We start from the raw sequence: 125223 nt of genomic DNA, 5'->3' as shown, positions 1-125223 counted from the left end.
ATGTTACCGAGGGCTGCGCAAAACAAATTTAAGTATTCGTTTAAGGACGAAAACACTGATGTAAGCAAGTTATTCCGTTGTGTCCTTTCTTTTGGGAATGGTTTTCTTTTTGCTACGATAGTAAAATCTGTCATGGTTCCTGACATTTTCTATGTTCTTGGTTCAGAAATGGACAAAAAAACAAACAAAAAAAAACATTTTCTTAACTGGAAATCAAAGCTGGAGTTCCCAAGAAGACATTAGAAACTGAGAAGCCATCTGAGGCAGATGGTCACAAGGGAAATAGAACAGAAAATGTATATCTTCACGTCTATATACATATGAAATACATCATCTGAGAGCAAATTAGCTGTCACTGCCACTGGATTAGAATTTATCAAAATAGACCCAAGTGTTTGCTAAGCAAAGTTGAGGGAACGGCGGTAGAGAAAAAAAGATCGTCGGGTGAGAAAGTAGAAGACTGCATGTGGTATAACCTCAGTGTGTCTACCTACTTTCCCCCCTTCCTCTTGACGTGGGAGGTTAATTGGCATGACACACGGCTGTCCAAGCATGGTGCGAACGGGGTTTAATTGCCTTTATTCTTTCGCCAAGCTGGCAAAATACCTCGAACGCGGAATCTGTCCGGTGGTTCTGTGCACTGTGTAAAACTGCGTAGGTGGCGAACGTTACGTGAAAGCCGGCTCTTGTCAGTGCAGAGAAAGGGTTTTGTCCACCTAGCTGCATTCCGGCAGAAATTGTCATCTCTGAACAAGTTGCCCGTCTGTGCGGAGTGAGCCTGAGTCATTGTCTGAGATTTGAGGGCTTCTCTGTTGGCCCATAAGGTTTCTTTCTGTGATGCCCCTCCCCCTCTGCTGCCCAACAAGTGTCGATTAAGATTAAAATTGATGACTGCCAGTAAAATTGCTCATTATTGCACAATTTTTTTTTTTTTGTATGCGTGTGTGTTTTATTGTTTCCTAGCCAAATGAAGCGGAGTCACAATGGACCTCTTCGCTGCTGTTGATTAACGCTTTCCGTGACTTGACTGTCAATTTGGATGGATGGTTGACTGATGTGCAAATACTGATTTAGAAGACAATGTAGCTTCAAACCTTTCACAAAATGTATCCCTGCTCTCTCTGCTGTTTTCCATGAGATTTGTGATGCTGTTTCTTCACTAGTAATCTTCAACAAACTTCTGAGGCCTTTATAGGGCATGCATTATCTAATTAGCAATTAGCTGACGTTTGAATTCGGTAATAAATTGTAATAAACTTTTATTGGCAGAAATGTTAAAAAAAAAAAAAAAATTTAGTCCCTTCACTCTTGCTTCAAATGTATGCACTACTTTATGTTGTTCCATCCAAAATCTCCTAAAAATATGTTTGTTTGTGGTTTTAGTGCAATCAAGGGTTGCGCTCAAACTCACTTTGATAACTTTTGTTCAAAAATCTGATCACGGAAAATGTTAAGCTCCTTTTTAAAAAAAAAAAAACAAAGACATAACTGTCGTTCTCGACTTCATTAAACCTTCCAGAAAACTTTGAGCCTATCAGGTGCTGCCTTTTCAGTCTTAATTAGCTCATTATCGATCACACGTTAAATGACCATGTAATGCTGTAAATAGCTGTGCTGTGATGTCTTTCTCATGAGACCTCTAACCGTATGATCTCACGGTTGTTCGATGGCAGTTAATCCTGCTTGAGTCTGCCTCACTTGCTTTATTTCCAGCTGGGAGTCAACAAAAAAACGTTTAAGGCTCCCTGCTGTTGTGTCAATACAGCCTACAAAATACACAAAGCCTTGGTGGAGCGGGGGAATACAAACAACAGTGTTGCACTGTCTTTTCTTTTACATTCGGCCGCAGGCCCGACAGGTGACCCATTGGTTCATGTGTAATTATTCTAATTTATGTATTTTAAATATAACCTGCCAGCACGGTTTTGGACACTCTTGGTGAAAAGCTGGTGAGGAGGTGTAAAAAGTCTCAATCTAAATACTGCAACCGTTCAATTTCACAACAAAAACAAGAACATTACTTTAATTCACGTAATGTACAATTAGATTAGATCCGATTGGCTTAGATTCAATTTGATTCAACCTTCCAGCCATTGCAACCGGAAGGTTACAAGTGCAAGGCAATAACGCGATTGCCTTGCACTTCTTACCGGTGGTGTTTAAGCAGTAATTAAACATATTGATAAAAGAGGTAAATAACATGAATAGTTTGTAGAAAAGTGTATCTTTCTACACATTCATCTTTTTATTTCAACAAAAGCTGAAATAAGAGCCTTTGTTGCCATTTGCTTTGTGTTTTATATTTTCAAAATCTGCTTAAATCATATTTTAATTCATGCTTTAAATTTTCAAAATTGATTACAGATGCTGTGAATTGAAAGTCTTTGACTCTATGTTTGCTGAAGTTTAGTTTTTTTTTTTTTAAATTATTTTCTGCTGCATTATCAGAAAAGATTGGTTGCAGTGCAAGCTTTATCTTTCTAACATGCACGGGAAAACTGCAACAAGATGCTGCCGAAAAGAAAGACGGCTTATAAACATGGGAGTGTTTTATGGAAGCAGCACGCTAGCATCTGCAGCGCTCTGCTAGATTTTCTTGCTGATTTTAAACATTCACCATAAGAGTCACAAAGAAAAATAAATGGACTCTGAACAAATACTGCACTAACAGATTGAAACATGCAGAAGGGTCGCCATCTTTCCGCAGAATGAACCTTCACTTCGTGTTGAGACTTCAGGAGCTTCTAATAAGTTTCCTTCCAGGATTCCCTTGAAGTTTTCATCATCTATTATCTCAACAACTCTGACCATCCACCCACAGCATGATGCTCCCTGCCACCATGCTTCAGAGCGGTATCAGGTATTGGTATAAATGAATGAACACAAACCATAACTTTCTCATTTGTAAAAATGTTTTAAAAACTAGATATCTCAAGTGTTTGTCACATTAGATCCTGATGAAAACTAAATAAAATTCAAGGCCGGCATTTGAAAAAAAAAGTTAGGTGGTAAAACACGGTGACCCAGGTTGAAAAGCCGCCGCCATTATTTGGACTGTGACACTACCTTGTATTGTATTTATGAGTAATCATCGTCTGATTAACACTTGCATCATCTTGTCTCTCTGCCTCATCACACTTTTTGCAAATCCTCTCACTTGCATGTGGAGGCAAAATGTTCCGAGCGTTTTTGCAGAGAATTTCTAGACACACACACGTGCGCACACACACACACACACACACACACACACACACACATGCTGATGCTTGTCTCATTAAAACCTTTCCTGAAGATGTTCCACTTTGTACAGCCCTTCACTCATCATCACCTCCAATCCGCTCAGCCCCTGCCTCCCCTTTGCGATGCGCTGTTTTATTTTCATCAAGGCTGCTCTCGCCGTCGCCCTCACTCTCTATCTCTCATCTGCAGTGCTCTTTTGTCGCTGGTCTGTCATGTATTTATTTGCCTTTTTAAAACCCCTAATGCGCTCTTATTGTTCCTCCCAGCGACCTGCCGCGTCAGGAACCGGAGCCTCCCGCGAGAGTTTTGTTCTCGGTGCTCAAGACTTGAATCACTCGGCCGAGATAATGATGAGGGGCTCAGACATGCTGCCGATTCGCTCTCGATCACTAATCACACGGTTTAGGTCGTCTAAAGAGCAGCAGTTTTGAACTTGTGTAGCTTAGTTGCACTTCATCCTTGTTGCGTTGTTTTTTTCTAAATCACTTTTTTAACAATTAAGTAAGTCTAGAATATTTGTCAAAAAAAAAAACATCTCTCAATGCTCCCAAAACTTGTATTGTGTATTTAAAATTTAATTTAGAACTGAAGCAAGGAGGCGATAGAAGACTTTAGGTCTCTGGATGATGTAGGGAGATTGTGCAAAGAGAAATGGTCAAAGAGCTTTTGTTTCTTTCTGCTCCTGCTTTGTGAAATGTTACAGGAGAATCGTATGTCATAATCCACAGGAGCTGTAAAGATGTTCACAACTTAGAAAATGTTCTAAAAGTTGTAAAGAATACTTTTAATTCCCACTTGGAATTAATAAAGTATTGTTGAATTGAATTTAAAAAAAACAGGGGGTAGTAATAATTGTGAAATGGGGGGTTTTGTTAAGAACAGTCAGTTTTGAATAATTACTTCATCTATTTTCATTGTATTCAGTTTTCTTGACATAAGTTATTTGATTTGCTCACCACTTCATTATTTTTCATTGCATAAACCTTTTATCTCCATTACCTCTTGTCTCCCCCCCAAACTTAAGTTGCAAATTAGACATCAACTGATTTAAGATTGTGTGTTGTGAACAAATAAATCAATGAGATCAGATTGAATAAATCATGCTCACATTTGTATATATCAATTTACAGCAATTGACCAGTCATAACTGTTCAGTGCGATATATACAGAGGCCTTAATGTGAAAATCCTGGGTTCGCTTCTGGGTTTGATAAATATAAACATTATTTAACATTACAAAATACATTTTTTTAGTATAAGTAAATGTGTACCAAACAAAAGCAAGAAGAGATTTTCTTTATAACCTGCAATATATGCTCATTTCTCCAACAATACTTGCTTCCATTGTGAGGCATCTAAATTCTTACAAACATTACAAAAACCCTAACGCGTGTGGGCCAAATGTAAATGCCATCTCCAGTCCATCCACAAGAGGGTGCTATTCACTCCTCTTCAACATATGGGAGGAAGGTGGGGGGGGGGAAATCATTTCTCTGCCTTCCTCATGAAAGAAATGCCCACAGAAACTATGAATAGAACCAACAAAAAAAAAAATGGTTTTGAGACATTTTGGATATACTATCCAAAGTGCTGATTCACACAGAAGGGGTGTCTGAAAATTGCACAAGTCTTTAAGTGTCCGGTGCACTTCACTTAATGTCAAAGCAGTACTGGGTTTTGCAATACGATTGAGTTTTGCAGAACTTTGCACCCCACGCCGAGCGCCCAGACCGCCTGCACACCTCTCGGAAGCTGCGCACAACACCGCAGCAAAGAGAAGTCCTCACGCTTCAAAGGAAGTTGCTGGTGCAAAAAATGCACACTTTATACAAAACGTCTTACGGCTGAATATTGTTTAGGACATATTTGTGCTTTCCAGGATTAATTGACATTTGATCGGATATCAAAATTGTGTTATGAGTCAGTGTCTCATGAGTCCTCCTGTGTCTTCTATTGACTGCCAGATCAGTTGTTCACACGGTTTTTCCCCTCTGCACACGCACTGCTCCAAAATATGGAGAAAAAAATAAGAAAAGATCCCCGTGATGCAATTTTAGAGAAGTTCCAAATTTTTTCTTAATATATTGTAAATAAAATCAGATGACTAAAGAAATAAGGAAGTTCCCTCATGAGGGAAGTTTTCCTGCTGTGTCATTCTGATCAAGCTGCACTCAGACAAACATAAAGCACCATCAGAAAGTTAAATAAGGACACCAAGGAAGCCCTGAGATGACATGAGCAGCATGTTTGAGACAGGCAGTTGCATCACATTTTGTGTGCAAAAAATAAATAAAAATCTGTCACAAGTAGGTTATAATTTGTAATTTTAGACTTTTATGAATGCAGATGTCCTGTGGATGTAAATAATGAAAAAGATTTACTCTTCAATAAGATTACATTAAATATATTCATTGACTCTTAATTTCATTTCACCATGTGCACAACTTGACATTAACTAAGAATACACATGTTTTCTCACTTCACTTATGCATATTCTGTAAATTATGTATTTAATCTCTATTTATTGTTATGCTGCAAAAAGAGTAACGGTTTCCTTTCAAAATGATTTTAATGTTTAGGATGTGCTTTCTGGAGCTTTGGAGCTGCAAGCATAGATTGCATGGGATGGGCAGGGGTCGGCTGTCAGGATATACCAAGAAGTTTTAAAAAGTTACAAACTTTCCAACTAATCATTATTGCTGTTATTTTGCTGACATAACAACTCGAAAACTTTGGAAATATTTCCAATTGTGATAAATACGCATGGAAGCTGAAAGAGTGCCACCTTTCATAAAACATGGTGATGCATTGTCAAATTTTAGCTGGCAAGCTAAATTGTGTCAAGGAACCAAATGCAGGCTGGCTATCAGACTGTTACTTAAATTTGATCCCACTGTTAATCTGCCTGCATCCTGGAGGCTCTTGGGTCCATCGCAACAACATCATTGGACAACAGCTGTAAAGGCATCACCAGAGCAATGAGCCACAATAATAACAAACTAATATCAGCTTGTTATACTTGTGTTACTCTATGAATAGCAGAAATGCAATATATCCCACACAAAAGGTTCTTAGAACTGCAACTAATACTGTCAGGGGTTTTTTATGTTTTGGCTTAAAAATACCTAACTATCAAAATGACAAAATGTTATATTGTTTAAATCAAAAAAGCTCAATTAGATAACATGTTTCAAAGTTTTCTTCAAACCTGCAAAACTGTGCTTTTAAATTTCATCAGAAGATTTTCATTTTCTCACTTTACCTGGAGTTTGTAGTCTGTGGAAAGCAGATGCCCTTCGATGCGTTACCTTCTCTTCTGTTTCCGAGTCTGGCTTCAAATGACCCAAATTTAAGTGCCTCCTATTGTCTGAATCATTCTTAGAAGCATGAGCAAGTGAAAGGGGCCCAGATTTAAACCAGAACTATGTTTCCTCTTTTTCTTCAGTGCCAGGGTGCAGGGTGCAAAGGAAAGCTTATATGTCAGTACCCCTCATTCCCGAAGCAGAAATGAGCACAGATTCTGGCAAATCATTCATCGTGTAGCGCAATAACCACTGATGACTTTTTAGTCATAATTGAACAAGTAGCTGTGAGAGAAAAATAATGTCTTTCCAATCTTTCTGTTTGTTCTGACTTTGCATTGTTAGTTTTACTTTGTTTTTGTTTCTGGAAATTCTCAACATAACTAAGGTACTTGCCTACTAAATCACAACAGACTCAGCAACTGATAATACCGCTTACAACTGCACTTTGCTATTTTTTGTCATTTATATTCCTTATGATTTTCTACATATAATCAGGTATCAAAAAAGTTTACATGACTGTCAATATAATAGCAAAGTTTGCTGCGATCCTCCTATTTCTATGGAAAATGTTCCTCATTTTTCTTTGAAAATTAGCTGAAACTCAATAGGTTGGATGGAGCTGGCCACAGATGCTTCCATCACAGTTTTCTTTTTTTTTGTTTTACATAATGTAACATAACTTTTACTTCTCAATGGGATATGATCAGTTGCGTGAAAACCCATTAATACCAATTCAGGCTTGTGTTTGCGACATTACAAAATGTGACAAAATTCACAGAGGCACTTCAGCACTGAAAACAAAGACTTGACTTTGAAGAGCAGACAGGCTATTGCTATCTCCACGTCCTTGAGACAGTTTGTCCATAACCAAGCAGCGCTGTTCGATGTGTGAGAAAAGCAAGACACACGAGCGTTTTTGGTCTTGGCTTTATGGAACGCTGAAATTTTCAACGCGTAGGGGAAAAGGGCTCCGACGTGGCGCTTTCGCGGTCAAGCCTGTCTGCATAATGACGATGGTGAAGAAGCCATCAGCGAGAAAAAAAGGGCCTCCAAATTCTCCTTCAGATGCATGTTGATTGTGTTTATTCGCAGCAGTTACGTTGATGAGGGAGCAATATGGAGGAGGCTGGATGGACACTTGGTGCGCGTTACCGTTAAAATAGCAGACGTCTCTTGACGGAGAACAAACAGCGAGGGGAGAGCCAAATCAAGGCATCCGCTGAGGCTCTCGAGAATGCAAATTCAAAAGCACTTCATTACATGCTTTTTCCCTGCAATCTTGCGTCTAAGAGACTGAACTAAGTGGTTAATCAAGCCCAAAAAAAACTATCGCACTGCATCTGAAGGGAGGAGGATCTTGGGTTGACGTGCAAGACCAAGCCTACGTGTGCATCGGGAGAAATTCATTCACATAACTGCAAAAATCTGTGCATTGCTAATGAGATGGATCTATGAAGTTAAAAAATAATGACATTAATCCCAGTTAGCAGAAGAGTAAAGAAGTTTCACTGCAGTGGGAGCCGACGGAGTCAACGAAAGGTTCCATGAGGCTACCTTTGGCAACATGCACACTATGATTCCATTAACATTGCCCTAACTGATTTAGTGGCAATATAAGTGTAAAACCATTTTTTATTCTGAACCTCGTCTCTACCTAAAGCAGAAGCTAAAGCACAAGCCTGAACAAACAAACAGCATTCAAAAGTAAAACAGAATCACCACTTGATTCAGTTCTACATCCATAAATGACACAAAGTTCAAAAATGTCAATCTTGCCTGATTTATAAACTGTTACTCTATTTTATTATGTCACATCCTGCAGGCAGTGAAAGGTACAGCCTTAAAATACCTTGATTTTTGCCTCTAATTTGAGCCATTTAGGCTCATTATCGCAATGAAAAAACAAAAACATACATAACTGTTATAATATCTCAGTAGAGCCTCATCCAGTTCAAGTTAGAGGACATAAAGAAAGTTTAAAGCTAAGATGCGGCTTTGGAAATTGCCTACCAACCTAACTGAGATATCAACTTCATGAGGCTCCCGATTTGAAACAAAGTCAGCTCAGATCAGTTTCAAGAATCAGCCCTCCCTCAATGAACATGTAATGCATTTGTCAGATCACCGGGATTTACTTCTGACATATGGATTCCTCTGTCCGGTCCCGTTAGTCTCCATGTTCATCATACAATCGTGTGTGTGTGTGTGTGTGTGTGTGTGTGTGTGTGTGTGTGTGTGTGTGTGTATAAGTGAGTGACCCCAGCTGACACTCGGCATTAGACTTGATCGAAAACTCCTAAAAGGAGAGAGAAGCCGAGCACAGTGAGGCAAACATCGGGGATTGTTTGATCATGGTTTGACACAGGATTTGATTTCTTTCGGACAGGTTTTGTTTTACTGGTGGAGTGTGAGGTCAGACGGAGACCTAGTGAAAGCCTGGACTCTGTCCGACGAAGAACAGACACAACAGCTCTTTGTCATCAAAACAAAGGTCCCTTTAAATAGTCCGTCTGAGCTTCTGTCATGTCTTCAATTGTCTTGTTTTGCTTCCCTTTTTTTCTTTTATTCCTATTAATCCCCTTGGTACAGTGAATCAGTATTTGTCTGCAGACTTAAAATCAGAGCCCCCTTCCCTTTCAGGCAGAAGTTGTATGTGTCTGTGTCTTCGTCTGGTTTACTTGTGGGTCTTTGATCCTGACAGTACGCGACGGTGTTTGATTTCTTGGGTACTTTGACAGTTTGGAGGATGTCGAAAGGCCTTCCAGTGTCTGAAGTCAGATCAGAGGAGGGAGAAAGAGACAGGGCCTGAAAAGCAGGTGTCCAGCTGGGAGAAGATCAGAAGAGACCCAAACTTTAGTGAGAGCCATTGTGAGATACACGGCGGCTGTTAGCTCACATAACTTTTCTCTTAGTGTGTGTGTGTGTGTTTTCTCTCTCTCTTTTCATACGGCTGTCTTCTCCTTCTCTTATCTTTGCCTCAGAATGTTGAATGGCTCAGTTAAAGGTCTCTGAGGTTTTATCAGATTTTTGCCAAAATAAGCAATGTGTGCGCACTCCATCAGCAGTCTCTTGAGGTTTAAATCTCTGTGTGTGCACAAGGGTGCTCCTCTTCAAACGTCAACCTGGGATAAAGTCACACTTTAAGTGTAATTCAAATAAGCATACTCCTTTTATCTTTGTGCAAGTAATTGATCGTACCCAGAGTTTGTTCAAAGAGGAATCCATAGACTCCATTTCAAGTCAAAATTAAAGCAATTCTTGAGGTTTTTTTTCTTTTCTTTTTCTTTCTTTCTTTTTTTTTTTTTTTTTTTTGGTTATGGAGGAACCTTAAATGGAATGATCAATATTTTTTACTTACCAAATTTATGCACCATGTTGGCCAGTGTATAAACTGATATGATCAAATTACTTTGGGTGATTTGCACTAAAGGGATTTTGAAGGTGTGACTGTGCCCTCTAGTGGTTCAGCAGCAAAACTAACCAAGTTGCAGGAAGCTTTGTTTGGGCCCCCGGGATGATTCTCAGGAATTTTGAGTAAATTAAATGATGCATAAAAAACAAGACATTTGAGGCAGTGTGCACAGTTTGGATGACAGTTTAATTTATAGTTAATTTGATGTGCAAGATTCATTTCTTTGAACTACTTTTTAGGATATCTCCTGACATTGTTCAGGTATATGTAGTCTTTCTGATCTATTAGAAATGCGTTGCATATTTCTGCACATTATTTTTTGCGTTTTCTCTGATACTTTTTGTAACAATGGTCGGTTTTCTATAAGGCTATTACTGATTTATTTCCAGTTTGAGATTTTGTTTTTCACAAAACGGAATGTTTGCCCCTCTCTCTGGACTCCCAGTCAGAAGAGGTTTTATATCTGAAACATTCATATGTCATTGTTGATCTGAACAATAAAAAATGGTTGTTTTTGTTGGCCTCCATCTTATGTTCACAATTACTTCTCTGCTTGTATCTAGAGGAAAAAATGCAAACTATATATGTTCAGCTTCATGCAAAACGTGTAGCTGACTCCACTGAATGGGTGGAGCCATGTCAAAATTCATGTTTGTGTACATTACAATAAAAGTTTCTTCAGCTAAATTGTAAACACATTTTCCCACCGGAGCTGTTATTCTCTCTGCAGCTCTGCCAAAGTTGGCAAACGTTAACTTGGTTTGTGTTCTCGATGAATTGTCTTGCTTACCGGATTGTTAAAGTTATGTCTCATTCAATTTGGAGAAGTATATTTCACTTATAGGTAATGGATTGAATACCATCAGATTTCATAATTATATACTTTTTTTTATCAACTAACCCTGCTCCAAACCTCTCAGCCTTATCTCTGACTTGTGTGGTTGTTGGTTGTTCACTAATGTTCTCAAACAAAACCTCAGAAGGCCTTCAGAGAGCAAATACACTGAATTTTTTTTTTCTTTTGCACGGACAAATTGGATGTTATGTGGAAGTAAACTGTTGCACTCGATTTATTTCTGTTTCCCCTTATATCTGCGATTTTTATTTTTTTATTTTAGATGTGTCACATAAAATCCAAATGAACTCTCTAAATCAAAGAGGTTCAGAGGGCTCCGAGTATTAATAGAAAGCGATGCGTGTGTTCCCTAATAATAAACGGAGTGACAGAGGCGCGTGGTGCGCTGGGGGCTCGGCTCCAGGAAAGTCTGCTAACAGGCTTAGCTAATCGATCCCCGACGCTCTCACTGAGTGCTCGACTCCGACCTGCCGCGTCACATTCAGGCTCTGCCCGTCCTCCAGCAATGGCCACTACGGTTAAACTCAACACAGGTGCCCAAATGCCCATCCTCGGACTGGGCACGTGGAAGGTGAGTTTTGTCCGTGGAAGTAAAGTGCTGCGTATTTGCTTTCGCTAACGGTTCAGGTGAGCTAGCCGAGCGTTTTCCAAACCCGGGAAAGAAGAGCGACGCACACAGTCCAAAGAGCCGAAAAGGAAAGTTTGGTTTCACTTCCTGGCTTGAGCCTTTTTTTGTGTGTGTGTACTTCTCAGGTGTTTAAAAGTGTTTTTCTTGCGTGCTGTGAAGTTGTTTTTTTTGACGGAGCGCGTCTTGATGGTGTAGCACTGACCGTGGCTAATAGGCGGTGAGCACAGCCTGAAGTTAACACGACATGCAGTGAGAATCAGCAAAATCTCAGTTATTTTACTTCAGGCTAAATGACAGGAAGTCCCCAAGACGTTACGTCTGCATTGAAAACCTCTCAGCCTCCCACTTGTAAAAAAAACTAAAGAATTATTTTCCTTAGATAAGCTAGTCCCACTTTAGTTTATTGTTTTTTGTTTTTTTTTTTTTGTCACACTGCCTAGTGGTGGTGCAGATCAACTCCTGTTACAATCTGGAAAACTTCCTGCGCGAACACACCTAACCTGTCCAAATAGTTTTTGTTTTGCAGAAATAAGTGGCCGGTGTTTTGAGCAAATTTCACAACCTGAAATAGTGCAGTGTGAGAAATTCGAGTAGGAATGGGAAATGATCCTTCCTGACTTTTAAAAGCCAAAACTGTTGGCCAGTTCAGCCAACAGTTTAGCCCTCTCCAAAGGGTTATGTAAAAGGCAATGATTCCTTTTAATTGTGCTGTTTTATTATGTGAATTCACTTTTGAAATCCATAAACTCCTTTGCCAGTCTCTCCAACCACCTATCTACTGTTTCTGTTCATCTGTTGGGACAATTTAAGCTGGGTCTATTTTTGTATTTTTTCTTCTAGTCTCCCCCCGGCAAAGTGGCAGAGGCAGTGAAAGCAGCCATTGCAGCTGGTTACAGGCACATCGACGGCGCGATGGTCTACCAGAACGAGACGGAGGTGGGCGAAGGGGTCAACGCCATGATCAAAGAGGGCGTGGTCAAGAGAGAAGATCTTTTCGTAGTCAGCAAGGTAAGGTCTCGTCGCATGCCTGCTATAAAAATACTTTGACACGCTGTTGATGTTGCTGTTCTTTAAAATGCTCGTTTCGGAAACATGTTTGCTTCATAGCTGTGGTGCACTTTCCACGAGAAGCCCCTGGTGAAGCAAGCGTGCGAGAAGACGCTCGCTGACCTTAAACTGGACTACCTTGACCTTTACCTTGTGCACTGGCCCATGGGGTGCCAGGTGAGACGACACCTTCCACACGTGACAATTTTCACAGTCGTTTTAATGAGCCATTTAAATGGTGTCAGAAAAAAAAATTTTTTACTATTAAATCTAGTTTCTTATTAACGTTGTGCTAAAAATGGTTGAATAAATGTTTTTTCTTTCTTTTTTTTCTTTTTTGTCCAGTCCGGTGGTGATCTTTTCCCTTTGGACGGTAATGGGGAGCTGATCGGCGATAATACTCACTTCCTGGAGACATGGGAGGTAAGCTGGTAAAACATAACTTCTCTCAACTGCAGTTTGCTGAAAATTCAAGTATCACATTCAAATATTGAAGCAATGCAGACGTCCTTGGTGAAGATATAAAAAAAGATTTGATTTATAAAAAAAAAAAAAAAGAGCAACTGTGCAGGCAGAAACGTTGCAGTGCATGTTTACTTATAATACCAGTAGACTGCTTGTGTCATTAAATGCATCGTTTGGCCTTTGTTTTTCATTCTCAGGGTATGGAACAGCTGGTCGACGCTGGCTTGGTCAAAGCTATTGGCATCTCCAACTTTAACAAGGACCAGATTGAAGCCATCCTCAAAAAGCCCGGCCTGAAGTACAAGCCTGCCAACAACCAGGTAAGCTTGAGTTTACCTTAGTCGCCACCTTAACGACTAGCAAAACGCTGGTCGTTAAAGGTTGCTGCTTACGTCATCCATTGAAACCGAAGAGTATTGCTGTTAATAACATGTCCAGTTTGTCTCTTTGAAAGGGCATAAGTAATGGTATTATCTGTCTCTTCCAATCTGCTCTGGCCATTCCCAATGAGCCATAGCAGCTTTCCCACAGGCCACTCTGATTATCTGGGGTGACCTTATATTTTTGTGCTTCTAGAGCGCCACTGCTCTCAATCACTGCTCTGCTGCTGCTTTCTAATGAAATTAAAGGCCCATTCTTTTTTCTTACGCACCAGACAAAGACATTTTCTGTCTTTTATATCAGCGAATCTATCTTTTTAAAATAGATTCATTATTTGGGATGTGAGTAAGGAGGATGATGCAAAAAACATGTTGAAGGCAGCAAAGACTAGAGCAGAGGTTTCCCTTCCTGCAAAAGCTCCAGTAGAACTATTTAGATCAAGACTTGAAAACTGATGTTCACTGATTCTATGCATTCGATTTGGCAGAGTCAGAAAATTGGCAAAACTTGTAGAGACGGCCATTTTCTTCCTCTTCATGCCGATTGTTTACCACTGCGTAGCTTATTTTATGTAACCAGTTTCTATGTGAGAGGTTCCTGTTTCACAAAGTCTTTAATGATTCCTGTTTGACAAAAACATGTTTAACTAAATACCTTCACATGTAGCCTGCTACAAAATGCTTCAGCTAAGAAAAGGGCCTTTCAGTACTGAGGTAGAGTAAACTGCAAGCCACACATTTCAGATTTTCTTTTAAAGAAGAAAGTATTCTTTTTTTTATTCCTCTTGACAATTTTGCTCTACTTTCTGCCTGCCTATGAAATCCCAATATTTGTGTGCAATGTGCCTTAGCTCTTGCTGACTTGTGCCATTGCCTAATAGCGTTTCCTTCCCAGGTCGAGTGCCACCCATACCTGACCCAGGATAAGCTGATCGAATACTGCCACTCTCAAGGCATCACAGTGACTGCTTACAGCCCTCTTGGGTCCCCTGACAGACCCTGGTATGTTGTCCAAGTCAAAATGTTGTGTAAATGTCTGTAATGTGGAAGAAACACACGTATTGTGCAGAACTAGCTGCACTCCCAATGGTAAAAAGAAATGTGTCGAGTTATCAAAAAGTCTCATCAAAACTGACTGGACTCAAGCTTAAAGAACACTTTTGTAGCAGTGGGCTTATTCGGATCAAGACAATAATTTCAGCGCTATTCATGTCTTAGATGAGCATTTAAATACAGCACTCTGCGCATTTTCAGCATGAGAAGAACGAAGCTGCAGTCAGGAGCCACAAACAGACCCCAGAAATGTCACCGTTTGTATCCGCTGGGGCGGCTAAAGCTCCCCAGAAAACGATCTGCATTGCTATTTTTGTTTTCCTCCCTGCTGTTCAGTCTGTCACGTCCCTTTGGTTAGTTTCAGCATGTGACTGTTGTTCCTCCTTGCCTATGTGTGGTGTATTTTGTAATTTGTGAACTAAACATCAGCTACATCAGTAAATGTTGTGCGCTGAATTGATTCATGTTGCTGGTTATTGTGTGCTCTCACTGCAGTGAATGAACAATGTTTGACCCCTGAAAGTGATTTCAATTTCAGGGCTAAGCCAGAAGACCCCTCACTTATGGACGATCCCAACATCAAGGCCATCGCTGACAAGCACAAAAAGACTTCTGCTCAGGTACAGAAAAACTTTCATGCCACAAACCTTAATTCGTGTTCCCCTTTTGTTTTTCTTGGCACACAATCAGCAGTATTTACAGAGACGATAAGAGACATGTATGTTTGACGCTGTTGCTATTTGTCTCCAACTTTAATGCATGTTTAATATCCTGCCCACTTCCATATTTTTCCAGGTCCTGATCCGCTTCCACATCCAAAGAAACGTGATTGTGATCCCAAAGTCCATCACTCCACAACGCATTCAGGAGAATTTCCAGGTATTTCGGTGATTAGCTTATATTTTGCTTTTCAGAGAAAAAACTTTTTTTTTCTTTCTTTTTCTTTTTTTTTTTTTTTTTTTTTTTTTTTTTGCTTTTCTTGCTCTAAATCTGACCCAAGAGCTACTTAACTGTTCCAGGTGTTTGACTTTGAACTGACCGAGGAAGAAATGAAGACCATACTGGGATTCAATCGGAACTGGAGATGCTGCAGCATGCATTGGTAAAAATAAAAATTGCTATTGTGCTTTTATTTGATGGTTCTTTTTTTTGCATGGTTACAAGATTATTTCATGTCTGAGTTAATATTAGCTATTTTAATATATCAGTGTTTATTTCTCATTATCTCTCTGCTGTCTAATAATCTAATTAGTTTCATAATCCATGTGAAGACCAAATTTTATGTTTAAAGGTAGTTCAACAGCTGCACCTACAATGAGGTAGAAGATATTTGCTATATTTTCTATGATAAAAAATATGACTTAATTTCTTTTGAGTCAGCACTTGTGGAGGAGATGGCGTTAACAGTGATCTTAGTCATAATAATATGCAAAAGCTTACTATTTTGTTTAGCTGCTCTAACGCTAACTGACTGGTTCATTTTGTCTACATTATGAAATCCAGCAGTACAACAAACAGATGAAAAGTCCACAAAAGGAGAGGTTTTCTATTGCACCTTAATGTTTTTCCTTCTTTCTGTAGGGGCCTGAAACACAAGGATTACCCGTTCAACACCGAGTTCTGAAGGGAAGTCAACAGATTTTCCACAGGTGCTCCACACTTGCTTCCTCGCACTCTGGACGTGCTCATGTCCTAGAAGAGTTTTTTTGTTTGTTTTACTTTTTTTGAGAGCAGAAGCATAATATTAGCATAGTCCTATTTTTTTCTCTTTCCATTTGTCTGTCTCATTGCGAATCGAGTTCTGCTTTAAGCTGCATTTAAGTTACTGACGTCCCTCAATTGTTACCATCCCTGAAGAATATCAAATTATTTTTTAGTTTTAAATCTTAAGTTTGGCGTTCCTTTCTAAATTCAGGGGCATGTTGACTTTGGTAAACCTTTGCATTTTTAAGATAAAAATATTTTTATGACACCACCTGTTACATTTAAGTACGCTCCTTCAATTTGCGGCTAAGATTTACATATTATTGGTCAATTTCCAAGCATATACCACTGAAAACCTGAACATGTTGCAATCCAGAAAGCTTGTCTTTGGCTGACTCATATGTAGCACTTTGCAGTCATGCGTATCAACTCACGAAACAACCGCCAGCTTTGACTTCTCATGTTATCTGTGTGTATAAAGCTGTGCAATAAAGTTCTGTCATGAATTATGTCACAAGTTTATCCTGTTTCCTATCTTTAATGGTGAAAGAAATAAACTGAGTGGTTAATGTTTGATTCTGGGGAACTAGTTCTCCAGAATCAAACATTCTTTGAAGTGCGAGACATTGAGCTCAGAAAAGGAGCCTCAGACATTAAAAATGGCATTTTGAACAGCAAGTCTTTAATTCAACAAATTCAGTAGATGTTACACAATACCAGTGCATCAAATACAGTTGTCCATAAGAACATTATGGCAAACTAACTGTTGACTAGATGTTCATTACTGTGGCAGATCAACATAAACTGTTTAATGATTTTTCATTTGATTGGAGATAATATTGTCACGATACTCTTGCTTCTTCTAGATTTAGTCATATTACAAATCAGCCTTTATTTAAACCATTTTCTTCCCTTTTAATGTCTAACTAAAGATTCATAAACAATTTTTTGGTGACATTTCCTGCAGGTTCCATAGACAATAATTAGGCAGTAATTTAATTACACAATATGTTCATCTTTTTTTTTTTTTCCCCACAAAGAAGAATCAAGCAGAAACAGTGCTGCATCGGCTAGTACTCTGTATTGAAGGGGTAGTCTTTATGCTTTATGGCCCTGTTGGGAAGAGGGGGGGAGACAATGGAACATTGTTAAACTTCACGATTCGAAGCAGGAGTCGACAGTTTAATGCCTATGTGTCGTTTCTTATTCAAAATTATTCACACTTCCTGAATTTTCCACATTTTGTCACATTACAGATGTCTGTGTTTTAAGTTATTTGGGAGATCAGCAAATGGCCTTTTCGCACCATCAACTGGCATGAAAGAATTAAAGCAAAACTCCAGGTATGTTTTTTTGATGAGGGAATAACATGACATAAAGCTAATGTAACGCCCATCCTCTCCTTAGCTCTTTGAAGGTTATTGCAACATGACAAAAGGTGGAAAAATAGCACACGAACTACATGGTGTGTCATTTCTACTCACCACTTTGCTGGGAATCCTCTGTAGTTCCTGTTCAAGCCCAGGATCGTTTTCATGTCGTCTTGGCTCAACTCAAAGTCAAACAACTAAAAGAGAGACGAGATCGATTTGAAAGAGTAGAACCTAACAGCTGAGGATCCTTTTCCTAAATCCTTTTGACATGGATGCTGATGAAGGTCGTTTTACCTGGAAGTTCTCCTTGATCCGACTTGGTGTTGCTGACTTGGCGATGACGGCCACATTCCTCTGTGTGTGGAAACGCATGAGAACCTAGGAAGGGAATATGAGGAGCATATTTTCAAAAACAGAAACCGTTGCACGATGTGATATTTGGTGGTTCACCCCGAAACACCATACAAATGACCTTCTTATGATGTTCTTATGATAAACATCTGTGCCTTTGGGCACTGATGTTATCAATCGCCCTACATTTTCAAACTTTTAAGACATTTCAGGGTCTCACAGCTGATCAAAACATCACCAGAGCACAATATTTTTATTTTTACTAATTTCTCACGTTCACTTGCGCTGCTGTTATCAGTGATCTTGTAGAGCAACGTTATAAGATCACTTTCATGGAGAAGCATAATGACCTTACAGAAAAATGAAGGTCATAAAGACCTCTGTAGTCTGTAGTATTTACCACATTAATTTTTTTGTCGCACATAAGAAAGAGTAGCTTTAATCTTAAGGAGTCATCAGCTCCTGTCTTACCTGTGCTGGAGATTTGTTGTGCTTCTTAGCAATGGCCAAGATGGTAGCATCCTCTAGAAGACGGGGGTCATCAGAGGAAGCCCTTTCAAAGGACGTGAATTGTTTGCAGTTAGTGATAATTTAGTTTTCTGGAGTGATGACACTGATGTGAGTTCTGCAAATGGCAGGTCAGCTCACCAGGGTCTGTCTGGAGATCCCAGGGGGCTGAAAGCTGTAACTGTGATGCCCTTTGAGTGGCAATAGTTGATCATTTTCTCTTGGGTTAGATATGGGTGGCACTCAATCTAAAGAAGCACTCAAATGTTATCAATCTATTTTTTTTTCCAATATATTTCATATGATTTAGAAAACCCAGTTGTATGAATTACCTGATTGTTGGCTGGTTTGTATTTGAGGCCGGGCTTGTTGAGAATGGCTTCAATCTGGTCTTTGTTGAAGTTTGAAACACCTATGGCTTTGACCAAACCATCATCCACCAGCTTCTCCATTGCCTTTTAAATAAATGATACGCAAGAATTATAAAAAAATTTTTAAAAAAACACTAAACCATTTGAAGAGCTGGTCTGTTTGTTCAGTGGCTGTTTAACTTACCCCCCATGTGTCCAGGAAGTAGCTGTCATCACAAATGATTTCGTTGTTCTCGTCTGATGGAAAAATCTTTTCCCCTGGCTGTGAGGAGAAAATGCAGTTCTTATGCATCAGGGTGAAGGTAATGACTATAGGGCTTCTGAAGTGCTCAAAGAAATTTGGATTTTAGCTTCTAAAATTAATGTTAAGTAGCAAACATGCACTTTTCTGTAAGGTCACCAATGCTAAGTGATGTTAGGGTAATTGTGGGCTGACCTGTACTCCTACTGGGAAGTGTAAAAGGTAAAGGTCCACATAGTCCAGTCTCAGGTCTTTGAGAGTTTTCTCACATGCTCCCCTTACCAGCGACGGAACATGGAAGGTGCACCATAGCTGAGAAACACACACACATAAAAAGAAGTGTTAATATAGGAGGAGAAACAAGCATGAGCCACAATAATTTTTTTGTCAAAGTGAATTCTGGATGTCTGTAGCCCTTTGAAGGAAGCCAAAACTTCTGAGTCAGTCAGTAGCTTTGGATCATTGGTAAGCTTCACTGCCATACTGTGGCTGCTGCCATGTGACTTTGTCTGGTAAAATCAGCAGATGTAGTACTTATTAGTACTGAATACACTTGATGTGTTAGAAAACTACTAGAATTAGTGACTCAATGGTTGGTTGATTATCTCAGTAAAAAAAAAAAAAAATAGAAAATGGATGAAAATATTCACATAGCCACAATATTTTTGCTAATGTGGGAACGATGGCCTAAAGCTCTGAATTATTGCAGAGTTTTTAAAGTTGAGCTGGAAACACAGTGGGACACTTTGTAGCTGAACAGGAGATGCTACAAGAAATGCTCTGTAGCTGTTTAGAAACATCTTTTACTTTGGCTAAACAAACTGCTCAGTGATATTTATAGCCACACAGGCCACATATTTAGTGTGAAATTTAGATTTCCATGGTTTGAGAAATTGGAGACAATTTGGAGCATGGAAAACCTTGTTTTCCACACAATTTGTCCCTTATTTCTCCAGCAAGTCATTCTTTGGAGTACCTTACTGACGATGAATAAATCCTCCCTTTTTGTCACTCCTTGTTCGATCATGGCGCGCACTCCTTCCCCAACTTCTCTTTCGTTCTCGTACACGAAGGCAGCATCTATGTGCCTGTAGCCGCTGCTTATAGCCACCTTCACAGCCTCGGTGACCTTCCCCGGTTCGGCCTGCGAAGGTTTAGGCAAATGCACAAACATGCAAACGCTCAGGCATCAAACATTTGTGGCAATATCTTGATGTCCCTTTTTTTTGTTAACATAGTAAATGATGTCTCAATTTGCAGCCATCCATTTATTTCAACCCATAAATTGCCTAAAAAGTGACTGAAATCAAGCAAGTGTGGGTGAGCCTTGTTGTTTTTGAAGTAGTTTTAATCATGGCCACATGTCTTTCTTTAATCTAAACTCCAAAAACTTTAAAGCTCCTACTTTTAGCATGTAGCATGTTGTCTTCTGTTGTATCTTCAGTTGCATACAGATAAAACGACCTTTAGTCAACCATCAAAAGGTGGAGCTTAGCCTGCAGTAAAATGTTAATATTTACCATTGTGTGCAGATAACGCAAGGCACAGTGTGACTGCAGTGGTTTCTCTGCTTATTTCTACTCTAACAACTCTGGGTGTTCAGTACATCAGCATGAAAATGTACAATATGGTTTTAAGTTTCTAAAAGCTTACAGAAAGCATTTGGTGAGAGGCAGGACCAACACAGATGAGCTTGCAGTGATTTTTTTACAGAAATGTACAAAAGCTTAGCCTTACCCTCCAGGTTCCCAGACCAACTAAGGGCATCTTGGCTCCATTGTAGAGTGTAACTGCAGGGACCATCTTGATGATCTTTGTACGTCCAATCTAACTCGGTAGCTCTGAAAGCAGCCGGTTAAGCAAAAGATGCAAGCTGAAGATGCAGGCAGGCTTTTATTTGACCGTGAAATGGGAGGGGTTTATGAAAAAGGGGTGTGACTGTTTAAATGAGATTTTTTTTTTTTTTACATGCAGTGAAATTAGGCCAAATTGTAGGGCAACGCTCTATTCATTTCATTCATAGCAACCACATAAATTAAATCAGTGTTACATATTTTGAACTCTTCTCCGAAATGTTAGAGGACAGCAACATTTTCAAGAGGTATAATCTTAAAATGTCCTGTTCCGACAGAAAATTAAAGCTACAGACATTTGATTTGTCTTGCTGCCCTACAAAGCTATGAAAGAAAGAGACGTACAAAGTTCTAATTAATCTCTGATTTGTATCCTGTCGATAGAACAGGTGAGAAACAGCCGAAAACCTACATCAGAGTAACTCGTACTAAAGGATGACTCAGCACAAGGTGATTCTAGTCATTTATGAAAACCTCGTTTTTTACTTTTGATAATGGAGGGGGGGTTCAGGACGTCTTCATTGTGTCGCAATCAGAGATGAAGCAGTAAATTGTGGTACGGAGTGACGTTTGTAGGTAATTATTGATGAAGCTGTAATGAAACAGCAGTGGTTATTGCTTGTAAACAGCATGTTTGCTTAGGTTGAGTCGGAAAATGAACTGTTCGGGCGCTGTATCAGTTCACTTGTTTTTTTTGTGCCCCCGTTCAGCTTTCATTAGTTTTTCAGTGACACTTCATGAGAGAGACATTAGGGGCATGCTTTCATCAAATCTCATTTTGACAGGTGCCACGACCCTTTGACCTCTATTTACCCCTCCCCCCCCACACACACACACACACACCCACACACCCCCACACACACGCACACACGCACGCACGCACACACACACACACACACACACACACACACCTTCCCCCCCTCCCTTCCAGATGTCAGGATGTACCCCTCCTTAAATGAACATTTCTTAGACATCTATTATTCTTTGTTTTCTTGAAAGCTCCTATTGACTTCTTTTTAAGAGTAATACCAATACAACAACAGTTATTTAATCAAGAAAAATGTATATAATTATATACTATGCCTACTGAAGTTTAAATAGATTTGGAATGGAGATGTTACTTCTGATTCTGTGCCTGGCCTACGACTGGGTCTGAGCTGGGGGCTTGATCAAATATAGGTACGGCCTGTGAAATCCTTCGGGGGTCGTTCTCAGTGACATATGGTCTGTGTGTTAGGTTTTTTCTGTTTTCTCTCTGCTGAATTCAGAAAATGCCGTATCTGACTTTCTTTTTAAGAGTAATACAGCACCAACAACAGTTATTTAACCAAGTAAAATGTATATAATTATGTAGTAAAGCCTAGTGAAGTTGAAATAGATGCCGGAGATGTTGCTTCTGATTCTGTGCCTGTGTTCAGCCAGGCCTACAACTGGGGTCTGAGCTGCGACACGCAGGGCCTGCGAGAGAAGAATGTACTAGTTGCATACTTGCAAACTTTGCAGGATGCAGACAGAATGATAAATTAGCCACCTCGGGGATGGGATTCAGAGCGATACAGAATGACAAATTAGCCACCTCGGGGGAATTCAGAGCAAGGCCCTCATGAACCCTGGTGGTTCATGAGGGCAGACCAGACCACATCTGGTTTTTTTTTTTTCTCAGTTTTATCGCTCTTTGTCTAAAGAGTAATTACCTTCAGTTATCTGTGAGCGACACACGCTTCAGAGAGAATCAGAACTGCAGCATCAGTGAGAAGTCCGGCCGCAGCGGGTCAATGCAGAGGGGAGTGCTAATTGCCTTGTTGTGTGTCTGGGCAGTCGTGAGGGAAAAAAAAAAAAAAAAGCCCCTGCCCCCTGCAAATACATACGTCTAAAGAAAACCTGCTATTTAACTACATTATTTATGGTAGCATGACTAGTTAGTACTGACTACAAGTTTGTGATTTCTTTCATGCTTTCTCCAAAATAGTAAATGCCGGTTTAAACATTTGAAACTCATAGATTTTTCTGTAACACTCACTAGTGTGATACATTTCAGTAAATGTTTCTCATTTGTACATGTACTTCTTAAGAATATGTGACTGTTTGTAAGCAGGCCAACGGGAGGTTATTCAAATTAAACTTTTAACTTTCCTTGGTTAAAGAATTTCCAGAATTTTCCAAAATTTATCCTCGCATCATTGTAAATGCTACTTTGGTTCAATTTTTTCCTGCTGCTGAATCAACACTGATCTTCCCAGAGCTTCATGCTTTCTCCAAATAGTAAACGCCGGTATAAACACATTTGAAACTCATACATTTTTCTCTGTAACACTCGCTAGTGTGAAACATGTCAGTAAAAGTTTCTCATTTGTAAATTTATTTCTTAAGAATATGTGACACTTATTAAACAGACCTTACTGAGACTACTCATATTTAAGTTTTAGCTTTCCCCAGAGTTGAAAGTTTTTTTTCTCTCTTTCTTTCTTTATTTTTTCTTAACACTGCGCAACTACGCTCCGACATGGTAAATTATTTTGTTACCTTTATCATTATCCACTACTTTTGTCTCTAACTTATATGCTGTATGTTTCTCGGCCCAAATGATGCTTTTTTCCTCCATCCATCATTTTATACACTTGAGTGTGTTCAATAACGAAATATAGTTGTTGAATTTTCCGTTACTGAAGCTTATAAATGATCAATGTAAACTTTCAGTCTGTATTCAGATGGTGAATACAATTCCTATTATTTAGAGTTGATGCGTGCACTTGGATTTTCTATCAATTTATTGAATGATGGTCTGCGTAAATATTTATCAAACTGAATGGCCATTCAGGTTTCATATAATTTTTTTATTTTGGTTTCTGTTGCACAACTTCAAATATATGCTGGCTATCAACCAACCATTCAATCAGTGATTTTTTTTTCTTTTTTTTTTAAAACAACCCCTCTCACATCTTCTGACAACTAGCCCAACTTATAATAACATTAACTAAGTTTGCTAATGGTGCACTTTACCTAAAAACAAATATAAAAAAAAAAAACATACTCACTACACAGCCCTTCTCCCAGAGTTGGTCACAACATGGTGATTGTTTTTTTTTTTTTACCGTTAAAATTATCTACAGCTTTTGTTCCTTGCTTCTCATGATGCTATCTGTTCACTAATGTTCACTAATGTTCACCTCTTGTAAATGATAAGCTTATTAACGATCAATATCAGCATGTGTTAAAGAAGATCATATCAGCCAGATGAAGTAAAAATATCATGATACTCAAAGCATCAAAAATATATCGATCTGAAAGGTAATTTTTCCTTTTCAGGGAGCTTAGACTGAATGAAAGGAATTATTGAAATATACGACAAAATATTTAATTTGCAGAATTCCGATAATAGAACTTCATCTATGAATTGAAAGATTACATTGTATTTATTAAGTGAAGATCACTTAATAATCAACTGTTAATTAGTCATCATACTATGTAAATGACTAACAAAATTTGAACAAACAAGAAACTTGACTACCTCAAGGATTTCTCACATTGGAGAATCAACTGTCTGATTTTCTTTAGCCCACTAAATTTAACCTTACCAAAGCTCTACAGGAAAGCAAACGGGTACTTAGTTTGAAGCCTGAATCAGATGCCTTCAGCCTTCTGCTGAACCTGGACTTTGGCCGCTCTCGGTGTAAAATAAAACATCAGACTTTTTAAAAAATTGTCCGAGTGAACATCACTTAATTATCATCAACTAGTTGTTTATACTCATCTTAAACCATTGGCAGGAATCTTTGGATAAAACACAAACAATAAAAAAAAAAAAAAAAGCTTTATCAGTTAATCTATTTAAATTGAGTCCACGCAACAACAAAGTCGGTGAGGTTATTCATTTTGTGGTGTTCCTACTCTATGAAAGAAACAAAGAAGAAAGGTAGCAATCGTACATGTTGGTTCCACAGGCTTTCCCTGAAAATATGGATAAAATCGGTCATGATAGGATAACAGTAATTTGAAGAGGAAGAAGCATATAAACAAGTCAAGTCAATGACAAGTCAATGCCATGTTGCTGATGCCATATGATCTATAAGGACATACATAAAAAATACAAAAACAGGATATGATTCAGCACCTACTGTTGAAATCAGACATTTATACAAACAGCCTTCATTGATGCAGTGGGCCAGGGATTCATCCCGCGGGCAGGAAAACAAATCTCCGATGACATACTTCAATGTCCATTTGGTTGATTGATCGAGAGATTCTCAGTTTTCCACATTTTGATACTTTCTTCAAACGTGACTTGGAGAAAACTATAACAATAAAGTACCATGATGGTAAAACTGCTTACTACAACCTTGGAGTAAGTGCAAGGTTGTGTCATAACGTACCTCAAAGCACCAACCACTTCAAATGAATCTTTTTTTTTTCCAAATTTGTTAGGGTGTTATTTTTTTTAGCTTAAAATCCTTCTGTTTTAGACTTTTTAGACTTTGTATACTGTAAATTATGTTGTACAAGATAGTGTGACTCATATCTTTTGCTTCGTAAATAAAAATTAAGATCGTAATTTTTGACAACAGCTTCTTAATATTGCAAGGGATGACCTTTGCCAGCTCAGACACCAGGCAATGGTATATGGGAAAATGCACAGTAAATTTTGTAAAGTGTAAATTTTGATGTTACAGAGAAAAACACCAATCTCTGCTTTCATCAACACATAAAACATTGCTCATCATTTCTCTTCAGTTGTACAAATTGTAACCTTTCTTAATTTAATTCAGTTGATTTTAAAATGCAAATTTTACGATAGGTAATCTAAAGACAGTTTACAAAAAAACCCAAAAGTAATTTTCCATTCTACTTATCAAACAGCGCAGCAATTTAAATGTATTATTTAAGTCAGTAAAAAACAAACAAACAAGCATAAAAGTTAAGTAATCGGAGTTTTAAAAAAAAATTGCAGATTGCATCATGTCATTGACTTGTCATTGACTTGACTTGTTTATATGCTTCTTCCTCTTCAAATTACTGTTATCCTATCATGACCGATTTTATCCATATTTTCAGGGAAAGCCTGTGGAACCAACATGTACGATTGCTACCTTTCTTCTTTGTTTCTTTCATAGAGAACACCACAAAATGAATAACCTCACCGACTTGTTGTTGCGTGGACTCAATTTAAATAGATTAACTGATAAAGCTTTTTTTTTTTTATTGTTTGTGTGTTTTATCCAAAGATTCCTGCCAATGGTTTAAGATGAGTATAAACAACTAGTTGATGATAATTAAGTGATGTTCACTCGGACAATTTTTTAAAAAGTCTGATGTTTTATTTTACACCGAGAGCGGCCAAAGTCCAGGTTCAGCAGAAGGCTGAAGGATCTGATTCAGGCTTCAAACTAAGTACCCGTTTGCTTTCCTGTAGAGCTTTGGTAAGGTTAAATTAGTGGGCTAAAGAAAATCAGACAGTTGATTCTCCAATGTGAGAAATCCCTTGAGGTAGTCAAGTTTCTTGTTTGTTCAAATTTTGTTAGTCATTTACATAGTATGATGACTAATTAACAGTTGATTTATTAAGTGATCTTCACTTAATAAATACAATGTAATCTTTCAATTCATAGTTGAAGTTCTATTATCGGAATTCTGCAAATTAAATATTTTGTCGTATATTTCAATAATTCCTTTCATTCAGTCTAAGCTCCCTGAAAAGGAAAAATTACCTTTCAGATCGATATATTTTTGATTGCTTTGAGTATCATGATATTTTTACTTCATCTGGCTGATATGATCTTCTTTAACGCATGCTGATGGTTCATATTGATCGTTAATAAGCTTATCATTTACAAGAGGTGAACATTATTGAACATTAGTGAACAGATAGCATCATGAGAAGCAAGGAACAAAAGCTGTAGATAATTTTAACGGTAAAAAAAAAAACAATCACCATGTTGTGACCAACTCTGGGAGAAGCTGTGTAGTGAGTATGTTTTTTTTTTTATATTTGTTTTTAGGTAAAGTGCACCATTAGCAAACTTAGTTAATGTTATTATAAGTTGGGCTAGTTGTCAGAAGATGTGAGAGGGGTTATTTTTTTAAAAAAAGAAAAAAAAATCACTGATTGAATGGTTGGTTGATAGCCAGCATATATTTGAAGTTGTGCAACAGAAACCAAAATAAAAAAATTATATGAAACCTGAATGGCCATTCAGTTTGATAAATATTTACGCAGACCATCATTCAATAAATTGATAGAAATCCAAGTGCACGCATCAACTCTAAATAATAGGAATTGTATTCACTATCTGAATACAGACAGAAAGTTTACATTGATCATTTATAAGCTTCAGTAACGGAAAATTCAACAACTATATTTCGTTATTGAACACACTCAAGTGTATAAAATGATGGATGGAGGAAAAAAGCATCATTTGGGCCGAGAAACATACAGCATATAAGTTAGAGACAAAAGTAGTGGATAATGATAAAGGTAACAAAATAATTTACCATGTCGGAGCGTAGTTGCGCAGTGTTAAGAAAAAATAAAGAAAGAAAGAGAGAAAAAAAAACTTTCAACTCTGGGGAAAGCTAAAACTTAAATATGAGTAGCCTCAGTAAGGTCTGTTTAATAAGTGTCACATATTCTTAAGAAATAAATTTACAAATGAGAAACTTTTACTGACATGTTTCACACTAGCGAGTGTTACAGAGAAAAATGTATGAGTTTCAAATGTGTTTATACCGGCGTTTACTATTTTGGAGAAAGCATGAAGCTCTGGGAAGATCAGTGTTGATTCAGCAGCAGAAAAAAAATTGAACCAAAGTAGCATTTACAATGATGCGAGGATAAATTTTGGAAAATTCTGGACAAATTCTTTAACCAAGAAAGTTAAAAGTTTAATTTGAATAACCTCCTGTTGGCCTGCTTACAAACAGTCACATATTCTTAAGAAGTACATGTACAAATGAGAAACATTTACTGAAATGTATCACACTAGTGAGTGTTACAGAAAAATCTATGAGTTTCAAATGTGTTTAAACCGCATTTACTATTTTGGAGAAAGCATGAAAGAAATCACAAACTTGTAGTCAGTACTAACTAGTCATGCTACCATAAATAATGTAGTTAAATAGCAGGTTTTCTTTAGACGTATGTATTTGCAGGGGGCAGGGGCTTTTTTTTTTTTTCCCTCACGACTGCCCCAGACACACAACAAGGCAATTAGCACTCCCCCCTCTGCATTGACCCGCTGCGGCCGGACTTCTCACTGATGCTGCAGTTCTGATTCTCTCTGAAGCGTGTGTCGCTCACAGATAACTGAAGGTAATTACTCTTTAGACAAAGAGCGATAAACTGAGAAAAAAAAAACCAGATGTGGTCTGGTCTGCCCTCATGAACCACCAGGGTTCATGAGGGCCTTGCTCTGAATTCCCCCGAGGTGGCTAATTTGTCATTCTGTATCGCTCTGAATCCCCATCCCCGAGGTGGCTAATTTATCATTCTGTCTGCATCCTGCAAAGTTTGCAAGTATGCAACTAGTACATTCCTTCTCTCGCAGGCCCTGCGTGTCGCAGCTCAGACCCCCAGTTGTAGGCCTGGCTGAACACAGGCACAGAATCAGAAGCAACATCTCCGGCATCTATTTCAACTTCACTAGGCTTTACTACATAATTATATACATTTTACTTGGTTTAATAACTGTTGTTGGTGCTGTATTACTCTTAAAAGAAAGTCAGATATACGGCATTTTCTGAATTCAGCAGAGAAAACAGAAAAACCTAACACACAGACCATATGTCACTGAGAACGACCCCCCGAAGGGATTTCACAGGCCGTACCTATATTTGATCAAGCCCCCAGCTCAGACCCCAGTCGTAGGCCAGGCACAGAATCAGAAGTAACATCTCCATTCCAAATCTATTTAAACTTCAGTAGGCATAGTATATAATTATATACATTTTTCTTGATTAAATAACTGTTGTTGTATTGGTATTACTCTTAAAAAGAAGTCAATAGGAGCTTTCAAGAAAACAAAGAATAATAGATGTCTAAGAAATGTTCATTTAAGGAGGGGTACATCCTGACATCTGGAAGGGAGGGAGGGGGAAGGTGTGTGTGTGTGTGTGCGTGTGTGTGTGTGTGTGTGTGTGTGTGTGTGTGTGTGTGCGTGCGTGTGTGTGTGTGCGTGTGTGTGTGTGTGGGGGGGGTAAATAGAGGTCAAAGGGGCGTGGCACCTGTCAAAATGAGATTTGATGAAAGCATGCCCCTAATGTCTCTCTTTCATGGGTCCAATTCTGTCCAAATGAAATTTACATTGGTCCAATTCATTAAAAAAACAAAAATCCATTATATAGTAAATTTAGATCTGGATGTGTACTTGTCGAATTAAAACAAAAGTAAAATCCATTAAAATTGAGATGATTTATGCCAGTTGATCAAAAAAAAAAACCTGAGGAAGCTCAGCTAATTAATCGAGTTGAGAGAGAGAGCAAATATTGTGTATAATTCATTTTTGCAAGGAGATGGCATACCTATAGTGGACACTAGAAGGTGTAACTGATAGTGTATTGTGTAACAGTATCCCTAGAAAAATACAGGGTCATTTTTTCCTAGATTTGTCCAGAATGTGGGTCATATAGATGTCTCAGGTGGGGACAAGCAGCCTTGACTATGATGTCAGCACTCATCCACTCTTGTGGCGATTGTTTATGTGCCAGCTCCTTATTGAAAGATTACCTCACCCACTACTGTTATCATTAGTACAGGTGTGATATTGTAACCGAGGAATGATTTGCTAAAATCCTTGTCATTCCATGACTTGGCAAAAAAAAAAAAAAAAAAATGCAAGGTTGCGCAATGGCTCAGCAAATATACAACAAGCATAGTAGGGCCGTGGTGGCTTTTGATGTGCCGCACCTGACAACAAATGTTGGTCACCTGATTCGGAGGGCATAATCAAAAATAAATACAAGAGAAGGGTGACTTAGCAGAGTACGAGGAGACTGGGAATCTAGTGGCCTAACGAGGCCAGCCATCAGTCTCTTCATCCCTCAATCATCTCCTGAGATAAAAAAATAATACAAATGACAATTTAAAGAACAAATCACACAAACAGATTAATCAATATTGAGAAGAGGAACCATTTTTTTTCCCGCATTAAAAACGTTTGTTAGGATTGTGTTGGAAAAACATGGATATCTTTTATAAATACAGCGTTTTGTGGTCAATAATATTTCACCCTTTTATTGATGTGGGCTGCCAGTTTGGATAAGTTTCCTTATCAAGCTACAAAAATGATAGAGAACGTGCTTACAAAACGCCTCAGACCTGCAGCCCACAGGCGGTTCAGTTATGCTTATAGTTTGCGTAGCTTGAAGTTCAGAATGTGATAAAGGACAAAACATAGATAGTGTGGTGTTTAAGTTTTGTAGAAACATTATCAAATTTGTATTTTATCTTTTGTCTATATATCACCTAAATTTTCAGTGCTACTAAATTTGATTTAATTTTTTTTCTCTCGTTCTACATTCTTTTCAAACTGTGTGTGGTACTTCTTTTCCACGCGCCAGTTTGCAGATCTGTAATGACTCAGCAATTATCTTGTAAAAGTGTAAAACTCTCAGAGCAGCAGCCGTATCTATTTTACAATAGCTGAGTATGGTTTAGGTGTGGCAGAGCCGAGATGACCAAGCAGTTTTAACGGGCCTTTCATATACTTGTATATTTTTCAACATATACATACAGATATGCAACCGAATTTTTAGGTTGGACCTCATGACCAATCAGCTGCACTGGTTTCAGGCGAAATGTTCTTCCTCCTGGTCATGTGCAGTTCCTTCAGCTAATTTTATCCTTTCTGGTTCGTGGGAGTCGGAGCAGAGAATTTGTGAGCACAGTGATGGGCTTAAGTTGTGCTTCATTCAAGTTTATGTGGATTGTGATGACGACAGAAGTTTTGGGCTTAAGTGAAATATTAGAGATGTAAACAAAGTTACCTTTACTTAAAAGATTCGTGCTAAGAGCTTATTTGCTCCCGTTTTGTCCTTGTCACTTTGGTTGAATCTGGCCAAATGAACCAAACATCAAAAAAGAAAATGTAGGTAAAATAATTTGTTTTTGACATCTCAAAAAGTATTTGCTTTTTCTAGGCCTCTGTTAGAAGATTATTCCAGATGTAGATTTTTTTTTTTAGCTTTAAGAAAGTGGGCCCTCTGGTGGAACTGTCTGGAACAACAGTTGGATTATAAACCTTTGTGCTCTTTGGAGAGAAGAAAAGTTGCTCATTGCATAAAAATATACCATAAAAACTACATCTAGGTCTGTTAAAAGTAGCATATTTCTGTTGTAACTTAGTGCTTTCATATATAACCTACACAGTGAGTTCCTAATTTAGTCACAGAGGGAAGAAAAGACAAATTCTTTGATCTTTTATGTTTTAATTTCTTTCCAAACATTTCGCAGTCAACACACACACACACACACACACACACATACAAAGTGCAAATGTAAGACAATGACATTTGCAGGGCACTGTCTTTGAAACATAGGCAACATGAAGCGCAAAGGTGCCAAGTATTGCACATTCTTATCAGTTTGGGAAACTTAACCTGTCAGACCATCCAGCTTGACTGAGAAACGAGCGGGCGAAGCAATAAATTGCCCGTGCCGCCGTTTCCCAGGATTTATCGTGGGACTGATGTTAATTCCTGACCCTGACTGAGTGATAGGAGATGCATCTCTGCAGGAAGAAACTTCAAATGAGGTAACTGTTGATGACGGCCAGCCTGCTTGCATTCCAGCTACATTTCCTGGAAGAGGAATTTGTTGTCGTTTCAAAGTTTGAAAGCAAAGTGGCCCGATTAGCTGCTGAACCAATGATTGTTTTCGAGAACTCGTATTGCCTTCCTGCCCTCGACGAAAAACAAGCTTTTATGGTTTAAATGTAGGCCGTACCTGAGTGTCGGAACCGTACAGTCATAATAAACCGAAACAAACACGATAAACAAGGAAAGGGTTTTGAATGGTCCTAAGACTTATTCCCATGCTATAATCAAAAATGTGGATTTGTTATTGCTTCAGAACAGCCACTAATTTGACCAGCTTGGATATTTGCTGGGAAAAAAAAACAAACAAAAAAACACGAGTTACAAAAGCCACACCAAGAGATAAATTAGCATTCAATTCGATTTCAACACCGCAACTAAAAGTTGTGCAGCTTCCCAACATGTTTACTTTTTTTTTTTCTTCATCCTTCGTCTCGTCTCAGGAGCAGTCAGTGAAGGTGGTCACCATGTTCCCCCTGCGCTGAGTCACCGTCCTGCAGTGCTGCTTGGCCGAGCCTTGAAATCTGCTCTCAGTCCTGGAAGTGTGGCTGTTGAAGGAGAACATCTTCTCCAAGTCCTCGAACATGTCGTCGAACATTCCTCCGCCGAAGCTTCTCCGCTGCCGGTTCATCGCCTCCTTGTGAGCCTGGAAGTGGCTGTCAAAGTGTCTCTTTTGGTGCGACTGATGATGCGAGTGGAAGTGCTGCTGGTGCTGTTGACCGAACGGGTCAAAGTCTTTGAAGATGTCGTCGAATTTGAAGTTGAAGGACTGGTAGTGCTGTCTGAAGTTGTAGTCGTCGCCGCCGCCTCCTCTACTTCCTCGGTAGGCTTCTCCTGATGAGGCAGAGGGGCCAAACTGGTCATACTCTCGCCGCCTCTTATCATCCGATAACGTTTCATAAGCTAAAAGAAGCAAACGGACGTAAAGTAAGCATCGGTATTTTACTATCAACACACAGTAGAGCGTTCAACAAGAGCTTCATGTAATTAAGCTCTGATGCACATCATGTGCGGGAGGATAAGGCTGCTTTGTCAGATGAGGTCAAGATTGAAATGTGATGTCACCACTGCCTGGTGAAACACGGCGGTTGCAGCATCATGCTGTGGGGATGTCTTTCTTTAGCAAGGGCAGAGGAGCCAGTCAGTTGATGGGAGGATAAACTATGAAGTATGAACACTTTTAATACTTTTGTTGAACTCTAAAGTTCAAGAAAAGCCATGGGGGGGAAAAAAAAAAACTTGGAATACATTAGCTTAAAATGTAGATGACTTGTGTGAAGAAAAGTAATTAATTAATAAGAAGAAAATACCTTTTCTGAAAAGATTTCATCCTGTCTCAAACTGATAATGTACAAATTAAAGACTTAAATAAAAGCTCACTCTTCTTGACTGGGATTTTTAACTACTGTGTCTGAACTAATGTTTCTGCACATTTCCTGTTTCAAAATATCAAAAGTTTCCAGATAAAGACTATTTGGTCACCATTTAAGTCGACTTTCACGACAGCATTTTAAAGTACCTTTAAAAACTGTAAACAAAACGTCAGAGGGAAGAAAAAAAAACTTGAATCGCCGTTACCTTCTGCTACTTCTCTGAACTTCGCCTCTGCGTCTGCGCCCTTGTTCCTGTCGGGGTGATACTTCAGAGCCAGCTTGTGGAAAGCCTTCTTGATCTGGCGCTCCGTGGCGTCTCTGGGCACCCCCAGGATCTCATAGTAGTCCCTCTTGGCCAGGATGAACTCCGAGATGAGGAGAACGTGAACTGCGAGCAGCAGCACCGACTGCGCCGTGGCCATACCGACGGTTTTCACAGCCGTTAGCTGTCAAAGCAGAACGAGTACCCGGATATATAACGTTTAAAATTGACGTCGAAGTTCAACATTGGATAACAGAAAGTTAAAGCAGGTAAACGTTGGTTAAAGTTGTTGTTTTTTTGTTTTTGTTTTTTTTTTTTCATTTTCGCTAGCTATTTTAACAGAGCCAATAAGCTGATGATGGGGACTCTGGAACAGACTCGAAACTTTCGATCAATTTTTAACAGCAACAAACCTTATTGAAAACATATTTCTTGGTTTTTCAATCACTAATAAGCCCCCTTGTACACTAGGAGTTGGGTTTTTTTCTGAAATCCGAGCAATTACCTGCAGAAGAATTGATGAACAGCCTCGGGAATTCTTCTTGTCACCCGCCAACAGCTCCAGCTGATGCGAAACGAAACCCAGCAGTTGTTGACGACAAACATTCCTGAGCCTCAACAACACGACTCGCATTCCTATTGGTCCGTTACTGAACCCACTGACTCTGAAGGCTGTGATTGGTGGGAATTTTGCGCACGTGGAGGCTTGAGGACGGAGAGCAGTGGACTTTACTGAAACGACTCTGAAAAGAGTAGCGGTAAAAGATAATTACCGGTATTTTGCTTCCGTTTTCGGGTTGCATTGCTAATTTTAGATTAGAGAAAGTCGAACATCTTATTTGACAGAGTATATATTCTAATTTTGTTTAGCTTACATTTGTAGTATTCTTAAGCCTTTTGCTCTAAATATGTTGTTGAATAAAACTGACGCTTATAATCCTTTTCTTGTTAATGTGCTGCATCCTTTCTCCCTTCCGTGCAGCTTTAGACAACTAATATATTTTCTTTCTTTAAGCCATTTTTTATTTTGTTACATTTGCTTGGGTTTTTCAATCCCTATTTTTACATGTAAATGTTTTAATGCGCATCTGTCGAGTAACTATGCGGTGGGTGCGCACGATTTGTCAACCGGCGAGGCGGGAACGAGGCTTGCCGGATGATTGTAGTTTGCTAACCATTTCAAATTCCGCTTCAACTTGAAGATGTCGGTGTCATTTTTAGCACATTTTTATCTGTTACCTTTTTAATTCGTGACAACAAATAGACATGTATCCTCTGCGCGTTTCCCCTCCGTTTAAGATACCCTTTCAATTCCACTCCAATCATCACCCCGGCTGATTGTGAAGGATTCAACCCAGCGTGTTGGCTAAATAAAATAATAAACGTCACCTCCGCCATTCGGAATGCATACCGGAAGTGGACTTTTTCGAGATTTTTCGCGTTAAAAATATCCTTAGACGCGTCGTGTCGAGGTGTTTCCATGCGGCTTCGCAGAGGAGATGCCCCGATACTGCGCAGAAAAGCTTTGCCGAAACCGTGGAGGGACTTCATCAAAACAAGACAAGAAAATCAGCTTTTACCCGTAAGTTTTCTCTTTGTAGTTCCCCCCCCCGCCCCCCCGGCTATTTTAATTAGGCTTTTATCATCACCGTTGTAAATTGCTTATAGTGACATGTTTGTGCTAGATTGAAATAAACTACTAGTATTAACCGAGTTGCTTGCTAATACTCATCTTTAAAGCTACATGCCAGAATACAATAGATCATATAGGTATAACTTGCAATCAGCTTCTGGATTTGCTTTGTTATTTTCAGGTAAAGTATCACTTAGTTAAAATGAACTTATTTTGAAAGGGGGGAGGGAAGGTGTATAGTGTGTTTGACTGTCTGAGAGGCTCATTTCAGTTTCATAATTCAGAGTAATCTTTCATTCTCCTTTTGTTCTCCTTCTGCATAGTTTTCCCTTGCAGGACAAGACCAGGCTCCAAACATGGGTGGACAACATGAGGCGGGGGGAGTGGACCCCAAGTCGACATCAGTATCTCTGCAGCGAGCACTTCACAGAGGACTGCTTTGATATTCGCTGGGGCATCCGATATCTGAAGAATACAGCTATTCCCACCCTTTTTCCCTCTATTGAGAATGTATGTAGTAAACTCCATGAAGAAAACAAATGTTTAAAGAAAATTTGTTTGAGTTTTCAGATGTTTAACACTGCATATGATCCATGTGTTGCATTGCTGTGAATTAACTGCAATGCAATTCCTTTTTTTTTTTTTCATCCAAGGAATGTGAGAACAAGGTTACCCTTCAGAGAAGTCCTGAAGCCACATCCCCGTCACAGGCTGAGGACTTTGAGTGTGATACCAGTCGAATGCGCCCACCTGTTAAAGAACAGTCGGCGATACTGCTCAAAGTCCCTCTCTTCCAAGAATCAGGGGTCACTTCTCAGTCAAGTCTACCTGAGATGCACACTACTGTCTGCGAGGTAACGGGTGACAGTGGAGTTTCAGCAATGCCCTGCCTCACACCACCGATGTGCTCCAAAGAGCAAACCGACTCGATTGTGACCGTGTTGTGCTGCGAGACACTTGGCCTTCCCTCCAGCGGTGAGGAACATGCACTTTGCGCTTCTTTTGCAGCAGACCAGAGCCAGACTTTTCGCTTTGTGCCCGTGGAATTGATTAGAGACGAATCTCTGGGGAGTTTTGCAGAGGAGACCGAGCCCAGCGACAGAGAGCACGCTTTGGTCCACGAGCACTCGTACTGCCGACCGGACACCGACAAAGACGAGTTGTGGAGTAAGATCCTGAGTCTGCACGCAAAGATCTTGGAACTGGACCGTAGAGAGGAGAACACTGTGGCTAAAATCCACACTTTAGAGAATGAGATTTCACTCCTGAAGAGGAATGGGGCAGTTTTTAAAGAAAAGCAGAAAATTTTAGAAGATTATGTGTCATCTGTTTTACTCTGATCTTTAGACATTTGACTTGTGTTATTATTGCCTTTGCTGTTGCTAATTTTGGTCAATTATTTGTCTTGGGTGAAACAGCTTCTGTAACATGCTACTTTAGGTGCTGGTCTGATTATGTCCACGTGGTGGCACTGTATTCACTTTCATTGCTTAACAGCTGTACAGGCCTATTGGACAAATTAGAATATTTTTGAAAAGTCCATTTATTTCAAGAACATTATCGCTTAGTAAAACATTATATAATAATAATAATAATAATAATAATTACACACAGATGGATGTTTTAAAGTCTTAATTAATTATGCTGAAATTTGTAATTAAAATATATCAGACCAATTTAAAAGAAACATTTTTAATATAAAAATGTAGTCATAATGAAAAATATGCTTCATACCTGCTTAAATGTTGTCAATTTTCAAAAGGTACTTTTATCCTGACAAATGATCCTTATCAGGACACATATTGTAATTTATTGATGCATCTATATTTTTTAAATGTGAACTGCACATTTCACTTTTTTCTCTGAAGGGTCCTAAATTTCATTTTACAACCCGACACCAATCTACAAGACGATTTAAATCCATTTTAGCTATTCAGCTAAAATTGATGACTGCACTCATCAATTCGTCAGGCTGTCCATGTGGTGTTAGGAAAACTATTCATTTCGCCACTTTTCTTGTCTGTATGACCGTCAGTCATAATAAAATAGAGTATGGAGAAATGTAAAAAATGTTTTCCACACTTTTATTTCTTTCTAGTCACCATGGTGACCACCATTTCACCTCTTTCTTTGTCTACCGCGTCGAGTCTCAAAGCACTGTAGGAATAATTGTCTTGAAAATCATGACCTCATTCACTTCCTCTGAAGGTTTTGATGGGCCGCTGGGATCTGAATATGAAATATTTGTAGACTGTACAGGTGTTAATTCCTTAATTGCTTACTTCCGTTAAGTGTACGTTTAAGTTAAGTTGTCTTTTTATTTTGAACTTGTTAATCGAGAAATTTGGAAGCCAAGAAAGCTGCGGAGATTTGATATGAAAAATCTCACTTTTTCTGGCCCACGTTTTGGGGATGTAATTTTTAATTGAACAGCCGATGTGTCATGAATCCCTTGACCACAGGATGGTCAAGGGATGCTGCAATTTTTTTAATAATACAACAGCTGTGACATGTTGGTACAAAAACTAGTTAAAAGAATGAATCATTTTGATTAATTTTTCTCCCTACTGCATGTTTTTCTCAAAGTTTAAGACCCAGGTGTCTATAAATCCGGTATAAATACTCTTGTCACATTGCGTCTGCTCAATCAGCAGTCACCAGCCGTGTTAGGCGCCCCCAAGCTTCTGCCTAACACTTTGGAAATTTGAATAATTGATGCCCACAAAGCATGACAAGGCCATAGGAAGATAGCGAGGCTTTTCCAGGAAGCAGCTTCCGCCTGTTTGCAATTCGATTAGGTAGAAGAAAGAAAAAAACAGCTAACAGAATTGGCTGAGGTCAAGCTGAGGTCTTGGAAAACTTGGAGAAACTTTTGACGGAAGAAATTGCAAGTAGGTTTACAGCTAATCAAAAGCCTGGATTGGATATATTGACAGCCATGTCTCCTGTAATGACATCTTTTAGGATGCATCATAAAAGGATTTTTTTTTTCTGCATCCTTCACTTAAAATTCACCAACAAACATTTTCAAGCGGGCTTCAGAATGAGGCCAGTGTGCATCAACGCTAAAGCTGAAAGAAGCAAAGGGTGAACACTGCGCGACAAAGGACGTCTCATCAGCTGTCACTTCTATGGTTTCATATTCTGGCCTTTTTGAAAGAAATTGCTGTCTTCCTTTAAACACGGGCATCTCAGTAAGCCCCTTCTTCCGCCTCCCATTAAGCCTGTAGTGATGGTTTTATACAATGCAATTACATGAGCACAAACCTGCAGCAGGATTCATCTCCCACTTCTCCACCCTCGGGCTTTGAGTTAGTCACAGTTGTATTTTGGCTGCATCAGATAGCTAATCTTATTTGAAGCAGATATAAAACAAAATGCCACAGGCTCTCAGGTTGCACCGAGAACAAAACTCTGACTCACAATTATATCTGATTTGACTTCAGATAAATGCAGAGCTTTGCCTCGGTTAGACAGACAGAAAACCTTTCAGACAAAACATTTTTAAAGTAGGTGGAAGTCAGAATGTATGTCAGGAATTTCCAGAAACAAGTCAATTTATTTTCACTTATGTCTGAAAACTGAATTTTAACATGCCAGTTTCTACTCCTGGCCTCCACACGTCCTGTTCACCCATACCTGAACACCGACAAGAATAAAGAGAGAAAGCCTCAGAAAGTGCTAAATGTTTAAGTCTCTGATTGCTCGTTTCTGTTGTATCGTCGTCCAGCAGGAGACAATCCTCCATCCAGCCACTGCAGCGCCTTCTGAAAAGATAAAGCATGTTTGAATATATTGGCGTTCCGTTCGTCTGTCGGTTTCCCCGCAGTCTGCTAATTATACACTTCTCTCTGTTTTGCACAAAGGAGCGAGAGGATGCTTTTCGCCAACAGAGAGCACAAGCAGATGTGCCTTTCTTCCTCACAGTCTTCCCCATGCAGTTCAGCAAATGAACCTCTTCACCTCAGTCGTCACAGGTGGGAATCTGTAGAAATCCTGGTAATTATTTCTCGTCTTCTTATGCTGTTCAATTGAGAGTTTTTTTTTGTTTTGTTTCTCAGCTGTAGTAAAGATATATCCAAGGGTTTGTGCAGCTGTTGAGACTGGCGAGCAGCATGATAATTGAAAATATGGGACCTGCAAGATAAAAAAGAGGAAACGTGATGAAAGACTGATGTCACACTCACAACCTGGGCGTCTTTATGCACTTGCTGCAGGCCGTCCTCCTGTTTGATGTAACGACAATCATGCTGTAGCTACTTAAAAGATTATTCAAGTCAGCTAATAATAAAAGTAATGTACAGATTCATTGCACAGTGATTTCTTCCTGCAGTCTCTTAGATGACTTGAATATTACATAAGATCAGTGTTTCGAGACTCTAATGTCTTGTTTCTGGAGAAGTCTGCTGAGTTAACAGTTATCCAGCTGACACCGCTCATCACAGAGAGAAAGCCTCAGAAAGTGCTAAAGAAGCCCCTTTGCACAGTACTGCAACTAAGCACACTCATGTAAAATTGAGTGGAAGAAAAACATGTGGTAGAAAAACGTGCACTAGCAATATCAATTTTGAAAGTGCAGCTTGGAGAGGACGAATCCAGGTCACCAATACCACTCTCCTTGATTTTAGTCACTTATGAACCAGGAAATTTGAGCATTCAATGCTTCCATTGTGCTCAAAATGACGTTTATCATTCAATATACAACGAATCTGCAAATATATTATTTCATTTAAATTACTGAAACTAATTCATTAACTCTCGGATGAATATTGTTGATGGCTCAAGATGACTTCTAGAAACGTCTTTCAACGGAACTGAGATAAATTTCGTTTTCAAAAGTCCTAGAAATGTTAATCAAGCTGCAGGAGAACAGTGCGCTCAAAGAATGGCTGCAGCCCAGGGGCCCACATCCTACATCCGGCCCCGCTGAAGCCCCGAAACCAACCTTGCGTCGGCGCGCTGCTCGGGCTCCACGCCGACCACAGCTGCACGACAAAAAAGGGGCTCCAGCACACCGTGTACGCCATTATAATCACGAAAGTCATTTTCACCGTCTTGAGCATTGCGTTGGAGACGCCCCTCGTGCCCGCGCGCCCCGACTGCAGAGCCTTCCTCTTCATGTTGAAGTAGATAGTTGTGCAGATCCTCATCTGGCAAAACAGCAGGATGACCGCGGGCAGCGCGAACACCGCCAGAGTGATCCAGCTGATGTAGATCCTGCTCCCCCAGGGCTCGGCGAACGTCGCCCAGCAGTCGTGCAGGTTCGCCTCCACCTCCTGGAGGGAGAAGATGAAGAGCTGCGGGGAGCTGAAGACGAGGGAGATGAGCCACGCCGCGCCGATGGAGATGTACCTCCTGAAGGAGCCCTCCAGGAAGGAGACCATGGGCTTACAAACGGCGTGGTAGCGGTCAATAGCCATGGCCACAATCATGTAGGCGGAGGCGAACATCCCGACCACCTGCAAGTACTTCACGAGGCGACAGAGGAAGTCCGTCCCGCGGAACCCGTGCGTAATTTCCATGGAGAGCTGCGGCAGGACTTGGAAGAAAGCCACCACCAGATCCGCCAGACACAGGTGCAAGAGGAAGAGCTGCGTCCGCGAGTTCCTCTTCCTCCTCTTCCACAGGGTGACCAAGAAGAAAAGGTTGCCACATGTGGCAAACACAAGAATTAACGCCAGGAATCCGGCTCTGAGGAGCGCAAAACGGACGGCTTCGTCTTCATCTGCTGCCATCGCGGGACTGCTGCTGCTGCTGCTGAGATCCATTTAGATCAAGAGGGGGAAAAATTGATATAGCCTATTGTCGTTCCCAAGTGGCTCGAAATCAGTAAGCTCTTTTTTTAGAATAAAAATTGGGACTTTGCCTTTCTGGCGCAGCACAAACGAAACGCGTCGCAGGTGACTGTGAGAGGAGAGGAGAGGAGAGAGGAGGGGTCTGAAGTATGACTAATGTCACTGTTACCACTAATACAACACACAAACTGACATAAATGTTTAAAATCATCACGATTTACTTGAGTGACAAACATTGAACCTTCAACAAAATAATGTCCATATTTATAGAATGCATTTCATTGGGATTGTGTGATAAACACAAAGTAGTACATAATTAAGGAAGGAAAAACTTTTGTCACGTCAAGATACTGAATTTATGTAGCTTGGATGGAAAGCAGTAAATGTGAAGTCTTGCCTGACATCATTCTCTGTTAGATTTTATTACTTTGACTGGGCCATTCTCACACTTGAACACCCTGTGATCTACACGGCTCTTTGTGCAGCCCGGCTGTGAGGTGAACCTTTGCCCGGGTTTAAAGTGCTTCTGCCAGGTTTCATTCTCCTGTATTTACCTGGATCCATCTTCACCAAGAACTGAACAAGATCCTCCCCACAGAGGGATGGACTTGAGGTAATCTGCAAACTGATCCTCTTAGCTCTTTACTTGTTAAGTGCAATTGGTTTGTATGAACAGAGGATAAAAGTGGCCAAATACCATAGTGTTTTGTTTGCATTGTAACATTTTTGAATACTTTTCCTCCTCCTTTACAATGACACACAACATGGTGTTTGTTTCATTCAGAATCCCACCTCTCCTTCGCTCTTCTCTATTCCAGATCACTCCTGATCATTAGCATGTCAGCAAAGTGGATTTAAAATCGGCCGGGTCCATAAAAAGCCTTTTGCATTGAGCCTTCAAGGAGAATGCAACTTGCTGTTTATTTAGCAGCATATAATGAAACCTTTTCACTCTCCTCCTCCCAGTAAGTGGCAGCTCGGCCATTTTATTTGCATCCAAAGAGGCGACTGGGTGAGAGTCTATCGAATCACAGTAATGACGGGTGGATTTGTTGGCTTTAATTGCGCTTGAAGTTATCATAAGAGTTCTGATGTTGACTTTCAGAACCTTTTGATTGAAATTCAGAGAAAACGTCAGTCACTCTTCTACTACAAGGCGCATTTGCCTAAATGTCAGACTTTAAAAAAAAGAAATAAAAGCTGAAGAAAATATGACTAATTGTGACCCTTGAGCCACAGAGAGTTTGCGTTTCCATTAAGCAAATGTTTGATTCGAGATTTCCATTAAAGAGTCAGCTGGGATCTAGTCTTAATCTGTTTTGATTAGACGGCTAAAAGAGTTACTTGAACATTTCAACCGAGTGGGCTTTTGTCGTTTCGTGCCAGCTTTACTGAGAAGCCTGATAGAACAGGATTATGAAACTCAATTCAGTCCCTCCCCGCTATGGAGCAGTGACTCTCCACTCATGACAAATGACTCTTAATCTGTACTCTATTTCGTGGCAGGTTGGTGTTGTGAATGAAGAATTTGCATTTTTCTCTCTATCTTTCTCTTTCTCTCTCTCCTCTCTTGGTTACTTTTGGTAAGATTTTACTTTCTAAGAACTTATCAAACTTTGCTTTTTCTCTGAAAATCAATAAGACAAACAGCTTTTTCACGAGCTATTCACACACCGCTTTTACAGAACGGGAATGTCTTTTCGGAGAATCAATCTCTGCAATTTTCTAAAACATATTTTTATTTTTTTAAATAGAAGTAAATTGATAAGCAGAAATGTTTTAGAAATTTGCTTCTTGAACAGCGTGTGTTTAGTCTTTACATCAATCTTTCCCTGGCAATTTTATCTGTGCAAATCTCTCAAATTAGGAGGAAAATGCATGAAACACAAGGTCATGCAAAGTGAGTAACACCTCAGAAATCTTATAGCAATTTCCTGTTTCATGCCAAGTAAAATAAATCATTATATGTAATTTTGAGCTTTAGAACAAGCATTTTTCCTACTGTACAAAAATCAGCTGCTTATTTTCTGGGCTATTCTATTTTATTTATATATTTTTGCCTTGTATCGACTCTAACCCTCAGAGGTCACAACTTCTTATTGTTTTTAGTGTAAAATATAGATTCCATTGGAAAATATGGTTCATATTATCCAATATACAATATATTGACAAATGGATGGACAAGGACCAGGAAAAAAAATTCAGCGGAAAGAATTGTGATAACATTAAGCTCTAATCGTGAGAATATGAATTATTCCTATTTTACTAAGCTTAAACATTGTGTACATGCTTGGCTTATCCTCATTTTTAACACTTGATTCCTTATCATTAAAGAAACAAATAAAAATTTCAGCTTTTTTTTTTTGTTTCTGCAATATGTAAATAACACTTTTTCCTAGCACTACAAAACATCATAATTTTAGATTTTTATTTTTTATTTTTTTGGTTACTGCATAATAATGTATTATTATTAAAACATTTTAAAGCGTTTTCAATTCCATTCCATTCCCTTTTTACCAATTTGTAAAATCTAAAATACATACAAAATTAGCTATAAATGGCACGATCAAAGTGATATGTCTTCTTTGGTCCATGTGTTAAAGTTCATTTTAAAGTGAACCTTCACCATCAGTGCTCAGGGATTTATTTTTGATATTCCCACCAAAGAGTATAGACTCTGGCTGTCTCTTATCACTGTAATATGAGCAGACCCGTCTTATGAACTGTGAAATTTATGTGTGGGCCTCTGAAGTGGAGATTTCTTTTTCCACACATGAAATAAACAGGCTCTTTAGGTGCTCAGAAAAATCTTGCAGGTAATAATCGCAAAGTAGCGAATGCCTGTTTCTTGTTATATTAAATCTATTAAAATTTGTAAGTGAAACTGATTTATTTATGTAGAATTATTATTACATTAAATATGCAATGAAAACTTTTTAAAATTAAATTTTCTTGATGATTAGTTCTGGGGGGGTTTTTTCCATGTGAATGAAAAAACTATACATCTTTATGTACAATATTTCAGTCTACATCTATTGGCATATTCAGTAGAAAACATACCTTCAATAGAACCAGTTCCAATACATTTTCTCCTCTTTGAAGATTTGCTCAAATACCATTTATTCATAACAAGCTAATCCATGCTGACCTGATTTCTTATGGTATACTAAATCACAAAACTGCACTTCCACTTTGGACAGTAATGCGTGTTTGATGCAATGCAATGCAATGTTACGGGACAAAGGATGGTAATAGTTAGATCTTTTCTTTACATTAAATTGACTTTGTAAACTGCAAATATCCAAACTTTATAAGAAGTATCTCTTTGACATTCACTGAAATGAATTGAACTATTTCAGAGTTCAATTCATTCACCCAACAGGCAACAAATGCATAAACAAAACACAGGAGAAAATGAATAAATTTTTACTGATTGCGTTTAATTAATATATTGGATACGTAAAATGGTTTCGTTAGAAATGTTTAAATCCATCACTTTTTCTAATATTTGCTGTCACTTTTATTTGAAGTATTCCAATTTTAGGGTTAAAAGCTAAATTAAGCAGTAAGATTCTCATATTTTTGGTGTCCATTTATTTTTTAATTTTTAAAGCGATTATATTTTCTGGTTTTCTTTCAATTTTTCTATGCACTAGGAAGTGGAGAGGACATTGCACATTATATCCACAAATATCAACAAAAGAAGGTATCCTGTAATACATTTGCTGTAGTAATTCTAACATTTTCCACACAATTTCTAAAATTTCTGGCTTCAGTATTTTGTGCCATACCTTTAAATGAATTGTGATTGCTTTGGCCATTTTTGTTTGTTTGTTTAATTTCCCTCCAGGGCTGTAGGTGGCAGTAATATCTATTGTATCTGGCTCCCTTAAAGAAGAGCACCAATCCATTTCCTGTTTATCATTCACAACTAGCTTAGGTGGAGGCAGAAAGTACTGGCTCTACACTCAATGAAACATTTCAGAAAACCGTCTTTAGGTTTCACGAGGTAAGAAGAAAGTTTATATACACATTTTTAACCAGTACGGTCTCACTCGCCGACACAGACTTTTACGACTATGTTGCTGTTCAGTGTGCTTTATTTAGTACGCCAACACGTCGTGCCTCTGAACGAGCTCTCAATGGCCAGTGCGTTGTAACCGTTTTATCTAACATAGGCGTGTTTTTAACAGGCGTGCCGTCGTTTCAGCTGAGATAAAGTCCAGTTATATAACTGAATGTTATATATGATTTATGACTCCATCATTCTCTGGAATAAGTCCTTGGTTTCGGTGATGTCGGTCAGCCACTTCTCGCTGAACTTGCTCCTCCCCGGAGTGTGTATGAGCCGCCGGGACTCGAGTATGAAGCGGACTTCCACCGGAGCTTCGGGCTCCGCTTTCGACACTTCCATCGCGAAGTAGATGTTGACTCTGTCCCCTATTGGTTTTCTGGCGGTAGGGGCCATGAAAAGGCCCCTGTAGATGTGGATCTTGAAGTCCTCCTCCGGTTCCGTGCCAAGGTAGTCCACGTTGTAGACCCAAACGGGCTTGATATCCCAGGTTTTAATATATGCCGCAATCTTATAGCGCCCCCCTTCGACGGTGAAGTCTTTGCATAAGCCCCACACAGTGCTGTCCATCATGCTGGGCGGGGGGTTTTCAAGTTCCTCCTTTAACTGCCGCTCAAACCGCAGTGATTTTATCAGTAAGGAGAGCTCAGCCGGCTCGTTTGTTCCAGGGAGATTTTGCTCCATTTTGTCGTTGCAGTGTTGTTGTATTCGCGGTTTCTATGGTTACTGAAGAAGGACCTGCTGCTGTGACGTTAATACTTGGTGTAGAACACGTCTCCCTCTGCTGGCTTCTTTATGTAACAACAATACAAATATATAAACTATTTAGATGTCAACTTAGTACTTTCTCTCTTTCTTTTTCTCCTTTTTTTATACAATTAATTTCTACCAATTTGTGAACTCTAAAATACATACAAAATTAGCTATAAATGCATTAGAGCCCAAAAAAATTTTTTTTTAGAATTGCATGATTAATAAAAGTTTTATTTTTTGAATTACATCAAGAGGCACCAATACTGTAGCTTATTGGTGTAACAACAATATTAAAATGTTGTTTTTTCTTTCAGGAAATGAAGGCTTCTTGAAACTTTCAGTGCAAATCATTTTTTCTATTTTAAAAATGGAGCTAAAGCAACCATAGATCATGGAAGACAAACCCGCCAGGATGCCACATCATGCCAAACAAATACTTTAGCCTCTCCTCTTCTCCCCAGTCTGTTCTTTGCTGATGTTCCCAGCGGGTCGTCAGACGCATGTCACGGCTCAGGTCCACAATCGACAGCGTCACCAAGGCAGTGGGAGGCACGGACTTCATCTCCAGGTTCTCCCGCTTCAAACCTGTTGGTGCCGCAGCCAACGGTGCCCTCGCTGAGAAAACCCCCCTGAAAGCTGAGACCTTCAGTGCTAATGGCACCTCTTCTGGAGGAATGAAGGAAAAGGAAGGTGGGACAAATGGAGCAATGGCAGAGGGAGATGAGCAGAGGGAGCAAGTTGCAGAGAAGCCTTTCGTTGCCCAAAAAAAGTCATTGTCCACCTCAGCTTCAGCAGCAAACGCAGCCGCTCTGAGCTCCACCTCGGCTGTGGCAAAGCAAACAAGGCAGCTGTTTCAACCAGCAGCTCTGTCCGCAAACATGGACGAGACGTACAAGACTCTGTCCAACCACATCAACAGTTACTTTGGTCCAAACGCACCCGGAGAAGATGGAGAGAACAGGCAGCATTTTTTTGAGCCTGTTCCGCATGTCAGCACCCCGAGAACAACGGAAGCCATTCCTGTTTTGTCTCCAGTCTCCGAGACCAAGAATACTGAAGCGCCCACTACCTCTCCACCCTCAGAAAAACCCAGTCCGGCCGAAGAGACCACCTCCGCTTCTTCCCAAGCTGATGAGAGCACAACTGTGTCTGCCTTCCCCAAAAAAGGTTTCACCCACTACCTGTCGTACCCTCGGCCCAGCGTCCAGGCCTTTGTTGGTAGCTACATTGCGCCCTTTGTTCCCAAGTTTCGAGGCGATCCAAAAAAAGCCACGATCAACAAGGAGAAGTCTACCGCAGACGGTGTAGCTGAACGCACAGTAGACAAAGCAGTGGAGAAGACCGAGGGTGAAGAGGAAAAAGCTGAAAAGGCAAAGCAGCAGCAGTTGCTAAGTCAAAGAGAAAAGGTAGAGTTATTGCAAAAAAAAAAAAAAGTTTTGTCATGTTTCAAACAAAATTGCAACTTCTGTTCAAGTCTTTTGGGTTATGTCTACCAGGTTGCACACATAATTTTGCCCTGTTTTTGTTAAGTAGCTGGCTATATTTTTATTTTCTTTCCACTTCTGGTTCTCAGTCTCGGATCTTTTGAAGCCTCTAATACGTTTTCCCAGCATTCAATCTGCAGCTTTTTCTTGTTAAACAAAAACATACACAGCACGATGCTACCATCCCCATTCACAGTGGTGTTCATTTAATTTTTTTCTGATTTGTCTGTCAGATAATAGCCAGAGTGAGCGTGGACAACAGGACCAGAGCCCTGGTCAAGGGTCTGCAGAGGGTCACCGACATGGAGCTCCTCACCACTCGAGTGGAGGAGCTCAGCTTTCACCTCCTGGAGTTTCCCGAGACCCGGGGCGTGGCAGTCAAGGTCGGCTTGGACACACAGCTTTCTAACGATTCCTGCAGTTTGCTTCACTGCCACATGATTGTTAGGTTTACATTTCTATTTCTGTGTCTTAGGAGAACCTGTTGCCATGCTTGCTGCGACTGCGCCAGACCAGGGACCTTTCCCTTCAGGGCTCTGTTAGGGAAGCTCTGGCGCTGGTTGGCTACACAGACCCAGTCAAAGGCAGAGGAATTAGGGTGCTGACCATAGATGGAGGAGGCACAAGGTACAATTCTTTATTTTTTGAAATAGAAAAGCATAGAGGCTTTATGCAACAGATGCCTATAGCGTTGATCTGAAGATACATGCTGCAATCTCTTGAATCTTTTGTGAAAACAGTTTCTCTGTTACTGTATTGAACATCAAATGCCAATGAAACACATTTCAAAGTTTTTTATATTATAGGATATGTACTATAAAAAGTCTTTCGGTGTCAGAAAACTGAAAATGGCTCATCATTTGATGTTTTAACCAAAACCTGTAGCCTAATTAACACATACACCAAACAAACCTAATGTCATTTTCATTTCAGTCGACAGACGTAAATTGTAGCCTATTGTAGTAGACAGAGTACAATCCTATTTGGACATTAGTATGTATGTAAACAGAAGCATTAACTTTTAATTTTAGCTGTGCAATAAAAAAATTTTGAACATATTTTCTTTGTTACAGCTGGAAAATTTTTTAAAGAGGCAATTAGCAGCTGCTCTCTGTATGTTGGTTTAATAATAACAAAGCTGACGTTTGTTTATGCTTTTAAATGATAAAGTTTGTATTTGGGTCTATAGAGGACTGCTGGCCCTCCAGACTCTTCATAAGCTGCAAGACCTGACTGGAAAACGTATCCATCAGCTGTTTGACTACATCTGCGGAGTCAGCACTGGTATGCTTTGCTAGCTTTTTGGAGCCACTATTTGATGGAATTAACACTTATTAATTGCTTCAAATTTTTTTTGCTACAGGCGCCATACTGGCTTTCATGCTGGGGATTTTCCAGATCCCCTTAGAAGAGTGCGAGGATATGTACAGAAAGCTGGGCTCAGACATATTCAAACAGAACGTCATCGTTGGAACTGTGAAGATGGGCTGGAGCCATGCGTTCTACGACAGCGAGATGTGGGAAAGCATCCTCAAGTTAGTCCCTTTCTGTCCAACTATTCTTTACAGTTTGTGTATCATTCTTACACAAACGTACACAAATAGCTTATATGCTGTCTTTGTTTTGTGACCCCTTATTTTTTCCTGTAGGGAACGTATGGGTGAGGTGCGCATGATTGAGAGTGCCAGGGACCCACACTGCCCCAAAGTAAGTTTTTATTTATTTATTTTAAGTAAATAGAGATTTTATTATTATTATATTTCTTAAAACCGGTAGTAATACATTTATGTATTTTTTTCGGGAATGTTTAACCTTTTTTCTGTAAGATGGGATTGGTTTCTTTTTAGATTTTCAAAATCCTCCTAAACTTTGTGTTTGTCCACTAGGTGGCAGCAGTGAGCACCATTGTCAACAGAGGTTTGCCTCTGAAGGCCTTCGTATTCAGGAACTACAGACTCATGCCCGGAGTGAGGTCCCACTACCTTGGAGACTGCAAACACAAGATGTGGCAGGCCATCCGGGCCTCGTCTGCCGCCCCCGGATACTTCCAGGAATTTGTTCTGGGAAAAGACCTCCATCAGGTACCGGACTGATAAATGGGTTGGCAAGGGTCCAGTCCAGTCAAATTCACTTTAGCTTTGGCTGGGAAGTTTAAGAGGAAGTAGAATTGTATAGAACTCAATTGAAAAATGATTCACAGAAAAGTATCTCAGTAATGGCTTTTAATTGTAACAGTGCAGACTTGCAATTGGCTGCAAAGGGATGCAGTCTAGTGCTGCTACAATTTTCTTTGATTACTTCCACTTCACTCAGTGTCACTTTGATTAATGATCGTCTTAGTTAAGGGACAGTAGCACCATGTGCTGCATTGGCTTTGATGTGGGCCAACGAGTTCAATTTTACTCTTCCAGATTTTCACAGAATATTTTTTATTTTATTGCGATTAAATCAGTGCAGGTTCTGGATTACAGGTGTCTGAGCAGGAATGCTTTCAGTTTTTCATTTCCAAATTAAAAACTCTGTTGAATTTTCTGCCTGATGAATCCTTTTTATAAGGCTCAATTTTTTATTTTTTCTCCTACCTCTAGTCTTTTTAGTCAGAGTATGTTTGTACCTTCAGGGAGCTGCCCAAACAGACTGGTATTATTCTATAAAGTTCGATTATTAGGCCAGATATCTTTAGCCTCTCCTATCAGAGAGCAATTAGGCTGGAGGCTTAGCTTCTTTTTGATAACCTACTTAAGCTAAATTAGCTTGGTCCCCATTGCTCTGCTCTTTCCTTCAGCAGATGCTGGTATGGTGGGCCTCTGATTGTGTTTCAGTCAATAAAAGATCCTAATCTCTCAGTTTGCCTTCATCTTTTCCAAGAAGCAAGAAGTACAACATATGGCCTTGTGGTTTCCCATACGTCAAAGGAAACCACGTGCATAAGGATTCTGCACGTATTGAATCCTTATGTTCGCCCTGTTTGCATGGGCGTGTCCTCGTCTCCAGCAAACTCAGCAAGCAAGAAAAGATGGAGATAGATTTGTCAGCCACATTCACTGTGGAGCAGTGCAAGTTGAGCTTACATTACCACCCACGGGTCTGACTCCTACTCTGGGTTTCAGTACCTAGTGAAGGTATTTCGCAGGAAAATCATGCCAAAGTACCCACACTGGAGAGGCGCACACATTCACTGATACAGTTTCTGACACAGAAATTGATATAAATCTGCTAAAATTGCTAGGATTTGCTGTTGATGTTTAGACTTTTAGTTCTAGCTGGGATTAAAGTTTTTTTTAAGACCATACACCATCACAAAAGCATCAACACAGAACATTTTGGGCTAAAGCAGACTGAAACAAAGACCTCCAGTTCTCTGACAGACTTCCACATCACCTTCAGAGTCATTGAAGTAATCTTTCCTCCTGCAGTGCAGAGGAAGATAAGCAACCACAGTCGTGGTCGCTATCTGACTCTGGATCAGAAGTACGCCAGGGCTCGGGAAAGGTCTCGGCTCAGATAAAGTCAAAGTGCTAAATCTTTCCTGCCATTTATTTAAACAGCTTGTCCTTATTTTTGTTTCGCTCCACAGTTTCTTCCACAACATGCAATCACTTTATATTACTGTGAGACAATTTAATTCATGAATTGAGCTGAATTCAGAGTAACACAGCTGTGTGACTCAGTATATAGGTCATGTCTTACTTATTTTAGTTTCAGGGAGCTTGTTTACTTCTGGGTAAACTGATTTTTTTCTTTTTTGCCAGAGTCGCACATTTCTAACCCAAAGCTGTGTGGCTCAGTGACAGCCTGTCTACTTCACCTCATTTATCCCAAGAAATCTGTCACCAGGACTATATTTAAACTACGCATCCAAACACCCCCCCATTCTTTACCTTAATCTCTCCCACTGTCACTTCAGGACGGAGGACTCCTCTTCAACAACCCCACTGCTCTGGCCATTCACGAGTGCAAGTGCCTGTGGCCGAACGCACCCCTGGAATGCGTGTTGTCTCTGGGGACGGGACGGTACGAGACCGTGGGCACGAACAGCACGAACTACACGAGCTTGAAGACCAAGCTGACTCACGTCATCAGCAGCGCCACAGATACGGAAGGTACGATGTGTACGGCAGGGAAAAAGGATTAAAGCTGATGTCTTTTCTTCTATCAACAAATGAAGGCACCAAATATAAAAATTCCAAAGGGGGAAAATAAAACATAGTTTGTGTGATTGAGTTGATGACATCACAAGAGGCAGAAGAACTGAACTGATAAACAGATGTTAGTTAAAAACCTCTGGCGATCGCATTGCCGTTGAAGTTGGGCTCGTGTCGAATACCGCTATCTGCGACACTCGACTCATCTCTTTACTTTCTGTAAATAGTCCCACATTGACTTTAAAATTCTTGAATCCAAAATTAATCCTTAAAATGTCTTAAATTAATTTCTGAAAAATGCTAATTTTTTTCATATTTGTTAATCAGAGGTCTTAAATTTTGTCATGGCAGAACTATTTAACCTTGTATGTTCTATGACTTTGTCAACTTAAAGTTTGAGTCTCCATATATATTCATTGTGTTTTGTGACCTGAGGAAGTTGAGGCTACGACTAGCTAGCTGGGAATATCCCCTTCATAGCTCGTCGTTAGATTTTTTTTACATCCAGTGAGTGCAAATTTATCGCCAATTTATCATCGTTTGTACCTTTTTGTTGCGATACAGGTCTTAAATGATGTCTGTAGGTGCCAGACTGCATCTAAAGTGAGTTTTACTGATTTCACAGCTCAGCGTGGGTTCTGGCTTTGACGTGAACTTTGAATTTCAGAGGTGCACACCATGCTGGACGCCCTGCTGCCACCGGATACCTACTTCCGCTTCAATCCCCTCATGAGCGAGGACGTGCCGCTGAACGAGAACCGGCAGGAAAAGCTCAACTTCCTCAAAGGCGAAGGGGATCGCTACCTCGAGCGCAACGAGGCCAAGCTGAAGAAGGCGGCCAGCGTGTTAGGCCAGGAGAAGGGCGCCATCCAGAAGCTGGCCGAGTGGGCCAAGCTGAAGGCCGACATGTACGAGGGAATCCGCTTCCTGTCCAAACTGTAAGTTTTTAAGGATAAAGAGGAGCAGGGGGAAAAAAATGCATTTCTAGCACATTCTTATTTGGAATTTGATTCATTCCTAAACGTTTACATGGGCTAATGATGATATTAACCTAGCGCTAACAACTGTTTATTTATTACAATATTGAGATGAAAGAAGTGGAGTTAAATAATGTGTTATATTTTTTTTTGTTTAAAGGGATATGTGTTATAGACAATATTATGACTGATGTATGGCTGATTTAAAAAAGTATTCATTTCTAAAAAAAAAAAAGGAAAAGAAAATCATGGACAAGAATGAATTGACTTGAGTTTGAACATTGAGAATGTAAATAATTTACATGTGTGAGACGCATGTTCATGGCCTGATACGTGGATGTGTGACGTGTTAATTTGAACATGTGAAACAAATGCCTGAAAACAGAGCTGCACCGATCAGTCAGGACGTTTTTTTCTCGCATGCAATAAATGGATGAAAAAGACAAAGCCCCGCTACTTTCCTTCTAAAGATGCGTTGACCTACAGCTTGTGCTTAATTAATATTAAAAAATTCAAGGAATTTGGGAAATGTTCCATTTTCTATACAATTCAAAACTTCTACCTCGGTCACAGGATCTGCAGAACGTTTATCTTTCATGTTGGGGAAAAAAGTCTGACCTCAAAGAAAACTGAAAATTGGTATCAGCAAAGAACTGCCTGATAGGTGCATCTCTACCTGTAAGTGATGTTTGCTTGCGTCATTGGTAACTTGAATAGATTAGGGTGTAAAGGATATGTGATTGCACAATGGGAACTGAAATAGGACTGCCTATTCTTAACACTGTACAAAAGTAAAACAAGAGAACTTGTGCACTTTGTAGGATAACCTTTCTTTTATCCTAGGGAGAAAATGTATTACTATTTGAAACAATCATGAATGTCTTTAAGTTCCTCTTTGTAGATTTTAGGAAGAAAATTAAACAAATGCATTCACTGGCCTAATTTTTAAAATTTTTTCAAAGCATGCTTATTCTGCTTGAAGCATTGACTTTGGGGCCTTTTATAATTGTGAGCATGTTTATCACGAGAATCCATTCACTGTAATTTCTTCTTTCTCTGTCCTTTAATGGAATTTTAAAAAGATCCAAAATGTCATGAAACAATAAAAGTTGTGATTAAAACGCTCTTGATTTCTCGTCTCATCTGAGTTGACGGCTCTCTCTGTGACAGTATCGCTTGTTATGTTTGACACACTTTCACACCGCACAATAAAATCGTCAGTCAATGCTGATTGTCTTCCCGTGGTTAACTGCTGTTTCTTTCAGCTGAAAATTCACCGCTTCACTTTTTGATCTCTAATTATTTGGTGAAATTCTTTGACGTCATTTCATGTCTTGCCCTCGTTGCGGATTCATGCCACCATGAATCTGAACCACAACAACAGCCAATATTTAAAAGTGAAGGATCTTCTCTTATTCTTTCTTTTGTTTTTTCTTTTTTACATTTGTTTGAAAAAAAAAAACCTCTAAATGTTAAAGTAACTATATCAGCCCTTTATGTAGCTTTCTGTTGCAGCTAGCACTTCAAGTCCTCAGTATTGCTTTAATATAAGAATTAAAAAAATTTAAAAGTTAAAGCAAGTCACGTTGGTATTTTTGCTTTTCTTTGGAAACTTGTAAACACAAATTTCAATGCAGTAACCCAAAAATACACCCTATTGTCATACTGCTCTAAGAGGAAATGAAGGCTCACCCACCTCAGCATTCTAAGTGCTCGCAGTAGACTGCAAAGTCACTATGCCATTATACGTTTGACACCCTTCATTAAAATGTGCATGCATTTTATGAAGTTAATATGTCTCATAAACAACACACAAACCTGATTTGAACCACAGGCCGCACTGCGTGGCAGGAATCTCCAAGGTGAATGTCACATTGTTTCATATCTCGGCTCAAATAAATTTGAAGTAAAATACATAATGTGGGTTTATGTAAATACAAGTGGAAATATCCATTTTTTTTGTAGCATCTTGAGTAATTGTTTTATTAAATTTTAAGTGGTATTTATTTTTAGGAATAAATACCTGATGGTGCTTAAAGTTGTGAAATCTTTAAGTCTGTCAGCAACTTTTCTCAGAGTTCTTAAAACCAAAATGCCAAAACTCTGGTACATGAAACAAGAATATATTTTCATGGCTCATATCACCGCATCATTAGTTGCTTGTTGTGGCAGGACCTGTCTGTCTCTTTCCCACCACCTCCTCCTCAAGCCGGGTTGGATTGTGTGGTCCGGTGGTGTTCCCTAGCAACTGTTGTAGCTCCGTCTTATTTACAATATTGTGGATGTACCCACGCGTGCCTATAATTGTCCCGGATCTGGCAGAAACAGAGCATGAAGCCGGTCTGCTGTGTGTATGTTTTATTGCTACAAGTGTATTTCCGTCATGCACCAAAGGATGTGATAGGCTTACAATCTCCTCTTCTAGTACAAGTTGTGTGATCTTGTGTGATTATGCAAGATTGAAATGCATGATGGGATCACTGTCTTCCACTGTTTAATCTAGCAGCACGTGTTCTTTTTCACATTTTGTCACAACAAATATCCCTTCTTTCTTGCAAACATAATTTAAGTCCTTGACATTAATTAATTTCATGGAAGCCCCTTCTGAACACATCTCCACATTCTGGGTTGCAGCTGATTGGGTCCAGCAAATAAACCTACAAAACATTCTTTGTAGTTTCCGGTCTCTCAACCGACTCCTTTCAGCATAAGGTGTGTGATAAAGGCCCAGATGCATCGACAACAGGAAGACTGAAGACTGCTTCACGTCGGCGTTTATCAAATCAAGTCAAGATGGCTGCCGTGTAAACACCAGTAGGGGAGCTTAAGTCTGGTGAGTGTCAAAGCAACATGGGTTCATCCTGATTTATCGTTTGTCTTTGTTTAAACAGGCCAGCTCCTAATAGAAACTCTGGAGTGGATCCAATGCGTGTTAAACGGCTTTGAGAGTCAACGTTTTGTCTTTCAAGTGATTTACTTTCTGAGCTTCGTGCAACGTCTGCTAAGGGCATGGGTAAGTTGAGAGCAATCCCTCGGAGAGTACTGTTGCACTGGGTTGGTATGTCTGCAGGGAGAAACACGGCGGCTGCCTTCACGTCTCCTCTCTGGGCAGAAACATTTACACAGTGGTGTGGCCCCTCCGCGTGTCCACCCAGTCGGTTAGTCTGGGGACGCACCTGGACACACAAACGCATCCTATTTGTCTGTCATCAAAGGTGCCTGTGCCCACTGGCGTAAAGTCTGGATGTTTATGGAGTCCTGTCCCCCAACAGTGACATTATGTGTTGAAAGATAAACTAAGGTAACACACAAAAATAACTGGTTTGAGTAGAAAGTCTCAAATCAGAGTTATTTATGTTGTCCTCCATGCAGTTGACACTTTGTGTAGCCTGTGACTTGACTCCATCTCTTATAAGCTCACGTTGCTCAAAAAAATGAAGTCTGAGATCCGTTAGCCTGCGTAAGCGTCACCTTTGGCACATTTTCACACATCATGCTCTTATGGTTAATTCTCCAATTTGTCCCTATAAAATAACTTATTGCTTGAGAGAGACGCTCGGCCAATGTCTGATTACAATCAAGAGAGGTAAGTGTTGTTGAAATGTGCTGTTGTAGAGCAGTTCAGACATTCACACACCACTGTTGATGATAATAAAGTTTTTCAAGAATTAAAACTGACAAAGAGTGAATGAAGTTGTCCCCAGCTTCCCCCAACCTGTGACATTTCGCTCAGGTCCTTCCTTGCACAATCTTGGATTAACTCCACTCTTCTGGAAGTTTCTTGTTCCCAACATTTATCTCCAATTTTGCACTTCGCATTTACGCCGCTCATTAGGAGGGGGGCGCTGTAGGTGTGGTTTGTTTATTCCCTGAAGACAATTCAACTTGAAGATCCTGTCCCTGGGACGTTATTCTCAAATAGAGGATTCTGTTTGGAACAAACGTTTTCCTATAGTCATCTTTAGCTGCGTAAAGTGAGATTTAAACTTTCAATAATAATAATAATTTGAAAAAAAGGCGCTTTATTTTACAATCAAAGAGAATATGTGAAAAATAATAAAATATAAATAAATACAGGGAAATAATTTTTTTCACCAAATTTCATCCTGGTGTTAATAATAACAAAACAGAAATCTTAAAAAAATTAAAAGAATACCGCACAGGAGAGCGGTGGTGTTTTTCGCGAAAGAGTGCGCCCTCCCAAACATAGATCGTCTCCTCAGCTGCTGCTCATGACAACGGCGGCGGGGGAAGCTGGTGAAAATACACAGCTTGCTGTTGCAGCCGCTGTGTTGAGGGGGGACGGACGCACCAGCAGGGCCACGCTCCCTCCAAAGAGACACACACACACACCTCATCGTCTCCAGCAGCATCAAGACACACTCGCCGAAAGAAAAGGGAAACTGCAACCCGGATTGCAGAAAAAGGTAAGTGAGGACATGCGATTATCATTTTTCCCCCCCTCCTCAAAAAAAGATGGCTTCATTTCCCATTGTTTTGATGATTGTTATTATAAAAAAAATATATATATGTATATATATATATTGCGGATAGTCGTTCAAGTCATTCTTTGGATGCGGCATCCTCACCATCGGTAATTAAGACCGAGAAGGACGTCAGGTGCGAGTGATTTGAGTACTGGATGTCGCGCGTGCGTGTGTTTTGTGTGTTATTTTTTTTTGTAACGTCGGTTCCGCAAAGCATCAAAGGCTGAGAGACCGCTGCGGTCGCTGCGCCGCGCGCACTGCATCTTGAGGAGCTGCCATCAAAGGCGAGCGGAGGGAGGGAGGGAGAGAGGGAAGGCAGGCAGGCAGGCGGCGTGTTGTGGGTTCGCTACACCCCCCACTCCATCCCCAACCCGTCGGTGGTGCGGCAGGATTTGTGTCGCCTACTGCCGGCCGGTGCGGGAAGGCCCCGCAGGAACTGAGCGGATGGTCGGACGAAGCCAGCTGGAAGCCCCGCTCCTCCTCCTCCTGCGAGTTTCTGCATTTGGACTTAAAGAAAGACGACAAAGGCCTTCTTTTAATTCACCACGCTTTCAGAATCGCATCTAATTCCTGATCTGGTCTATATATATATATATATATATATATATATATATATATATATATAAAATTGAAACGAGATTTTTTTTAAACGATTGTGAATTTTGCCAGATGCGTGACATGGCAAATCAGAGAAGTGATGCTCACAGATTGCATATTGGAACATTTTCCTCTCTCACTCTGGCTGTATGTGTTGCACAATAAACAGTCGCTCAGTGACAGAGTGGATTTATATGAACTAGCTCTCTGCTCATTTCTTTATGTCAGATGGTGATGATGGTTTGACAGGCTTAGCTCTCAGTGTTGAGATATTTTAGGCATATATTGTTCACTTATTGGGGTTCAAATGTAGGACCTGGATAGGGAAGGAAGGATGGCTAAATGATTGGAAAACATATGATGGACAGAATATCTAGCTGTCTAAGCCATCAGTCTACTGTAGAGAAGTTCATTTACTGTCTAACCTTGACAGAAATAAATATTAATCGAAAGAAAGCTGTTATTCTATACTAATCTGGAAAATCTGGTTTGCCAAAACTCACCTTCTATGTGACTATACTGCAGTGTTGTTGATTTAGCTTGATGAGAAATCATTTACAGAACAAATCAGCTCATACCTTGACATTGTATATGTGGTGTGTGCGTGTGCATGCCAGCCATTGCTTCCACCTCTGTCGAGTTCTTCTCTCAGTAGGAAATCAGACGATGTGGGTTCAGTCTCCTCTGACAGATACCCCTCCACCCACTACCCCATCCCAACCACCAGGCTTGTCACAGCAGTCGGCTCGGAGCCATTACTCAAGGCAGATATGGTGTCATCATCCCTGCTCTCCTCTGTTTTCGTCCACGGCTCATTAAGCGGGAAGCCGAGTGGATAAGGGTTTATGGTTGGCTTGGGCACGTTCCTCGTTCTGTTTGCTGTACCTGTGTGCGATGGCACAATCCAAAGATGAAGGCCATGTGTCCTTTCAGTCTCGTCAATGTAAACAAACCAATCTTTGGGTAAGATTTTCCATAGCAAGGAACCTAACGTGAAGCCATAACAATCATGCAACAACCATATTAACAATACTGTTGATGAGTTATTCACATTATTCTGAGCATTATTTCTAAATGCCTACTTTAGATCACAAATATCAATGCTCTGTTCAGAGTTTATGATTGGCCCAACTAAGTGTTAGCTCCGACAGGGTAAACAAACATCTTAAAGGAGGCCCGCTGTCATTTTTAAAATGTTTTTCACAAACAATTTCATAAACAATTTGTTTAAATATCAGTACAAGATATTGTGCTGTGTCCTTTTCCACTAATATTTATTTAAATGTGTTTAATCAAAAGAAAAATGTGGAAGTGACTGTTATTTAATTAATTTTAATGCTCCAGTTTCAATGCAAGCAAGATTCAAATTGATTTATGTTCTCATAGCCTGTTTTGCCGGAGGCAGTAGCCAAACAAGGAAACAGTGCCTCATATCAATTCATCCCCAGAGGTTATTTAGTTGATTTTCTTCTTAAGTAGCCATAAGGAAAGTGTTGCAGGTGCTGATGGACATAAACTCTTAAATCTTAAGACATGAAAATGAACAAGAAAACAACATGAAAAACAAAATACAACAACAAATAAATATACCAATCACTGTAATATTTTTGAAAGTTTTTGGACATATTTTTATCCAAGCTGCTGCCCAATAAACATAATTAGCATCATACATCCCCCCTGAACACTTTGGGTTAATAGCCCCCTGTAGCGATAATGATGAGTTCCTGGAAGTGGGAGGAGCATAACCAGCCTCAGTGCCTTACGACTCGCAGCTGAACATGTTCGGATGGCTGTTTTCATTTACATCGTCGCGACGCATGAAATTGGCGAGACTGACTGAAGACTGATGAATAGGAAAATGGGCATGAAAGCCAAGACTGATGGTTGATTCGAAAGAAAGCAGCTGCTGTTGTTGGTGCTGTTTTCTCTACAGGACAGATGGTTTTCATTGATGCTCTTTAGTCTTTTTTAAAAGGATATTATTACTATTGAAAGATATACTGTTTTGCACGATTGTGTCATGTTACCTGTTCTGCATCCGGAGGCTATGCACCGTTTGTCCAGTGTATACAATTTAAAGCCATGTCGCTGTGCTAGGGCAAACCTGATGTGGGCTACAGATGATTAGAACAAACTAAACATCCTGAACCGCCGTAAGACATATAGCCACATTTAATTTACTGAGTTTTGCACATGTAGTTAAAGCAATGATGCGGTAAATGTGCCTTAAAGGCAAAAATTGTCTCGCCATCAGAAAGGAAAGCCAGCAGAAAGTTTGAGTCTGCCAATAAGGAGCTGGTGTTGATTGATCAGGTGGGCAGCAGATGGGAAAGTGGAAAGGTTGCCGGACTGGTTATGGTTGTGCCAGTGCAGAACGTGTGTCCAGTTTACATCGGCTGATTTGATTACATGTTTTGAAAGGCATACAGGTGGCGGTGCATTTTAGGTGGCTTGGCTGCAGTTATCTGTGGGACACAACTGGTTATTGCTGAAGTTGGAACCTTTGGGATCAAACATTTACCACATGTTAGGCTTTCAAATCAACAGTTTTCAAGAAAGTAAGACATTGGGATAGTTATACAAGAGATGGAAAAGGCAGACTTCCAAAACTGAAGACTGCCTTCAGTTTTGGCAGTTTGAATGGACGTATGCTCATAAAATGATCAAAAAAACTAATTTTTATTGAATTTATGGTAGTTGAGTTGATGCAATGTGATGCATATTCATTCTATTCACTCTAAACTTTTAAAAAGTTTTAAGTTTGGCTTGCATTGAATACTGATTAGGTTTTTATCTTGTTTTTTCACTTGCCAAAAAAAACAAAAAAGCAAAAACAAACAGGACTTTGAAAAATGAAAAACTTAGTGAAAACAAGGCCAGCTTGCTTGATTAGTCATAGACAAACAGACAAAACCTTTACCCTGAGCCATGCTTCAACCTTTGAGAGGCAAGCTGCAAGCTATCAGGTAAAAAGTCATCAAGTTGTCTCGCTGGAGAGTCGTAGAGCAAATGTAAATGTCTGTTAAAATCCACCCAAAAATGTCTGCTCGGCCGAATTCTTCACAAAGGACTTTTGCTGGGGCGACCGGCGAAAATCCTTCGGGACAACAGTGGAGCTCTCCCAACTGACCCAGAGCTCGACTGAACACATCAATTCTTGGCTATCGCCTGCAGACTGAGATTATCTTGTTCCATCTCCACCAGCCTCATGAACTAGTCTTCAGAGCAGCAAAGCGAAAGAGGTTTTTAAGACAATTGTTAAAATTTCAGCGGCGGGCCAATAATATTCTCCCAGCACCGCGATCTTTGTCGCAGCTTTAAAATCATTAGTACAGATTTGGGTCACGGGAATCCTTAAGGAGTTCCTCTCATCACTCTAAAAAGCCCAGCTGGTTTCAGGCTGTCGTGCGTAGTAACGTGTTGGAGCCATTCTGCCTCAGCCTTTATTGGGGAAAAATGGTTTTCCTGTAAAATGTTAAATCTATTAGCCCTTGTAGAGGTTTTCTTTTTATAGAACGCTGGTGTGAAGATACAATTTTAATGCCTTTACATGAATTGTACTGTATTTCACAATATTTGATTTCTAATTTCTCTGAAACGCAGATAATAAATAACACTGATATTCCAGACTGGTCACAGTTAAAGTTCATGAAACTGTTTTCACATCTTGTCATTACAGTAATAAACCTCATTGGAGTTTTGTACTTTATGTGGTAGAAAGTGCCATAAAGAGCCATAAAGTGGCTCGCAATTGTGCATTTGTGCATTAATATGCACTTAATATGCACTTAATAGCCCATTAAGTAGTAGTATCAGTAGTGGTCTCATTAATAGTATTCTAATGAGACTGAATGCTTTTTTTCTGACGAATGTATTAAAAAAATCTAAATATTTAATTTTATGCAACGTTTCAAATACCTATGTCGTACCATTATAAAATGTGGAAATCGCTGCACGGTGTATAAAATGAACTCCTAGTCTTGTTTGTTAGAGGAACACACTATGGTGAGTCTCTGCTTGTCATCAAGAAGTGGTAAACGCATTATCTCCAATTGATGGCGGGCCTCACACATTCTCAGCCCTGCTTGCCTGCTTCACCCCAGGGGAGGCTGCTCTGAGGCCACGCTGTCTTCACCGATGGTCCCTTTCTTGACCTGAAAGAATGTCTTTGTGGGAGAAGATAAGCACACAGTCGCGATGGACGAAGAACAGGAGCAGATGTCGCCGTGCAGAGGTCGTTCGTCTGCTAAAGACGAGTCTCGTCTGCGTTTTAAAGCGATTAAGGAAAGTCAGGAAAGGGGCATCTGCACTCATAAAAATCTTCCCACATTATCAGGAAAAGTCCTTAACTTTTCATTTAGCTGGAGTTGAAACAGCTGCCGGATAACCGGGACTGCAGAAATCCATCGATTCGTCTCCACAGCAACACGCTTAATCAAACAGCTAATGAGGGCCGAAAGTTTGAGGATCGTTTCTATCGCTCTGTTTTACTGCAGGGTACAAATCTCTACTATAAGATATCTATCCTTACTCAGCATGATTTGACGCAGCTGGATTGCTGCCATGGTATACTCCAGTGGCATTTCCCCTCAGTGATAGTCACGCCATGCCAGTCTAGCTGCTGCATCTTCTCTGTCACTTTTACCCTTGGAACTGATGAGGTGGTTGTTTTGCGACGTTACTCACCTTGGTTTTTGGCTACATGACACAATGCTTCCCGGTTTGCTGTCTTAGCATCTGAGCTCACTGCAGTTCAACTAAAGACGTGAGTCAGCTGAAGTTGGTTGGGTGCTTCTTTGTGGGTTTGCCCTTCAAAGATGACTTGATTTCCAGGCTTGGTGATTTCTAGTTAATGCACTCTTATCAAGAACTGTTTTTCCCTTTTTATGTGACTCTGAGTGGGTGGATGTGATCAAATGGAGGAGCAGTCTGTGATTGGGCCATTTTCTACTTCATTAGCTGCTGTTCTGCTAGAGCTCCAAGGCATCTTTGTTGTTTCTTTCTTTTGTCCTGCAGGAAGCAGACAATCCGTCTCTCTGATTTGATTCCACAAAGTTCAGCTCTGAAACACTTAAATCAGGCCATCGATATCATTTCAATCTGAGTAAATGCAGATACAGTTTTTAAATGTTTTTTTTTATTATTCACAAAGGGGTAAAATGTGCCTAAAACCAATATTGAATATTCCCACCAAACCACTGATTGAGCCGCCTCTGGCATCAACACCGTCATTTTCTTGCTTTGCTTGTTGTAAAAGTTCAATGTTCTAATTTGACTGAGAACTTATTTCTAAGATGTTTTGAAAAATGCCGATTTTCAGGTTTGTGACCATAAGATTGAAGAGACTTTTGTTTGTTACTGGTGTATTGTTTTAAACTTTTAAATTGTTGCTCTAACTTTAGGTATGGATGATTTATCATGAGTATTTGCCTCTTTAGCAACACTGGGGCCGACTTACGACCATCGACAGACATGTGCCGAAAGCAGGGGCCACGTCACACAATGTTTTGCCCGATTTTACCCGTAAGTCCCCATCAGGGAAAGTCTGTGTCAGTCTTCATTAATCATGGTCAGTCTGTAGGGTGAGCGGGTCACAGCCAAACATCTTTGAATTTTTTCAAGGCAGATGTGGAAAATGTCAAAAGTGACAAGGAGAAGTTGGGATATAGCAACAGTTGATAGGCAAATTTATTTTTAGACTTTTTTTTGTGGTTGTACAACATTATTTAAAGAGTGACTGATTCTCTTATCCCATTATATTTAAACCCAGACAAATAGGAAGACATGGATTAGGAACTATTGATTTTAAAGCATTAATTTTTGCCAAATTATTATTTTTAGCTTCCTATTTTTTTCCCCGTACTGATTAAATGTCTGTGAATTAAAAGTCGTATTTTTTCCCAGATTTTTGTCAGTGTGAGATTCCTCTACTACAATGAACATAAAGTTAATTTAAGGCTTCATACAAACATAATAAAAACATTGCTTTTTTCTTCCTCCAGCTGACATCCACCATAAGTCTATTAGATCCTTGTAAATTACAATTTCATAAATTACAATTACTCAGACGCCAGGGAGGCTTCATTATGACTGTGTGCAAAACCTTCTTTTCTTTGCTCTCCTCCACCATTTTCCCACTATATGCACACTACTGGAATTGACTCTCATCCCACTCCATTTCTCCTCCACTCGCCGGTCTCATCCATGACTCACAAAGCCCATTTAACCTTCACCCAGCTAAATGCAAGCCAACACTTTGTTTCTACCCTACGGCTAAAAGCACCCCGGTACCTATTTTTCGTCCTTTCCGATACTTTTTACGTACCGTGTCTCGTTGTGCAGCTGTCTTTATTATGCCACTTTTGTACACTTGATATTTGAACAGGCAGTCGTATTGTCATTGGGTATAAAAATATGCGGTATACATAACGCATAGTTCTAGCTGCCCTTGCAGGACCTGTTTTTGTCTAAGAAATAACCGAGCACAAAGAAGAAACGAGAGTAAAATTCAGGAAACTCCTGTGCTTTGTTACATATCCGCTCCAGCCGTTCAGCCGTTTCAGCTATAGGATATATGTTACCTGTGAGATATTTGCTCTACAAAAGCCCCATTAAAACAAAGGAGAGCAGCTAACTTTCCAAAATGGGTATCAAATGCTTTTTTTTTTTCCTCTCTCGATGTCTTCCTCTGTATACACACAAGCTATCAAGTGACCAAGGGTGTGTCCTTGAAGCATTGGTTCAGATTAACTGCCTTGTCTTTGGTTGAAAATGACGCTGCACTAATTCACTGTCCTTGGATATTTTCTGCTCTTCCTCCTCAGAGATGAGCTGTTTGAAAACCTGACAGATGTGTCCCATTGATGAGGCCGTGAAAGAAAAATATAGCAAATCACCAGGAAAAAATAATTCTTTGGAGTTTAAATCAATTCATGAAACACTTAGCAGACTGGCTAACCTGCAGTCTTTATCTCTTGGTGTTAGCTCTACCTTGTGGCACTTTGGTGTTTTGATTTTTCACTTTCTGATTGGCTTTTCCACCAGTCAAGATGGTTAAGCTGAAGATCCTCCTCTTCCCAGTCATCAACTGATTTCACTGTAGGTTTCTTTTAAGAAAGAAGAAACACACAAGTGAAATCAATTTACACTGAATGCTTGCATCATTGCACTTTTTTTTTATTAGACTTTATTTTGTAGCTCGAACTTGATGTTTTATTAGCACTTTAGTGTTAGGCTATTAGGGAAACACAAAATGCTAGCCACAAATAGTGGTGAAACTAGTGATAAGTTATTTCTACTTATGGTAGTTGTAGCTTCTTAATGACTTTACCACTTATCACCTCTGTTAGTCCTAAAGCCTTTATGTTGCATTTAAACAATAATTATCTTTAGGTTTGTTACAGGCATAGGCCGCCTGGACCATGGTACTTAAATAATTTGTTTACACTCATTGCTGTTATTTGCAATTTGTATGTATTAGATTGATGCAACTAAATAATATACTCTGCAGCTTGATAGCTTTCCATACCTTAAACCAGTCTTTACTGCTCATCCAGTGATTTTCAGGGTCGCCTCGCTTTATTCAACAGCCGTCGGACGTGATTCTTCTTTAAAATATGAATATTTCTGGCCGTGTTTCATAACGGTGCCTTTTACGATGTTGCTCAGAGGCTTTGCTTCTCTTTTTGATGAATCATTGCCAAACAGCTAAGGAGTCTCCTTACAGATAAATTATTGATTGCCCTTGTTTTCTTTTTATAAGAATTTGACGTCTTCCATTTACGAGGTCGCATTTCTATAAAACTGCTGATTCAGGTTGCAATCAGGAGTTTCGATCCATTTTGTATTTGTTAATAACCAGTATGTCATAATTTGAAGCTTTCTCACACTCTGTGTTTGACGAGAAGGTATTTGGGACAACGACCGATAAGTAGTCGATCAGGTATCAGACATCCAATGAAGTGGCAGGACTTTAGGTTTTATCAACACTAAGATAATTGATTTTAGGATTAGAATCAGGAACCCTTGGGGGCATCAGTGTAGCCGAATTGCTGGTTTTACAGTTAAATGATCCCCTGCGAGCTCTGTCACACAGGCGGTCTCTGTGGGTTTGCTCGGCTCATCCCCGTCAGCCCAAACTGCTTGCACTCAGGCCTTTTGTTTCCAACAGCCGCAAGCAGAAGAATTCGGTCGAGACCAGAACCGAATGAATTTCATGCTTTTGACCTCTTTTCGCACGTCAGTTGAGCCAGAATGTCTGAGGATTTTTCTTCAAAATAATTTTTCAGAGATTTAAGGCTCAGAAATAATATTTTATAAGTATTCCTCTTGATTAAGCACTTAAAAAGAAACTGTGGATATATTTACACAGTGTGTCTCCAACATAAAGTGGCTTTTGCTTTGGTTTGAGCGACCCTCTTTAGCGCAGGCAGCATCCGTCTGTGTCTGAAGTACCAAATCGCTGACTGGGGCCTTTGTGTCGAGGCGGCTGCAGCCTCTCCAGTAGAGAGTCCATGCTGTCTGGCTTCCCCCCAAGCTCAGCACCATATTCCAGCCCTGAATATCTCTAGGTCTGTGCATGCATGTGTGATGACAGAGGAAGTGATTCTTAGGTTCGCCGCTTCGGTTGGTCAAGCTGAGCTCTGAATCATTTCCTAAACTATTAATGATTGAATTTCTCTTTCCCGTTTGCATCTGTTGCCAAAGATAAGCTGCAATTATATGAGTTGTGACTGAAACCTGAGGGCTTGCTCTTTTTTTTCCTTTTTTTTTCTTGTCTTACTGTAGGATACAGTAGAAGGAGAACCTGACTGGCGGGTTTACATTCACTGGAAAAATATTTGCAGACGTATCTGTGACATAGAATAACTTTTATCGGTTCCATACAGCATAATTTCAGAGAAAAACCGGCGGAAAGGTCCATGAAGCCAACCGTATGTCAGATCATAAGCTTTGTCAGACACAGTTGAGCGTGTGCCAGGGCAGCAGATGTCCTGTGCAGCGCTGGCTGATTTTCTGTGCCGGCACCAAAACGCAACACTGTTAAAACAAAGACAATTGAGAAAATTCTTCAAAAATATCAAATCTACAACAGCAAATGTTCTTACTTCTTAGCTTAAATAATTTTACCTTTTTTAAAAATAATTTTTATTGTGCTTTCTTGTGTGGCAGAATTTTGAATTTCGCAAACAAAAGATTTTGAAAGTTCTGTGAGGAAACTTTTTGCCCTGTAAATGGCCGATGCTAAACAAAATTGTTTCTGGACACTCTGGGTTGCATTTTATCAACTTGAAAAGCTTTGTCTTCACCTAGTAAAAAGCTCTGGGAAAAAATTTGTCAGCCATTTAAAAAAAAATAAAACAAAAAAAGAAAAAAGCCCAAAGTTGATTGTCAGGCTTTCTGCTAAGGTCTTCAGTCACTGAAATCCCACATTTGCGAGAAACAAACCTGAACAACAGTGAGAAACGACACAGATTTGAGATACGTGTAGAATAATTTATTGCTTTATTAACACTGTTGAAGCTACATAGTGAACAAGCAATGAGTAGATTGTCTCTTCTGTTTATCTTATTTAACTGCAACACGTTGACGCTGCGCTTCATCCAGTTGTGAGTTTTCGGAATGTTTTACCGACATGTCAAAACCACAGCGGCGGAAACATCTACGTTGTCAGTGGAAACAGGAATTTGGTCTTGCTATGCTGCAGACCTGCGACTCTTCAGAACGACGTGGCGGACTGGTTGCTTTAGTTTTGTGCCCTTCATTTGACTGCAGGTCAGTGTAGTTGGAGAATTTGCTTCATGGAAATCAGGGCAAAGGAAAAAAGCAAATTAAGGGGGTTTATTTGTCTGCACTGCACTGAGTTCTCAGTACAATGACCCTCCACCCTAGAAGAAAGGGTAGAATGATCCCTGAACCACGACGCCAAACAAAAGGGTTGCATCGTTCCCTTTTATTTTGCTGCTCAGGTGGAGTCGTGACTCGCGGCGCTCTGGAGCATCATTATGTTTGCTTTTGTCCTCGTAATGAATGTTGTCATTTTGACAAGGCTCGGGGCGACAGTGAGCGGCAGCTGGGATTTATTTGACCACAAGCCCCGTAAACAAACACAACACTTTAAATAAATTTGAAAGCACGAACACGGGGGAATGATTCAGCTTGAGCACAAACCCAATATGGAGAATAATGCCGCTGATTAAACTGAGTTCTGCTTTGTCTGTTGGTAGCACCGAGTCCCTTTACAGTCCAGTGTGCCACAAAACAGAGGACAGCAGAAGGTCATTTGTTGCCTTTGTGTCTGGCGTGCGCCTTTAAAAAAAGAAAAATTACACCAAATCTGTACAAACACAAACAGTCGTCATAATCATCCGATTGTCTCCGTAATTATGGCATGCCCCTAATTCTCTTGTATTGTCCGGCAATAGAGGAAATAGAAATAGACACAGAAAATAACTGGGGCCAGTAAAAAATGTAGATTGTCACAGCAAAAAAAAAAAAAAAAATTAAAAATCTATTAAATATTTATCTACAATATCTACTTCGAAAGGCAACATGATATTCTAAAAATAGAAACCTTCAGACAGTCTTCTATCTGATCTGACACCAGGAAGAGAGCTGATAGCTGGGACTTTGTGATAAAACTTCAATCAGGGCTTCGAGCTTCAACCGTTTAAAAGAAATTATCCTTTTCATGCGAGTCTCGCTTCCTTGCAGCTACACCGCCAGACAGAATGTGGGTGTCAGTCTGCCAGCCAGATACTTTTTGTGTCGGCTCCTCATCACAGCTCCTGTGAGAACGAGATTATTATTATTTTTTTTACACCAGTCTCAAATTAATGGGATCACACCAGTGGAGAAATCCCTCTCCACTAGCGTTACTAATATTAGCAGGCCTCAATCTCCTTCCCTTCTTCTGCCTTTTGTCTTTGTGAGCTGGAAGACATGCGGTCAATATTAGACATCTTCCGCACATCCTACAGGTCCATTCAGACCAACGTTTGCTTTCCTTTGTTCACTGAGCTTTTGTTCCTCATTTCCTCATTTCCACTGTTCTGCTTCTCTTTTAGCTCCACTCCCATTCCTCAACATCTGTGTCTGTCTTTGCTTTCCCTTGCATGCCTTTAAGGTTGTTGTCTTAGATGGGATGGTTTTAGTCTCGCCATGGTGATGCGTTGTGACCGTTTCGTTCCCTTTTCCTTCTTTCTTCAATAGTAAGAAGTGAATAGTTTTTTTGTGCAGCAGTGAGTTACTAATAGGAATTGGCTGAAGGCAGAAATATTCAACACAATCTTACTGATTTTATTTAATAATAATAAATATTCCCACTGCTGAAAAAATATTAAATCATATTGAATAATATATTAATTTCCTCTGATTTTGTTCAATGTTTTATTTTAAAATCATTAAATGTCAAATTTAGCAGCTTTACTACTGCTAATAGTTTTACTCTTTCTAGTTTCATCCTTTCTGCATTTAAAAATTATTCATTAGTGGTAATTTTTAGCTCATTCCTGATGAGACACAAAACTAGACAATGTGTGTTTCAGACATTTTCTTTATTAAATTTAGGTTGCCTACAATAATAAATGTGTCACAATCTTCTAAAGCTTTGCAGTAATCTTTTTCAATCAGCGTCTTTTTTTTTCCTCCCAAGAAACAATTGTGTCATTATCTCTTAAGTTTCCCTCCAGATATCAACTCTTGGTTCCCCCATTACCCTTAACTGTTGCCTCTTGATTGCATTATGCATTAAGGAAACGGCTGACTTGTAATGACTTTACTGTCCTATTAAATCTAGTCAATTAAGTTTATTTATGTAGCCTTCATTTTCCAAACAAATGACATCTGCAGGCACTTTGAAAGAAAAAAAAAATCTAAGCCATTTCTTTTTTTATTTTCTTTTTTTCCAATTCCATTCATAATGCCAACTGGTTAAAAAGAAGAAGAAGAAGAAAAAACAGCTGCTTAAAAGTTATTTATATTGACAGCAACATGTCCTCCTTCTAAACAAGCAAGTTGCAACAGCGGGTAGATAACTGCATTGAGTCAAAGATTCTGCAGGATTCCCTCATACTGAGGAAGAATGTGGAAATTAGCAACTCCCTTTTAACAGGAAGAAACCTCCAGCAGAACCGGGCTCAGTGTGAGTGACCGGTCTAATTTGGACGTTACACCGTGTTCCAAATTATTATGCAAGTGATTTTTTATTAAATGGTCAATGCAAATTGTGGTCAGTATGATCTTCAAGTCATGAACTATTACAGTATATTGGAACTATTGCTTTCAACTGATGAAAAACATTTTGACAGCAGTGTTACGATTCCTTTTCTGCCCAAGTTTTCTTATTTATCTTATAGGCTTTCAACAAGGAAGTCAAATGTCTTGAGTAGGACTAGATATTTGTGCTGAACTGGATTTTATAGCCTGGAGGGACATTCACTCCAACACATTCTGCAGAAATCTGCAAATTAACATAGAAATAAAACTCAGTGGCAGGCCTCTTACTCACTGTCACTGATTTAATGGAGTCAAGTCTCCTATGGTAAAGTCTTTTTATGCACTCGTGGTCAGCTGCATAGGCCGTCTTTTTAATTCAGATTGCATTTTCTTTTATTTTGCTGTTCATTCGGCACCTCTCTCCCTCCCATTTTACCAAAATACTTCCTACTGTTCTTCAATCTCGCTCTTCTATTTCCTGTTTCACATCCTCGGCATGACACTCCTGATAACTACATTGTGGGCTCTGGCTGAAACGGCGAGGAAGAGAGAAATGACTCTTTAACCTCTGGAGGAGCACAAAGAAAGCTTCGAGGAGGCAGTAAATCTTCATGATTAAACCACAGCTCCTGTTTGTGTGGGACCGGTCCATGCGAGCGTCCTTTCAAGAATGCTCCCAGACTGTTGAAATTAATAAAAAAAAACCTAAAAAAAACAGTGCGTAGTTATGACAACCAGTCTACCCCGTGTTTCTCCATGTGAAACGCACATACGTGTGAACACATGCAGTAATTTAAAGGATGAGTTTTGAGAGTCGGAACTTGTTTATGGTATTTTTCAGCTGAGTCACAACAGTAGACGCCGCTTTGTACTAGTTTATGCTCTTGGTTTCACCAGTGTGGTTGTCTGGGGCTCTGATCTTCAGGATCAGGATGAAAGTAGTAGAGATAATGATAATTGTGTAAGTACTATTTTAAATTACCACACGACAATCCTTTTTTTATTTGTTAATTTTAAGTCCAATTCAACAATTGAAAGCAAAGTATAGTTGCAACAGCTTTTAGCTTTCAGCATGTCATAACCAATAAACAAATTTTACATAAAAGCTTGACAAACCATTAAACCATCGAACACTTCTAAATGACTACTATCAGGAATATGGAATTTGATATTTGTCATACATAATTGACTAAATATTGCCCCTGCCTCCTATTATACTGACAAACTGTTTGGATTATAGCAAATAATGGTTATCGAAAGTAGATAATTGTAACAATTGTAGTTGTTGGCAAGAAAGAAACATTTATCTGGAATATAATCTACATTTAATGTGATTTGAAAGCGTTGTTAAATTACAGTACTTCATTGCGGTACTGCCAGCCTTGTCACAAGCTGTTCAAATCAAACCTTTTGCTTCATTGGATTTCATTGACCATTTAAACGTTGTTTTACAGCCAGCCCTTATTGTTGCACTCCTTGTTGCATCTGCTTTTGCGTTTTTCTTTTCGCTTGTCCAAAACGCAGCAATCATGATTCCTGTGCCTAAGGGACCAATCTATCTAAATTTGCTATAATGCGGGCATGGCATGGCTGCCGTCTTTAAAGAGCTCATTTGTCATTTTGTGTAACTGGAGAAGCATGTAGCCAGATGTTTATAGGCACAGAGTACACACACAGAATAATGAATGACCAAGCCCCTCACCAGAGCCTCTTCATGGACAGATGGCATGTCTGAAGTTGAACCAAACAACATTGGGAGTCTTACTGGCAGCCAGGATTTCACCTCTGTGTTCTGCTGCCCACCCTTTTTTAGTCCTTTTTCACGTTTTCCTTTGCCTTTAAATGATCAAGCAGTCGCAAATATCACATTAGTGTGTCTTTACGCAAAAAGAAACAGCCTGGTATTTCTTATGTTTCCTGCTGTTTGCACTCCGGGTCAGCTGATGTGTGGCTCTCCAGCGAGACTCGGGCTGATTTCGCGGCAGCCTGGGCTCTTTAAGCCATGCCAAGACGTTCGGTACTCGGACAGATGGCGCTCGCTATCGCCATGTTGAGTTGTGAGGTTCCAGTTTCATACATGAGAAACAGAAACGTGCAACTTATGCAAATTCCCCTACCAGCTTAGCCAAAAGTGACTTCAAAACAATCACACGCTGCAGACAATAGAGGCCAATTTATTTCTATCAGTATTAACTTATTTTGCGATTCACCCATTCCAGGGCTGGAGACAGAAGTTCAAGTGCTAAAAAGGAAAACTGGTAGAAGGCTAATTATATAGCTGACCTTGAAGTGTTGGGTAAATTAAAACACATATTTCTTGATCCAGATTAATGTTGCCTGAGTTAAATAGCTTCACTGTCTGAAGATTATGTAGATTTCAAGTAAATGTGTTCAAGATCATATGAAAGATTTAAGGAATAGACAGAGAATCGATGAGATTTTTTTTTTTTTTCAGACAGGTGATTCTGTCTTCTCGGGGCGGAGGCTTCTACCCCAAAGCTTTACGGGACACGCATAAATTTCTGTTCATGCTTGGGTTCGCTTATTCTGTCACGGTGGGAAGAAATCAGACACATGGTGTTTTACTCCCAGTGGAGCCATAAGATCAGGAAACCAATTGAAACAGCCACAGGCTAAATCAAAGCGGCACAGGCATTGGGCCATGCAGTATGCTACATCTTCACCCTTGTTGCTGATGTTACTGACCCAGTTCTGTTGGTGGAACTGCCTGCCGTTATGTTTCAAAGTTGCAATGTTGTCACAGAGATATTCTAGTGGACTGTTGCTGATTTTTGCTTAAATATTTCTCGAGATGAATGCAGTTGAGACGCTTTCCTGAAGACAGGACACGGTTCAATAACGGTTAAATACTTGCACTGTTGAGTTGGCTCAAATTAAATTGGTTTAACATGTCAAAATCAAATAAGCTGACGAGTCAAACGCTACTAGATTTTGATAGGATTGCAATAATGCTCAAAAATGATGGTTTGATTGATGGTGATGCTCAATTGGTACTAAGAAGCCCAACGGCATATCTCCTAAACATTTCATGAACACTACTATCCTTGAACTGTTGACACAAAGCAAGACTGATTCATGTCATAATATAAGCAATATTTAATATTTTCTCCTTTTTTTAACACCATTATTTGCAAATATGAGCAACGCTTGCGCAGGAAATCCTTGTAGGTCCACAGTTTCTGAAGTACTCCAACTAGCCTGTCTGGCATCAGCCCTCATGTTGCCTTCGGAGTCAATTAAATTGCACTCCTTCCTTGTTTTGATCTGCTGTTTCAACAGCAGCGAATTCTCTTCATTGGGTTGAGTCAAAACAGGTCAATAGGTCTTCATCTGCAGCTGCTATTTGTTAAAAAAGTTAGCAAGAGATGCAGACCTCTTTGTGAGTTCCATTAGCCTTACATGACCTCATAGAAACACCTTTAAAGCTCACTATGTGGTGCAGATTAAAACCATTTTTTCTCATCATGTTTACATACTAGGTCAGCTTTGCTTGGTTTTTATGCCATTTCTCTTGTGTTGCATTTCATCTTTGAGTCTGCTCCCCCCACACCATCCCTCCTGCACTCTGATGATGAAGCGCTTTTAGATTTGCTCCTTAATAATTCATGCTTCCAAACCTCACTTGCTCTTCATTTTTTTATGTTTGTTCCTGCTCTACCCTTTTCTGTCCGTCTCAAGCTAAGTCTTTCTCCCACGATCCCCGCGTTCGCCTCTAGCTACAGTTTTTTGATGTCTCTGTGCGCTTCTGTCTCTATTCATTAGGATCTCACACTTTTTTTTTCCCTCCCTCATCCCACTTTTCTCCCTTATCCTTATCTTTGTCCTCTCTTGTTTCGGCTCGGCTTGCTTCAGTTCTGCTCAGATAAGATCAATGCAGGCCAAGTTCAAAGCAGATCAGTCGAGAGCACAGAGCTTTAATCGGTTCTAGCTGCCGTAATTCATATCATTCGGTTCTGTTGCTAACATATGCTGTCAGCCTTTACCAGGAAGATAAACCAACGAAAATTTCATTTGAGTTTTTTTTTGTTTTTGAAAGATGATTCAGTCTCATCAGCTCGAGTTTTAAAGCTCCACATCCATCTAAGCACGCTTTATTTATTTATTTACTGTCTTTCTGTTTGCTAATGTGAGATGAATGAATGGTCCCTCTGGAGATTATGATAATGCATTTGTGGTCACGTAGAGTAGCCTCTTTGTTGGAGGGGGCATTATGTGTGCGTGTGTTCGGTTTGGGTGGATTTTATGTCAGTATGCGCCCCGATGGAGGTAGAAATAATAAAAGTGACAGAGGGCCATGTGTTCAGCAAGAAAGAGTAATTTGCTGAGTATTCTCTGGGGAGGGAGGAAGATGTGCACATATAAGATCTGTTTGCTTTGACGACTAATTTTGACCCATTTTTCTATTATTATGTTGATTGGCTATCTTAAATTCTATCAGAAACTGTGTCAATAATAATATAAATGGTATGATGTAGTGAAGAAAGTCAGATGTTAATTGGTACCTGTTAAGAAGTGATGGCTCATTTTTTATTTTTTATTTTCACTTGGCTTTTTCCTGTTTCTCAATTTAAATAAAGTATATGCTGCTGTCCCCATTGGATTGTTGCATGATGGCGCACAAAGTCTGACACAACATTATAACAAACTGCTGGGGTTAACTGCAAACTGTCTAGTGGTGTTGGTAAGTTGACTAGAGATGCATGAAAGCAACTCAGGTTCGTTTGTACTGGGGGATGTGTGATGTTTTGAGATGTTCAGGGTATATAAATCGACTGGATGTGCTGTTTTAGATATCAAGTTAAATCATAGTAGCGTTATTGCCATACCTTCTTGCATATATTTTCTTGTTCTTTTTTTTCTGCTTTATTTTGTTTGGCATCATTGTGATGCTTGCATTTCACTGTGAAAGCGTAGACCCTGTTCGATCACAGTTACCGTAGCATCTGTTTCTAAATGGTTGAGCTTAGAGTTACAAAGGAGCGTTTGCAGTTCTCTTGAAGACCTTCTGGCAGTTGTACTGCATTTCCTTAAAGTTGCTGTATTTCAAATACAGAAGTTCAGCTGTAAAGCGCTGAGTAGTGATTTATAGCATCTGCAGTTTTACCTCTGCAAACTGCAGAAGGTGAATGTTTGACAAAAAAAAGAAAAGAAAAAACACAAAATAAAGGTGAACATTTTGAGAAGGAAAGAAAAAAAAGTTTGGATGACGCAATATTTGCTATTGATTTGATTTTCAGATGTACAGAGTGCAAGACATTCGGAGGAACTTATAATCTTTCACAAACAGAATTTATAATATATAACGTCTATAATAAGATTATTTTAACATTGTTCGGTTGCATTCCGATTACTTTTCGCTACTGCTTTCATTTCCATTAAATGACATGGATGCAAAATAGAAATTTGCCTGTGAGGTGAGAGGACAAGCATGTGTTTGAACACAGTTTGAATATGACTGGAAAAATCCGAGCCGCATGTCCCTGTGTCACCTGCTGCTCTCCTGCTGCTGACCACACTGCACACACACACATTTCACAAAGGCACAACAAACACACATCATAACAATCAAATATCCATTAGTCTCAAGTTCTCTCTAGCAATACTGTAGTAAGACATGCTGAATGGAGATGCATATAAAATCGCATGCTGCATCGACCATGTGGAAACCCCATTAAGCCAATCTGCCGGCCAGGAGCAATAGTTTAGTAAGTCGAGCATGCTGTAAAGCAGCATTGCATAACATACCACTGTTATGTTTCCACGTTTAATTACCATCATTGTTTTCTGAACAGTCTCGTGAGGACACTCGATCGTACTGAGCCATAACTCACACTGTGAGTCATTTTCGCAGGAGTTTGTTCTTGTGCGTAGAAGTTGCAGAGAAGTGGCTCACTTTCAGGTATTGCTCGGAGTGATGGCGAATCTTTGTTCTGTGGAGCCCCGGCTTTCTCTTTCTCTCTCCTCCTCTTCATGAGTAATCCTGACGAACAGATGGGTGGAGGAGGCAAGTGGCCATGCCAGCTTGTTACACTGCCATAACACCGTCAATTAGAAACCTCCCCCCTTGCACCTTCTGCCCCCACTTTCCCATCATGCCCTTCTCACTCCTGTTAGCGCTTTAGCTTGCTCCGCCTCGTATTTGGCTTTCCCAGTTCTGCATCCGTCTTTGCACTTGGGGGCTAATGACAATGTCGCTGTCAGCCAGCTAGTTTATTTGATTGTGCTGCTAATGTAACAAGAAAACACACATGAAATATTGGTGTTCAACAACTGTAAAATCTCACAACACTGTTGCTCTGAAAGACGAGCATAACGGAGTCCTGAGAACTGCACACAGTAAGTCATGTTGCCGTGCAGCCCTAAGTCACATAGCGAGGCCACGTGTATCGTGGCTCATCAATACTTTTTCGCTTTGCAGTAGCACACGGGGAATACCAATGAGACTTGGCTTGTTTACAGGCCCTGAAGGATTTACAGCACGTGTCCGCAGTCATGCTGCATTGAAATGAAACCCATAAGGATTTTAGAGCTTGCAATCTAATGTGCAAGGTCTTTATGGGCTTCGTTTCAACAACGCAGTTGTTGAAACGTTGTTGAAACGAAGCCCATTTTGAAAACTTCAAAACCAGCCAAAGTCTACATCAGGTTTTCAGAGTGTGTGATGATACCCATTAAGATTTACAGTGATGGGTCAGTCCTTGTGATATTTTCTAAACTAATGCTTTGAATTAATAATCAATTAAAAATAAATGCAGTGAAGAGGTACATTTGTTTTCTGTTCTTCAGCTGTTGACTGTGAAATGTCCAAATGTTTTCATTTGGATTTTACACAACACTATTTTATTTCCCAAGACTACAGCGCGCAAAAAGAATATATTTCTTTTTGTAAAGAAACACACTACCTTTGGGAATTATTTTTAGGAAACATTAGGACATGATTACTGTAATTATTTACTTCAAACCAAATTAAAAATAAGGAATTTGACCCCCCCAAAAAATTTAACTTGGCACTTTTCTCACATCCTATTTTGTAATCCTACTTTCCTGAAAGGAAAAAATAAAGTCCACACGGTGAGGAATGAAGTTTTTTTTTTTGCGTCTCATTTCTGCTCAGTATTTCACATGACTTAGCAAACAACAACCAGTGACAGACGGAGCCAGCCTCCGCACTGACTCTGCCTGCAAATTTTTGAAGAGATGACTTTAGACAGGCAAGGCGCACACTCAGAGCTGAACACACTCACATGGGCCCACTGGCACATCCACAGTCAGGCCTCAGGCAGCAAACAAACAGATTTCTGCTGGCCCCTGAATGTGTGCAATCGTCTGAATATCGCACTAAAACCGGACGTTGGATGAACACGGTGATACGTAAATACAGTGCCTTACAAAAATTTCAAAAATGTTTTTATGTTGCAACACAAACATCATTGTAATGGGATTCTATGTGATAGACAAGCACACATCAAGTTGTAAGTGGGGAAAAAAGTTTTTTTTTTTTTCTCAAATCAACCCCATTTGCTTTGATACTTCAAAATTAAAGAGTTAAAGACAATGCAGTTAACAGAATCAAAAGTAAAAAATAAAATTTAAAAATTACTTCCATATTGGACACAAACCATGCAACACTCAGTGTCATTTTTCTCATGAAACCTTTTCCAAAACTTTGTCTCAAGCAGGCATACCCGTACGGTGCCCGTATCGTGGGTTATCAGTTGCCCCAGTTGTAGTATGGCAGCCAAGATGCTCTGCATGTGGTGTTAGCTAAATCATGCAGAAGACTTGAATTGGAAAAACTCTTACATAAATCATGCCATCATTCTAAAGAGGGTTTTTAGAAATTCTGACAGGCAGTGGGGAACACTGTCTATCAAAATGGCCCTAATGGCAGCTGTAGAAATTGTACACCAGTTCACAGAAGATTGACTTTTAAACTCATTGGTATCGCCAATAATGAGACCAATAATATCATTATTTCTACATATAAATGTAGGAAAAAGTCCTACATTTTTTGTTTTCTGCTTGCAAAAGCATATCAGATTCCTAATCATTTTGTCAGATTTAGCTTTAATTATCAGGGTGCTATGGTATAAATGCATGCAAAAACACAATAATATTGTTTTCAAACATATGTTTCTGTCTTTCCTCCAGCTGCTGTGCATGTCTACTTGATGGGTGCTGAACTGTTTACATCTTAATGCCTTCGCTGGTCAATATTGTCCTTAAGTTGACACAACTTGCCACATTTAGCGTTTGGACGACTTGGAGAGATCAATAGATATCTTGCTGTTCGCTTCTTTTAAAAGCTTTCAAGGACATTTTATGTCATTTTATGTTTTCTTCTGCATTTAAGTTAAAGGTAACACTGTTTATTCTTTTTCAATTGCAGTCAACATTACACTATTGCCATTATGTCTCTTAAAATCTGTAGTTTTTTTTCTTTTACAAATGAAATGATGTGCTATGCCTTATTACAGGCGTCAGATATTAAATATATATATGATGGAGATGTGGTCTCTTATGTTATCGTCCAGAGGTGTCACTTTGTACCCTGTGAGACCCCTGCCGTTTCAGCATTATTGCGGTGGTAAACAACGCAAAAGGACAAAAGCCCCCATGGGTCAGCGTCAGAGGAGCGGGTGGGGGCCGTCATGGCATGGCGGCATGCTGACCATCAGCACATCACAAAGCCTCAGAGAAAAGCAGGCGCCGGAGGGGGGGGCATTCTGTGGAAGCTGCTGGAAAAACTGACCCAAAAACCAAGGTCCTATATGTGTGCGTTTGTATGTGTGTGTGTGTTTGCACATCTAAAAGAAGCTGAGATAGTTTGTTTTGATTAGGCGGCTCAATGTGATCCGGTTGTGGAGCTGTGGGTGACAAAGGGACCTACCAGTTATGTCAGTCTTTCTATTTTTTCGGGAAGAGATGATGTTGGTGTAGCAAAGGCTACGTAATGTCCAACAAAGGTGATGGCTTTAGATGATGTCAGCAGATGAATCCTTTTGGTGCCAACAATTGAAACAACCGGCTCAGAGCAAAAAAAAAAAAAAAAAGATGTCACTTATAGGTCTTTTAGATTTAAGTCTTTTGACTTACTTGTTTTTGCAAGAAATTTGAGAACCACATTAGTTATAAATTAAAAAAAACATATATATATATATATATATATATATATATATATATATATATTATATATATATATATATATATATATATATATATATATATATATATATATATTAAAGTAATTTAAATCCAAGTTAAGTTTCTTCATTCAGGCATTCATAGGTTTAGTTTTGAAGTACTTCCAGATTGTGCTTCTTTTTTATAGTTTTCATTTCGCCTTGTTTTGTTTTAGCCTCTTACTGTGACTGTAATTTCTTAAATAAATGCTGTTTGGTGGGAGTTTCTCAGATGCTACAGGAGTAGCTGATGGATTATGTTTTTAGTGGTTCGGAGTGTATTAGAAGAAAAATAATAAGAAGAAATACAAATCTTGTTTTTGAGAGCTCAGCTCCATTGCAAATGGATAGCTAAGCATGTTCTGAGCTTCTGGTCCAATCCCGCTGAACAGAGTCTGAGTCAGTACATTGTCACATAAACATCTGTGTCACTGTGATTTAACGTGACTGCAAATAATTTTTTTCCATCCCTCCCTGCAATCCTCTTCCTGCCTCCCTTTTTCTCCTCCCTCGTCTGTCATATCAGGCTGTGATCTTTCAGTGACTGAGGGCTGAGGAGTGACCAACAAAGTAGCTTGCTTTAGGCTTCACAAACTGAGGGGCATGGCAGTTCACGGCCGTACATTTGACAGCTTTGAGAGATGTTGCTTGTTTTGATCTTGAACATTTTGGCAAGAACGAACAAACTACGGCTCTTTAAAGAATTTTAGTTGAGATCTGCAGGTTTGCCTGACGCCACCACTTAAAGAACATATCAGTGTAAACAAGCCAGAAGAACCTTGTGAACGAGAACGAGCCTCTCTTCGTACTATTTTTAGCTCTGCTAAGCAGCTTCACTCCAGTTAGAGATATACATATTTTACTACAATCTCTTAGGGGGCAATAATGGTTTCTTCTGCTCAAATAAGGAGCTGAAGAAAAGAAGGAATAACGTGATTTATGTCCATGCAGTTTTTAAAGGCTTGTCCTAAGAGATAACATGTCCAGTTGTGTCCACAACTCTAAACTCTCTGTATTACTTTGAAATAAGCTCTACTTATTTTTTCAACCTGCTGTGTGTTTGGCACAACTGTCTGTATAGGAGTATTATGGTCTTTATACAGCCAGTGTTTGCACAAAAATCTGGGCGGTGTATGAATATCTGCAGAGACCTCTCCTTCACAAGGCAGGTACAAATGACAGAAATTACGTCACACAGGGCTTTGCAGTTTCTCGAAAACAGACAAAACATTTAATCAACATTCACCTTATTATGTTTTAGACACCAGTTTGAAATATTTGAGCTTCATGTAAGCTGGATGTACCCACTTTCTGCAGTTTTTTTTTTTTTTGTTCTCTTCTTTTGGCTGGAGAGATGATAAATATGCCTCTATATAAGTTTTTAGGACCAATAGCAGCCATTGTGCAAGTTTAAACTCGAAAGAACGTAGCCATTGTTATTGTGACAGTAAACTGTCATGCTAATGGATTAGCATTTAGTCTTTGGAAAGGAGACCAAAAAAGTCAAGACAAAGCATCCAGTGAAGTAAATCAATTGAAGGGAGAGCTTCATGGTTTTCTGACCTCAGAGTTGGTGAAAGGATAAAGGATGATGAGCGATGACCTTCCCCCTCGCCAAGGTCATCCCACTGACTCACTGAGTCAGCTGTTATTATCATAGTTGCTTTCCCCTGGCAGCATCTAAGAAAATGTTCATCCAGGAATGAATTTGCTCCTCTTACCATTAGGATGAATGCTGTGCACGTTTGTGTAATTGTGCCGTTCTGTAAATAATGTCCTCCACCACACTACGCAGTACAGCCTTCATGGTTCTACCCTTTAACTCTGAAAAGTTCACTCAGCAGGCAATACAAACACATTAATGTTGTCAATTCTGCTGAGAGTGAAAAACAAAACAAGTGAAGGAGTGTTTGTTTTGTAAGATGGTGAAAAGTTCATGTTTGCTATATTTATGCATCTAAACGTACCGCAGATGAACATTGCTTTGCAAAATTATACAACATCTCGAACTGTTTTACATTCCGTGAGGTTACACCGACACATTTTTACGTATTTTATTGTATTTTTTGGTGGCACAATGCTGTGGGCTTGTTTTTTCTTCAGTTCTTATGTCGAGATGAATTTACCTAAATATAGCTCTAAAAACATGGACAAAAAAATGCACAAGCAACTTGAGATTGGTGTGGAGGCTCAGCTTCCAAAGACAAAATAATCCCACACATTCAGAGCTACAAAACCCAATCAAAGCAAATGGTGTGTCATTTGCTTTGATTGGTAGAATCCTCCAATCAAAGGTCAGAGCTATGTCCTATTGAGAATGAATGCAATTGGATGATTTACACATTTTGTCTTTTGAAACAGCCAAATTTGGAATTCATTTTATATTTGGGAGGGATTATTTAAAAACAAAACAAACAAAAAAAAAACATTTCTTCTACTCTTGTTTTTGTTGCAAAGCTCAGCAGAGCTCAGTGTAACTGCTGCTGATGTTGCAGGACTGTGTCTGCTGCAGCTGCATGAGGCGTTACTGTAATTAATCTGAACATAAGATGCTACGTTTATGTAATCATATTTCAATGTTGTTGTTCTTTTTTTTTTTACAAAGAGATTAAGAGCTTTAGCATCCATGAACTGTCTGTAATGTATTCAGTGATGTTACCCTCTTTATGCCTGCTTTTCATCCCCCTGGTGAGAGTAATACTCAACAGGACATGTCAGCGTAATTAGCTGTGTCTTGGGGGTTGTGTTAGCTTGCGCTCACTGCCTAGCTTCAGTAGGATAAAACCTCTGTGTGCATTCATAACCTCACTCTCTCTCTCTCAGTGCCTCTGCCTTTCAGAGCAGTAACTGACCTGGGCTTAATCGTGTGATGATCATTTCACCTCCAGATGCCTTTGAAGGCTTCAGTATCCTAAGCCCCTATCATATTCTGATTGCATGAATGACTTGCCTTCCTCAGTTTGTCTACTATATTACTCTAACACTGCCTTCACACTCACATAATCTCATCCATTTTATTACCGATGCAATAATTTTTTTTATTTTGTGCTTTTTAAGGTTCATTTAGAGAGTCACTTGTTTATCAGAGAAAACAGCAAGACCTCTGCAACATTCACAGTTCTGGACCTCTCCCCGTGGTGCCAATATGCATGCAAAAAACTTCTAGTAAGGGACTAATGATGAACAAAATCCTCTCTAAAAAAAATGATATTGCCTTTTGTCATCAGTTTACACCTTATGACTACATCTGCACTCTAAATGAAACCATCTGCTCTGGTGTTTATGGCAGGCCACGCATGGGGCAGTTAACTGTTAGTGTGATTAATGGCGGTCTTTGAGACAGGGTGCAGGATGATACTTAGTATTGTAAAGAGTCCATTACTCTTGTCCAGATGGTAGGCGCTGAACTCTCAAGTATGTGAAACTTGCTGGCCGTCCTGGTCTGCGTTTGGCAACCTGGATGCTTTACAACAGAAACTCTCTGATGTACCCATTTGTTCCATCGTTGGGCCGCTGTGACGTTCTTACAACCCACATGCCAGGCAATTGCAGTACATAGACCAACGGTCTGCAGGCATCCACATGACTGATGCCTTTCAATGCTCCCTAATGAGTTAAATGTTCTGGCTTCTTGAATTTTTTATTTTTTTTTAGCTAGTGAGAAAAATATTTGTGTTACAGAAAGAGTAAAAGAGGTCTGTCTCAGTTTGATTGTGTTTTGCCCAGGTTGCAAGAGAGCAGTTCACATTGGAAGGGAACAGGAAGTAGAAATAGAAGAGGAACATGGGAATTATAAATTTTTACGTTTTATTATTTGATTCTCAATCAATAAATTAAATAGCCTGTCTGATAGTAAATATTGATCGGACATTTTAACATGCCTGCAGTAATTTTGCGTAGGAGGCATGTATATGTGTCAGCCACCGTTAAGTCTGCTCATAAATTAAGGTCTACTAAAAGATAGTTTGTGAACCGCAAACAATGGTGAATAAAGTTGAAGCAAATTGCATGAAATATTTTCCCTGTGGTTCAGTTTACCAGATAACATTAATGCTAGCATGATTATGCCATGTTTGTGATGCATCGGCTCATATCGGTTCGTGATCCTCAACCCAGTAGAAACAAGAGCTCATGTGTAATTCCAAGAGTCTGACATGCCTGCCATGATGGTTCTGGTAATGTGGAGTTTTTTTTTTTGTGCATACATGTGCCAGTATGTATGCAACTGTATCTGGAGCAGCATTGCTTGCTCTTGTTTTTTTTCCCCCCAGCTAAATGTTCGTACGTCTTGACTAAGCATGTGGTGCCAGGGGCGTCTCACATTGTATGGATGAGTGGTTGTCTGTTTGGAGGCTAATGCTCAATTAACTGGCAGAAGTTTGAGAAAACTCATCAACCTGGATGGTAAAAAAAAAAAAAAAAACCCTCAAGTGAGTGTTTCTCAATTGGTTGGATAACAAATTGAGGACAGACCCATGGACAGGGTTGTTTAGGAAAGCGAATCCTGAATCGAGTTTGTTTTGACGACTCCTTCTGCCAGAGTCTCTACACTGGCAGAATTATTGGATAACCAAAAGACCAGCCAGTCGAAAGTGCTTGTCTTATGGCGTGTCAAGTTGGAATTGTATTACAATTGTATTACTATGAGAGAGTAAATGTTTATAGATGTTGCAAGATCAGTCTGTGTTCATAGAAGCACTGTTTATTTCCAACAAAAACTTTTGATCTAGACTCTACCAAGGAGTCCTTTTATATTAAATGTATTAAATGTGTAAACCACAAAGGCACTGTTGGCTATGCTGCTGTAACTTTTGCCCATCTGGTCAGTTGTATGTCTATTCATAAGATTCATAATTACATCATAAATATTAGAATGATCATTTTAGTGTCTTAATTTGCATTCTTTTCAGCTGTAGAAAGGATAAATTCAAACTGTTCAAGCTACAAACTTTGCTTTTTTTTTCTTAATGAATTGAAAAAAACATTAAATCACTTCTAATAATATAATTTAATGAACTAGAAGCAAGGTGCACTGAACTCGCTGTAGGGGTTGCAGATTGATGGTGTTCAATACGGATCTTGATATTGATGTTGGATCATCTCTCTATTTACTGTATAGTGAAGTATTTTTTATTTTTATACTGGCTATACTTGTGATGATGGAAATGACAATTATGCTCCAAAAAATGTGACAGCTGCATCAAGATGTTAATTTAAACGTCAGGCCGTGGATTGATATTACAATTTCTTTACTACATAAAATGAAACAGAAAAAATATATGTCAAAGTTCATTTTTACTAATTTATGTTTTTATATCTTTGTAGAGTCGATTCTTCTTCAGCTGGTCACTCTTCTGCTGCTGTTAACCCTGGAGGGAAGATCATCATTCAGGATCTGACTTACACAAACATGGACAAGAAACAAAAATGGTCTCCAGGTGTTGAAGCTGTATTATTGATACTGCTGAGTCACATGACTGCAGGGCTTGAAGTGCCTCTTGATCGTAAGTGTCACTCAAAAATATATGATTTGCAACCGATGCTGCGTGGTGTTTCTCTTCTGTAAACTGATACTTGTGACTTCAGTGTTTGTGAAAAGCCTCTTCTTGCATTTATTCCACCTTCTTCCACAAACAATGCAAGCTACACGTGGGAAAGCCGATCACGCTGGCTCTATCAAACTATATATAAAAAAATTGTCTTTCAACTTAATCTGCTGCTTGTTCCTTGCAAGACATCTGAAGAAACTCTAACACTTCTCCTCAATATTCTGTTACTGTTGTATGGCATGTCATGGGGGACAAAAAGCTAAAGTACTGGAAGGATGTAAGTTGCCTAAAACATAGCCTTGGCTTGTTGTGTGCAGTTTTTGCCTTTTGAATGTATTGATTTCCTCTTTGTGTGGTTTGGGTAACAATGTGCATGGAGTTTTTTTTGGTTTGCTTGTTTGTTTGCCTTTTTGCCCAACGCCACAACTCTACTGAGCACCTTGCTTGGCTTTGGAGTGTTGCTTGAAGTGTAATTTTGAAGTCAAACAATGGTAAGTCATCTACTCAGGAGAGAGATTGCTGCTCATGTCTTTGTTTGCTCCACAAATCCTGTCTGACAAGTTTGGCTAAGCATGCTTGTTGCTCGAATAGTTCATATCCTCATTTATACAAAGTGTCTCTGCAATGAATTCAGTGCTGATGTGTGTATGAAATATTCTTCTACGAATGTCTCCCCAGTACCTCAACCCCCCACCATAACTCTGCAATCCCCCAAGGATTATATCTTTGATCCACGGGAGAACATCGTCATTCACTGCGAGGCCAAAGGAAAGCCTCATCCCAGGTGAGACGGTAACTCCAAAACACTTATTGAATGATTTAATGCCGCTGCCTTCTGAGGGCAACTTAACCTGGAGGCAAATGGAGAAGATGAATTGCCATAGCAACTGTCGTCTTGGAGATCAGGCGGCTAAGAAACACACCCGGAAGGATGGATTAGCTGCTGCTCTGATTTGCCACCAGTCATTGGCTCAAACATGTTAGAATCAGGCAAATTGAATCAAAGACGTTACTGAATTGGAAACATGGCAAATCCCATCAACATTTTATTAATTTACCAATGCAAGGCTGTCCACCTAAACTTGACCGATTGGGCAAGAAGAGCATAAATTAGAAGCAGACATCCACAGCTTATGTGGGAGTATTTGTTGACAGAACGTTTATTTAACATGCAGCTCACCCAGTGGTTCCTAAAGATTTTCTGCCCCCCCCCTTATGGATTACAATAAAATCCCCCCCAAAAAGAAAAAAATAGCTGGGCACACACATTGTTCAACCAGACATAAACCGATACACATATTTTGTTTTCAAATTCTACCAAAGTTTATTTCACACTTCAGGTTGCAACAAAACACACCACAAACCATTTTTACACTGAAACACTTTTGTGTGACTGTTTTTTTTGTTTGTTTTTTAATTTTATTTTACTCTGTCCCGGCTAAGCGACATGATTTACTCTTGTTATCTGTAGCTTTTCATGGACAAGGAACGGCACCAACTTTGATGTGGAGACGGACTCCAAAGTCCTGATGAAGCCCGGTTCAGGAACGCTGGTCATTGACATCAGTGGAGAAAAGGCTGATGCCTACGAGGGAACATACCAGTGTACAGCTAGCAATGAGCATGGCAAAGCTCTGTCCAACACCATTATGATCAGGCAGTCCAGTAAGACACCTCAACAAATAATATTCACATATTCCTAAATGCCTGTGTTTTTAAAACACCCTCGTTTGGTTATTGTGACTCGCAGGGTCCCCCTTGTGGTCAAAGGAGAAAAATGAGGCAATTATGGTGCAAAAGGGGGTTTCTCTCGTGCTTCCATGTCGACCCCCGGCAGGCCTGCCTCCTCCTGTCATTTTTTGGATGGATAACAGTGAGTGGTTTGAAGTGGTAAACTTTGCTGCGTTCCTGTAAAAGAAAACCGACACATTAATCACTCCTGACATGCTGTTTCCTTCCCCAGACTTCCAGAAGCTGCCGCTGAATAAGCGTGTGTCCCAGGCCTTGAACGGAGACCTATACTTTTCCAACGTTCTCCCAGAAGACACCCGGAGCGATTACATCTGCTACGCTCGTTTTCCACACACGCAGACCATCCAGCAGAAACAGCCCATCTCTGTCGTGGTGCAAAACAGTAAGTCCTGGAAGTGAAAGTTTGTTTTGTCTGTGTCAGTCGAAATGTGGCTGCCATTGTTTCTGTTTAATACAGCGCCTTTGCAACAAGCATTTATACAGCTTGAACTTGTCATTAACCGAGACAAAAATGTCTCCGTTATGACAACTTGACATTAGCCAGGAAATCATGATCTGACATACATTTGTGATGAAAGTATTACTGATTAAGCTTTAGCTTCAAATAAAGTGTTATCAAAAATGTTATTGAAGGGAAAGTAAACATCAACTTTATACCTCCTGGTATTGCGTAGTTATCATGTTTCTTTTGTCATATTCCAGTGGAAACAATAAATGAGACTTTGGCTGCTTATAATATGACCGATTTCTATAGTGGTGAGTGCTGTTGTTGTATTCCCAGAGTGACTCCTGCCCAGTGTTTACCTATAAACATGCTCCTTTTATCTTGGCCTCAATACACTCCCTATGTGGTGACATTAACGCTTGACACAATTTTCTCCTGTTTCTCAAATTGAAGACTATATTAAAGAATAAATAAAGATGTATAAAATTAAATATTATTAAAAAAAATTCTGTCCCATCTTATCACATTTAGAAAACAGTTTGACTTGGTAGTGCCTCTAACTAATTGTTGTAAATATCCCTTCCTGACTTCACATCTCCACATACTAAGCTCCTCTTGTAAACGTTGTGAGAGCAACATCTAACCTGGCTGCTGCTTCGGCTTGACTCAGATTCCCACTTGTTTCCTCTTGTGATCAGGCAACCCAGAGGGGGAGCGTCGTCCCGGTTTCAAGTTGCCGAGCGGCAGTACGAGCAACAAGACTGTTCTGAGAGGAGAGACTCTGGAGCTGGAATGCATCGCTGAGGGATTGTAAGTGGCTTATTTGAACTTCTTTGAACATTTTGTCTCATTAAAACCACCAAATTCAGCATGTTTTGTTGGGATTTTATGTGATGAACCAACATAAAGTGGTGCATATAACACAAATTGCAAAACAAAACAAAAAAAAAACGATCTCATGACGTTGATCTTTATGTTTCCTGTGACAGACCCACTCCTGACATTTCATGGCAGAAGGATGCACGGAAGCTGCCCAGTGGCAGGGCATTCTTTTCCAACTTCAACAAAACACTGAAGATTTCTGACGTGAATGAAGACGATGCTGGCGAATACCGCTGCACAGCGACTAACAAGCTGGGCTCTGCACATCACCTCATTAAAGTCACCGTTAAAGGTCTGAAGAGCGGCAAAGATTTTTACTTCCTGTTGTGTCTTCATCAGTTTTGAAATACTTAATAATACTTATTTTATTTGGAGAGAAAATTACCCAAACCTTCCTAGGCAGGAGTGAATAGAAAATCTTGTTGTATTTACTCTTGTTAGGTTTGTTTAGTTATTTGCAACATTTTAAGATTTTTTGAGTATTATTTGATTTTCTGCTATGCTTGATTTAAGTAAAATGTACAATCCAAATAAATTCACCAAAATCTGCTGACGACATACTTTTAATTGCAGTGGAGTACAGTGTAAAAAAAAGGCATTCTGCTTGTCAGCTTCTCCTAACGTCATTGTCTGAACATATATAAATACAAGCATATCTAGAGGAATGGAGTCATGTTCTCAGTAATCTCATTGTGCATTTTATTCTCCCTCCCCAGCTGCTCCTTTCTGGATCAGTGCTCCCAGAAACCTGGTTCTGGCTCCGAATGAGACCGGCATCCTAACATGCCGTGTTAATGGAAATCCTAAGCCAAAAATTAATTGGTTTGTCAATGGACGTCCAATAGAGGGTAAAAAAAGCAAACAAACAAAAAAACAGACTAGTATTTGTTCACTACTGTAAATTGAGATGCAGGCAAATTCCATCAAATGCTGAATTCCCTTTAACTGAAGTGTCAGAAAGATAAAAATGTCTCCTTTTTTTATTTGTCCTAGATGTTTATGAAGAAAATGGCCCAAAGATAGAGGAGGACACCGTGATTCTCAGCAATGTACAGACGGGAAGCAGTGCCGTCTTCCAGTGCAATGCATCCAATGAGTTTGGTTACTTGATGGCTAATGCATTTGTAAATGTGCTGGGTAAGCTTTAAAGTTATCTAGCTGTTAGTGTAACTTCAAATACGCTGATGTGCATGTGAGCAATGAAATCCAGCAACGTTTGTCTTTGCGCTCAACAGCCGAAGCACCAAGAGTTCTTACTCTGCCAAACCAAGTGTACCGAGTCATCATGAACCACCCAGCGCTGCTCGACTGCGCCTCCTTTGGCTCACCAATACCAACCATCGCATGGTAGGAGTTGGAACCTAAACCAAGTCGGTCACTGCTCCATTTTTGCTGTTTTCTTCCAAGATCAGGGATAAAACTAAGGGTTGCACAATGTCAACATGTTTTGATTCAATTTCTCATATGTAAAGGAGAGCCATGGCTGAGACATGTTGGCAAGCTGAACAGCCGTTTCCTGGCTTGTTGTTTTGTGTCAGACAGCCTTTCTGTGAAACTGCAGCGACTGTTTCTGGTTCCATCCGTAGAGATTATGTACAAACTTGACAGAAGTCTGCCACTAGTTTCTTGTATTTCTCAAAACCACAATAACAAAAGTGTCCTTTTCAATTTTTCAATACAGGTTTAAGGACAGTCAGACCAGCATAAAAAACGGCGACTCCTATGTGATCCATGAGAACGGCACGCTGGAAATCAACGTAGCTCAGCCGTTACACAGTGGGAAGTACACCTGCACCGCCACCAATAACCTAGGATTTAAAGAGAATGATGTCTTCCTGGAAGTTAAAGGTCAGTAAGAGGTAGAAAAATTGCTTTAATGATTCTGCTCATGTTCTATCTGTAAATATCAATTACTATTACCGCTGTGCTCCAGAACCCACTCGCATCCTCACCCAGCCAACATACAAAAAGGTGCAGAGAGGGATGAGTGCTCTGTTTGAGTGTAAAGTCAAACATGACAAAACCCTCATGCCCACCATGACCTGGCTGAAAGATAACGGAGAACTACCGGACGATCAGAGGTACAGCAGACCTTCAGGTGAAAACACGAGAGCAATGATAAAGATACTAACACATCTTTGTTGGTAATCCATGCAGGTTTGAGGTGGGCGATGACAGTCTGATCATCAGAGACGTGACCGATGATGACGCCGGCACTTACACCTGCATCACAAGCACCATTCTGGATCAGGATTCTGCAAGTGCTACACTGACTGTTGTTGGTGGGTTGACACATTTTTGATTTAAACGCGTTATTCTCTGACGCATTCGCTATGTTGTATGAGTTAAAAAACATTGCAGACAGTGACAGTTGGTGATAGGCGCAACATGGCTGACTACTTAGGGCAGCAAGGCCTTGAGGGTGATGTTGTGGGCTAACCACTGCATTCAAGCAAGAACAATTGCTTACTGTACATCAGAGTCTATCTTTAAACTCCATGAATTCAAATGACTGTCCTCTTCTTTTATCTTTGCTGATTCTGTGATAATCTAATGCTTCAGTCGTGTTTTTCCTGCCTTTTCTTGCATTTCAAAATTATCTAATACTAACAGCTTATCTTCTTCTTTCGCTTTCCTCTATTTTTCTTGCTATCAGAGGCAACTCCTCCTCCACCAATTGTGTTAGGTAAACATAGAGCTTTCATTCGGTCCATTTTGTCATCTCCTGCTTTATTTATGTTTCCATTTTTGGCACTTTAGTCTCTTCTCCATGTCCACAGTTTGTCGATGCAGCCGCTTTCACATTCTCTCCTGTCAGAACTGTGGGTGTGTGTATAAGCATCATTGATTGATTTTTTTTTTCCTTCATTCAGTTCAGCATTTAGGTCTAATGAGCTGAAAGTGAAAAACCTGTGTAGGAGATCGGCAATTACTGCAAAAAAAAATTTCACCGAAAACTTGGCAAACTTGGCAAACTTACCGAAACATATTAGTGATTTGCAAGTCATCATAAAATGAATGTAGAAAAAACAAAGAAAACATACATTCCACCAAAAGACCCATGCTGAATTTTAACAATTTGCTTTTGTCATCATAACGGTGCATTAAATATATCTTCATAAACTCAAACATGCTCCCATTACTGTGCAACAATAAAAGGTCTGACAGCAGGATGTCGAGTTCTACCATTGATCTCTGACCGTTCTTACAGAAAAGCCGGACCCTCCGACTGACCTGGAGCTCACCGACCAGATGGAGAGAAGTGTTCAGCTCACCTGGATCCCTGGAGATGAAAACAACAGTCCAATACAGAGTATGAAATATTAATCGCCTCATTCATTCATTCATTCATTTTTTTTTTTTACTATTGTTCGGTGTCAGATTTGACCTGGTAACAAAAGAAAAAAACATAAATTCCCTGTGAGAACTTCTCTTCACTCTGTTTCTTGCGTTGCCACAAATGGTGCCACTTCTACAAATATCTTTTGCATGAGTCAAAACATGAAGAAATTTACTCATATTATGATAACCCAGGTTCTGATGATCTTATTGGTTACAGTATAAAATGCAAAGAAAGGAGATGCATTCATGGTTATTCCTATGCCATCAATTTGCAGTGCAGAAACTCAGTAGTCATTAGTCAAATTGGCATTTTAGAATTAAGATCCTTGCTTTCCAATCTATATGGTCTTAATAAAATTGTGCATTTTTCTTTTCCAGACTTTTTGATTGAATACATGGATCTACTCCACCAGCCAGGAGTTTGGGTCAACCTCACAGAAGTTTCTGGTACCACCACCACGGTCCAGCTGCAGCTCTCTCCATACGTCTACTATACGTTCAGAGTGCTGGCTCAGAATGACGTCGGCTACAGCGACCCCAGTGACCCCTCGGCACAGTACAGGACCAACCCTTCAGGTAGGAAAGACATTTCATAGATCACTTATCAAGTAGTTCACGTTTAAGGTTCCCAGATGTACAGACTGAGCCGTGCGTTATTATTTGATTTTCCTCAGCTCCGGATGAAAATCCAACAAATGTGGAGGGATCAGGAACCGAGTCTGACAACTTGGTCATCTCTTGGAAGGTAAGAAGGATTTGATTTAGTTGAGTTAGATTTAACACAGTTTTCCTCAGCTTTTTAGTCAATAAACTCTTTAACATTTGTCTTGCGCAGCCCCTCACAGGATTTCAGTCAAACGGTCCGGGCCTGCAGTACAAGGTGCAGTGGAGACAAAAGGATGTGGAAGACGACTGGACCTCGAAGAATGTTGTCAACGATTCCCAGCTCGTTGTTTCTGGAACACCAACCTATGTGGCCTACGAAATTAAAGTTCAGGCCTTCAATAACTACGGCAACGCACCTGAACCCACAGTTGTGATTGGATACTCGGGAGAAGACAGTGAGTGAATTTTGTGGATGTTTCCATGAATTCCATTAGTTTTGTTTTCAACCAGATAGATTTGAGCAAGTTTAAAATGTTGAACTTTTTTGATGTCCTTCTGCTTTTGTTTTTATTTTATTTTGTGAAGTTACCTCAGACACAGTAGCAGATCTGAAGTCATTTTCTATGCTGATGACTAACACTGGTGTATTTCCACTTGGCAGAGCCTTTGTCTGCTCCTGGTAGTGTCCAGGTCACTGTTCTTAACAGCACGCTGGCAGAAGTTCAGTGGGAACCGGTATCAAATCCCTCTGTCCGAGGTGAACTGCAAGGATACAGGGTACTCTTTTTCTTTTTTCATTCACAAAAACTTGTTAGTTTTTGGTTTTCCTTGGAACAATGTGCTTTGAAATATGACTTCAGTGACCAGGCTTTAAAATAGCACTTATGTCTTTGTGTGTTTTATCCAGGTGTACTACCGTCGGGTACGAGGCCAGCAAGACCAAGAAGAAGAAGCAGGCGGGCAGGAGCAAATTTTAACTTTCAGTGGTAACCGCAGTGAGGGAATGCTGCCGGGACTTCAGCCTTACAGTGTCTACGACCTCTTCATCAGGGTGTTCAATAACAAAGGAGAGGGACCTCCTAGCCCCAAAAAGACCTTTGAAACCAAAGAAGGAGGTGTGTATTTAAGGTTTAACATTATCCTCTGAAAAGTTGGCTTTCATATACACTTTTTTATACCAATTCTAGAGATTTCTAATGCATAATAAATCCTGACTGTGGCTTTACTTTGTATTTCAGTCCCAGATCTTCCTTCTTTTCTGAGCGTGATGGACCACGGTTTGGACACTCTTACGCTAAAATGGGGCCCACCTTTGAGCAACAATGGACGCCTTACAGGATACACTCTCAGATACCACCCTGGTAGGGGTAACAGACACCTCATAACTTGTTTTCTCTTCTACTTATGTGTACTTGTCCATTTCCCATCACTGACCTCTTTCTGCTTCCTCAACAGTTAATACCACAAGTGAACTGGGACCAGTCAAGGAAGTGACTTTTCCAGCCAACGTGACTACCATCACACTGACCAGCCTGGACGCAAGCATGCTCTATAAGTTTTACCTGAAGGCTCGGACAAGAAAAGGGCCTGGTCCTGAAATCACAGAAGAGGCGTCCACAGCCATGGATACAGGTATGGCCCGGTGTGTTTTCGCTTTTTAGCTTGAGGTGATTCACACCAAAATTCTGATAGATTCAGTACCTTACATCAGCGACATTACTGAGGGTTAGAATTAAAGTTGGGTTAAGGATTCCTTTAAAACGGACACCCATGAGGAGGCTCTTCTTTATCCCCCATTTAATGTCTTACAGCTCTGTCTTTGTCTTTCCTTTTCTCTTTTAAGCTCTTATTCAGCCCACTATAGAGCCAGGCAAAGGTAACATGTGTGCCTCAAACATGTTTGCATGATATTTTTTCCATTAGAAAACCAAAACAAACCCTAGGATGTCATAGTTTGTAATTACACTTAGAGTTAATCCGAGGTATTTCCAAATTAAATTGACATGTAACTTTTTTTTTCATTATGTGACTTAAAATCAGGCAAAAAAGTTTCCTGTTTTAGGTCATTTCTAAATAATGTTTTGGAGGCATTTGGCACCTTCAGACATTTGGAAGCCGTGCCCTAGGATAAATCAGACTTACGGAGGTTTGCAAATCTCTTCCTGATACCTTTGCTGATTTCTTGTCATTTCTCCATAATGTCTAACAAGGAGGGAATGCAACACACCTACTGCGCCTCTAATTAGCTCGTATATTGACCTTTCAGAAGCTTACAACGCCATGAAATCATCATTTGAGCTTCCCCCAAAAAGATTAATGGTGTAGTAATGACAGTGTATGTTAATGCTTGACTTTGAAGAAAGACAAAAAAAGTAATCTGTAAGGATTTTGTTAATCCTTGCCGAGCTGGAACCGGAAACATTTGAATCTGATTTAATGTCACATTGAGAAAAAATAAGGTTACGTGTGTTCATGAGCTTTATGTGAATATTTGTTTTCAGTTGTATTTCACCTTTAGCCACACTGCCTTGTTGCTATGCTTACAATCTCCATCTGTATAACCTACCTCTACGCCTTCGCCTTGTTACCCTCTGCTACCTGTTGTCTTTGATCTGCTACATAAGAGATTTTAATCAAGCCCAGTTTGTGTGCATGCCTGTCTTGTTGTAATTCAGATCTGGCTTTTTGGTCTCGATACAACGATCAATTCAGTGTTTGAACGAGTTCTAAATGACAAAGCCCAGAGGTAGTACAGAATATCTTATCTCTGTTTCTCAGTACTGTGTGTTGCCTTTTGTCACGTGCACTGTATGTGTGTTGTTCTTCTCTTTCCGTGTCCTTTCAGGCCCCACAGAGCCTCCTCACCCAACCTCCCCCATCACTCTGTCTCTACATCCCCCGCTCCACAAGGGTACAAGCACTTCCCATGTCCCCAACTGCACATCCAAACGTCTACCCTGGCTTACACCGAGTGCTGCAAAAATGCTTTCCCTTAAAAGTAGACCCCGGAAAAAGCCTATTGCGTCATTTATTTATTGAAGAAAGATGTTTGTTTTTTTCAAGTTATCATACATTGGGGAAACTAACCTTTGCTGATCAGCATTCATCTCTGGACATATGTTCTGACTTTTTTCTTTACCAAATACCTTTTTTAAAAATTTTGTTTCTTATCTTCTTGCAAGTTCTTGGTCAATGAAATGATCATCAACAGAGCCACATGTCTCCATCTCCCACGTACAAACTCTATTGTGTTTTAGGATTACGTGCGTTGGGCTAATACAAAGAAGTGCATGATATGAGGAAGAATTAAACGATGCACAGTTTTTGAGAATTTTTCTGGAATGTTAAAACATTTTTTAAGTAGAAAATGTGGCTTTTTAAAAATATTTTTAAAACAACTGCTTTGATTAAATGATTATTTGATAGTTGTTTTTTTTGTCAATGAATAAATGACAAATTTTAGGGTGGTTTCTAATAGATGTGGTATTGAACTATATAGAAATGGAGGCATTTTTACCTTAGTTCCCTTGTATGATTGGTCCTCCAGCGTAACATAGTCTTTACAAGGAATTGACATTTTTGCAGCAACTACCGTATTTATTTCCTGCTTTGTCACAGACACAGTTTGAAAAAAACAACTTATTAAAAAAAAAAGTACAGTTTTCTTGTCTTGGCTTCATTTTGAAATTATTTATGTAACGAAATGTGAAAAATGATTCTGCAAACTTTATGTGCATGAATACACTGACTTTTGACTCTTTTTAGTAGCAATTGAAAATTCTAACAACTTGAATATAATGGAAAAAAAAAATTCTAAGCTGAAATTTCTGATTCATATTTAAATAAGAACGTCTGTTTTTTCTTTTGTTTGCCCAGTGCCTTCTGCTGGGCCTGTGTTCGGAACAGTTAACGCTTCTGTGTCAGAGGAAGGCCCAGTGATCAGTTGGGAATACTTTGGACACAATAAGATTTTATTTGTGGAATATGTTGTAGAGAACAGTAAGGCATTTCCTTGCTTCCTCCATCTTCAAAATGTCTGTGCATACAGCTATTCCAAATGTTGTCCGATTCTAATCCCTCTCCATGCGCTGCACCACTTCCAGGCGATGATGAATGGAAAAGGGAGTCAGTAAATGGTACACATTCGCATACTATAAGAGGTCTAAAGCCGGGGACGTCTTATTCTGTGCGCGTGGTAGCTAGAGACGGCGCCGGCCCGGCGGTCCACAAGACCAAAGAAGTGTCGGTTACGGTGCCAGGTGAGGCGGCGTGCCTCAGGGTGCAGATTGTCTTCTGTCTTTGATTTAAGTCAGTTTTCTGTTATTTTCAGTCACCAGGCGTCGACTGTTCCAGTCAGCTGTGAATGTAGTCATTTTGTAGTTGTCGTCATTTACTTCAGGTCATTTTCATTTCTCGTGCTCATCACGCCATATTTCAAATTTTGTTCTTTTTTTCCTAAAAAGGTTCATTTCGTGAAAAGACCTGTTTGTCAGAAACATTTTACTGAAGAATTGGGAGAAGTTTGTGTTGAATTAGACCTGCCTTTGGTGGTGTTTTAGTCAATAGTTGTGACGCATGTAATCCAAAAGCAACTCCGATAGGAATAAACACAAATCTTTAAAGACAAGAACAGGAATTTTTACTGTGCAGTAAATCATTAAATCTTTCCTCTGGACTCAAATAATATCCAGAAAAGAAAAACAAAAATTTTTGCTCAATAAAAGGACAATGAAATACATGGGATGTTGCATATGAAAGTGTAATGAATAAAGAAATAAACTTCAAGAAAAAAAGAACAAAACAAAATAAATGTTGCATGTGACATTGACATTAATTCTAATATGCATTTTTTTCTGTTATTTTTGTTCTATTTACTCTGTCATTTTACTTAATGTCTCAAAAAAACTGCATGTTAATCCATATTTGAAATTTTATTTCAAAGTTTGAAATGTCTGTTAACTTTAGTTTTGGACTCCATGAACAGAACCACCCAAACATTTAAGTTTCACTATTAATGTAAAGAGATGCACCAAGTTTTGTGGCAGATTTCTGATCTTCAGTTTGATCAAATTTAATGGGTTTTTTTGTTAGCTTGTTTTGTCCTGTTTTTGTAGTGTGAGGAGTCAATAGATATTTGTAAGAGTGAGTGGGTAGGACTACTGACCTTAACAATTTTCTTTATTTGTATGTTCATGGAAATTATGGACCTTTAGCTTAACTTTCAGCTTTTATAAATCCAGTAAGCTCCATAGCAGAGAGTCAAAACCTCAGAAGGATAAGACAAAAGAAGAGTTGCTTCCTTTTTGTTTATAGCTACTTGGATGAGCTAAGAATATTATTTTATGTGAAAACAGACTCTTCTCAACAATTTCTCTTTTTGTGCTTTTTCAGACTTAATTTTAAACACCTCACTGCTACAGAAAATAGCTAAGTTTTGAGTTTGGTAGGCAACAGCTTCCACATCAAAGGTTGTTTGCTGGGCACCTTGTTTCCTAATGTGCCAATAAGACAGATTTAATATTTTTGATGTTCTAACCACCACACAAGCGTTGGCCAAGGTCAATCAAACTAAGTCAGCCATTTTTCAGATCTCCCGCCCATTTATTGGTGCATCTCTTCAAACATATTCAAGTCAGTTGTTCTCACACTTTCCATTTGTTCTTTTCCCCTTCCTGTCTCTCTGCGTCTTTTCCTCCAGCTGTCCCCAACCGGCAGGTAGACATCGCCACGCAGGGCTGGTTTATTGGACTGATGTGCGCCATCGCTCTCCTGATCTTGGTGCTTCTCATCGTGTGCTTCATCAAGAGAAACAAAGGTGGCAAATATCCAGGTAAAGCACAGTTGGCACCATTAAACGACGTAAGTGCGGCGAATGGAAGAGTGCATATTTAAAGGGCTCTCATTGTGTTATCTGCAGTTAAAGAGAAAGAAGACGCTCACCAAGACCCAGAGATCCAACCTATGAAGGAGGACGATGGAACATTCGGGGAGTACAGGTGAGAGAGAGCACGCTACAATAGAGTTACAGTAAGAAATACATGTTTGTTTTTTAATTTACTTCATGTATGTAAAACATGTCATCAGGTTACAGAGACACTCCCCATCACCTGGCTCCATTTTCAAACGCTCCATCGAGGCAAGGCAAATTTCAAAACATGCTTTATTTACCAAGTCACCTTTTCATTGGCCATCTAATTGACCATGTAATCCTGAAAAAGTTCTGATTAATCCTCAGTACTTCAGCTTTGAGCAATATCCAGTCATGTACACTAACTAATTCTAAAATGTTGAAACAAATGCATTGTTAGTGCTTTCAATCAGCTCATCTGATTTGGCAGATGTAATTAAGAACCTTGACATAATGATGACATTATTAGGTCAAGGTATACTTTGGAATTTAGAGATATAGTATTAAAATAATTTGGTTTCTTTGGTTTAACCGTTAAAGGAGCTTTGTTTGTTTTTGTTTAGTTTTTTCGTTAATTTTCTACTTTCCATTTGCATGCTTAGTTTACAAAGATGCAAATGGAAACTTGCATCCTTGTAAGTTTTCATATTTGTGAGTTGTACACATTTTCTGTAGCCAAAAACTAATGACTTATCCGTAAAGTGCTGTTTATGTAAATTTGCATTTCTATCTTTCTCCTCTGTGGGATTTAGGTCAATGGAGAGGTAAGACATGCAATAAAACCAGCATGCACCTACTGCAACCCCCGGTTGCTTTTAAAGCGCTTTCTAACTTTAGTGGATTAATTTGTGGGGACAAACGGCATCAGCGCAGACCCTGTTTACACCTGGCATTAAGTTGACAGCCTTGTTCATTTAATAACATTTAATAACTTGAATATTAGTGTCAGAAAATCTGTCACTACTGTCTTTTAAAGCTCTTAGTTTCCTTGTCAGTAGTTTTTATTTGTTTTTATGCAATGGATAAAAAAAATGTTTATGTGCTGACAGTTATCCAAAGGTCATAAATGTAGCCACTATCACTCATTTTGTTTACAGTCGATGCAAACATGGCTACTTGTCATTGGCAGCTCATGCATAGATCTATCAAAAAAGCTTTAACATAAATATATCTATTTTATGTAGTTCCGTAATGTCACCCTGATGCATATATCTTATTTTTTACTATTGCCCAGTGCCTTGAAAATGGAAAAGACAAGCTATTATGCCATTGGATCCACATTAATTGTAAAATGTTTATTTGCCTAAATTTGAAGAGAGCGGTCTAAGTTGCGTATGTGCAGAATTTTTTTGTTGCGTGTTTTAGTATAGCACAGAAGAGTTTTATATTTCCAACTTTATTTCAAACCATCTATAATGGTCTGTAATCAATAATGAGTTATCAACTTCTCTACAGTTTTAAAAAGATTCTTAAAAGTTATTCCCTTCAGTTAATACCATGTGCAACTGGGTCTGTATTACCTTAGTGAATTGTCTAACACAAAAAGAGTTGCTTTTATTTACTCTACCTTCATAATTTTAACAAATAAATACTGCTTTATTGATTGTAAATAGACAGTGGGTACAGAAACAAAAATCTAAAGGATATGTTGATATTATCCTTGAAAAGCTTGCATAAAAAAGGACTAGATCAAGGAATTCTTACTGAAATGCAGCATCAAAATAGAGATTCTGATTGCATTTTGGATTGCTGCATGTTACCTGCTGGCATATTGACTAAAATAGTTCTTATTCAGGTACACTGCAACAAGTCAAACAGCACGCACTTCGCTGACTTCCTCCTTTAGTGCTTAGGCTTCAAGCATTAAAGCACTAACGCTAGACATGATACTTTTGTGTAGCTGAGCTGCTCCACTGTACAAGTACGATGGACGATAAAATGTAATATAAACAGTAAATGTGCAGAAAATGTTTACATAATTAATTTGTGTAGTTGTAATTAGGCATGGTCTGGTATAACAGATAGATACACAGAGAGTATTGAAATCTGATGATATTTGGTGATAGAATCCTTTCTCCATTTGTATTTTACCTGTTTAGTTAAACAGACTTTCTAGCTTTTGCATGTTGTTGCCAGTATTTGTTGAAAATATTGTGTTAAAATAGTAAAAAAAATGACATTTAATAACTCCTTTCCCTTGGCCTGCTGTCAGTCTGCAGCAACTACCTTATGCCACAAAAACAATACAATGGGAGGCTCTAGAAAGTCATTGTTTACCATGATCTGACCCATGACTAATTGTTGTAGATTTAACATTTGGCGTCAAGAAATGCCACCGTGGCATTGTGCAGTGGAAAAGCTGTAGAATGTGAATGTGTATGAAGAGCCTGTTTGAATTTTGGTCAACAGTATAAATATTTTCTCAGTGATTTTTCGCTGCTTTACCTTCCCGTCCTCTAACAGTGACACCGAGGACCACAAGCCACTGAAGGGCAGCCGGACACCATCCAACGGGACGGTGCGGCGCGACGAGAGCGACGACAGTTTAGTGGACTACGGGGAGGGTGGGGACGGACAGTTCAACGAGGACGGCTCCTTCATCGGCCAGTACAGCGGCAAGAAAGAGAAGGACACGCACGAGGGCAATGAGAGTTCGGAGGCGCCGTCGCCCGTCAACGCCATGAACTCGTTTGTCTAAGGCGGCCGCCTCCTGGCCGGAGCGGTTGCTGCTGCCGTCCCCGCGTCACCCTGGCAAATGTGATCGTCCCGGTGGTGACAATTGCTAAGGCGACAGCCGTCGTGGTGCACCTACTTTTACCCTGTGGTTGCCGTCACTCTGGTGGTCAAGGCTACCTTTACACCAAGACTGCTGACATGTTCTCATCTCCACACCCCGCCGGCCCCAGTGGCACTGTGACCTACCAGTGAACACACACATACGAATCCCCCACAACCATGAAAAGAAGAAAAGAGACAGCGAGCAATACTGAAAAGCAGACGAAAAGTGCCAGAGGGGATTTTACCACTCGGACTGAAACACGAGTGTGGCCAAGTGTACGTGTGCGTGTTAGTGATCTCTTTACAAACATGATAAATATAGCGAATATATATATATATATTTGATGGAAGTATGGCATATGATCCGCAGGCAGGCTAATATACGTGAATCACATTCATAAGCAACTGCATGGAGCAAATCCTGTCTGTTAAGCATTTTACTTTCCTCTCGTCTTTCTTTTGTTTTGTTTTTTTGCAGAAGTTTGCTGCATCTTACACTGTATTCGGTGCACGCCTATGAACCAGGGTGTTATTTTCTTACTTGCAGAAAAGTGTTATATGATGTTTGACGTATAGAAGAAAAAATGGCAGCAGTGGTATTGTGGTTCCAGCTGCGAAAAGAGTGACTCAAAATAGAAACTAGTAGGTGTTTTCATTTAACTACTTTTCTTTATTTTATTACAGATGGACTGTTTGTGCGTGTGTGCTAGAGAAAGAGTGGGAGCTGTACTTCCAGGTCAGGTGTGTCCAGTCATAAAGCCTGGAGAGACAGCCTGGTGTCGCACGCTAGCAACGCAGTGCTAAACTAAATGTTTTCACGTTTTCTCACATTGCAACCTTATATTTCTATGGATTTTATTGGGATTCTATAGGAGAGACCAACACAAGGTGATTCATAATTGACACATGGATTTCTCTAAATATTTTTCACTAAGAAAGTGGCGTGCATTTGTATTTTGCTGAATCACACTAATCTTGTTTTTGCAGGTGAAAATTTTTTGGGGTATGTCTCTACCAGCTTTCTAAATCTAGAAACTGGAACTTTTGCCCTGGGGGATTTCTTATGTTATATTTCCACCACATTTTTTCATTTTGCATGTTGGCAAAACGAAAAAAAGAAGCTTAATATAGGCTCGTTTTGTTTTGCAAATTGTGTCATATTCTTTCCTTTTGTGGTTAATGAAAGTTGTCGTGATACAGTTTGTTCACTGATCCCCCAATGTATCTCCTCCTTGGTGATTTTTAAAGACAAGTGCTGATAGTTGGAAACTTTTGACTTTCCTTGGTTACAGTTTAGCAGGGGGCTTTTCTGGTCATGGGTTCTTTCCAGGTACTTTGATTTTTTTTCCCTCCTCAACTGAAAAACATGCATGCCATATATCTGGCCTCTGTGAGCGCCCGCATGCCCTCATGTCCTTTGTCATACAGGGTGAATGCCTCCGTTGTCCATTGTTCAGAAGTTAAAGGCACACCCTCCAATTAACAGGCACATGTAGAAAAATGGTTGGATTTTGTCTGGATAAATCAAGGCGTAAAAGGAGCAGAGCACAAATGAACGCCACCCTTTTCTTATTTTACAATTGCAAAAAAATATTGGTTACCATAAATCCATATCCTTCTATTTTACCGTTATGCAACGTCTACGTTGGCCATTAGAAAATACATTGAAGCTAAGGTTGCAATGTAGCAAAAGCCAATAAAAAAAACGTAAAAGTATCAACACATTTCCAAGCCACTGGCTCCAAACAGTCCTGGTTTCTACCATCATCATTGTATTCTATTACAATGATTGTTTTCTATTACTGTTGCATTGTTGCTGAACACTAATGACTGATCCAGTGTCGCTGCCTATTGCTTCCACCTGCTGTGCAATCCCTGTCAACACTCTCCCATCTTAACATGAAATTCACTGGCATTAATCCTCCACCTTTGTGTTATGTACACATACTTACAGAAATATTCTAATCGTACAAGTTTGCTAAGAATATTTGGGGTATTTAACGACGTGTTAAAGCTGTCCGCATGGTTTCTAGTGCCTTGGTAGAAAACAGTTACCTAGATCCACAGTTCAATGCCAATTTATGCAAACCAAAATTTTCAAAACAAGGTGGATGTTCAAAGCTTCATAAAAGGCACTTCATGGAAAAAAAAGAGCTTTTAAACAAAAATTTTTGTTTTTTAAATAGTTCTTAATATAAAGCTGATAATGACCTTTATTTTGCCAGAAAATATGACAGATTTCACCATTTTGTAAGCTTTAAAGAACAAATTAACAAATTGAAATGATATTCTTTGAAATGATTGGAAAAACCCCTCCATGGCTGTGTATTCTAGAGTTTCTTCAAGGGTGTCCTTGTTTGTTTTTCTATGTTTGGGAGGTCTGAAAGATCGAATGAATGATAGCTGACGTGAGACCCAGATTACCTCCTCAACTTCTTTTACAATATCTGAAGAAAATGTTAAGTCCAGGTTCCCACACAAGGCTGAAAACAGATTTCAAAAGTGGCAGCAAGTGGAAGGAACCTACTTTGACTCAATGGTCGCAGCTTTGCCGACAATCATGTTTTTCAGCTTCCATCCTCCGACAAAAAGTTAAGCAATTCTGAAATGAGCATGTGATGGGAAACTCTAGATCGCACCTTCATGTCAAACATTCCCTTTCTCAACCCATTCATCAAAACCCCAAACTAAAGTACTGCCAAACTGCTCACCAGATAACTGCCAGTGTGAACCAGCTTCACCACCTTGTCTCGTCCTGTTGTAACCGTCACCATTGGGGAAAAATAAGTGGAGGTCAGGAGATGGGGGATAATAATACTGAATGTGGATACAAGTGTATCTGTTTATGTGAATGAAAATACTGCTTGTTTCGTTTCAAGGAGTGATTGCACTGGTGACTTTGATTTATGCATTTATGCTTACCTTCTGCAGTATACGTTATTACAGTCTGAGTGCAGGTTTCATGTTTTTGCAGGTGTGATTGTCTGAGTTCACGCGTGTGCCACACATGCATGCTGCATATGTCTGCGTGTGTGTGTACGTGTGTGTGCATGCGCGTAGTGCACAGTGCTTTCCAATGTTCCAATGTGTGTCCTGTAGTTTGCTCCTTCTGGACATAGGAGATTCTTTTTTTTTTGTTTTTGTTTGGTTTCTTAAAGCATTTTAATGTCTTATCATAACTTGCATCAAGTTTTTAGGTTTCAACATGCCAGAACAACGCGTGTAGATCTGTATTTTTTTGTCTATTGTAAATAACGGTTTGATTTGAGCGTAGACGTGTTAAGATCAGAGTTGGCGTGGCGTGAGGAAGTTAGACTGTGAGGAATTAGACGACTTCTAGTTTTCACTCTTTGATTTAGTGTGATCTTCTTTTTGGAGTTTTTTTTTTATATTATCGTCAGGTAAACATGTTTAGCCTACAGTATCGGATATCACCTCTGATGATTTAACTTGTGACTGAGCTCTTGTGACACCTGTATTGTTTCTATTTCTGGCAGTCCATGCACATTTTCTGCCTTTTTATATTAATATATATAAATATTACAAAAAAAAAATAAGTGGACTATTATTTCAAATTAAGTTTGCACATCTAATTTAGGACAACCAGATTGTCCTAAATTAGATGCCTTTTTTAAGGATTGTGCACTGGAAAATGAGAAATATACTACTAATTTGGAGAATACAATAGGATGGCATGGACACACTAACTGGTGCATTTCAGTGTGAATACCCTGGAAATAATGTTGCTGGCTGAAACGGTATATAATTATAACATTTTGGTTAATGTTGAAGCTACATGAGAAGCATGAAAGGCTGTTGAATGGTTTACTTCACAATATAATACTGCAAAATATTTTGTATTTTAAATGAAGTACAAAAAAAAAATGAATAAATGTTGGTTTCGGGATTTCAAATCAGTTTATTTTTGTATCCTTGCTCCAGTGCAACATGTTAAAGTGTGAGATTTGGCTCCACCTAGTGTATCTATTCAATCTTTACATGTTTGAACGTTTCTTTTCAATTTGTAAAATCAGGGCTGGACTTTGATTGGACCATTGTCAACATAGTCAATACAGTGTGAGTTTGAACCTCTTTCATTGTAGCTCGGGCTGTGTAGTTAATGTTGTTCTCCTGGTAAAATGTGAACGTCACCTTTAGACTGATGTCTTTTACATCCAGTATGTTTTCCTCCACAACTGCGATGCATTTCTTCTTCCATGAAGCCGAGATTTATCGACTGCATAAAGAATCGATGTGTTCACAGATTGTTCTACGTAAACTTTGTGTCTTTGCAGCTTTTTCAGAATCACAGTTGGCCTTCTTTACTTCTTAATGCTTTTCTTCCTTATTCTTTAAGGCAACCATGTTTGAGTAAGTTTACAATCTTACAAACTTCACCTTTAGGTTATAGATTGAGCAGCATTTTGAGAGATGTTAACTTATGTTCTTTTAAGAATGAAAACATGAGTGATTTTCGCATCAATAGTGACCCATTAAGAAACAATTGTCATTCAGGTTTGGTGCTATTTCAGAGTTCATGAACCCGTCCATTATAACAGTGGGATGGGATCTTAAATCAGCATGTCTTCGGATGATTTTAAGAACTTAAAGAAAAAGATGATCATAATAAAGAATATTTACGCCCTAAATGTTAGTAAAAAACTTTAAAGTGTGACATCCCCACCTCAAAGTAAAAGTAGAGAGCAATATAAGACAGGGGGTGGGGGGGAAATCCGCAGGTGGGCAAATACTTCTGTCCGTTTTCATCATCTCCATGACGTCCTTGCCTGTCTGGGATGCGCAGCTGCGTCTCTCCTGCATCCCTCCCATCCTCTCCTGCTCCTGGACCAATCACAGCCACCGCGTCGCCGCGCTCCTCACGCGCCGCTTTCAGCCAATAGAAAAGTTCACCCTGAACGGGACGTTCCGGCGGGTGGGCTCGTTTCTGGGGGGAGATGCGGTTCGGGTTCACGAGTGCCATGAAGACAGGCGACTGATTTTTCCTTTTTTTTTTTTTTCTTGTTCTCGTTGGGTCTTTTTTTTCTTCTTCTTCCCAGTCCTTCTGTCTCGAAGGTAAGACCGACCGCGCTTCGCCTTTCGTGCCTCTTAATTTCGGCGGAGTGTTTCGGGCTCGCCGTGGCGCTGAAGTGGACCGGCTCTGGAAGTACCGCAATGCAGAGCTACGAATTACCGGTGCCGCTCCGGCGTCATTAGGGTGAGGTGATGTAAGAAGCTGCGCAGCTACTTTTTTTTTATCCTGACGGCCTCGTTGAACTATTAGGGGGAAAAAAGAGTCATTCTGTAGTCGGAGTCGCAGACTTCTCAATAAACACACAAGTAATGGTAAAGGTAGGGCGGAAACGCAAGGTGAAAGTGACAGACGCTGCAAGGGCGAAGGGAGCTGCATCCGAGGATTACATGGCCACTCCCTCAGTGTCTATACACAAATGCAATATCTCGCTTTCAGAATTGCCCATGCATGTTCTGCTGCATATGACCATTATGCTACTTTCTGTAAAAAAAAAAATCCTGGGAAATAGTTTAACTTTTATGCACAAAAGCCCTTTTTGTAGATCAACTAAGATAACAAAAAAAAATAACATGAACAATAACAAATCATTTCCTAAAATGTTTTTTTTTTCTTAATTGGGACAAAAAACAAAAAGAGAGAGAGAGAGAAAGTAAAGCACTGGCCAATTTTTTAATGATTGTCTGCCATAGTGTTCTGATCGGATACTGATCCGATTCTTCTGCCTCGTCATCCGTCTAGATGGATGCAAGGTAGAAATAGTTGATTTTTCGTTTGAATTAGCTTTATAAAAACTTTTGTTTTCTTGTGAATTTCTGCTGTTAAAGTCTGTGATTCCTCTGCTTATTTTGCCTGTGGTAGGAAAACGCATAGCGTCTCCTGGAAGTTCTTCAGCACTCGACACAATGTAGTTAGTATAATATTTTTAGGGTTTTTTAATATCCAAATCCTATATTTAAATCAGGACTTGTGCATATAGGATTACAGAGGACAATCTCTCTCTCTATTTTTTTTTTTTTTAATTCAGAGATTGTTCTGACTGTGATTCTCTGAATCCACAAAGCCACAGCAGACATCACCGTTCAGCCAGTGGCTGAAACAGTAGGCTTGGCTTAATACATGTGACCTAAATTTCCTGGCAGGAAATCCAAAGAGGATCTGTGATGGGATTACCAAAAGAGGGGAAACCATGAAAACACTCTCTAAAAAATTGATCAGATAGATCTAGAATGGGATAGATAAACCATCAAACGATATTTAAAGGTTTTTGCATCATTGAGACGTGTCTTGTGACACCACATTGTCATTTAGGAGATCTGATTGAAGAGACGTTGCTGTTTCATGCTTTCTCTCTGTCCGGAAGGTGGACAGAGGGCATATTGACTTGCAGTGGCACAACACATGCAGCTAAGTGCTGTGTGTCGTAGCAATGTTAGTGTTGAGTCATCAGAACTGCCTCCGGATCCAGAGCTCCGGTCTCCTATGCATTGGGTTGCACTCCCTCTAAACTATGGCTCTTCTTGGTGAAGAGCTTTATTGACATTATTTTCTCATTCATAGTTATTTGTGGCCAATAAGGAATGACATTGCACAAAATTTCAACACTCCTTGTAATATTTTTTGCTTTTCCTTGAACAGGAGTTTTGCTCTCATTCTGGAGTTCTACATTGGAGGTGTGCAGATCAAAATTTTATGGACCATTTAAGATGTCTCATTTTTGTAACGTTTTCACCTGTTGATACTGATTTTAGCCAAATCTGATTTTAAGAATTACAGGTGCTTTTGGATACGTTACATTTTTAATAGGAGAGTTACCAGCACCCCTCCACAAGGAAAGTTAACCACAAAATAAATGTTGTCGCTGTAACCATGCATAAAAAAGGGAAGTTAAGTGGAGGGAAAATCTGTGGTAGGAAAAAGTGCCCAAACAATTATAACCTAATATTGCCACAGCGGTCCTCAGCAATATTTATAGATTAAAGAAAATGGGAGAGTTCAAACGCTAGAATTACATTAGCAAAAACTCACATTTACCAAACAACATCATGACAATCACCAAGACCTTTGTGAAAGTATTTTGAGTAATGATGCTGTTTTCACTTAAATTATTTGAAAATGACTTTTTTTGTACATTGTCTTGTTTGATAGTTTGAATGTGACAAAAAACACACACAAGTACTAAGAAGGTAAATATTTTATACAGGCACAGTGTCCTTCTACACATGGTGTACCCAAGAGGTATCTGTTCCCATCCTTGCTGTGTTTTCCTTTTATATTAAATGCTTAATCATTCAAGCAAGGATTCGGATTTTTACACAGAAGGGCCCAAAACATCTCTTGTTGGCGATTACCTGCCAAGCAAAAAAACAAACAAAAAAATAATAATTACTTGACTTGATATCCATTTCAACCAGAAGTGTAGTTTGTATATTTTCTCTTGAAGATACTAGGGGATGTGGATGCAAAGGTTTCCAGTTTACATTCTGTATATTTAGCTGTATAATTTTCCAGCGTAATGTTTGAGTCTGCACACAGAAGGTTGAGCCCTCTCCCTGTACTCTGCATTCTGCTATATTTAGCAGCTCCCTCTGTATCTGTTTTAATCTTAAACCGCTAACTCAGCCTCTCTGATTCTTTCTTACTGTGTGATTACACAACAAGACACATTGCATACTGCAGAGATTCTTTCTGTTTTGCCTTTATGGGGATTTATTGTTGCGATTCAGGAAAGCGTGTCTCTGTACTGTTTTTTTTTTCTGCTGAGTCACTGGCATCCTTAATCGTTTATACTTATTAGGAGGACTGCAGATAGATGGGTCAGCTTGGAGCTTTTCTGTTCTGGAAAGTCTCACATATCGCCCTGCTTGCACATGTGCAGGTTCATATAAGTATGATGATTAAACAGTCAACCACAATGGGACAAAATTCGAGATGCAATAATCAGAATTCTGTTGATGATTTCAGATTTTTGTTCAATTTGACCAGTTGTTGCAGATTGTTAATTCTGGTTTCTTGACAAGAAAAAACATCTAAACATTGTCCCCAGTTCCTGCTATAATGCAGTCATTAAATGCTTTCACCAATGTGTTGTGTGCAAGAGATTAGTTTCTGCAAAAAAAAAGGCTTCACTATTATTTAAAAAAAAGGCAAAGTACATCCAAATTCTAATTTAGTTTTAGTATCTTGTACTATAACTAGAGCTACTTTATTGCTAAATCTGACTTTCCCACACAAACCTTAATTTTGCAAAAGCCTGCTGAAATGTCCAAATCCAACATGTTACATAATACAGAGAATACATGTAAATGATGAAAAAAAAAATGTAGAACTATTTATTCAGAAATGATAAGTTTATTCAGTCTTCATCCCCTTATAACATCTTCCACACCTCGTAGCGTTTGGGTATGATACATTTACTGACTCAAAATAGATCCAATTTAAGATGTCAAACAGTACCTATCTCTCTGGACAAAATCACATTTCTTGATGCTCAAGTGAATGCAAATGTCTTCTGTTTTGGTCTCTCTCAGCCCACCCCAGTTCATGTCCTGTCCGTCCTCCTTCCTTGCCCCCGTCTTTCCATCCATCTAACTTACTCGGTTGCACAGACTCTCCTTGCTGACCATCATGGCTTCCACACCTTTATTACTGCTGGGCCTCTTCTCCTCCATGTCCGTCACATGTAAGACTAAAACTACATTGATGAAACAGATTGCATTCTCATCGTCAGGGATCATGACAATGTTTCAATGTTTCTTCCTGATTAGTGGCGGTCTTATTTGGTGAACCCAGAATATATGGAGGTGAGTTTAAAACGCCAAGGCTTATTCGGTGAGGTTTTTAAACACAAACTAACATATTTTCTTACATTGTCTCAGAGGATGCCACAGGTTATGGTCCCATTTTTGAAGAAGAGCCTATGGATGTGGTCTACACCGATGACTCACCCGATAAGAGGATCTCCATGAACTGCAGGGCCCGTGCAAATCCTCCAGCTACGTACAGGTAAGGAGGACATTTCTTTGTGCACAGCATTTCTGGTCCGCACGCCACATGAATGGTATTTTCCTGCACAGGTGGCGCCGGGATAACTGGGAGATCAAGCTGATGGAGCAACCCGATGAACACTACAGCCTAGTTGGAGGAAACCTGGTTATCACCAACCCGATCCAGAAGAAACACGCTGGCACGTACACGTGTGTGGCCCGTAATATCTATGGCACTGTTCTCAGCAAGGAGGCCCGAATCAAGTTTGGATGTGAGCACAGAAATAAATTATATAACTAATAATCTATGTTATTAAGTTGGCTTTGAAAGATGGTCAAATTAGTCCAAAGCTTGTTTAGCAGCTAATTTAATCATTATTATTATTGTTTTTGTTTGTTTTATTTTCTCATGTAGATATTGAGGAATTTCCTGATGAGGAAAGGGAACCAGTGTATGTCAAAGAAGGCCAGGGAGCAGTTCTGCTGTGTGTCCCACCAAAATCCTGGCCACGTATGTATACACTCTTCATGGGTCTAAAAAATTAAGATTTGTCAAAAACGTTTGTTTAGACGTCCAAATTTCACTTTACCCACTCATCTATGTTGTTATTTTCAGAGGAAGTAAGCTATCGCTGGATCTTCAACGAGTTCCCAGTATTCCTGCCCACAGACCGCCGTCGGTTCGTCTCCCAGAAGACGGGGAACTTGTACATCGCAAAGGTTGAAGCTCAGGATGCTGGAAACTACTCCTGCTTCGTCTCCAGTCCTATCATAGGAAAGAGCGTCTACTCCAAGTTCATCCCACTCATCCCTTTACCTCCAGAAGACGGTTAGTCATAATCTGTGGCAGGTTGAAATAAAAAAGTTTAATGTTCAGCGTCATTCATATTTGTCAGTTTTTTTTGTTTGGTTCTTTTTTTTGTCCAGGTGAGGAGAGAAAATACCCAGCTGACATTAGGGTGAAGTTTCCAGACACCACTGCAATGCTGGCCTCCAATATTACGTTGGAGTGCTTTGCTCTTGGAAAGTATGTTTTTAAAGCTTTCTGGGTAAACTTTTGTAACACTATAAAAATCAGCAGAGCACTTGCAAATAAATTAAGGTTAGTCACAAAGTTAAAACACTGAGCTATGGAAGGCCTTAGTCTACTCTAGTCTATAGATAAGCAGTTATAGTTTTTGAAAAAGATGCTCTAAAACCACTAAAAATGTTGCAAAAAATAATTTCTAATTGTTGACTTAATAGTAAAGAATGTCAAATGCTGTAAATGCGTTTGCAATGTGATAAAAGTAAATACTGTTCCCTAAGTATTGAGTCCCTGTCTTTGTTTACTGCCATGCTCACTCAGTCCCATCCCACATATTGTGTGGAGGAAGGTGGACGCCACTGACCTCCCTGCGAATCATGAGATCAGTGAATCAGGCGCTGTGCTTCATCTGTACAATGTTCAGTATGAGGATGTTGGCTCATACGAATGTGAAGCCATCAACACCAAAGGAAAGGACTGGCATAAAAACTGGCTTTATGTGGAGTGTAAGTCATGTTAAATGTTCACCTTTGTTTGCATTTCTGCAAATAATAATCATAATAGTTGTTATCTTCATGTAGCTGCACCTGAATGGGCAGAAACAATCAACAACACTCAAGTGGACATTGGATCTGAACACACAATGCGCTGCGTGGCTTCAGGAAAACCTTTCCCTTTCATCCGTTGGTACAAAGATGGATATATGGTAAAAATCTCTTTGTAAGCTTTTTCTTAAACAATTTGTGTCATCTGAACTGTCATTGTTTTCCACAAAACTGCACTCCTCTCTGGCATGTTGTTTCTCTAGTATGGCAAAGGCGAGCTGAAGTTTTCCAGTCTAACTTTTGATGACTCTGGGATGTACCAGTGCATTGCTGAGAATTACTGGGGCATCAAATATGCCAACGCTGAGCTACGAGTTGTTGGTAGGTACCAATTCTTTCTTTCTTTTTTTTGGGGGGGACAACAGTTTTTAAACTGAAATTCCCATCTACTATCTCCCACCAGCCTGGGCTCCTACATTCGAGCTCAACCCAGTAAAGAAGTATCTCCTTGGAGCCAGAGACAGACGCGTGGTAATAGAGTGCAAGCCGAGAGCCGCTCCGAAGCCTCGATTCACCTGGACGAAGGGCAAAGAGGTCCTCTTCAACAGTTCACGGTGAGCAGAAGCAATTTCCCTATGAAACAGAGAAGTAACAAACAACTTTCTATTCAACAGACATGATTCTGCTTGCTTTCAGTGTTTCTGTCATGTTCGATGGGAGCCTGGAGATCCGCAACGCCACCAAAAATGACGAAGGCCTTTACACCTGCTTCGCCGAGAATGACAGAGGGAAAGCCGACAGTTCAGGATATCTTACCATCACAGGTTAGCTGCATCATAGTAGCAACATTCATAGTCCCAGATCTATTCCACTTTTTGTTGTTTTTTAGTACAATTATTGCCTTTAAAACTAACTAGTTTTTATTTTAAAAAACCCCATAAAACCTTGAAACTTAGAATAACTTTAGTCAGAACCTTTCTAAGGTCTTTTTTTAGTTTTGCAGACAGTTAAAAGGAAATTATGTAAAGTCACCGTCACGTGGGCATGTTTACAGCATGTCAAAATATGTCTTGTTTTATACAAAATGTTATGAGAGCTTACTGTCTCCAGTTCTGTTGTCTAAAAAAGTTGAAATTTGTGATTTTATGTCAAAAAAGTTAATTTTTTTTAAGGTTTTGAAGTCCTTTGGAGTTTTTTTAATGTTTTTTTTCATTTACATTCATGGAAAACATTTCACATTAAAGAAAATAAAAATGCTTTTCTTATTTACTGAAATTTACATGTGTGACATTTGCCATTGCCAACCATTCAAGTAAAATTAACGGAACGGAGACATTTTAAAATTTGTGCTTCACTTTTTAACTGATTAGCATATCCAGGAATAATAAGTAAGTCATTCCTGGCTTTATTGAAGAATGGCTCAATTGGGAAAGAAGATTTAGCCACTTCAATTCTTGCTATTTAAGTTAATCAGAAGTGTGTTAATACCCCAAAATCAGGAATAAGTTTGAGCTATTAAAAACACACACTTTCAGGTGTGTTTGGTATAAAAGAAAGAATAAATACTTAGTAAAATTTCTCATTGTCCACTGCTATGTATGACATATAACCTTAAGATGAAAAAGGCAAACGATAAAAATAAAATGCATGTTTATACTCACTTACAATGCTGTAGTTCCTTATTGTTGTCCATGATGATTTGGACGTGGGATCAGTTTTTTTTAAATTATTTTCAGAGCCAACAAGTTTAACCGTAGCACCCGAAGACTCTGAAGTTCGAGTTGGAGACGAGGTGATTCTTCACTGCGCTGCTTCGTACGACCCCATGCTGGACATCACTTTTATCTGGGCCATTGACTTCAGAGTCATTGACTTCAATGCCGAGTGGGAACACTATGAGCGAGTAATGGTAAGTCAACATTTTAATAATTTTTTCAACCTTGAGAAGAATTATTATTTTATATAAATATATTATTTGGATGTAATTATTGAAAACATGTTTCACAATTGGAACTTTCCTGAGATCCATTATTTTTTGTGTTGATCAGAGCGAAGATGGAGTTGGTGACTTGAGGATAAAAAATGCGCAGATTTGGCATGAAGGCCGCTACACTTGCACCGCTCAAACCGTGGTGGATGACGACACCGCTTATGCTGACCTGAAAGTCGTAGGTAAGCCAGTGCATGAAAATAATAACCGAGACCACTATCTGACGTTTGCACTAGTGATTTAAATCAATTGCACGTGGAACCTCCAGGTGTACCCGGGCCTCCCGGTGTGCTCCGGATCGAGGAGATTGGCGACACCTGGGTGAAACTTTTGTGGTCCAAACCAGCTGAGCACAACAGCCCCATCCTGTACTACACTGTTCAGACCAAACACTTCTGGGCTTTGAATGAAGACGACTGGAGGAATGCCAGCACATGTGAGTCCCGATTTAGGCCAGCAGAGGGCCATCTTGCTCCAAAGACGACCAACAGCAATGAATGCAGTTTCAGTACAAGCTTTAGTTCAAACAAATTTTAAGCTGTCATTAATTGTGTCCCTCAGCTCCATCCGTTCTCGATGGCACTCTGGAGAAAGCAGACATCACAGACTTATACCCTTGGATGGAGTACCAGTTCAGGATCATCGCCACCAATGAGTACGGCTCCGGGGAGGCCAGTATACCTTCCCTTAAGATCAAAACCTGGGATGCCCGTAAGTACATTGAGAATTGTTTTATGTATGATTGTGCCATGAGGCAAATTTTTAGCAAAAACTAACAAAAGGCCGCTTTTTTTGTGCAGCTCCAGTCGTTTCTCCCACAGACTTGGCAGGATATGGAGGAAGAAATGGCGAGATTGTCATCACGTGGAACGTAAGCTTCCAAATTCACGAGTTAAATTCATGTCTCCTCTCTGTTTCTAATGAACATGGATTTCTTTTTATTTGGCAATTGTCAGCCTGTTCAGCCCTGGTATTTCTATGGCAAGAAATTTGGGTACATTGTTGCGTTAAAGCCTCACAATGCCTACGACTGGTTTTATGAAACCATCTCGGACCCCGAGACGAGACGACACGTTCACAGAGACTCCTACTTCATTCCGACCGATGAGGACTTTCTGGTGCGAGAGTTCCAGGTGAAGATAAAGTCATTCAATGTTAAAGGAGATGGACCGTACAGCCTCACCAAGGTCATCTATTATCCAAGAGATGGTAAGAATTTGTATTTGATTATACGCCTTATCAGTTTCTAATGACATTTAATCTCAATTTCTAGTGCACAGTATAATTTTAGAAGTGTTGTAAATTAAAATATATTTTTTCTGGTCACTCAGTTCCAATAGAACCTCCCACAGATGTCTACGCCAGGCCCGTGTCTTCCACTGAAGCTGTGGTTTGGTGGCTGCCTGTAGTTGACACTGGAACCGGCCTGCAGCAGTACATTGAGGGATACCAGGTAGGGAGGTTTTCCTCTCATTTCTTTAAAACTAGATCAGCTAAAAATAACCCGGCAGAAAATATTTGAATTTGTTTTAAAAATAGATAATATCTACAGACCTCAACAGTCAAATTTGCAGTGTTACCTAATGGAATAAGGACTATAATTAATGACCTGTTAGGAGATCAAAATGTTCAATATGAATTTGGTGCTCTGTGAACAAGAGGAATATCTTGAATGACAGGATTGTTATTTTCCTTCAAGGTACAAACCTATACAAGTCTTCAAAAATAAATTTTAAAGTTTGCTTTACATGGAATTTATTCAAATAAATGTCTTACCATGAGATGTCATGTAAGTATGGAAATTACATTATTAAGGATGTTGACAGATCTTTTCAAATTACAGATGTACATTAAAGCAAGATTTTTGTTCTGTTGATTTTGGTTTCCAGACAATTTTCAAAAAATTTAATTATTTAGACTGCGGTATATGTAGAAAATATACGTAGTTGATCATCTTTTTTTAATAACTGTAGCCATATTTGATTTTTTTTTCATATAGCATGTGATAAAGTAAATGCAAACTCATATGAATTTGTTTTTCAAGATATTTTGTTTGCCCTTTACATCAATGTCAGCCTGTGTTGACACTACCAGAGACACTTGCATCCAAGTTTCTACCTCTCTTCACTTTATCAGTATTTGCCAAGTTGTTACCTGTATCTGCCATGCTATCCACAAAAATAAAAAACACAAGACTTACAAAAATGTATCCTACTTCATAGATCAAATACTGGAGAAAGTATGACGATCCAGAGCCCGGGGCAAATCGCATATTCGTTCCAGCTACAGTCAATCAGACCCGGCTGGAAAACATGCTGCCAGATTCGCACTACCTCATTGAGGTCCGGGCGTTCAACGGAGCAGGTCTTGGACCGCCCGGTGAACACTGTGAGATGTTCACAAAGAGGCCACGTAAGAGCGACATGAAAACGGACAATGAGATCTGTAATATTGCGTACGTAAACTTTTAAAATAAGTAAACTGTTTCTCCGCAGCTCCCTCTGAGCCTCCCAGAATGTGGCGCTACGTTACCTGGACAGGACAATGGTTGTACGTGTGGTGGGATCATATCCCGTATGACTGGTTTGGGAATGTTTCTTTCCCCCTGTACTACAAGGTGGGTGCAGCTAGTGTTGTTTCACCTCTATAGTAAGAATGCCTTCAGGTTTTATGGCTGAAATAAACTGGGGTTCATTTCTTTGTCAGGTCATGTTTAGAAAGACGGGGTACATCTACGGGAAGGTCTACATCACTGGCTGGCACTTTATGGACTTCCCAATGCCTCAGCTTGGAGACTATGAACTGATGGTTCGTGGTCGCTACGAAGGGGGAGATGGCCCAGTCAGGATGATAAGTATTAAGGGTAAGAATTAGGATAATAGTGGGTTATTAAATAAACTTAAAGTTGTTTTTATCATTAACTATTTTAATGTTTTGGGTTTTTTTCCAGGTAAAGCATCTCTGACCACACCCACAATCAGTTTCTTATCCTTGTTGCTGCTGGCGCTGTGTATTACAGGTTTGTAAATTTTAGAATGAAGCAAATATATTGTATATAATGGACTTTGGAAGGAAAATAATCGGACCTAGCAGATGATTGAGTTGTCTAGAGAAATCTTTACATGGTAGTTCAGTAACTAGTATCTGGTTTTACAGTATTTATGACAATACACTGAAGATTTTTGATTCCCAAATTAAAATGGATTGCTGGCACTTATTCTGGACCATGTACTGTACAAAAACAACAGCGTAATATCTAAAAGGAAAAGTGAGATTTTTTTTGAAACACGAGATCAAAAATGTTTAAAACGCAGAGACGCTTTTCTCCTTGAGCCGATGTTTAAAACACCACTTAGAATGAAATAAATGTTTAGAAAGGCCACTACGCTGCACAAAATACACTTGTTCTTGTGATTCTTCTACTTATTTATTGTGTTTTTTTTATTGTTGAAATGGAGCTTGCACTCAAAACATTACAAACCATTTGTAGATTACAAAAACAATCACTGATATTAGAAAACAAAAAGTTTTATGTACAAAGTGATTTGATTCATTTGTTTTGCTTTTTATAAAACGCAATCAACTTTTATATGTATATTTTATTTATCTATTTGCCTTTGTTGAAAAAAATCTTAGACATTTTATGTAAGGGTGGTATGTGGTCTGAGTTATTCACTAGCAGAACACAATCCATGCTGGTATTGATATATTTTAAAAACTGCTGGGATACAAACAGTCTAATTTGGCATATTTTTCTAACCAAGTTCTGCATTGAACATGGAAAAGTTTCAGAGGTTTGTGTGAGGCCAGAATTCCCACCAGAAAAGCCACACATTCACAGGGAAGACATGCAAACACCACACAGTTTTACCAACTTACAGACGTTTTCTCTGCGTTTAACAAGAGAAAACGTCTCTCAGCGAAATAAAACATGCAACAAATCTACCAATGCTTTCTTTTAAAACTATTGAGTCACTTTAATTTTACTTTTATGAACACACTGTGGTTGCCACTTCCAAACCATTCACTGGCGAACTAGTTCTCATGGAACAGTCCCTCTCAGCTGCAGACAGAGCCAAGCTGCTAGTCTAAATGATTATTATTTTCTAGTAACAGCCAATAACTGCTTTTCTTATTGAAGAGTTGGCATTGGAGTAGCAACAATAGTGAGCAATAGCTTGTTCTTGTATCTCCTCAGAATTTTAAGGGTCAGCATTATCTTAGGTAGACAGACTTTTTCTCTATTTGACCAACTCACTGACATTAAGTTTATTATGTTTGTTTGGTTCGAAATGGTGGACTGAGAAGAATAACAAGCTTCCCTCTCTCTGCAGCCCACAATATTAGGTCACAATATTTAACGCTGTCTATCCAAACAGCATAAACCCAGCAGTTTTTTTGCACATATTACAACATTAAACTCATGTACAGGGAGTTTGACTGATGTACAGCTATATATGTATCGTAATGCCACTTTCCTTTATGTAAAGCTGGAAAACTATTAAACAGATTTCAACAGGCTTGATGTTATTTTATGATATTCTGTGCTCACCTCAAGATGCCTGGTTTGAGGTTCAGCACATTATAATTGACTGAAAATGTAAAAACCAAATATGTTTGGTAAAGATAGGACTCAATGAAAAAAAAAGAAATGTGGAATCTCAGAAAACAAATTTCAATACAATATTTGCAATCTCACCCACAGACCATAAAATAGTTATTTACTAGTTAGTATAAGACTAACTGTATGATAACCTTGATTAAAAACAAACAAACAATAAAACTCTCCAATATATATACCATGTTGATTTTTACTTTATTTTTAAGCTTTAGACCAATATAGATTCTAGCAAAATTATATATTTTATTTATTTTATGCCAAAATGAAGCAAGTATTTAACAGATTAGCAAACAGTGGAAGCACATTTTTGAAATTACATTTTCATACAGGTCAATTTTTAATATTTAGGCTTTGACAGGAGCCCTCCCACATTTTTTTTCTTATAGAAATATAAAAAAAACTGGGGGCCCTGTCAATTACAAAATTAATCATAAAGTGTTTTTAAAATTGCTTTCGCAGTAAAAATTGAATGTTACCACTCCCCGACCAAAAAGCACACATCCATATTTGCATTGAACACCCCCCGGGATCTTCATGGTCAACAGCAGTCAGTAGAAGACAAGAACGACTGAAGCAATTACTGTGCTGCCAAGAAAAATAACAAAATTGGGTTTTCAAAAGGAGAGAGAGAAAAAACAAGAGTGTCAATTTATAGCCCGGATTTTCTCCAAGAGAGGTGGGTAGACTGAGATTGTCAACTATTTAGCACAGTTAGCATAGTAGCTACAGACTACTGTTTGCCTCCATTTTACTGGCATGTAATGAATGAAGGAATATTCATATATTTAACTTGTACCTGTACCTCTTACCACACTTAGCAACAGATGAGTCAGACAGCAGCAGCTCTAGCCCAGATACCTGCATCACTCCTCCCTGTCCCAGTGAAAAAGGTGAGCATCACTGGGTTCAATCCATGTGGATTTTTCTTGCCTTCACTCTTTTTACAACTACACAGCAAAAATAATTTATTTATCACTCACAGAAATTCAAACAATCTTCATAAAGCGTTCCTTTGGCACATTTAGCAGTGAGTGAGTGAGATTAATTGACAGCGTTAAGACTGCTTTCCTGGCTCTGATTGGTTGTTCTTGGTAAGTAGCAGCCAAGGGAAGAGGTGGGAGAGACTGATCTATTCACAGATTATCTGTTTCTTAAACTACCACGACATGGTGACAGCTTTAGCAAATGTGAAAAAAACATATTTTTTAATAATATGCTGCAGCTCAATAAAATGCGACTGCATCGCATTTTTTTGACAAGGCGGTTGCAAGCCTTTAAAATTATTACGCTTTTGACTGTTTTGCAGATCTGAATGACTGCTAATGAGGGAAATTAGCCATTTTATACATGTGTGCTGTAGAAGGGACGCGTGTAAAAGTTGTATTATAGTTGAGTACTCAAAATACAGTAACAAAGGAGAAAGCAACTCAGCAATAATTAGCTGAACAACACAGTGGTAAGATATTGTTAGAGAGCGGCTGAGGAAACCAGTAAAGACAGGAATATGTTCACAGATATTGTTTATAAATCACTGAATTATGCAGTTCAGCTAAATTTTTAAAATGCAACATTTAGTGTAGAGTATTTGAAGGTGTGTGGATTTGAAGAATTTTCAGTAAAATAAAATGAAAATAAAAAATATCATAAAATCTAGAAATGAAATGAAGTAGAAATTCAGTCACCAGATGGCAGTGTACCTGCGTGACATCAGCCGTTGCCTCAGGTACAGTTTCCGATCTCAGAGACATTTTTTTTTCTTTACTTGAACAGAGGCACGCCCATTTTATTGCAAGATAACACATTGTCACTTGTGTCTTTTTCATTATTTTATGTACTCTTGCCATCTGGAAATCTTATCATGCATTTCCAATTTTCCTTTTAGTTTCTAAATGACATGTCTGTAATATCTGCAGCCGCTCTCAGCATCTCTCTCTCTCTCTTTCTCACTCTCTCTCTCTCTGAGTGGCTTTTATCTTTCCCACGTCTATTACCTGTTTCTTCCTCCTATTTTACCTCCTTCCTGATAAACAAATTACTCCGCCCGAGAAAATTCAGCAAATAGCAGCAAAAAAAAAAAAAAAAAATCAATATTGCTAACATTTACAAACAACCACAGCAGTCACACAAAGGTGAGTCCTTCTACTACAAGGGGGAGGTATTCTTTCTTCAGGGAAGTATATTAAACAACCCTGTTGTGATGGCTCCTTTGGGTTTTATTTACAACCTCAGTCTGGTTCTTCTTGTGAATACATCATTTGTCTGACTTAGAACACAGCAATTTGTCTGCTTAGTATTTGTTTTCCTGTGGACAAAAATATCTTGAAAATGAGTGTTTTTATGCAGCTGAGTGTTCAATTCAAACCTCATTTTTGTGCATTCCCTTCAGTACGGGACTGTGTACATTAAAAGATCACATATCTATCTCTACATTGGTGGTTATTTTTATAATGCAAATGTTGGAGCACAATTTTCTTGACTATAAAAAGTAGACATCTAGCTCAAATTAGCAAATGCTCTGTACAATTAACTATAACGGTGGAAAAGTCAAATAAATCAGTTCTCTTGTCAGTCATTGTACTTTTGTAGACAGCATTGACGTTTCAGGACAAAATAGACTGTTGAATTAGTCATTGGAAAAGTTTGGAGTTTTGCCCATCTTACTCATTTAAGTGAATGGGATTTTAATGTACACCAAGAGAAGTGGGGACATTGCAATGTTGCATAAGAGCAGAAACATCAAGAAAACTTTGGGTTAATCGTAGTCGATGCCATTGTTATGTCATTCAGTTCCTCCACTGCCATTTCTAAAACTACAGACACAATTCTAAAACAATGCAGAAAATTGTCGTAATCGATCACAACTTCTTCTGTTTGGTGATTGGCCCGGTCAAAAATTGATCGGAGACAATCAGAATCAAGCGAAAGTAGAATTGCACAGGAAGGCAATGACCAGGCTAGTATGAACCCATCTCTATAATTTTGTTTTTTGCTAATTTATTATATTGTGCCTACTGCACCTTTTTTTGAAAACCTCAGAAACAAACTGTTCATGTGATGGGGACAAAGGAGACCAGATGCAGAATAGCCTTGCAATCCATTGGTTGAGAAAAGTGGGGTATCAGTGATGCTGTGGACTTGTCTGTCTTTCGTACTGTCTGTTACTGAAATCTTGTCAAAGTATAGGCTAATGTGAACATGCTTCATTGGAACGAAGTAATGGACTGTCCATAAACTGAATTTATCTCTTCACTGGGTGCAGTAGAGACCGGGTCTTGATGGAAACAGAGGACTGAAGAGGATGAACTTCGTTTTACACCGTTGGTTTTCTAACTTCCATGTCTTAGCAGACACCAAAAATATTTCCAGTCTCAGATGTTTGATGGAGTAAATAAGCTCCCTTGTTGTGGTAGCATACACCCAGTTATTTACATATTAGATATCCTCCATTTGATCAACCTGCAATGGTGGGAACACAAAGATGGATTTTGCAATCACGTTGAGGCCCTTAATGCTCAAAGTGGGCTTGCTTGTGGTTTCTATACCCTCATTGCATCATTATCAAGTCTTTTCAACCCTTTTAGCCCCAGATTTCCTTACTCTGAATTAGCCCCATTGTCCACATGGTGCATCTGCTGTAGTTGAGCAAGATATAAATGTAAATTAATAAACCACGAATTGTCATTAAACAGCAGCAGGTCTTTAAAATACTGCCAGGAAAAATGCAAAAACCAGTCCATATGCAAAGTAATCAGCATGAGCCATGAATCATCTTTGCCCAGACCCCTGGTTAACCTACCAGTTCGCTCAAACCCGAGAAGCCCCAGAAGATTTGAGTCCCACAGAGCAGAGCAAGAAGCCTCTTCAGATGGCTCCTGGGGTTTGGAGGCACCCTCCACTAAATCTTCCTGACAAATCTTGCAGTGTGGTGCTGGGTTTTGTTAATAATGCTGCTAACCTGGTTAGCAGCCTTGAGGACCATGTTCCCTGCTTCCTCTAGCTGGTTCTGTGACAGAAATAGGCTGCAGTGTCAGATAAGTAAGTAATTGCCTCTTCTACAGAGTTTATTGCCTGGTTCACTGTGTGAGAAATAGCAATTACAAATCGTCTTCTCTGGGTTTTGTCAGACCATTGCTAGGGTTTTCAGAATATTAATAATATAATTAGCATTTTAGCCAGGTTATTTATTGACAGCAACACTGTTGGAAGATTGATTGTCAGAAACGTCCTGTATGATAAATAAATGTACGTGGTAAGTTGTATTTTTGAAGATTCTGTTTTCTGTTTCAATAACATGCCTACAAATATGTTTTCCAAATGTATTAACTGAACTGTTTTGTACCTTCACCTTTACTCAGATAATCTGTAGCTTCAGTTGTTGAAAATTGATTATTCATTTGCTCTTTACATTGTTTTTGTTTTACAAGTCACTGACATATGATCAATCAAGATGTGCTTCACATGCTTTTATTTTTTAAATCCATGACATATAAAAATATGACACGAGGAGTCGACAATTGAATATTTTTCAGTGATCTTTGCCAGGTATTGTTCTCAAAGCCAAGAAAAATTTCTTGGGACTCATCTTTTTTGCTCCATTTTGTCCTGCCCGTGATTGCTGTGGAAGTGGAGTCTATCTTGGCAGCAAATAGTGGAAGGAGGGGTAAACTGAGAACAGGTTGGCAGCCGATCACAGGCCTAACACAAGCACATAAGATGAAAGACTTTGCATGCAAAATGCAGAAGGCAACCAGAGTACTCAGTTTGTGCAAGCACAGGATTGTTATGCAAACTCCAGACGACCACAGCTTAAATCAACAGCAGTAATATTTTGCATACAATTTTATGTTTGAGGCATCGTTTATCTTTAAATGAGCATTAGGTTAAAAAAAATGCAAAAATAGTTCTATCAAAGGAGATGGCAGTGTGATAATGGTGAACATGAAAACCATTTGCAACTTAAGCTGAAATGTGCTCCAACTACTCTCATATTAACATGTCAACAATCGCTCACACTGTGTTATTTGCAATTTGAACCAACGTCAACCACGTTGACCACAATGGTGCTTCCAATATTCTGTTTGCCAAGTAAGTAAATTACAAATTTGACAAAGACAGCCAAGAAAACTTGAAATCACAATCAATTTAGAAAGACCAGATGTAAAATGTCTTTTGTTTGATGGAAGTAAAAAAAAAGCAGCGCTCCTCAAACAGAGAAATCTCATCTGCTGGCTCAAACTCTGAGACTCCAAGACTTATCTGCCACGCAGTAGGCCATGAAGTAAATGTACTCTGCTAGCTTGACAAAGGATGAATGTGAAGCTTGTCAGGTGAGGGAGGAAAAAGTGAGCAATGGAAACACCTTGACCCGCAATTTACATAGTTTGTCTCTCCACAGAATGGCGTCTGCAGTAATAATGCAGCCATTATAGCCAATGAGAGCATCTACTTTGCCTCCTCCTGAGTGACTTCGCATGGCAGCACTGTGTGCAGCATCTCCACATTGCCATCTATAAGCATCACTGCCATTGCCATCAGATAAAATGCATACATCTTTCTCATTATCCTCTGATAATAAGAAAACAAATGGCGGAAGATACATACGTTTTAAAACACTCCATAAAAGGACAAGGCTCAAAATTTTTCATTTCTGGGTCTATTTAGACTAACAGCAATACCAACACATACTGCAGTACTGCATATACTAATAGTGTTAATGTTACAATCATATTTTTGGTAGATATTTTTTTTCTTTCCCACAGGGATGAGGTGGCCTCAAAATAGACATCAAATTAAAGTTTAGCGGGAACTCAAGATGGCAGATTTTCCAAATATTCCCTTTATAGTTTCTTTTCTACTATGACGGATCTATCATGATGAAAATGTCAACTTCAAAAGGTGAAAACGTCTTCATGAACATCTGAAGTGGGAGCAGATGCACAGAAAGACTGAGACTCAGCGGTGTCTCTGTACGGATGTGTGTCAGGTTCAGGCATCTGTACGTTCTTTGTCTCCACTTAAAAGCCGTCTCTGTAGGGGATTTAGCATTTTTATTCCCCGACAGCGACTCAGGAGAAACCCCTTTTAGCACACAGACTCTTGCATTATCTCAGACATCGTGGATGTTGGATTGGATTGGCTCAGGTTCAGTCTCGAATGATCTCTGGTTGTTGACGCACTCTTTATATTGAGAATCATTAGTGCAACTGCATTAGGTGAAAGTCCATCTTCTGTTTTCTTGCATCGCGCGCACTCGCACGCATTAGCCGCTACTTTCCTCCCTTTAGCGAGAATTGTTGTCATCTGTCAGCCGTAAAACTTTATCTCCACAGGAAAAGAGCAGTAAAAACGTCACTCCCTGTGAATGATGAGTCTCCTGTGCGGGCCCAAATGGCAGCAAACGTGTTGCATTGTCAGCTTCAACAATGGGTCCCCCTTCTTTATTTGTGCAGGTGACATCCGTTGTAAATGTCCATAATGGCCTGCTGGAGCTGATGGGCTAAATGCACAGGACATGGCACTGGCGTCTGCAAACCCCTGACAATTGAGGCAAAGCTGCCTGTTCAAATTCCAAAATTCTCCACCCACCTTGCTCTTCTGGACACTCAAGAAGTATGAATTGTGAGGCCATAGAGGGGCATGCTTTATGGGGAAAAAGCTTGTGCTTGGCATGTCAAGGTACTGCCAAAGCAGCAAGAAAATAGAAAGGAAGTTATGCATTACGGGTCTAAAGTTGAGCCGTTCTAATGCTTTTTGGAGAGTTTTCTCGGTTGGGAATTTCAATTGAACTCGTTAGAATATGTTGGAGTAAGCAGTAAGGGTTAGTCAAGCAATGTTGACTGAAGTATATTAAGCACTATCACCATTTTTGTCAATTTCTAGAATGGAAATACATGGCTCTGAAAAATACTGGCACCCTTTACAGATTTCTCTTGTATTTGCTTTTTTGTCACACAAGTATGTACGCAAGTTTGTAAATAGTGATTTTATTTAACCATCATAATGCTATGTGAAAAAGTCATCACCTCCATTTGTTAAATCATAACTTAACTGTGTGACCAGAATACTTCACTGTCCAAACCTAGTTCATGCTTTTCTCTCCTGACTCTGACTTTGGTAAAAATTCAAATATAAGTTGAAGATTATGTGTAAGATTAAACAATGTAAAAAAAAAATAAAATCTATAATTATGTTTTAGTCGAGAGAGCATGTGGACACAGATCTTTTCAGAAACACGTTCCAGTAATACTTCCGATATCTTGTAAATTCGCATTGACATCAACGATTGACAAAATACCACTCTAACTTAAGGTAATTTGCTCTACAGCTTGACTAAATCTAATAAGCACATTACCGAAATTAATGTACATCATAGTGTTCCTGCTCTCCAGTGATTACCCTCTTAAATACAAGTAAAAGCAATAAGTGACAGGCTTTGTGTGAGAATGAGTTAATGTGGTTTTCTTAATTGAGAGAGATGCATTTTTAATGACTCGTCCTGGCTCAAAGCAAGAGAGGCATCAAATTATGCAAAATAGGTGATAAATGCTAAAGGCCATACAACTGCCTCTGGCGGCAACTCAAAGACAAAACTTAGCAGTTTTTAAATGTACTTTTGATTAATTTTTACTTCGGTATTTTAAAAGCAAAGTCTGTAGTTGAACTCAACAGAGTACAATCAACCAAAAAAGGAGAATTTTAAATTTTCTTGTTTATCGGTTTTGTAACCTTACCAGTTTATAGCCTGTGCTAATATTTGCGTCCCCGTGAAATATCAGTTTTCCGTGTCGGGTCAGCGGTATTCATCTGCAGGCTTCGGTTCTGGATGCTCCCCTCAGGGTTGCACTAAAACTGACACACCTGGACAGAACCACGTCGATTTCAAAAAGCGGGCACGTTGTCGTTACACGGATGACTTGTCTGCCGAAAAATCCGACAACTGCTCACATGCAATGTAGAGGCAAGCTTGGATAAACACACAGGCAGATGGGTACATAAACAGAGATGAGCATGGACTGTTTTCTTTTGCAGCCATCTGTCAATTGTCACAATCTCGAGGGAGGCTACAGACTGCGCCTTAGTTGGGTGCTAAAGTGAACGACTTGGCAGATGTTTGGGAACTTACTAAAAACTATCCAGTCTCAGCAAGAACCTGCCAGCTTCATTTCCCATGGGGCAACA

General features: G+C 39.4%; 9 protein-coding genes and 1 long non-coding RNA gene across 18 annotated transcripts; 6 read left to right on the top strand and 4 right to left on the bottom strand.

Annotated features, from left to right (window-relative positions):
• The first annotated feature begins 11213 nt into the window (after nucleotides 1-11213).
• Nucleotides 11214-16611, top strand: LOC129375580 (aldo-keto reductase family 1 member B10-like). The gene is made up of 10 exons (XM_055054779.1): nucleotides 11214-11383; nucleotides 12281-12448; nucleotides 12548-12664; nucleotides 12833-12910; nucleotides 13150-13272; nucleotides 14228-14334; nucleotides 14924-15005; nucleotides 15181-15264; nucleotides 15405-15487; nucleotides 15967-16611. Exons 1-10 carry the CDS (start codon nucleotides 11318-11320, stop codon nucleotides 16007-16009), a joined length of 951 nt encoding a protein of 316 aa, XP_054910754.1. The 5' UTR covers nucleotides 11214-11317; the 3' UTR covers nucleotides 16010-16611.
• Nucleotides 16612-16749: 138 nt separating this feature from the next.
• On the bottom strand, nucleotides 16750-20804 carry LOC129375579 (aldo-keto reductase family 1 member B1-like). Its single transcript, XM_055054777.1, has 10 exons — nucleotides 20670-20804; nucleotides 19909-20076; nucleotides 19128-19244; nucleotides 18876-18953; nucleotides 18653-18775; nucleotides 18462-18568; nucleotides 18285-18366; nucleotides 17757-17840; nucleotides 17574-17656; nucleotides 16750-17202 (listed from the first exon to the last, which is right to left on the bottom strand). The coding sequence occupies exons 1-10, from the start codon at nucleotides 20733-20735 to the stop codon at nucleotides 17160-17162; spliced, it is 951 nt and encodes a 316-aa protein (XP_054910752.1). The 5' UTR covers nucleotides 20736-20804; the 3' UTR covers nucleotides 16750-17159.
• A 10972-nt stretch (nucleotides 20805-31776) lies between these two features.
• On the bottom strand, nucleotides 31777-33964 carry LOC129375582 (dnaJ homolog subfamily B member 9-like). 2 transcript variants are annotated; one of them, XM_055054781.1, is made up of 3 exons: nucleotides 33729-33964; nucleotides 33167-33407; nucleotides 31777-32491 (listed from the first exon to the last, which is right to left on the bottom strand). In XM_055054781.1, exons 1-3 carry the CDS (start codon nucleotides 33855-33857, stop codon nucleotides 32028-32030), a joined length of 834 nt encoding a protein of 277 aa, XP_054910756.1. In that variant the 5' UTR covers nucleotides 33858-33964; the 3' UTR covers nucleotides 31777-32027. The 2 variants fall into 2 exon arrangements, with proteins under 2 accessions (XP_054910756.1, XP_054910757.1); XM_055054782.1 differs by having other exon boundaries at nucleotides 31777-32422.
• LOC129375585 (uncharacterized) lies at nucleotides 33400-39069 on the top strand. Its single transcript, XR_008607649.1, has 3 exons — nucleotides 33400-33492; nucleotides 38723-38833; nucleotides 38918-39069. It is a non-coding gene; the product is annotated as an uncharacterized LOC129375585 (long non-coding RNA).
• On the top strand, nucleotides 34547-36909 carry LOC129375578 (THAP domain-containing protein 5-like). The gene is made up of 3 exons (XM_055054776.1): nucleotides 34547-34805; nucleotides 35180-35366; nucleotides 35510-36909. The coding sequence occupies exons 1-3, from the start codon at nucleotides 34723-34725 to the stop codon at nucleotides 36194-36196; spliced, it is 957 nt and encodes a 318-aa protein (XP_054910751.1). The 5' UTR covers nucleotides 34547-34722; the 3' UTR covers nucleotides 36197-36909.
• Nucleotides 38809-40624, bottom strand: avpr2l (arginine vasopressin receptor 2, like). Its single transcript, XM_055054780.1, has 2 exons — nucleotides 39802-40624; nucleotides 38809-38993 (listed from the first exon to the last, which is right to left on the bottom strand). The coding sequence occupies exons 1-2, from the start codon at nucleotides 40622-40624 to the stop codon at nucleotides 38914-38916; spliced, it is 903 nt and encodes a 300-aa protein (XP_054910755.1). The 3' UTR covers nucleotides 38809-38913.
• A 3928-nt stretch (nucleotides 40625-44552) lies between these two features.
• Nucleotides 44553-53207, top strand: pnpla8 (patatin-like phospholipase domain containing 8). The gene is made up of 10 exons (XM_055054769.1): nucleotides 44553-44660; nucleotides 45791-46882; nucleotides 47194-47343; nucleotides 47436-47587; nucleotides 48150-48244; nucleotides 48324-48495; nucleotides 48610-48667; nucleotides 48847-49041; nucleotides 50868-51063; nucleotides 51773-53207. Exons 2-10 carry the CDS (start codon nucleotides 45977-45979, stop codon nucleotides 52045-52047), a joined length of 2199 nt encoding a protein of 732 aa, XP_054910744.1. The 5' UTR covers nucleotides 44553-44660; nucleotides 45791-45976; the 3' UTR covers nucleotides 52048-53207.
• Nucleotides 44693-45451, bottom strand: akap14 (A-kinase anchoring protein 14). The gene has a single exon (XM_055054783.1). The coding sequence runs from the start codon at nucleotides 45405-45407 to the stop codon at nucleotides 44904-44906; it is 504 nt and encodes a 167-aa protein (XP_054910758.1). The 5' UTR covers nucleotides 45408-45451; the 3' UTR covers nucleotides 44693-44903.
• Nucleotides 53208-56317: 3110 nt separating the features above from the next.
• nrcama (neuronal cell adhesion molecule a) lies at nucleotides 56318-103761 on the top strand. 6 transcript variants are annotated; one of them, XM_055054762.1, is made up of 31 exons: nucleotides 56318-56509; nucleotides 83911-84089; nucleotides 84394-84411; nucleotides 84813-84918; nucleotides 85606-85799; nucleotides 85885-86007; nucleotides 86098-86268; nucleotides 87030-87141; nucleotides 87321-87505; nucleotides 87930-88061; nucleotides 88207-88350; nucleotides 88449-88560; nucleotides 88895-89061; nucleotides 89147-89294; nucleotides 89371-89495; nucleotides 89870-89899; nucleotides 90425-90526; nucleotides 90934-91131; nucleotides 91230-91300; nucleotides 91391-91616; nucleotides 91823-91938; nucleotides 92069-92276; nucleotides 92400-92522; nucleotides 92617-92793; nucleotides 93005-93037; nucleotides 94007-94072; nucleotides 95038-95160; nucleotides 95265-95420; nucleotides 96860-96991; nucleotides 97079-97157; nucleotides 99533-103761. In XM_055054762.1, the coding sequence occupies exons 2-31, from the start codon at nucleotides 83996-83998 to the stop codon at nucleotides 99765-99767; spliced, it is 3906 nt and encodes a 1301-aa protein (XP_054910737.1). In that variant the 5' UTR covers nucleotides 56318-56509; nucleotides 83911-83995; the 3' UTR covers nucleotides 99768-103761. The 6 variants fall into 6 exon arrangements, with proteins under 6 accessions (XP_054910737.1, XP_054910738.1, XP_054910739.1 ...); XM_055054763.1 differs by lacking the exon at nucleotides 89870-89899; XM_055054764.1 differs by lacking the exons at nucleotides 84394-84411; nucleotides 89870-89899.
• Nucleotides 103762-104756: 995 nt separating this feature from the next.
• Nucleotides 104757-116944, top strand: cntn1b (contactin 1b). 3 transcript variants are annotated; one of them, XM_055054840.1, is made up of 24 exons: nucleotides 104757-104920; nucleotides 108485-108558; nucleotides 108644-108679; nucleotides 108755-108881; nucleotides 108953-109134; nucleotides 109278-109373; nucleotides 109479-109691; nucleotides 109790-109889; nucleotides 110211-110395; nucleotides 110471-110595; nucleotides 110698-110815; nucleotides 110898-111048; nucleotides 111131-111258; nucleotides 112171-112343; nucleotides 112483-112606; nucleotides 112693-112860; nucleotides 112986-113135; nucleotides 113225-113295; nucleotides 113381-113633; nucleotides 113756-113877; nucleotides 114647-114836; nucleotides 114920-115041; nucleotides 115131-115287; nucleotides 115375-116944. In XM_055054840.1, the coding sequence occupies exons 2-24, from the start codon at nucleotides 108504-108506 to the stop codon at nucleotides 115449-115451; spliced, it is 3123 nt and encodes a 1040-aa protein (XP_054910815.1). In that variant the 5' UTR covers nucleotides 104757-104920; nucleotides 108485-108503; the 3' UTR covers nucleotides 115452-116944. The 3 variants fall into 3 exon arrangements, with proteins under 3 accessions (XP_054910815.1, XP_054910814.1, XP_054910813.1); XM_055054839.1 differs by having other exon boundaries at nucleotides 104831-104920; nucleotides 108407-108558; XM_055054838.1 differs by lacking the exon at nucleotides 104757-104920 and adding an exon at nucleotides 104947-105062 and having other exon boundaries at nucleotides 108407-108558.
• Nucleotides 116945-125223: the final 8279 nt, after the last annotated feature.

This window comes from Poeciliopsis prolifica, unplaced genomic scaffold (assembly GCF_027474105.1).
Source record: "Poeciliopsis prolifica strain line A6 unplaced genomic scaffold, Auburn_PproV2 SCAFFOLD040, whole genome shotgun sequence".
Classification (NCBI taxonomy): domain Eukaryota; kingdom Metazoa; phylum Chordata; class Actinopteri; order Cyprinodontiformes; family Poeciliidae; genus Poeciliopsis; species Poeciliopsis prolifica.
The sequence above is the reverse complement of the archived record's forward strand: the minus strand, read 5'-3'. Positions and strand labels throughout refer to the sequence as shown.

Coding starts and splice junctions, on each gene's coding strand:
- pnpla8 (XM_055054769.1), top strand. CDS start 45,977: ATGTCACGGCTCAGGTCCACAATCGACAGCGTCACCAAGGCAGTGGGA. Junction 47,344..47,435: donor CCCGGGGCGTGGCAGTCAAG/GTCGGCTTGGAC, acceptor TCTGTGTCTTAG/GAGAACCTGTTGCCATGCTT. Junction 49,042..50,867: donor TGGGAAAAGACCTCCATCAG/GTACCGGACTGA, acceptor CTGTCACTTCAG/GACGGAGGACTCCTCTTCAA.
- cntn1b (XM_055054840.1), top strand. CDS start 108,504: ATGGCTTCCACACCTTTATTACTGCTGGGCCTCTTCTCCTCCATGTCC. Junction 111,259..112,170: donor AGGATATCTTACCATCACAG/GTTAGCTGCATC, acceptor AATTATTTTCAG/AGCCAACAAGTTTAACCGTA. Junction 113,878..114,646: donor AGTACATTGAGGGATACCAG/GTAGGGAGGTTT, acceptor CCTACTTCATAG/ATCAAATACTGGAGAAAGTA.
- LOC129375578 (XM_055054776.1), top strand. CDS start 34,723: ATGCCCCGATACTGCGCAGAAAAGCTTTGCCGAAACCGTGGAGGGACT. Junction 34,806..35,179: donor AAGAAAATCAGCTTTTACCC/GTAAGTTTTCTC, acceptor CCTTCTGCATAG/TTTTCCCTTGCAGGACAAGA. Junction 35,367..35,509: donor TTTTTCCCTCTATTGAGAAT/GTATGTAGTAAA, acceptor TTTTCATCCAAG/GAATGTGAGAACAAGGTTAC.
- avpr2l (XM_055054780.1), bottom strand. CDS start 40,624: ATGGATCTCAGCAGCAGCAGCAGCAGTCCCGCGATGGCAGCAGATGAA. Junction 38,994..39,801: donor GAGCAGCGCGCCGACGCAAG/GTTGGTTTCGGG, acceptor TTTATCTTGCAG/GTCCCATATTTTCAATTATC.
- LOC129375582 (XM_055054781.1), bottom strand. CDS start 33,857: ATGCGAGTCGTGTTGTTGAGGCTCAGGAATGTTTGTCGTCAACAACTG. Junction 33,408..33,728: donor GTTCATCAATTCTTCTGCAG/GTAATTGCTCGG, acceptor CTGCTTTGACAG/CTAACGGCTGTGAAAACCGT. Junction 32,492..33,166: donor GTTCAGAGAAGTAGCAGAAG/GTAACGGCGATT, acceptor TGCTTCTTTTAG/CTTATGAAACGTTATCGGAT.
- akap14 (XM_055054783.1), bottom strand. CDS start 45,407: ATGGAGCAAAATCTCCCTGGAACAAACGAGCCGGCTGAGCTCTCCTTA.
- nrcama (XM_055054762.1), top strand. CDS start 83,996: ATGGACAAGAAACAAAAATGGTCTCCAGGTGTTGAAGCTGTATTATTG. Junction 87,506..87,929: donor CATTAAAGTCACCGTTAAAG/GTCTGAAGAGCG, acceptor CTCCCTCCCCAG/CTGCTCCTTTCTGGATCAGT. Junction 91,132..91,229: donor GTACAGGACCAACCCTTCAG/GTAGGAAAGACA, acceptor GATTTTCCTCAG/CTCCGGATGAAAATCCAACA.
- LOC129375579 (XM_055054777.1), bottom strand. CDS start 20,735: ATGGTCCCTGCAGTTACACTCTACAATGGAGCCAAGATGCCCTTAGTT. Junction 19,245..19,908: donor ATTTATTCATCGTCAGTAAG/GTACTCCAAAGA, acceptor TGTGTTTCTCAG/CTATGGTGCACCTTCCATGT. Junction 17,203..17,573: donor AGAGGATTCCCAGCAAAGTG/GTGAGTAGAAAT, acceptor TCTTCCCAACAG/GGCCATAAAGCATAAAGACT.
- LOC129375580 (XM_055054779.1), top strand. CDS start 11,318: ATGGCCACTACGGTTAAACTCAACACAGGTGCCCAAATGCCCATCCTC. Junction 13,273..14,227: donor ACAAGCCTGCCAACAACCAG/GTAAGCTTGAGT, acceptor TTTCCTTCCCAG/GTCGAGTGCCACCCATACCT. Junction 14,335..14,923: donor GGGTCCCCTGACAGACCCTG/GTATGTTGTCCA, acceptor TTTCAATTTCAG/GGCTAAGCCAGAAGACCCCT.